Source organism: Bufo bufo, chromosome 1 (assembly GCF_905171765.1).
Source record: "Bufo bufo chromosome 1, aBufBuf1.1, whole genome shotgun sequence".
Taxonomy (NCBI): domain Eukaryota; kingdom Metazoa; phylum Chordata; class Amphibia; order Anura; family Bufonidae; genus Bufo; species Bufo bufo.
In genome coordinates, this window is record NC_053389.1 from 181,268,029 (window position 1) to 181,412,207 (window position 144,179).

The window sequence follows — 144,179 nt, forward strand, 5'->3', positions numbered from 1 at the left end:
GAAGGTATGTTACAGTGCTTACTATGTTTCCTATGCGCTGCTCCGTTCGCCCGATGTGCCCCTGTACTGGTTTCGCGCCTGGTATGTAAATTCATACCATCAGTACAGGGAGGAGGATACGGGAAACCAGCATGGGGGCACAGTGGGAGTACAGAGCAGCGCATAGGGAAAATAGTAAGCAATCTCATATGCCATGAGTATGCCCTACACTGCCAGCTTTTTACATGATGATGTCAGGACCAGTGAAAGGTCCTCTTTAATGATTATCTGGCCGATTCTCGTCCAGTGTAAAGGGGGCTTAACTGAGAGACTGCTCAGTAGTGTTTCCCTGATGTATATACATGTATAAATACTCTCCTAAAGATAGAAACTGCAACACCCAGAAGGAACAGTCATGGAATTATGAAATCACAGGATCAATAGACATGTTAATGATATGTAAATAGTAAAAAATGGCAATGTGTTAAAAAATGTCAATTTATTCAGTAACTAGTATGAGCGCCAAGTGCAGAAATATATGCACTAACATGCCTTGGTATGCTGTCAGTGAGGTTATTAATGGGTGTCTGAGGAATGTTCTGTCACACTAAATGCACTTGGGCACAGAAATCATCTAGATCCGCTGCTACCTTTGCAATTGCTGACCATTGACGTCCCAGATGTGCTCAATGGGAGATAAGTACAGAGACACTACTCAGAGTAGCAGAAGTAACATGCAGCCTGGTGTTGACCTGTTGAAAAACAGATCCTGGGACACTTTGGAGAAATGCCATACCACTGGTTCCACAGGACTGAATTCAGCAGGAAGGAGAAGTGTAAGTCCTTCCATTATATAGTATTTTCCATTCATTTTAAATCCACTTCTGACTTTGGCTCAAAAAACTGCATGAAAAACTGGCACAAAAATGAAGCTTTTTCTCAAAAATCCCCTATGACATGATTTCATTTTGATGCAAAAAAAATCACAGCACAAATTATTTTTGATTAAATGGGTTGTATGAGATTAGAAAATATGTCTCCTTCCTTCCAGAAACAGCACCAGTGTTGCCCACAGGCTGTGTCTAGTATTGCATATCTGTACTATTCACTTGAAGGGAAGTCCGCTGCAACACTACACACCACCTATGGACAAGATTGGCACTGTTACTTGGATAAAGCAGTCTCATACAACCCCTTTAACAAAAACTATTAATTAAACTAGTTATCTTATAAGGAGAGGCTAAAAGTCAGGTTTGTTCAGCTTCGAATAATGATACCTTAAGGTGGCCGAACGACTATTGGGCTAACATCTATCTCTCCCGACTCTCCCATAAGCTCTTAGTTTGTCGGCGGAACCTATAGTTCTCCACTAATATGTATGAGGGTCTTTAAATGTGATGTTATTTAAATGTGTAGATATACCCTATGTGTGAGTAACACAAAGAACCGGCACAGAATATTTTCTTTCCCAAAGACTTTACAAAAAAACTGCGGACATACCGGTACATTATGTTTGCAAGAAGGGTGATAATAGGCATCAGTACAGGAAAGGAATCTTTACAGTTAGCGCAGTAAAACTATTTAATGCCCTACCCCCAAAAGACAGTAATGGCAGTAATCAGCATTGAAAAAAAGGGTCTACATCCTTATCTAATGGCAAATGGCATTGAGGGTTGTAATTAATTATGTATAATTGATCTGAGAAAGGCCCAACTTGATGGCCCTGTGTCTTGTTTCAACCTATACAACTAAGTAGATGACAGGAAATAACACAAACTACAACCTTTTTTTTGTAAAATAATTTTATACTAAGAAAGTTTTGTTCACAATACAAACATAGGCATACATTAGAATCCACCATTTTCTTTTTTCCTGTGTAGTACAATGGTTTTCCTTAAAATTAGAGCAAATAAAGGATGATTCTTAAAATTCATATCTACTCCAGTGAAGGGAAAAAAAAGTCATGCCAAATGGAGTCACTAAACACCTTCTCTTGTCATCTTGTTACCAGAAGTTCTGTCAATTATCGTAATAGGTTTACACTTGTATAGGACCTTCAGTGACTTCTACAGATCCACCATGGCAGTAGAACTGTGCCTAAAACTTTGTTCCCTCAAACATCTATTATGAATGTAAAATTTATGGAATTGAAACACCCAAATAAAGACATGAGCCTTGTCAGTGTGTCGCCCCAAAGTTTCACCAAACCAACTTTCATAGACAATGCATGACACACTACGGGAAACCAGTAACAGCGATAACCATGTATTTTTAGTGAATAAACTACAAATCTGCATGTAGGACTTTTTATAACCAGTCTAAACTTAAGATACTTGAGGTAGGTTATGTTCCAATAGAATAAATTAGTATTCTTGGCACACAAAGTGTTGGCAAAAATTAGGAAGCTCCATTGAAAAACTTCTGAAAACCATAAAAAGAAGTTCTCTATTGTTTCTGAGCACTGCACTCAGCTTTACAATAGAGTGCACTTCAATTCAAATATCTTAAATTTAGACAATACACAATTCATATATAATATATATTGTTCTTACAGTATATAACAGTGAATTCCTCAATTAATTTAGGCGCTTGGCTCCCTTTAACGTCTATGGGTTTGGTTAATTTCATGGTTAACCCTGCCTAATGTCCAGGATGTGAAATATCTTTATAAATATCTGTTTCCACATGCATGTCCACATTCCCTGTTAGCCTATTCGTAAGTCACATATATTCCTTCCTGTAAACTTCCCACTTGGTTTAAACAATAAATATAGGGATTCTTAAGGATGAACCATGACCTATTCAAGCAGAATCAATGGCACAGGATGAAAGTCAACTCCATGTCACAATTGTATACAATGGTTGCAAGTGCACATCTCAAACCAGGAAGTTCTTAAGCATTGCAGTAATGCACTCATCAATTCAAACTCAGGTGGCTTTGGTTTGGCTTCAACCAAACCTCACTGCGAAGAACATAAAATAGTGCCCATGAAATGTTAAAAAAAAAACAGTACACAAAAATGAAAAAAAAAAAGAACTGAACAGATGATCAGTAGATACGCATAGTAAGTATATCTTTGGTTTGACCAATTTGCTGCATGGTGTCTTCACACTGCTTTTCTGTGTACTCCCTACAGTGAAATCTTTGAAGACCTAAAGCTGTTCATTTCATTTTTTTTATATATTTTCTAAAAAACGACTGTTAAGTCCATGCAGTAGTGGCTTATACGAGCACATTCAGTTCAGATGAAACTCCAATAAACAGTCTCTAGGACCCTTAAATGCCCATTTTTTCTTTTGTTTATAGGGACGTATCAGGCATTCACATCTGCACACCCACCATTCTATTGCTGGAAATGTTAGAAATACCAATCTTATCATCATTCCAATTTCACACAATTCCACTTATTGCATTTAAAAGATGAGATCCACCCATAAAATACTGATACGATTCACATTCTGGCCTTCTTCGGGAGTGCTGGGAGGGACATGCTGGATGTGGGTTGCCAGTTAAGTACATTTTGTCATTTTCATGGCACAAAAAAATCCACCGAGGCAAAAAGTTTGCTTGTCAATACAAAAAAATATATATGTCTCTTTTTCATTTTTGTTTTAGGCACTGAATTTGTGACACCAGTGTAAGAGTCACTGTACATTTCTTTCAATACTTTACAATAGTCCAGCTGGTCGATACAAAACATCTTCAGCAATTCGTCTTCATGGCAGGCCAGTCTCTCATTATTTCTACTGGGGTTGATGTGCCACTATAGGAATCCCATAATTTAAGTATTTTACACATACTTGAAAATAAAAGCAGAATTTCAATTGGTCTTTTAATTCTACTCAACAAGACATCACCAGGCCCAGATGGCAAAGTTTAATCAGATCTTGGCTATTTTCTGAAAAATATACATTTTCTTGGCAAGTAGAACTGCTTAAGAGTTATTAAGTCACATTAAATACCACTTTCTGACTTCCATATTACTTCACAAATCCATGATGGAGATTTAATGCACACACACTTAAGGCCAGATAGTGCACGAAACCTCCCACACAGTAGAATTTGCTTTCCGATACTCCCTGATATGTTAAATATGACATTTTAGTCTTAGTAGCTGGCCACATAACACAAGGCTGAAAGGTGAACCAGATTAAAATACTGTGCAAGCCTACAATTTGCAAAAAATAAAGATTTAGTGGGCTAAAAATGGTGGCTATAGCTACAAGGTTTCGTCCACAGAAAGTGCAGGAGTTACATTTCAGTGGGGTCAAAGAAGCTGGATTAAAAAAAAAAAAAAAAGTGAAAAGAGGAGTGTTTATACAAGTCTCCTATCCCACTCAGTCTTCCACACCTTACTCTTAAATTGGTGCCGTACCGTGAACTGATGCACTTGGCAGCAACACAATGTAAAAAATAAAAATAACATTAAAAATTAAACAAAAACACCTTATGACAGCTGCGGCTTCTACATGGTTTCCACAGTTTGGAAACTGTTTCACACACAAACATATATTTATATTTATATATATAGATATTTATATATATATTCCTTTTGGCTCAAAACATTACACAGAAGGTTCTGTTAGGGTGAGGTCTTTATGGTTTTGTGGCCCTTCCCCCTCATGTCCATGCATCCACTTAAGGGTCCCATACCCATTTTCTAAGTCTCCGTTCCCAGAAGGTTTGTGGAGAATATGAGATGCCATCAAGATTGCCAATAACAACCAAATGCAACATGGCTGAGTCATGGGGGAGGGTTCTTTATGTCTCAGTCTTTGACCAGCCTATAGATGTGATGCTGAGCTCCATGTTCACTGGTGGACACTTCAAAAACATAAGCTATGCAAAGAAGTAGTTCCTGGGTATCCCGATTTGTAACCACCTAGATAAAAGATAAAAAAGGTCAAATAAAATTATATGTCAAGGACACAATTCACAAGTATCAAATTCAGCTCATTCATATACAAGTCCTAAAAGTATATAAAGTTAACAAATGAGTAAAAAAAATATTAGATTTGATCATTTATTTTGTGAGTAAGGCTACTTTCACACTTGCGCTTGATCGGATCCGTTCTGAACGGATCCGATCATATTAATGCAGACGGAGGCTCCGTTCAGTACGGATCCGTCTGCATTAATAACTTAGAAAAATTTCTAAGTGCGAAAGTAGCCTGAGCGGATCCGTTCAGACTTTCAATGTAAAGTCAATGGGGGACGGATCCGCTTGAAGATTGAGCCATATGGTGTCATCTTCAAGCGGATCCGTTCCCATTGACTTACATTGTAAGTCTGGACGGATCCGCACGGCCAGGCGGACACCCGAACGCTGCAAGCAGCGTTCAGCTGTCCGCCTGGCCGTGCGGAGGGGAGCGGAGCGGAGGCTGAACGCCGCCAGACTGATGCAGTCTGAGCGGATCCGCATCCATTCAGACTGCATCAGGGCTGGACGGAAGCGTTCTGCTCCGCTCGTGAGCCCCTTCAAACGGAGCTCACGAGCGGACAGCAGAACGCTAGTGTGAAAGTAGCCTAAAATGATCAAATATCAAGACTGTGAGGTGTTTTCAATCAATGGGATGGCAATCAGGTATAAGTTGGCGACCTGTTTTATTTAAACAACAGATCTATCAGAGTCTGATCTTCACAATATATTTGTGAAAATGTATCAAGGCACAAACAAAAGAGATTACTGAGGACCTCAGAAGATAAGTTGTTCATGCACATCAGGCTGGAAAAGATTACAGTTGATTGTTCCGCCCCTAAAGGCACACAGAGAGTTCTTGTGATATGGTCAATTATTGGTTATCTCGGCTTCCACAATAGTCAGTGCCCTTATCCCCTATAATAATATGAGAAACAGCCCAACATAGTAAAGTACCCCAAGCTCTTTGTCTTATTCAACTCTTTTATTATACTCACAAGTTGCAATAAAATCTCAGTCACATAGAATTCAACTCAGTCGTTTTGACAGATATCTGGCAAAAAAACTGAGGTGAATTTTATGTGACTGAGATTTTATTTTAACTTGTGAGTATAATAAAAGAGTTCAATAAGACAAAGAGCTTAGAGTACTTTACTATGTTGGGCTGTTTCTCTTATTATTATAGGGGATATGGGCACTGACTATTGTGGAAGCTGAGATAACCAGTAATTGACCATATCACAAGAATTCTCTGTGTGCCTTTAGGGACGGAACCATCAACTGCTGAATAAGAGCAGCACAATTTTATTTCTTTACAGACTGTGTGTGAACAGAACCCACTTCACTAAGAACCGGCAGCGCTCAAAACGGAGCAGCGGTTTGGGACATTTTTATTTTTACTTTGTTTTATAAGTGGAAAAGATTACAAAACCACCTCTAAAGATTTTGGACTCAATCAATTTACAGTCAGACACATGGAGGAAATTCAAGACCATAATTATCTTCCCCAGGAGGGGTCAACCGACAAGCATCACACCAAGAGCAAGATAATAGTGTAGAAGTCTGCAAGGCTACCAATGAACACAAGGTAATCTCTAAGCAACTAAATGCCTTTCTCACATTAGCTAATGTTATTGTTCATGAGTCTATCATCTGGAGAACACTGAACAACACTGGTGTGCATGGCAGGATTGCAAGGAGAAATCAGCTACTCTCCAAAAAGAACATTGCTGCTTCCCTGCAGTTTTCTAAAGATCACCTGGACAAGCCAGAAGGCCATTGGAACACTGTTTTTGGAAGGGTGAGTCCAAAATAGAACCTTTGGTTTAAACGAAAGTAGGGAAACCCACCAACATAACATAGTTGACTAAGTTCAAATTCCTCCACGCCAATGTGTAGGACTAATCAACAACTACCGGAAACATTAATCTAATACTTTGGACTCATTTGTTTGATTTCTTTATCTACTTTTAGGACTTGAGTGAAAATATTATGTAGTTTTAGGTCACATTTATAGGGTTCACAAACTCTCAAGCGCCACTGTAGTTACCTGTCAATCATTGAACTATTTATAATTCTGAGTTCTAGAGAAAAAGGATGTTAAAAGGATCCTTTGTCATTTAAAACTACTGTATAGTCCAAAATGGTATCCGTGCAGACAGTATATAAATATCACTGCAGCATATGCAGCTACCTCACTATACAAATATATATATATATATATATATATATATATATATATATAGTAGGAAGGCGAAAGGGTCCGTCGTTGACAGAAGGTATGTGTCACCAAGGTTCCAGGCCTCGGTGAAGTAAGAGCCTGTATTTTCAGGGGTCAGTAGCAGCGAATGCTGATTGATACTCTGCTATTTTAGTATGGCTATATAGCTGATCCGGGGCGGCTCTTACTGGGAGTAGTCAAAGTGATGGGTGGGTGACTACTCCCCACGTTCCAGGCCGGGTCTTGACTGGCCTATAAAAAACCCAGCCAGCAGTGTCAGCTGTGAGTGATTACCTCTCTCTGACAGAGGAGCTCTGGCAATCGCTGGTGTGGGAACTGAGCCCTGTGCTGGGCTGTAAAGCTGAGTGTGTGTTGGAAGAGCAGGCCACCTAAAGCCTGCATTTTGACTGCTGGAGGCAGAACCGCCGACAAGGTGACGTTTTTTTTGTTATGCACAAACTTTCTACTTGGTGTGAACAAACACCAACCTTGCAAAGAGTGTTTTTTGTTTGACCTCATGGGTGAATAAACATGGACATTTGAATTACGAACTTGTACTTTGCCTCTGTACTGCACCCGCTTATCCCAACTACCAGATTGAATCCCCACAATATATATATATATATACAAACCAGATTCCAAAAAAGTTGGGACACTATACAAATCGTGAATAAAAACTGAATGCAATGATGTGGAGGTGCCAACTTCTAATATTTTATTCAGAATAGAACATAAATCACGGAACAAAAGTTTAAACTGAGAAAATGTACCATTTTAAGGGAAAAATATGTTGAATCAGAATTTCATGGTGTCAACAAATCCCCAAAAAGTTGGGACAAGGCCATTTTCACCACTGTGTGGCATCTCCCCTTCTTCTTACAACACTCAACAGACGTCTGGGGACCGAGGAGACCAGTTTCTCAAGTTTAGAAATAGGAATGCTCTCCCATTCTTGTCTAATACAGGCCTCTAACTGTTCAATCGTCTTGGGCCTTCTTTGTTGCACCTTCCTCTTTATGATGCGCCAAATGTTCTCTATAGGTGAAAGATCTGGACTGCAGACTCGCCATTTCAGTACCCGGATCCTTCTCCTACGCAGCCATGATGTTGTGATTAATGCAGAATGTGGTCTGACATTATCTTGTTGAAAAATGCAGGGTCTTCCCTGAAAGAGATGACGTCTGGATGGGAGCATATGTTGTTCTAGAACCTGAATATATTTTTCTGCATTGATGTTGCCTTTCCAGACATGCAAGCTGCCCATGCCACACGCACTCATGCAACCCCATACCATCAGAGATGCAGGCTTCTGAACTGAGCATTGATAACAACTTGGGTGGTCCTTGTCCTCTTTGGTCCGGATGACATGGCGTCCCAGATTTCCAAAAAGAACTTTGAATCGTGACTCGTCTGACCACAGAACAGTCTTCCATTTTGCCACACTCCATTTTAAATGATCCATGGCCCAGTGAAAACGCCTGAGCTTGTGGATCTTGCTTAGAAATGGCTTCTTCTTTGCACTGTAGAGTTTCAGCTGGCAACGGCGGATGGCACGGTGGATTGTGTTCACTGACAATGGTTTCTGGAAGTATTCCTGAGCCCATTCTGTGATTTCCTTTACAGTAGCATTCCTGTTTGTGGTGCAGTGTCGTTTAAGGGCCCGGAGATCACGGGCATCCATTATGGTTTTACGGCCTTGACCCTTACGCACAGAGATTGTTCCAGATTCTCTGAATCTTCGGATGATGTTATGCACAGTTGATGATGATAGATGCAAAGTCTTTGCAATTTTCCGCTGGGTAACACCTTTCTGATATTGCTCCACTATCTTTCTGCGCAACATTGTGGGAATTGGTGATCCTCTACCCATCTTGGCTTCTGAGAGACACTGCCACTCTGAGAAGCTCTTTTTATACCCAATCATGTTGCCAATTGATCTAATTAGTGTTAATTGGTCTTCCAGCTCTTCGTTATGCTCAAATTTACTTTTTCCAGCCTCTTATTGCTACTTGTCCCAACTTTTTTGGGATTTGTTGACACCGTGAAAATTGGAATCAACGTATTTTTCCTTTAAAATTATACATTTACTCGGATTAAATGTTTGATCTGTCATCTACGTTCTATTACAAATAAAATATTGACATTTGCCATCTCCACATCATTGCATTCAGTTTTTAGTCACAATTTGTTTAGTGTCCCAACTTTTTGGGAATCCGGTTTGTGTAATATATATTATATATATATATATATATATATATCCAGGAAAAATAGCAGCACTGGCAGTGATGAGAAAAAACTTGGGTGCACGTTCCAAGGGAATAGACTTCTTACCCCAGCAATAAATCCAGAAAATGAACGGCACTCTGGTAGGTTAAGAACAAATGATCCCTTTATTCACCCATGCAGATGGGTGAATAAAGGGATCATTTGTTCTTAATCTACCGGAGTGCCATTCATTTTCTGTATATATATATATATATTAATACTGCTGTACGTAGATGATCTGTATAACAAAGTAAATTTTGGTATTACATGATGTTAGATGAACGGAGATAAGTCAGGGTAATATTTGTGGATCAGGAGCTTCAAGCTAAAAATCAATAGCAATTACAAGTCTACATTTTTCTGGACTGACAAAATGATAAAGAGGGTTTGTTGGAGACCCTGCAGTGCAACACCCTGTAATTTAATCAGGATTGAGAAACCCTTGTAACAAAATGAGAAGACAACGACTTTAAGTTGACTTCACTGGGTCTTCTTTTCTTCTTCTATATGATGATCAATCAATTGCTTATAAACTATATTAAGAAGATGCTCCAGATCATATTGACCATTTTACCTGTAGTATAGTGAAGTTTTCTAAAACGCTATTCATCATGTATTTTTCAGGAAGCTGCTTCAGTTTGTGGATGAAGTTAATGAGATATTCACACATAGGAGAACGATGGATGCGATAAAGGAAACGTCCATTTTCAAACCGAGCATACTCTGTCTGTAGACCAAAGGAAACAAAAAAAAACACAAATTATACAAGACGGTTCATTTGTAGCCATTGTTATCAACTTATCAACTCATTATAAATGTATCATATTATTATTATGACTCAAGTTACTAGTAAGGGCCCATTTACATGAGCAAACACGAGTGGGTAACGATCAGAAATGAATGTTCATAGCAACGCTCGCTAGCTGCATCTACATGCATAAATGATAAGGACATATTACTACATTAGTATGATCATTTGTCTCCATGCTGTTTCCTTATTGTCAGCAGCACATCTACATGTATACAGGGAAACATAGTGCCAAGGAACAGGGATGCAGCATGAAATATTTAATCACCTAACATGTGGAATAAGCATTTATAGGTACATTCCTGACTAGACATTAAGCCTGTTACAATAATGGGCGCTAGAACAGTAGTGCATTAACATTAGTAGGAACAGTCTATATTAAATAGCAAGGCAATTTGACCACATTGTATTTCTTGTTTTATTTTTAATTTTTTGTCAAAAATATTTTGGCAAGAAGTCAAAAGTAAAATAATAATAAAATTAAAATGGAAACGTATATATATGACAATACAGTAAGTATAATTAGTATAGCCTTAGTGTAAAACTTTGTAACAATCTGCAATATACAATATGTGAAGCAGATATTCATAAAAAATGTTTTTTTTTTACCTTTTGAAATTTTTCTATAAAATTTCTTTATAGAGAACATTTTTTGTAAATATTCTGTCTGAATCTGGCAACAGAATCTGCCTGTGGCTCAGACTGTTGGCACTGACTGCTGGCTGTGGCTGAGAGTGCTGGCTGCGGCTGAGACTACTTGCACTGACTGATGGCTGTGGCTCTGACTGCTGCGTGTGGCTGGTGGCAGAGACTGGTGGCTGAGACTGCTGGGTGAGACTGGAGACTGCTGGCTGCGGCTTGTGGCTCAGACTGCTGGAACTGACCGGTGGCTGTGGCCAGTGGCGGGCTGGGACGGGGGGCAGGGAGGCAATTGCCCCCCAGGCCGCCCTAAAAAAATCGGCCGCTGGGCCGTCTTTAACAAAAAAAAATATATATTTATTTTTTTAATTCCTCAGGGCCGCACCGCCGATCACCACAGGCGGCGCGGCCCTGGTTCTAGTTGCCGGCAGTGGTGGGCAGTAGGCAGTACTGGTGGGCAGTAGGAGATGAGCGCTTCCATTGTGGAAGCGCTCATCTCCATATTCATCTGTATCGCCGTCCTCAGGACAGCGATACAGATGGCTGTGCTGTGGGGCCGGGGAGGGAGAGGCATTAGTGCCTGCGGCCTATCAGAGGCCGGCTCAGGCAGCAAGATGACGTCATTATTATTGTGCCGCCTGAGCCGGGCAGCACACAGCAGGGACACAGGCCGGAAGAGGCCTGCATCGCATTGCTGCTGATGGAGGTAAGTATTAGTGTTTTTTCTCTTTTTTTCTTTGCAGGGGGGCTGGCACTATGGGGGGGCTGACACTATGGGGGGGAGCTGGCACTATGCGGGGGCTGGCACTATGGGGGGAGCTGGCACTATGGGGGGAGCTAGAATTTCTTACAGCCCCATTTTTTTGGGTGGCATTCTGGGGACATTTATTTCTTACCCATTTTGGGGGGGCACTATGGGGGCATTTCTTACTGGCACATTATGGCGGGGCACCATGGGGGAGAGGAGCACTATGGGGGTATCTGGGGGCTCTATAGGGGCTTTTTTTAAATTATTGCCACATTATGGGAGGCAATATAGGGGAGAGCGGCACTATGGGGCATTATTTGGGGGCACTATGGGGGAGTGGAGCACTATTGGGGCATATGGTGGCACTAAGAAGGGGCATTTTTTACTGGCACATTATGGGGGAGAGGAGCACTTTAGGGACATCTGCTAGGGGCACTATGAAGGGGCATTTTTTTATTGGCATATTATGTGGGACACTATGGGGAAGGGGGAGAGGAGCACTATGAAGGCATTTACTGGGCCACTATATAGGGGTATTTTATACTGGCATACATTATGGGGACATTAGCTCAACTGCGGGCACTAAGCAGGGGTATTTCATGTACTGTCAAATTATAGGGAGAATTATTACTAATAGGGGGTATTATGCGGAGCTTTACTACTACTGGGGGGCTATGAGGAACATGATTACTAGTATGGGCACTATAGGGGCATTATTACTACTAAGTGTGGTCTGGCAGAGAATTATTTCTTTTGGTGGGATTTTGGGGAGCACTGTTACTTTGGGGGGCACCCTGGCACAGTATCAGCTTAGCACAATTATTTTTGGGGGACATTTTCTTTATACTATTAGTGTCTGGGCGCAGTTATTTTTTAGAGCACTGTGTGCCAATAATTGTTGAAGGGGGCACTATCTGTGTGGTAGTAGTATTTCCAGGGGGACTGTTTCTGAAGAATAGTATTGGGGGTAGCAGGAAAGGGTGTTCAGAAGATGTGAAGATGATGGAAATATGGGAAACTAATGTCTGTTTGTCCATCTCTGCAGAGACGAGAGATGGCAGAAAAATCATCATGGCGGTCTGGTCTGAATGGAGAAGATAAAGAAAGAGAACGTCTACAACAAAAGGTGACTTCACTAGATGTAAAAGGTATGTGGCGCTATGTAGGAGAGGAGATGCTCCGGCTCCTCCCCCTGCCATTTGCAGAAGGAGGATTCAGAGCTGGGTGAGGACAGCCAAAGGGGGCAGCAGGCCACGGGCGGGTGGCAGATGGTGGGGGGAACCACAAGCCTTGAGGAGGCTCTGGGGAGGAAGGATAGTGGAGGAGCATTATTGTATAATGTGAAGCAGGCAGTGCAGCCAGGACAGGCCCTCCCCTCTCCGTATGATGTGTAGAGACAGGCCTCAACAATAGAATTTCAGCTGTACAGTGTTTGTTGGGAGTGGCCTATTATATGTAGGAGGGGCTTTTAATAATGGACGGGGCTAAAAATGGGCCACTTGACTGGATTTACCCCCCAGGACTAATGCTGACAGCCCTCCCCTGGCTGTGGCTGAGACTGCTGGCACTGACTGGTGGCCGAGACTGTTGGCTGTGGCTCAGACTGTTGGCTGTGGCTCAGACTGTTGGCACTGACTGCTGGCTGTGGCTGAGAGTGCTGGCTGCGGCTGAGACTGCTTGCACTGACTGATGACTGTGGCTCTGACTGGTATGTGTGGCTCGTGGCCGAGACTGGTGGCTGAGAGTGCTGGCACTGACTGGTGGCTGTGGCTACTGGCACTGACTGCTGGTGCTAAGACTGCTGGTAGCGACTGGTAGGTCAGACTGCCGACAGGGGCTCCTCTCTATATGACTGATAGTGCTGTGACTGACAAACAGAAATGGCGGCTTGGACTGACAAACAGAAATGGCGGCAGGTAGGTCAGACTGCTGACAGGGACTCCTCTCTATATGGCTGATAGTGCTGTGACTGACTGAAATGGCGGCACTCTTCCTCTCTATATAGCTTATAGTGATGTGACTGACTGAAATTGCGGCGCTCCGACTTGCTTGCCGTTGTGCTGGTGTGGGCGGTGCTGGGGGGCATGTGTAGCACCGTTTGCTCATTGGTCAGTGCTAGGGCTTCAGCAAATTATTATTTTAGTAATCGAGTATTCTACTGATTATTTTACGATTAATCGAGTACTCTAATAAGAAAAAATGAATTTATAGACTGTTTTCCTTTATAAAAACTTATCAGACCCCCTGCCATCAATCCCCAACACCCTTTCGTTCTCCCCTGTGCGATCAGCCCAAGTGAATTAGTTCCCCCCAGTTCCATCAGTTTCACTATCCTCCAGTGCCATCAGCTCCACTATCCCCCAGTGCCATCAGCTTCCCCCCCCTGTGCCATCAGCTCCATGCCCTCAGTGCATTCAGCTCTCCCCCACCCCAATGCCTTCAGCTTCACTCCCCCATTGCCATCAGCCCTTCCATGCCATCCATTGCCATGTCCCCCACTCCCCCAGTGCCTCCATGCCATCCATTGCCATGTGATGTCCCCCACTGCCATCAGATCAGCCTCTCCATGCGATGTTCCCCACTCCCCCAGTGCCATCAGATCAGCCCCTCCATGCGATGTTCCCCACTCCCCCAGTGCCATCTGCCCCTTCATGCCATCCATTGCCATGTCCCCCTCCCCCAGTGCCTCCATGCCATCCATTGCCATGTCCCCCTCCCCCAGGGCCTCCATGCCATCCATTGCCATGTCCCCCTCCCCCAGTGCATCCATGCCATCCATTGCCATGTCCCCCTCCCACAGTGCCTCCATACCATCCATTGCCATGTCCCCCTCCCCTAGTGCCTCCATACCATCCATTGCCATGCCCCCCTCCCCCAGTGCCTGCATGCCATCACAGCAGTGAAACAGCGCCCTGGACAGTGGCCTGCACACAGAATCCCTTAGGCCCCTTTCACATGGGCGAGTATTCCGCGCGGATGCGATGCGTGAGTTGAACGCATTGCACCCGCACTGAATCCCGACCCATTCATTTATATGGGGCTGTTCACATGAACGGTGATTTTCAGGCATCACTTGTGCGTTGCGTGAAAATCGCCGCATGCTCCTCTTTGTGCGTTGTTCACATAACACAGGCCCCATAGAAATGAATGGGGTTGCGTGAAAATCGCAAGCATCCGCAAGCAAGTGCGGATGCGGTGCGATTTTCACGCACGGTTGCTAGGAGACGATCGGGATGGAGACCCGATCATTATTATTTCCCCTTATAACATGGTTATAAGGGGAAATAATAGCATTCTGAATACAGAATGCATAGTAAAATAGCGCTGGAGGGGTTAAATTTTTAAAAAAAATAATTTAACTCACCTTAATCCACTTTTTCGCGCTGCCGGCATCTCCTTCTGTCTTCATCTTAGCTGATTGTAGGAACAGGACCTGTGGTGACGTCACTCCGGTCGTCACATGGGCCATCACATGATCCATCACCATGGTAAAAGATCATGTGATGACCGGAGTGACATCACCACAGGTCCTGTTCCTACAATCAGTAAAGAAGGAGACAGAAGGAGATGCCGGCAGCGCGATCAAGTGGACTAAGGTGAGTTAAATTATTATTTTTTTTTAACCCCTCCAGAGCTATTTTACTATGCATTCTGTATTCAGAATGCTATTATTTTCCCTTATAACCATGTTATAAGGGAAAATAATACAATCTACAGAACACCGATCCCAAGCCCGAACTTCTGTGAAGAAGTTCGGGTTTGGGTACCAAACACGCGCGATTTTTCTCACGCATTACAATGTTTTGCACTCGTGCGGAAAAATAGTGCGTGTTCCCGCAACGCACCCGCACATTTTCCCGCAACGCCCATCTGAAAGAGGCCTTATTGTTTCAAGGGACAATGAGCTTCTCTTGCCTGCTATCGGCCCAGCTCTGTGAATGGGAGCGCACCCTATCTCTGTACACTCCCATGCCGTCTGCTCCAGGGTACAGGAGTGATGCTTCTGTTTACTGGAGCGCAGGACATCACAGTATTACAGGGATGCTGTGCTCTCGAGGGTACAGGCAGTGAAAGGGTGGCCAGCAATAAGATAACCTGCACTTAGTCCAGCAGCAGGCAATACTCGCCCTCTTCCTCCCCCTACAGGGAGCTCCTCTTGCCTGCTATCTGTGAATGGGAGCGCACAGCATCTCTGTACACACTGATGTCGTGCGCTCCCATTCACAGATAGCAGGCAAAATGAGCTCCCTGTGGAGGTATTGTCTGCCACTGGGTGAAGTTCAGGTTATCTTACTGCTGGACACCCTTTCAGTGCTGGTGCCCTGGAGCGCACGGCATCAGTGTGTACAGAGATGTCGTGCGCTCCCATTCACAGATAGCAGGCAAAAGGAGCGGCGCTGCTGTGGGCTGTCCGGAGCGGCGTGTGGTGCACCATGTTTTTATTGGCCAGTGCGCCGCGCATGCGAACTTCGCTAATCAGCACACACGCACGGACACAGCGCAGGCACACAGGGCTTTTATTAGGTAGGATAGTTTCTCTGATACTTGGTTGTGTAAAAGGGTCCTAACCAATCAAAAATTTAATGGACATTTCTAATGGGTTCATTTGAGGGCAATACTGTACCTCGTGGACATGATGCAACCTTTGAGTTTTTAGCATTATGCCCTAATACTTAATAGTTTTGCTACTACATACAAATAACTACATGTGCTTTGACCTTGTGCAAAAGTAACTAATACTCACCTCTACTTTCTCCACTACTTGTTTCCCAAAAGAGCACACTTTGGAGGAACAGGTGATGGTCATATTCTCAGGGCTCTCATATTGGCTGCTGACACCATAAAATACTCCTGGCTCATCCTGAATGCTAGTATTGAGGTCAGCCTGTCCAAAAATCAAATACAAAGTCAATACAAGACATGGCAATACTTTTTGTTTTGTGAAATTTTAAACCAGCCCCAAACTGTCGCAAGAAGATCACATCTAAAATGAGTTTTCAAAAGTAATATACTTTATTAAAAGGAGTTATCCGAGATCTGGGGACTCCAGCATCTCATTCTTCTGATCAGTGAGGGTCCCAATGGTTGGCCTCCCACTGATCAAATATTTATCCTTTGGATAGGGGATAAGTTCTTAGGGTGAGACAATCTCTTTAGAAACAATTCACCTGGGGAAAAATACCTCTTTAAGGCCTGGTCTACACGACGACATTTGTCGTACCAATGTCGCGCGACAATCCATTCAAGATGGATTTTTCTGCGACTGTCGCGTCGCAGTTGCAGCATGTTGCAGTGCGACACCATAGACTACCATTATAAAAATTGTCGCGCGACATTGGTACAACAAAATGTTGCGCGACAAATGTTGCAGCATAGTTGTGCCCTATCTGTCGCGCTACATATTGTCGCGCGACAAATGTCGTTGTGTAGACCTAGCCTAAGGCCTCATTCACACGTCTGTATCCATGCCATGTCCATGATGGCGCGGTCATGTTTCATCCGTGACACTGTGCATGATCTATCCTTGTTTGATCTGTGGTTCCGTTATTTTCAGTCCTTGTGTCATCGTTTCACATACACTGCTAGGCTGAAAATTAGTTTCCAAAGCATCTTGTAGCAACGATCCTTGAAAACTACAGACCAAACAAGGATGGCATCCATGTTGTGTCCATGGCTTTCATGGACCCATAGACTATAATGTGCGTAAGGGATCTATAATCAAGGACAAAATAGGTCATGCTTCCGTGGTGTCACCACAGATCCATGGTCAATGGTAAACCATTGATGTATGAATACACATATTAAAGTAAATGAATATGTATGCAGTCTGTGCAGACCACAGACAGTACATGCATATGAATTATTAACATGTGAAAGAGGCCTAAGGCAGACTATCAGAGGTACGGCATGAGTCTATACATTTTCTTTGTGTACAAGGATCAGTAATATGTACAAAGGATCAGTAATACGTACATATCAGTATGTCCCTATCAAACATACTGATAGGGACCTTAGATTGTGAGCCCCATTGGGGACAGTTGGATGGTAATGTCTGTAAAGTGCTGCGGAATATAGTAGCGCTGTATAAGTGCATAAAATAAATAAATATGGGCCTTACATTTGTATCTAAGAAACAAGACTTACTTCAAGGGCTGTGTCATGAAAAATATTCAACATTTTTCAAACCAGCCCCTACATCTAAATACTTTTGTAATTGCATGTAATTAAAAATTGAATATGGCCACTGAATTATGCACTGGAATCTATCTGTATGGCACCACCTGCTATTTGTTCATTTCCTTAATTTTTGTCCACTTCACTGAGGTGGTCACAAACTTATTCAAATCTTCAACTGCCACCAGCCAGATCTTAGAAGCTGTGGCTGTTGCAAAGAAAGAGCTACCGCAGAAAAGACACACCCCTTGAGAAATCACTCCTGGAGCTGCCAGTCCGAAATAAATCTAGCAGAACAACTGGAGAAATGAATGGGTAGATCTCTGGATCCATGAGACGTACAGAGCTGGTTCTAGCCTTGTTAGAAACAGATGTACTATATGACGTCTCTCATTTTTTACACCAATCATGGCATAATCCCTTTAATACAGCTCCCATTTTTAAGCAACAAAATCAACTATGAAGAACTTTAAATAATTTTTAGAACATTAACAGTGATATTGGTTAAAGCCAATTTTCTGTACAAAAAATTGTATATAAAATAATTTATTTGCCAATCTTACCCAGAACTTGACCAAAAAGAAGGCATTAGGAGGGCCCTTCTCGTAGAGTTCTTTAAGTCCTCCCTTCTTCTCTGGAAACTTGTCATAGATTTGACGCACATCCACAGACTCCAATAATGCATCGCTGTAGGAGGGGTTTGACTGACTGATGTGTACGTACAGATGCTTGTTATACTGTTAGGAGAGTTCAAGGACAAACAAAGTAGTTAGTACAAGTTACTTTTATAAAACCGGTACACAAACTAACTTTTCTAGGTTGTTTGAATATACATCTGTAGTGTAAAAGTTCTATCCTCAGTCCTCTCTCTCGATCTTATACTTACTGCATCAGGTTCTCCTTGTTGTTCCATAAAAGCCATGAATTCAACAAGGCGCAGTTTTGGCGTTCCAATAGAACGGCCTTGCCAGGGGGGGCCTGTTGGGGAGAGGCTGGCAGGACTTGCATTGTAACCTAAAATTTATGAAAATTTGTTAAAACAAATCCAGCAAGTACGTCTAAATGTCTACTTGGCTCTACAATACAACAGGTTGGGCTCATGACAACGCTATTTCATGCCAATGATGACCACCATAATGATCACTATTACCTGACATGCAAGGAGGAGGAGGATGTTTTACAACAGCTTGCAGGTAGATTTGTACAGCAGTAGCAATAATAGAATCAATGAAATTAACCTACACGTTTAATTTGTCATACTTTGCAGTAACGTAAAAACTAAAAAAACTGACATCTGAAAGCGTAGTCAGTATGTCACTGGGTATCAAGCTCAGGCTCCAGGACAAACCTTACAACATTATGCAATCTAACATGACATAGAACCTTAAAGAGGTATTCCAATATTCCTGAGGATAGGTCATCAAATCTGAATAGTGGTGATCCAACATCTGGCACCCCTACAGATCAGCTGCTTCGGGCATCTGCCGGCACCAGAATCTATAGTTTCCGGTAGCTGCCTGAAACAGCTTGTTGGTGGGGATCCCAAATGTCAGACCCTGACCGATCTGATAATAATAACCTAACCAGGAGATACTGTAAGTCTTCAGTATCAAAAGCTAGAATACCTCTTCAAGGGATTTATGGGATTAGAAGTTTTTGTTTTTTTGCGAAAATCAGTGTTACTCTTGTAATACCAGAAACACCCCATGGCCAATTTCAAGTGAATGACCCTGAGCTTGAATATCAGACACACAAACCCTTCAACATTTTTATGGTACCTATCATGCCTATCAATCTTCCACAGCATCAGGTGGAAACATAGCAGCCAAGTGCAAATTCTACCCAGCACTGCTGTGCAACATTCATGCTTCAGGAAAGTTATAGGAAACACAAGTATATAGATGTCAGGTCACAACTATGCAGCAGCTTCTTGAGATAATGAGAAAGACAATGGCCAAATAATTTTCCACCAAAGTTGCCATGTATCCAAGCCTGGGTGTTTATAAGATACACAAAGGAAAAAGCAGCATGTAAAAACAAATGGAAACTAAATATTATGTATAACAAAATAAATAATATAACAAAGTAATAAAGATAAAATATAAAAATAAGCTTATGAACTCATTGGTACCTGGTACAGGAGGAAGGGGGGCAGCAGGTTGCAGGGGATATGGAGGCTGGGAAAACGGCTTAACACTAAAGAAAATAATACAAATAATGAAATAAACATGAGTGTATGAAGAAGGAGGAAACCAATTCACCTTTGATTTCTTTCTCCATGAAGCAGTTTATATGAAAGAAAGAAAAAGAAACTGAACACAACATTATAGAAAGGTATCCTAGCTAAAGCCAAGATGTCAAATGACATATGATGATCAGTTATAAAACAATGCCATAAAAGTTATTTGTTGTGATCATAAAAAGGCTCTAAGGACTTGCTTCTTCTCCAAATCAGGAGAAATATTATGGTGGAGGCCGCTACAAATGAGAAGCCTACAGACACAGTCACATGAAGGCTAGGTCAAGTTGCAAAGTAATGCCCTTGACTGAGAGAAAGTAAAGACCTAGCAAAAAAACGTATAAAGAATATGACAACATTCAAAGAGGAGAAAGACGAGTGATCTAAATAGCATGACAACATTCATAGAGGTGAAAGACAGATGATCTAAGGAATACTTACTCCTGTGTTGGCCGAGCTTGAACAGCTCCTCCAGGCCAGAACTGGAAAAAGTCTGGAGACTGGAAAATATAAACAATATAGAGAACATTAGAATATATAGCCTGTTCCCTTCTGATACAGTTATGTTCACATCTGAATGGATTTTGCCTGTGCTTCATACTTGATGCAAGGTCCCAGAACTTCACCTCAGACAGAAGCCTTCACTATGTCTTAGATATAAAGTCCATGCTTGCCCTTCCCCACACTCAGACTTACAGATTTATGGTTCCTCAGGCTCACCAGTGACATGATTCCGAGGATAATATTTATGGTTATCACCATTGTATATGCAGGACATAGCATTATTGGGTTATTGTGAACATGGATTGGATTGGATTATCGTGTTTGAATCTGGGCCTATTGGAGGTTTGTAGGTACAAAAAGGATAAACTTGATGACCTATGTAACTATGTAATGCAAATGATTTTAAGAGTTGTGCAAGAATGCTCTCCAGGCATATCTACTGCTTAAGGAATCAATTTTCAGATGCCAATATACATACATGTTTCAGTTGTTTTTTTGCTGAAACTAAACATGTATGGCATGACTGGGCTAATATGGATTGGCAGGGACAACTTTGTATAAGTGCTCTCTGTTGGTCCGTACTAATTGTATATCTATGACTAGATTAAAATGACATAAAATTAAAAAAGTCAAAACTGGGTCCAACATGAATGGTTGACCCAGTCGCATTAATCAGGATTGCAAAACAATGACTCATTCCACAATAATTTAATCATGTGGAACAGTTTTCTCTAGTGACCAATTCGATTGTAACTAGAGATGGGACGGGGGATTCGTCAAATCCACGAATCCCTCGAATCTTGCTGGATTCGTGGACTCGAATCCCGACGTAATTTACCTGATACGAATCCGGTGGGAGGGACTGGGAGGAGGAGCTGGGGGCCGGTGCGTTCACTGTGCTCCGGCCCCGCCGCTCCAGTACAGTTATAAAATGTGTATTCTATTAATAATAATTCATGCTGCCCCCTCTGTCTGTAGTACATTCAATATATCCGACTTACAGGGCTACTGACATCGCAATGCAGGCCGGCCGGGCAGACGAGCGGCAGAGTGACTGACTGACGTCACCTGCCTGCGCCGCCTGCTTCATTCATAAAGCAGGCGGCGCAGGCAGGTGACGTCAGTCAGTCACTCTGCCGCTCGTCTGCCCGGCCGGCCTGCATTACGATGTCAGTAGCCCTGTAAGTCGGATATATTGAATGTACTACAGACAGAGGGGGGATCATGAATCATTCATTATTAATTTAATTACACACTTTATAACTGTACTGGAGCGGCAATGGGGGGTCTGTGGATTACACTGTTAAGGGGTGGGGGGGAGGTCTGTGGATGGTACTTTTATGGGGTGGGGGGGTCTGTGGATGGCACTGTTATGGGGTGTGGATGGCACTGTTATGGGGTGGGGGGGGGGTCTGTGGATGGCACTGTTATGGGGTGGGGGGGGTCTGTGGATGGCACTGTTATAGGATGGGGGATCTGTGGATGCCAGGGGGAGAGGTGAGAGGCACTGTGATACTGGCACATGGGGGGGGGGGCACTATGATACTGGCACATTATGAGGGGAGATGGCACTATGATACTGGCACATTATGGGGGGAGATGGCACTATGATACTGGCACATTATGGGGGAGATGGCACTATAATACTGGCACATTGGGGGGGAGATGGCACTATGATACCGGCACATGGGGGGGGGGAAGAGAGGCACTCCGCACTTGATACTGGCACATGATTAGGGGGGCATCTATGGGGACACTTACTGGCACATCATTGGGTGGCACTGTGGGGCCACTTCTTATTGGCACATTATTGGGGGGCACTATGGGGGCATCTACTGAGGCCACAAAGAAGGGGTATTTTATATGGGGGGCTCTGTGTGGTACTAGTATTATCAGGGGTATTATCTGTTTCTGCAGTATAGTATTGGGGAGCACAGCGGAACAGTATTGAGGGTGTTAGGATGATTTGTCCAGAAGATGGGAGGATGATGGAAAAGTAGTAAACTAAGATTTATTTTTTGTCAAACTGCAGAGACGGAAAATGGCCGAAAAATGGTGTCTGGTCTGAAGGTCTGAAAGGAGAAGATGAGGAAAGAGAACATCTACATCAAAGGAGACGTCACTGGATGTAAGAGGTATGTGGCGCTGTATTACCCTGTATGATCTGTAGTGATAGGAGCAGGGGTCATCGTGGTCATATAGGGTGCGACCGTGACTGGGAGGTGGAGGTTCAGACAAACTGACGCGGTCTGACTTTGTGGCCCCCTGCACACGATCAGGATTGCGTGCGGATTTTCCGTGCGGAAAATCCGCACCGTAGGTCATGTCCATTGTATTCTATGAGAATTTGAAATTCTCAATGCACACGATGCAGATTTTTTCCGCGCGGATTTTAAAATCCGCGACATGTCAATTAATTAATGCTGAGTGACACAACCCCTTTAATGGCAATCCAATTGCCCTGGAAATTGGTATATAACCCCCTCTAAAACACATATTTTTAATGAAAAGCTTCTATCTCGTTTCGTTAATTTTCTACAAATTTTTTCATTTTCCCTCACTTGTCTCTTTGGTCTGATACAGCGTCAGGTGTAACTGTATCTACTTTTATTGTTGCCACCACAAACTGTGGTTATCGCTTGGCCGCAACTGACTGCAATTACCTCCTGCCTGGTGGTAACCGAGCACTATTGATTGTTTATGCGCTGGGAGCTGTTTTAAAAGATTTGTCCGAATCGAACCAGAACAGATTTGGATTTGATTCGGTGCCTAAAAAATTGGAATGAATGTCCGAATATGCGAATAGATTCGCTCATCTCTAGTGGAAGCATTGCCCATAGTAACCAGAGTTCCGCTTGGATTTTTTCAACCTGCACTATGAAATGATGGATTGTATGCTGTTGGCAGCAGCTTGAGATTTGTTCATTTTAGGGATCGTTCACATGAACGTGTGATGCCCGTTGCCGTATTGGGGACCGCATTTGCGGATCCGCAATACACGGGCACTGTTCCGTGGCCATTCCGCATGGGTCTGCAAATCCGGAGATACGGAACGGAACACTACGGAAGCACTACGGAGTGCTTTCTGGGGTTCCGTTCCGTGCTTCCACACCGCAAAAAGATAGAACTTGCTCTATCTTTTTGCGGAACGGAAGAATCGCGGACCCATTCAAGTGAATGGGTCTGCAATCCCCATGCGCCTGCCCCACGGACAGTGCCCGTGCATGGCGGACCACAGCACGGGCACGGGCTTCACCTGTTCGTGTGAATGAGCCCTTAAACTGAGGATATTTTCTCTTTTAAAACCAACAAGTCCCACCCAGCAGCCCAGCCACAGCTTCTGAGAAAATGGGCCAGGTTTTGGCATAGTATATATTAGGAAACCTACGTGGTACACATGCCTAGAGAACTCCTGTAAAGGCATTTTCAAAGATTTTAATATTGGTGGTCTATCCTCAGGATAGGTTATCAGTATCTGATCTACAGTGGTCCGACACTCCTCACGCACACGATCAACTGTTTCAGAGTAGCCTCATCCATTGTGTGACAGAGTTGATAACGCAGTGCTGCTCCCATTCACTTCAGGCTTCCGGTGCCAAAGTTACTCTGAAATAGCTGATGGGCAGGGTTGCGATGTAACTGACCCATTCTGAGAACAGGCCATTAACCCCTTAAGGACCCATGGCGTACATATACGTCATATCTGGACGGGCCTTAAAGACCCATGACGTATATGTACGTCATGAGGTCTGCGGGGCTCTGGGGGACAATCGGGGTGGAATTGCTGCACCATGGCTGCTCTTACTGGCAGGCAGCCATGCCAGGTAAGGGCAGCATGGTGCCGATCCACCCCCCTGCAGCTCCAAGCGCTGCGATTGGCCGATCAATGAGACCCGCACATCGCAGCGCAGAAAGTTGTCAGAAGCTGCAGGGCGGGAGAAGGTCATGGGACGGTGGCCGGTGCTGACCAGTTCTGCACCGGTCACATCCGAGGAGAGGCAGGGGACACCAGTGTTTTGGGTCCCCTGCCAGTACTGCGATTGGCTGGAACAACGCTCCAGCCAATGGCAGCACTATAGCTGCACAGGAAGAGGCTGAACTTCCCTGCATGCAGCCATTATAGCTCGTGACTGCATGCAGAGAGGTTCTGTGCCTTTCTGTGCTGCTGTGGCGTACTGGGACTTGTGGTGTATCACCACTGCGAAATTAACCCTTTTGCTGCTGAAAAGAAGAAAGAAGAAGGAATAGCTGCACAGATTTTTTTTTTCATTTGCAGCTGTTCCAGATCCCTCAGCCCCCCCATCCTTTTTTTTTTGGACGCCATTTGGTCCGTGCACTTTTTTTGGTCTTTTTATTTATTTTTTACCATTTTCCAGCTCTGCATCACTTTTTCTGCGTGTGAGCTGTGATCGCCAAGTGCTTTTTAGTGCGTACCTGCCTGATCAGAACCTAGGATTATTTGTGCAGATTTTTTTGCCAATTTTTAATTTTTTTGGGGTTAAAAAAGAAGAACTGGTAGTTAAGGTTTTATATAAATATATATAGAGTTCTTGGTACAATAATTCGTATGCAAACGAACACAAACAATGGGATGTAAAGCATTAGCCTACCATGTCCCCAATTACCCTGAACTCAACATTCAGTCTGGATACGCTGAAGCCCAAAGGCTTGAATGTTGAGTTCAGGGTAACTGGGGGCATGGTAGGCTAATGCTTTACATCCAAGTGCTTGTGTTCTTTTGCATACAAATTATTGTACCAAGTGAATGTAATAGATGCTGCATATGGTTATTGCCCTGAAAGTGACGCTATACTATGATTACTTTACAGTTGGAAACATGGAATTGTTCTGCGGTTGGAAATATGGAAGCCGTTATGCTGGGACACATATTGGCTGAATACAAGATGATTGAATAGGGAAGATCTCTAATGTATCAAAAGTTATAATTACTATCTATTTGTCCACAAATTTGCCCCCAAACAAGATGGTGTGAATGAGGTGCGCGTTGCTCGGGATGGAGATGTTTGAACAGGCGCATATGCATGATGCGCTGTGTTGTCTGCATATATGCGTGCACGCATTGTGGAGATAGACATAGCGTAAGCGCTTAACATCGCGCCTGTTCCGTCTCCGCCCCGAGTGACGCCCATCCATTACACTGCATAGGGGAGGAGTGCGATAGATTGACGCATGCGTATTGCGAATCAAGAGACGCGGAGATTAAAGCGTGGAGTCCTACTGTTGACTATTGAGATCTAATTACCCTTATGGATCATGCGAAGTACAGCCACAATGCCCCAGCAAGGTAGTTTTTAATGTATATTGCTCAGTTGTTTTTAAGCACAATGCAGCACTTTATATAACTATGTCACTATTATAATATATCGACACTAAGATTAGTACTGCAGATATGGTAGCCTATATGGTTGCTACTGACTACGCATATTGCACTTATGCTGTGGTTCACATTAAAGGCCCCTTTCACACGGGCGAGTATTCCGTGTGGATGCGATGCGCGAATTGAACGCATTGCACCCGCACTGAATACCGACCCATTCATTTTTATGGGGCTGTTCACATGAGCGGTGATTTTCACGCATCACTTGTGCGTTGCGTGAAAATCGCAGCATGCTCTATATTCTGCGTTTTTCACGCAACGCAGGCCTCATAGAAATGAATGGGGTTGCATGAAAATCGCAAGCATCCGCAAGCAAGTGCTGATGCGGTGCGATTTTCACGCACGGTTGCTAGGAGACGATCGGGATGGAGACCCGATCATTATTATTTTCCCTTATAACATGGTTATAAGGGAAAATAATAGCATTCTGAATACAGAATGCATAGTAAAATAGCGCTGGAGGGGTTAAAAAATAAATAAAAATAATTTAACTCACCTTAGTCCACTTGATCGTGATGCCCGGCATCTCCTTCTGTCTCCTTTACTGAACAGGACCTGTGGTGAGCATTCATTACAGGTCAAGGACCTGTGGTGACGTCACTCCGGTCATCACATGATCCATCACATGATCTTTTACCATGGTGATGGATCATGTGATGACCGGAGTGACGTCACCACAGGTCCTTGACCTGTAATGAATGCTCACCACAGGTCCTGTTCAGTAAAGGAGACAGAAGGAGATGCCGGTATCGCGATCAAGTGGACTAAGGTGAGTTAAAAAAAATTTTTTTAACCCCTCCAGCCCTATTGTACTATGCATTCTGTATTCAGAATGCTATTATTTTCCCTTATAACATAGAAATAATACAATCTACAGAACACCTAACCCAAGCCCGAACTTCTGTGAAGAAGTTCGGGTTTGGGTACCAAACATGCGCGTTTTTTCTCACGCGAGTGCAAAACGCATTACAATGTTTTGCACTCGCACGGAAAAATCGCGGGTGTTCCCGTAACGCACCCGCACATTTTCCCGCAACGCGCGAGAGAACCGAAATGTTGCTGTATGACGTGTGAATAAATAGCACATTCTTTCACTTTTAGGCTACTTTCACACTTGCGTTCAGGGTTCCGCTTGTGAGTTCCGTTTGAAGGCTCTCACAAGCGGCCCAGACCGGATCCGTACAGCCCCAATGCATTCTGAGTGGATGCGGATCCGCTCAGAATGCATCAGTATGGCACCGTTTGGCCTCTGTTCCGCTCAGCAGGCGGACACCCGAACGCAGCTTGCAGCGTTCGGGTGTCCGCCTGGCCCTGCAGAGGCAAACGGATCCGTCCTGACTTACAATGCAAGTCAATGGGGACGGATCCGTTTGACGTTGACACAATATGGTGCAATAGCACACGGATCCGTCCCCCATTGACTTTCAATGTAAAGTCAGGAGTCCCTATTAATATACCATCGGATCGGAGTTTTCTCCAATCCGATGGTATATATTTTAACTTGAAGCGTCCCCATCTCCATCGGATTTGAGTTAGATCGCGAAACTCAGATCCGACAGTATATTTTAACACAGAGGCGTTCCCATAGTGATGGGGACGCTTCAAGTTAGAATATACTGAGAACTGTGTAATAACTGTCCCCTGCTGCCTGGCAGCACCTGGTCTCTTACAGGGGGCTGTGATCCACACAATTAACCCCTCAGGTGCCGCACCTGAGGGGTTAATTGTGCGTATCATAGCCCCCTGTAAGAGATCAGGTGCTGCCAGGCAGCAGGGGCCAGACCCCCCTCCCTCCCCAGTTTTAAATTCATTTGTGGCCAGTGGGGAGGGAGGGGGGCCGCACTGGCCACCAATAAATATAATACTGGGGAGGGAGGGGGGGCCGCACTGGCCACCAATGAATATAATACTGGGGAGGGAGGGGGGCCGCACTGGCCACAAATGAATATAAAACTGGGGAGGGAGGGGGGTCTGGCCCCTGCTGCCTGGCAGCACCTGATCGCTTAAAGGGGGCTATGATAAGCACAATTAACCCCTCAGGTGCGGCACCTGAGGGGTTAATTGTCCGGATCACAGCACCCTGTAAGAGATCGGGTGCTGCCAGGCAGCAGGGGGCAGTCATGTACACAGTTCTTTTAGTATATTCTAACTTGAAGCGTCCCCATCACTATGGGAACGCCTCTGTGTTAGAATATACTGACGGATCTGAAAAATCTGATCTGAAAAAAACAGTTATGCAGACGGATCCGTTCTGAACAGATGCAAGCGTTTGCATTATAGGAGCGGATCCGTCTGTGCAGACACCAGACGGATCCACTCCGAACGCAAGTGTGAAAGTAGCCTTAAGGAGTGCCGTGTATTTTTGCAATTTATATAAATATATATGTATATATATATATGTATATATATATATATATATATATAATGAAAGTTCAGGGCAGCACACCTAGTAAGGCTACTTTCACACTTGCGTTAGGAGCGAATCCGTCTGGTGTCTGTACAGACGGATCCGCTCCTATAATGCAAACGCTTGCATCCGTTCAGAACGGATCCGTTTGCATAACTGTTCATTTCAGATCTGATTTTTCACTTCGGAAAACTCAGATCCGACAGTATATTCTAAACACAGAAGCGTTCCCATGGTGATGGGGACGCTTCAAGTTAGAATATACTGAGAACTGTGTACATGACTGCCCCCTGCTGCCTGGCAGATGCTGCCAGGCAGCAGGGGGCAGACCCCCCCCCTCCTGTATTTAACTTATTGGTGGCCAGTGCGGCCCCCCTCCCTCCCCAGTATTAATTGTAACCAGTGCGGCCCCCCTCCCTCTATATTCATCGGTGGCCAGTGCGGATTCCCAGTATAAAAAATATGACCAGTGCGGCCTCCCCCTCCCTCCCTCCCCAGTATTAAATATGACCAGTGCGGCCTCCCCCTCCCTCTATATTTATTGGTGGCCAGTGCGGATTCCAAGTATGGCCTCCCCAGTGCGGCCTCCCCCCCCCCCCCTAATTAAAATCACCCCCCCCCTCACATCTTGGCTGCCATGGTTACTTAGCAATAAATACAAGCATTATACTTACCTGAAGAGCTGCGATGTGTGTCCGGCCGGGAGCTCCTCCTACAGGTCTGTGCTATAAGCAATGCGCCGCACAGACCTGTCACTTACCAGTAGGAGGAGCTCCCGGCCGGACACAGACATCGCAGCTCTTCAGGTAAGTATAATGCTTGTATTTATTGCTAAGTAACCATGGCAGCCAAGACTGCAATAGCGTCTTGGTTGCCATGGTAACCGATCGGAGCCCCAGCGATTTAAACTGGGACTCCGATCGGTACTCTCCGCTGCCACCAATGATGGGGGGGGGGTGTGTGTGTGATATTAATTAGGGGGGGGGAGAGGGGAGGCCATACTTGGAATCCGCACTGGCCACCAATAAATATAGAGGGAGGGGGAGGCCGCACTGGTCATATTTAATACTGGGGAGGGAGGGAGGGGGAGGCCGCACTGGTCATATTTAATACTGGGAATCCGCACTGGCCACCGATGAATATAGAGGGAGGGGGGCCGCACTGGTTACAATTAATACTGGGGAGGGAGGGGGGCCGCACTGGCCACCAATAAGTTAATTACAGGAGGGGGCAGTCATGTACACAGTTCCCAGTATATTCTAACATGAAGCGTCCCCATCACCATGGGAACGCCTCTGTGTTAGAATATACTGTCGGATCTGAGTTTTACGATGTAACTCAAATCCGATGGTATATTCTAACATAGAGGCGTTCCCATGGTGATGGGGACGCTTCAAGTTAAAATATACCATCGGATCGGAGAAAACTCAGATCTGATGGTATATTAATAGGGACTCCTGACTTTACATTGAAAGTCAATGGGGGACGGATCCGTTTGAAATTGCACCATATTGTGTCAACGTCAAACGGATCCGTCCCCATTGACTTGCATTGTAAGTCTGGACGGATCCGTTTGGCTCCGCACGGCTAGGCGGACACGAAAACGCTGCAAGCTGCGTTCGGGTGTCCGCCTGCTGAGCGGAGCGGAGGCCAAACGGAGGCAAACTGATGCATTCTGAGCGGATCCGCATCCATTCAGAATGCATTAGGGCTGTACGGATCCGTTCGGGGCCGCTTGTGAGAGCCCTCAAACGGAACTCACAAGCGGAGCCCCGAACGCTAGTGTGAAAGTAGCCTAACAGGTGTTGGGTGCCAGCGGTGTCGACACTCGATCCAGAGTATCAAATAACCAGAAGAATAAGCACACCGCAGCACATCCGTATGGTGAAAAATGGTGGGATCCTTTATTCACCCAAGCAGCGACGTTACAGTCCGCTTGCTGGGACCATTCTCAAGCCTGAGAATGGTCCCAGCAAGCGGACCGAAACGTCGCTGCTTGGGTGAATAAAGGAACCCACCATTTTTCACCATACGGATGTGCTGCGGTGTGCTTATTCTTCTATATATATATATATATATATATATATATATATATATATATATATATATATATACACATACACAGTGCTGTCCATAATTATTCATACCCCTGGCAAATTTTTACTTAAAGATACTTTTATTCAACCAGCAAGTCATTTTTTGACAGGAAAAGACATAGGCGTCTCCCAAAAGATAAGACAAAATTATTCATACCCTTCTCAATAATCAATAGAAAAGCCTTTATTGGCTATTACAGCAATCAAACACTTGCAGACCAGCTTTTTGCATGTCTCCACAGGTATTCTTGCCCATTCATCTTTAGCAATGAGCTCCAAATCTTTCAAGTTGGAGGGTCTTCTTGCCATCCCCCTGATCTTTAGCTCCCTCCATAGATTCTCAATTGGATTCGTCTGGACTCTGGCTGGGCCACTCCAAAACGTTAATGTTGTTGTCTGCTAACCATTTCTTAACCACTTTTGCTGTGTGTTTTGGGTCATTGTCATGCTGAAATGTCCACTGGTGCCCAAGGCCAAGTTTCTCTGCAGACTGTCTGATGTTGTCGTTGAGAATCCTCATGTATTGCTCTTTTTTCATGGTGCCGTTTACTGTGATTAGGTTCCCTGGTCCATTGGCTGAAAAACACCCCAAAGCATTAGGTTCCCACCACCATCTTTGGGTTGGAGGCTTCTCCTTTTTTATGCCAAATGAAGGAAACATCATTGTGACCAAACAATTAAATTTTTGTTTCATCTGACCATAACACAGAAGACCAGAAGTCTTCTTCTTTGTCCAGATTAGCTTTTGCAAAGGCCAAGCAAGCTTTTGTGTGCCTTATCTGGAGAAGTGGCGTCCTCCTTGGTCTGCATCCGTGGAACCCAGCAGGGTGCAGTGTCCGTTGGATTGTCTGCCTTGAGACATTGCCACCAGCAAAGCCCAGATATACCAGGATGGACTTGGTGGTGATCCATGGATTCATTTTCACCTCTCTAACTATCCTCCTGGCCAGCACAGGTGTCACTTTTGACTTCTGACCAAATCCTCTGAGATTTTTCACAGTGCGGAACATCTTGTATTTTTTAATAATACTTTGCACTGTAGCCACTGGAACTTAAAAACATTTAGAAATGGTCTTGTAGCCCTTTCCTGACTTGTGAGCAGCCACAATGCGCAGCCGCAGGTCCTCACTGAGCTCCTTTGTCTTAGCCATGACTGTCCACAAACCAACTGCAGAGAACTGCTGTTTTTCACCTGTTGAGTTGATTAAAACAGCTGTTCCCAATTAATCAGGGCAATTAGGATGCTTTAGAACAGCTTGGACTATTTGGAATGGTATAGATTTCGATTTTCCCACAGACTGTGACAGTTTGTGAAGGGTATGAATACATTTTGGACTGGACACTTTTTGCTCAAATGTAAATAAAAGCTGAGAAATGTTTTTTTTTCCACAATAATGCCTCTTGTACATCGCCTTATTATCTTTTGGGAGACACCTATGTCATTTCCCATCAAAAAATTACTTGCTAGTTGAATAAAAGTAACTTTAAGTCAGAATTTGCCAGGGGTATGAATAATTATGGGCAGTACTGTATATATATATATATATATATATATATATATATATATATATCAATTTCAGTTAGTGTCTGTTTAGATTTTTGCACGAACACACCATCAGCGTACGTGCATTTTGCAACCACTGAGCACCGATCAGTAGTGTCCATTACTGATCACGTCTGCTAATTTTTTGTGCAGAAAAGACTTTTTTACTGCAGAAAATACATTTTTTTTTCAGAATTTTTTTATTTATTCTAACTTTTCTTCTAAATTGAATTATACATTTTCTACAAGCCCCTTCACGTGTGAAAAAACTACATACACACCCCTCACACTAAATAAAGGTTTACACATTTCACACGTCACACCCCAATAAATAAAAATGTCCAATTCATCCCAACGAGTATACTCAGCTAAAGAGGAATACGCCATCCTTGCCTCTGATACGGAGTCTGCCAGTAGGGGAGAAGAGGGTGCCACTTTCTTCTACTCCTCTACCCCCTCATCATCATCCGCTGACGAGGGACCCTCTAGAAGGCGCCCCAGGATAGCAGAGAAGGCACCCCCCCAGAGTGAGCCCACACGATTATCCGCCCCAAATTCCTGAGTTTGTGGGCAACTCAGGAATTCTGATTGTGCGGGCTTCACTGAGCTAGATTTTTTCAAAATCTTCTCTGAAGATTTAGTAAATTGAATGGTGGCCCAAACCAATTTGTACGCCCAACAATTTATAGCTCAGAACCCTACCTTGCCATATGCTAGACCCCTAGATGCAGCTGAGATGATGAAGTTTTGGGGACTCGTGCTGCATATGGGCGTAATAAAAAAAAACTAATGTTAGGCAATATTGGAGTTCTGACATTTTCTACCAGACTCCAATTTACAGTCAGACCATGACCCAGAAGCGATTTAAATCAATCCAAAAATTCCTACACTACAATGACAATTCACAGTGCCCACCCCAAAATGACCCAACATTTGACTGACTGTTCAAGGTTAGGCCTGTCATTGACCACTTCAGTTACAACTTTGCTGATGTGTACAACCCAGAGATACATTTTAGTGTAGATGAGTCCCTATTATTGTTCAAAGGGAGGATTAGATTCCACCAATACCTGCCTAGCAAACGGGCAAGGTATGGCATAAAAATATGCAAACTCTGTAAGAGTAGCTCCGGGTACACCCACAAGTTCCGCATTTACGAAGGGAAAGATTCCAGGATAGAACCCCCAGAATACCCCCCCGTCCCAGGAGTTAGTGGGAAGATTGTGTGGGAATTACTGCTGCACCCACTGCTGGATAAGGGTTACCACCTCTATGTGGATAACTATTATACAAGCATACCTCTATTCAGGTCCCTAACTGCCAGGGGTACTGTGGCTTGCAGCACAGTACGCAAAAATCAGAGAGGTCTCCCTAGATCTCTGGTAGTGCAACCACTGAGAATGGGTGAAAGCAGGGCTCTCCGCAATAAGAATATGCCTGTGGTTAAGTACAAGGACAAGAGGGATGTCCTTGTACTGACCACCATTCACACTAGCGCCAGCTCCCCTGCCTCTGTACGAGGTACCACTACCACTGTCAACAAACCAGACTGCATCCTTGATTACAACAGGCACATGGGAGGCGTGGATCTTGCAGATGAACTTATGAAGCCCTACAGTGCAACACGAAAAACAAAAGTCTTGTATAAAAAGCTGTCCATACACATTGTACAGATTGCAATGTGCAATGCGTACATCCTATTTCAATCTTCAAACAGAGGAACTTTCCTTCAGTTCCAAAAGGTGGTTATCAAGGCCCTAATTTATCAAACCCGGGCAGGGGAGGGTCCCAGTACTTCTGGAAGTTATGGTGCCCGTGTCGTACCAGGGCAACATTTTACAGGTCAAGTACCCCAGACAGCAAGGAAGGGAAGGACCCAAAAAAACATGTAGGGTGTGTCACAAAAGAGGGATAAGGAAAGACACCATTTACCAATGTGAAACCTGGCCTGTGCATGCAGGACTGCTTCAGAATCTACCATTCTTCCATGGAATATTAATTTAATTTCCTCCTTTATGCTCCCTGTAATATTTCCACTTTATATCTGATTTAGTCCACCTCGCTTGCATATCCACTTTCCTACAACATTTACATATTCTTTTCTGTGAGACACCCGTTTGCTAAAAAGTGCACTTTCCACCACTTAAAATGTTCGTACGGGGTTGCTCTTTCCAAAATAGGGTAACTTCTTGTTTTTGTTTTTTTTATTTCTGGGGACCTCAGGAAATTTTTTAAATGATACATGGCAGCTAAAATTCATGTCTGCCAATTCAGGCCTGCAAAAACCATATTTTGCACTTTGCCTCTAGAGGCCTGCTGTGCGCCAATACAGCAGGCTACGAGCACATATGGGGTGTTCACAAAATGGGGAGAAAATGGGGAACATATACTGAGGTGCATTTTTTCCTTTAACCCCTTGTGAAAGTGAAAAATTGGGGTCTGCTAGTAATTTTTCATTTTTACAAATGTGTGCTTTAAAATGCTTCTCTCAAATAATTCTGCCTTCTGTGAGACACCTGTTTGCTAAAAAGTACCCTTTCCACCACTTAAAATGTTTGTACGGGGGTGCTCTTTCCAAAATGGTGTCACTTCTTGTTTTTTTTTATTTCTGGGACCTCAGGAAAAATTTTTAATGCGACATGGCAGCTAAAATCCATATCTGCCAAATCGGGCCTGCAAAAACCATATTTTGCACTTTGCCTCTAGAGGCCTGCTGTGCGCCAATACAGCAGGCTACGAGCACATATGGGGTGTTCGCAAAATGGGGAGAAAGTGGAGAACCTTTACTGGGGTGCATTTTCTCCTTTAACCCCTTGTGAAAGTGAAAAATTAGGGTCTGCTAGTAATTTTTCATTTTTACAAATGTGTTCTTTTTCTGAAATGGGGTCACTTTTTTGGGTTTTTCATTTCTGGGGACATCAGGAATTTATTTAATGCGACATGGCACCTAAAATCCATGTCTGCCAATTCAGGTCAGCAAAATCCATATTTAGCTGTTTGACTCTAGAGCCCTGCCATGCGGCCATACATCATTTTCTTTAGCACATATGGAGTGTTGGCATATTCGGGGGGAAATACAGAACAGAATGTGGGGTGCATTTTGTCCTGTTACAGCCAAGCGTTTCCTAATTCTGTGAAACGCCTGATGAGTCAAAGTGCTCACTACACACCTTGAAATATTCCTTGAGGGGTATAGTTTCCAGAATGGGGTCCCTTTTTGGAGTTTCCACTCTAGGGCCACCTCAGGGTGTGTTCAATTGTAAGATGGCGCCTGTCAATTATTCCAGAGAAATCTGCCTTCCAGAAGCCATTTGGTGCTCCTTTCCTTCTGACCCCTGTGGTACGCCCATATAGCAGTCTACAAGCACATATGAGGTATTGTTGTAATCAGGAGAAAATGTGTAATAAATTAGGGGGTGCATTTTTTCCAGTTCCCCTTGTGAAAGTGAAAAATTTGGGCCTAAAGTCCATTATTCTGTAAAAAAAAAATTTTTCATTTTCACAGCCAATTCCATGAATCACCTTTGAGGACAAAGTTCTCACTACACATCTTGAAATGTTCCTTGAGGGGTGTAGTTTCCAGAATGGGGTCAATTTTGGAGGGTTTCCACTCTAGGGGTACTTAAGGGTGTCTTCATATGTTACATAGCTCCCAAAAGACAATCCTGCAAAATCTGTCCTCCAAAAGCCCTATGGCGCTACTTCCGTTTTGAACCCTGCCATGCTCCAATACATAGTTATTTGAGCACATATGGGGTGTTGGCGTATTCGGGGGGGAAAGGGGAACAAAATGTGGGGTGCATTTTGTCCTGTTATCTCTTATGAAAGTGTAAAATGTGGATGTAAAGCAACTTTTTGGGGGTTTCCACTCTAGGGCCACCTCTGGGTGTCTTCATATGTGACATAGCTCCCAATTACCATTCCAGCTAAATCCGCTCTCCAAAAGCCATATGGTGCTCCTTCCACTCTGAAGCCTGCTGTGTGGCCATACATCAGTTTGTTGAGCACAAATGGGGTGTTTCTGTAAACCCCAGATTCAGGGTAATAGATTTTGAGTTTTGTTTGGCTGTTAACCCTTGATGTGTTGCAGAAAAAATTGATAAAAATTAAAAATCTGCTAAAAAAAAAAGTGACATTTTGAAATTTAATTCCAATTTCATTTAATTCTTGTGGGGGCACCTAAAGGGTTAACAACGTTTGTAAAATTTCTTTTGAATAGCTTGAGGTGTGTAGTTTCTAAAATGGGGTGATTTATGGGTGGTTTCAAATATGTAAGCCCCAGAAAGTGACTTCATAACTGGTCATGAAAAAATTGGGGTTTGGAAATGTTCTTAAAAATTTTAAGATTTGCTTCTAAACTTCTAAGCCTTTTAACATCCCAAAAAATAAAATGTCATGTTCAAAATGATCCAAACATGAAGTAGGCATATGGGGAATGTAAAGTAATAACTATTTTTGGAGGTATTACTATCTATTATAAAAGTAGAGAAGTTGAAATTTGCTAATTTATAAAAATAAAATAAAAATTTGACTCCATTTTACCACTGTCTTGAAGTACAATATGTGACGAGAAAACAATCCCAGAATGGCCTGGATATGTAAAAGTGTTTTAAAGTTATTACCGCATAAAGTGACACATGTCAGATTTGCTAAAAATGGCCTGGTCCTTAAAGGGGTTATCCCACTTTGCGTTTTCATACTTACCTGCTGCCACCGCGCGTTCACTTCCTGGATTCTGGCTGGGGGCGGGCTTCATCTTGATTGAAGTCTTCTCCCGGCCGGGCCGCGCGCTGGACTGAACGCGCACGCTGCCGTGCATGCGCAATGTGACTTATTTCTGGCCAGTATAGTACAGAGCCGGCGTGCGCGTTCGCAGCTCTGTACTATTCTGGCCGGGAAGAAGTCACCGTCGCGCATGCGCGGCAGCGTGCGCGTTCAGGACAGCGACTGGCCCGGCCGGGAGAAAAGAAGAAGTCTTCTGGGCAAGCGCGACCATCGGGATGTTGCGGAAGAGCGATGGTCGTAACCAGGGGAGACCGAGTCACAACAATAAGGTAAGTGGGGATGAATTTTCTCCTAATCGGTGGGAATTTGTTAAAAAAGTATATTTACAAAAATGATCACTGTCAAATCATTAACAGATTTAACAGTGATTATTATGATGGGATAACCCCTTTAAGGTGAAAAATGGCAGGGTCCTTAAGGGGTTAATAATATACCCCTTTAAGCCTTCCTGAATCAACATCTCATTTCCATTGACACGGGTTACGCAGTAACAAAAATGTCCAGTAACAGAAACAAAAGATCAAGTGAGTCTGGAATCACACGTGCAATTTTTGACCACTTTGATGCATTTTTAGTGGCAGTTTTGATCATTTTTTTAGTCAAACACAGAAATGGATCTAGCAGAAGGGAGAAGTATAAGTATCTGCTCCTGACTCAAAAAATGCATAAAAAATAAGGACAAAGCTTGCATATGTGACTCCAGCCTAGGACCTCCTGCACATAACTACAATATAATACTTACCCCTGCAGTGGGCGGGAATGGGGTCTGTGATATACTGGGCACCCCCAGTTTATTCTGAATGGGCATTGCAGATATAAGTTGTGCTGAAGACATCGCTGAAATACTCTGCAGAGCTTTATCTTTTGCTACCTGATCCTGCAACATGAGCAAAAAGACAGCATAAACTACACAGTAGCAAACTCTGCATATCCAACTCAGATCATTCAAATAAATGATTTGCGAAAACAAATGTACAGTCCTGATCAAAAGTTTAAGACCACTTGAAAAATGGCAAAAAAATCATATTTTACATTGTTGGATCTTAACAAGGTTCCAAGTAGAGCTTCAACATGCAACAAGAAGAAATGAGTGAGACAAAACATTTTTTGAGCATTCAATTAATTGAAAATAATGATTAAACTGAAACAGGCTGTTTTTCAGCTGATCCAAATCAGGCCAAATCTGTGCAAAGATGTGGATTCATTGTCATTTTCTGTCAGGTAGTCACACGTTGTGATGGCAAAGGCAAAAAAACTCTCCCTTTTTGAACGTGGTCGGGTTGTTGAACTGCATAAGCAGGGTCTCTCACAGCGCGCCATCGCTGCTGAGGTGGGACGCAGTAAGACAGTCATTTGGAATTACTTAAATGATCCTGAGGGTTATGGAACAAAAAAGTAAAGTGGAGGACCAAAAAAAATAACATCAGCACTGAGCCAGAGGATCCAATTGGCTGTCAGTCAAGACACTGGACGATCCTCGACCCAAATTAAGGCCCTTACTGGTGCTGACTGCAGCCCCATAACCATCAGACGGCATCTGAGACTGAAGGGCTTAAAAAACAAAAAACGTCTTCAAAGACCTCGTCTCCTTGAACGCCACAGAACTGCTCGTTTGGACTTTGCAAGAGAGCACCAAACATGGGACATTCAAAGGTGGAAGAAAGTTTTATTCTCTGATGAGAAAAAATTTAACCTTGATGGTCCTGATGGTTTCCAACGTTACTGGCATGACAAGCAGATCCCACCTGAGATGATCCCACCTGAGATGTTTTCTACGCGCCACAGTGGAGGGGGTGCCATAATGGTCTGGGGTGCTTTTTCCTTCAGTGGAACAATGGAGCTTGAGGAAGTGCAGGGGCGTCAAACGGCCGCTGGCTATGTCCAGATGTTGCAGAGAGCATTCCTCATTACTGAGGGCCCTCGTCTGTGTGGTAACGACTGGGTTTTTCAACAGGACAACGCTACAGTACACAATGCCCGCAGGACAAGGAACTTCTTCCAGGAGAATAACATCACTCTTTTGGCCCATCCTGCGTGTTCCCCTAATCTAAATCCAATTGAGAACCTTTGGGGATGGATGGCAAGGGAAGTTTACAAAAATGGACAACAGTTCCAGACAGTAGATGGCCTTCGTGTGGCCGTCTTCACCACTTGGAGAAATGTTCCCACTCACCTCATGGAAACGCTTGCATCAAACATGCCGAAAACGAATTTTGGAAGTAATAAACAATAACGGCGGAGCTACTCATTACTGAGTTCATGTTTGGAAGTTGGATTTCTGTTTTGGGGGGGTTTAGTTTTTTTTTTTTTTGGAGGTGTGGTCCTAAACTTTTAATCAGCTGAAAAACAGCCTGTTTCAGTTTATTCGTTGTTTTCATTAAATTGAATTGAATGCTCAAAAAATGTTTTGTCTCACTCCTATTTCTTCTTGTTGCATGTTTAAGCTCTACTTGGAACCTTGTTAAGATCCAGCCATGCTAAATATGATTTTTTTTTTGCCATTTTTCAAGTGGTCTTAAACTTTTGATCAGGACTGTATGTATTATTCCAGCTGAAATGAAGTCAAATGAAGTCTATTTTCTGATTGTTTTTGACTCCAGCGAAGCAGCATTGTTTAAAGAGAACATGGATAGTCTGAAATCTGCCTCAGTTCTCATCAGAAGTTTTAAGCGACTGCTTGGTTCACACCATGTTTTAAACTGCAGCTCAGATATAGTGCTGTGCAAAAGCATACCACTGGTCCACAATAATGTTAACGCATAGAGAGAGGATTAGCATAAAATACTACAATAAGCAATCTGTATAATAAATATTAAATAAATGCTATTATATCGACACATGGTATAGAATCATCATCTTCAAATATGCGTTTTCCTTAGCTCTGTGCCCATATTGCTTTAATTACTTTTATTGCAGATGGTGGCTTTTTTTTTTTAAATCAGATGTTTCTTTATTAACAATTTTCAGTCATTGTTTGTAACATTAACATTACAATCTTTTTCCTTTTTTTGTAGACAGTAGACATGTATTTTATCAGTCATATATACAATATAATATATATCTTTATGAAGCATATATCTACAAAGGACATGACATTAATCTACATACAAATTCAAGTATCAAGGACATTTCCAATGTGGGAATAAATGTCTTCCATAAACAAATAACCCCAAACTCCCACCCCCCCCTCCCAAACCCTACAAGAGCAGGACACATTTATAACATCCTTCTTTTTATTATTACTCCTGGGGTGTCGGCCCCACTATACTCAATAGTCAACCGTCTTCTAGTAACAAGTTTCAACCATCCATATGTTTACAAAACATTTCCCTCCAGCATCCATTCTTTCATACAGCCGCCTTATAGTTCCACATAAACCAATTTCCAACAGGCTTCTAAACATGCGCCACACCCCTACTACCATTTGTGGCCTCCCCCCCTTTTGAGATTCACTTCAATATTATAACTATCCTCCAACTTCACTTCATTGCCCTTTTTCATATAAAACTCCTTGTAAGCGCCAACCAGGAGCTGCAGCACCCAGAATTATCAATCCAGCTGCCCCAGATCGCTTCAAATTTGGACAAACATTTCCTTTTTTGATATACTCCCCTTTCTAAGCGAATCACTACATTTAGTCTAGCAACATATTCCGATATATCAGGGGGTATGGGCTGGATCCACTTTGCTGCTAACGTTTTCCTAGCTTGATATAGCATCCTCTCTATTCCAGTTATTATAACCAATTGTAGATTATTTTCTGGTATCAAGCCCAGTACACATACTTTGGGTTCCAATTTAAGATTAGCACTATACACCTTGTTCACTAGATGCAGTACCGCCTTCCAGTAGGATGTCAGTGATGAGCACGACCATAACATGTGCAATAGATCAGCCTCAGCACTTCCACACTTCGGACAAGCAGGGCTGTCTCTGTATCCTATTTTATATAAAAACATTGGGGTCTTATATACCCTGTGTATTAAATACAGGTGAGACAACCGTGCTGCCTCACTAAGGGATAAAGTAGGGGTAAGATGGTGGCTTTTAGTAGGATAAATCAGCAAAGTCTAACTTCTTTACCACAATTGATTCTCCAGGATGTGGTTTATTCAAGTGGTTCTCTCAACCCCAAAGTAACTTATCAAAAAAGTTCTCACTTCCCATTTCAGAATATTCCTTCCACCTCAATACCTTGGGTTTCATGTTTCTAGCTCTGTCCAGTAAAATACATTTAAATGGGTTATCTAGGTAAAAAAAAAATATCTTCTACCAATGTAAGGTACAGTGAGGAACAGTAGTATTTGAACACCCTGCGATTTTGCAAGTTCTCCCACTTAGAAATCATGGAGGGGTCTGAAATACACATTGTAAGTGCATTCCCACTCTGAGAGACAGAATAAAAAAAAACATTTCAGGAAATCACATTGTATGATTTTTAAAGAATGTATTTGTCTTGCACTGCTGAACATAAGTATTTGAACACCTGAGAAAACCAGTGTTAATATTTGGTACAGAAGCCTTTGTTTGCAATTACATAGGTCAAACGTTTCCTGTAGTCAGGGCCGAGCCGACACAGATGCTGGGGAGGCTCCAGCCTCAGGGCACAGGCCAGCTCCCCAGCCTCTGGGCGGCAGGCAGGCCACTGACCACGTCGCTGCTGCTGCCGCGCCTGCCGGGCTGCCGGCCGCGCTGGAGGACGGAGGGAGTAGTGAGCACTTGGCACTGACTTACGTGCTCCCTCCCCGCTCCGCCTCCTGGCTCGGCCGTTCCGCTGCTCTGGTCTCTTCTCAGTCGCTTGCCTGACTGGCTGCGTACAGCGCGCACTTTGACCTGACGCGCTGTACGCTGTCAGGTCACATGTGCGCCCTCTGGAGACCAGGAGCAGCGAGGGCAGCAGCAGGCAGCAGCACAGCACTGTGTTACGACCCAGCCCAGGCCCCAGCAGGGATAGAGCGTGAGAGTCTGCCCTGAAGTGAAGTAAGATAGTTCTTAAATAAAGATAATATTCTTTTCCGTCTGATCTGAGGTCTGATGGGGTTCTGCTTCTCACAATAAATGGCCCCATTCATCCTTTCCTTAATACATTGCAGTCGTCCTGTCCCCTTCGCAGATAACTTTTTTGATAAGTTACTTTGGGGTTGAGAGAATCACTTGAATAAACCACATCCTGGAGAATCAGTTGTGGTAAAGAAGTTAGACTTTGCTAATTTATCCTACTAAAAGCCACTATCTTTCCTTCATCTACAATAAAAGTAATTAAAGCAATATGGGCACTGAGAGCTAAGGAAAATGCATATTTGAAGATGATGATCCTATACCATGTACCATGTGTCACTGTATATATACCTCACTGTATATATTAAATGTCCACACTTGTTAATTAGGCTACTTTCACACTCTCGTTTTGGACGGATCCGTCATGGATCTGCAAAAACTGATCCGTTACAATAATACAACCACATGCATCCGTCAGGAACGGATCTGTTTGTATTATCTGCAACATAGCCAAGATGGATCCGACATGAACTCCATTGAAAGTCAATGGGAGACGGATCCGTTTTCTATTGTGCCAGATTGTGTCAGAAAAAACGGATCCGTCCCCATTGACTTACATTGTGTGCCAGGACAGATCTGTCTTGCTTTGCACCACATGGCGGACAGAAAAACTCTGCAGGCAGCGTTTTGGTGTCCACCTCCAGAGCGGAATGGAGACGGATCGGAGGCAAACTGATGCATTCTAAGCAGATCCTTTTCCATTCAGAATGCATTAGGGCAAAACTGATCCATTTTGGACCTCTTGTGAGAGCCCTGAACGGATCTCACAAACAGAAAGCCAAAACGCTAGTGTGAAAGTAGCCTTAGTATGTTTTTCCCTCATTGTTCCTATTGCTGCCTTTGAGTTGCATGGTCTTTGGAAGTGCGGTAGTCCGCTTGTCATGGATGATGTATCATTGCTTGAACATATCTCCCCTGAGCTGCGGAGCCCTGAGCTACATAGCTCACCACAACGGGCATTGAGATAGCCGCCAGCTCTCCTGGGTGAGGTTAGAAAGCAGAAGGAGATAGAGGTGCATCATGAAACGTGTAGTAAAGAGAGCAGGCTGAAGACAAAAATCCCACTTCCACCCAAGAAATACATGGGATACTCCATTTAATCCAGCATTCAGTAGTGAGGAAATCCTTATAATCTGGCAACGTTTTTTTCTGTCTTTTTTTTTTATAGTTTCTGGCAGTTATGACCACAATTTAGCAATTAGAGCGTTGAAAGGTTTCCCAGCTTTAGATAATCTCTTTTCATTAGAGGGCAGCCCTTACATTAGATATCAGTTCCCTATCCCTAATAAAGTATTGGAAATAGTAATACACGACAACCCCTTTTTTGTTCACCAGGAAAGCAGTTGTAAGAAAGTAGTAAATGACTAGAAGCACATATTTTAGAAAATACACATACTCTTCTTACTTATAAGAAATTAGTTTTACGTCATTCAGTAGGCAGTGTCCACAAGTTTCCTTCAGGCAGATGCTTGGGGACTAATTCAAGTTGACAAGGAAGACAAACAGAAAAAAGCAACAGAAACTGCTACCTCATACTGAAATATATTTTGCTGCCTGTGAGATCAGTCAGGAGCAGTGTCCAAAATTTTAAGGGATCTCATGATTATGCTTGCACATTAATGTAAAATCTAAGTTTATTTTGTATCCACAGTGGAACACATGGAAAGCATAATACACAAGCGCGATGGGGATAAACCATAAACTATCAATATGAAAAAACAACATGCAACCTCCAAAAATAGCACCAAACCATCCAAACAGAAAAAAAGATTAACAGACACAATCAAATATAGGCCCAAAGCCCATAATCTAAATCAAGGGTGGGGATCAATTCATGTGGCCTCCGACCCTCTGCCAGAGCATATAGTGAAAACGCTAATGACCGCTTCCATTATGGAAGCAGTCATTAGCATGAGGGAGGCAAAGTTGATGAGAACAGCACTGCACTGGCTGCCCTCACCTTCCCTGGTCTTCTGCCCCCCTTCTGTGTCCTGACACATACAGAGTCCGGACATAGTGCATATAGATGTCTGATGAGGGTCTGATCTGAGGCTGTGGGGGGTCTGATGGGGTATGATCTGAGGCTGGAGGGTCTGATGGGGGTCTGATCTGAGGCTGGGGGGTCTGATGGGGGGTGATTTGAGGCTGGCGGGTCTGATGGGCGCTGATCTGAGGCTGGGGAGGGTCTGATGAGGGTCTGATCTGAGGCTGGGGGGTCTTATGGGGGCTGATCTGAGGCGCGGGGGCGGGTCTGAAGGGGGTTCTGATCTGAGGCTAGGGATAGTCTGATGGGGGTCTGATCTGAGGCTGGGACGTCTGATGGGGGTGTGATCTGAGACTGGGGGGTCTGATGGGGTGTGATCTGAGGTTGGGCGGTCTGATGGGGGTCTGATCTAAGGCTGGGGGGTCTGATGGAGGTCTGATCTAAGACTGGGGGTCTGATGGGGCTGATCTGAGGCTAGAGAGGGTTTGATGGGGGCTGATCTGAGGCTAGAGAGGGTTTGATGGGGGCTGATCTGAGGTTGGGGAGGGTCTGATGACGGTATGATCTGCAGCTGGGGTGTCTGATGGGGGCTGATCTGAGGCTAAAGGGCCTGATGGGGGTCTAATCTGAGGCTAAAGGGTCTTATGGAGGCTGATCTGAGGCTGGGGGGTATGATGGGGTATAATCTGAGGCTTGAGGGTCTGATGGTAGCTGATCTGAGGCTGGTGGATCTGATGGGTGCTGATCTGAGGCTGGGGAAGGTCTGATGATGGTCTGATCTGAGGCTGGGTGGTCTGAAGGGTGCTGATCTGAGGCTGGGGGGTCTGATGGGGGCTGTTTTGAGGCTGGGGGCTGATGGGGGCTGATCTGAGGCTTGGGGGTCTGATGGGGGCTGTTCTGAGGCTAGGGAGAGTCTGATGGGGTCTGATCTGAGGCTGGGAGGTCTGATCTGAGGCTAGGGGGTTTGATCTGAGGCTGGGAAGTGTGATGGGGGCTGTTATGAGGCTAGGGAGGGTCTGATGGGGCTGGGGGTCTGATCTGAGGCTGGGGGGTCTGATAGGGGCTGATCTGAGGCTGGCGGGTCTGATGGGCGCTGATCTGAGGCTGGGGAGGGTCTGATGATGGTCTGATCTGAGGCTAGGGAGGGTCTGATCTGAGGCTGGGAGGTCTGATGGGGTCTGATCTGAGGCTAGGGAGGGTCTGATCTGAGGCTAGGGAGAGTCTGATGGGGGGTCTGATCTGAGGCTAGGGAGAGTCTGATGGGGGTCTGATCTGAGCCTGGGAGGGTCTGATCTGAGGCTAGGGAGAGTCTGATGGGGGTCTGATCTGAGGCTGGGAAGTCTGATGGGGGTCTGATCTGAGGCTAGGGGGTCTGATGGGGGTCTGATCTGAGGCTGGGAGGTCTGATGGGGTCTGATCTAAGGCTGGGGGGGTCTTATGGGGGTCTGGTAAGGCTGGGGGGTCTGATGGAGGTCTGATCTGAGGATCGGGGTCTGATCTGATGCTAGGGAGGGTCTGATGGGGGTCTTATCTGAGGCTGGAGGGTGTGTTCTGAGGCTGGGGGTTCTGATGGAGGTCTGATCTGAGGCTGGGCAGTCTGATGGGGTTCTGATCTGAGGCTGGGAGGTCTGATGGGGGCTGATTTGAGGCTAGGGAGGGTCCGATGGGGGTCTGATCTGAGGCTGGAGAGTCTGATGGGGGTCTGATCTGAGGCTGGAGAGTCTGATGGGGGTCTGATCTGAGGCTGGGGAGTCTGATGCGGGTCTGATCTGAGGCTTGTGGGTATGATGGAGGTCTGATCTGAGGCTGGGGGTCTGATGGGGCTGATCTGAGGTTAGGGAGGGTCTGATGGGGGTCAGATCTGATGCTGAGAGGTCTGATGGGGGTCTGATCTGAGGCTGATGTAGGCTGGGGGCTCTGATAGGAGGCTGATGGAGGTAGGGAGGCCCTCGGCAGCAAAAATGTTCCCCACCCCTAATCTAAATGGACAGACTTCCAAGCTATGTCACAGATGTTAATTTTCATATTGATCTAAAAACAGTTTAATAAGTTAATGTAGAAAACAAAGTGCTACATAGCATGGTTGCACCATCTGCCAGACTATCTTGGGTAGCTGTTGGGTATAACAGTCCCAAAATGCTATGCACTCCTGTGCCCTCTGGTACATATGCTTCAAAAGGTCAAGCACCTTCTTAAGTAAACACCTTTACTATAGGAGTTTTACTAGGGAGTGGCATTGACTTCTGCAGGAGGAACAATAGTTTTAGGCATAGACTATTAAGAAGAAAACCTGTGATCAGTCAAACTGACACAAATGTCTGTCTTTGGCAGCCTTGGAGCCTGTTGCAGTCAGTCTATGAGTCAACTAGATATTCCATCCATCAGAAGCACAATCTTGTCTAAATCTTAATCTATCACTTACTGCAGAACCCAAAACTTGTCATTCCTGTTCCACTAATATTCAGTACACAAGTCATGTAAGATGCAACCCCCATGGACTTTAGGTGATTGTGGCCTTTATTCTATGGCCAAGGTCTGCCATTTGAGGACAACTGATCTCCATACAAAATATCAAAAGCCAAGGCTAACATTATCATTGGGTTCAGATTACTTTTTTGAATAGCCAGCAAAATAGATAACATCAAGGCAGAGCATTCTGTCTGCTTTCCCCTCTTTTGGACTCCAAAGCGATAAAACTTGGAGCATCCAATTGACTAACCAAATAATGTGTATGATGGCTATTCTTTTTGCACAGCTTCCTAGTACACACTTTTAAGAACACCTGCATCACAATGGTAAAACAGAAGTGATAAGTGGAACAGATCTATTCATTTATCCAACCATGAAGAGTCTATTGAGTGAAGTCTTCCTATTCAGCAAATGCCTACAAACATGGCATTCACTCGCAAGTTCATCCGAATAGTCCAGGCCAGTAATTTTTCCCATGAGACCAATACACATGAACGAGACAACTTTTTAAACATTGACCAAATAAATGGGAAGAGGTTATTATTTAAAATCCCAACTTACCATGTTCATAGCCTGGACGCAAAGAGATTGTCATCCAGAGCGGAGAACAGGAAAGTTGCAATCCACAAGGAGGGATGAGGGGACAAGTGGCATTGGATGGAATGGAGAAGGGTAGGGAGCAAAGGGAAGGGATATATAAAAATGGAGAAACAGTAGGAAGAGGGAGGAAAGGTAAATCAAACAATAATACATGTGATTTAATGAACAACTGGATGGATTACAATTGTTGAGAATGCATAATCACGTAGGGAGACAACAGGCAGCTATGAGATGGTTAGGGATGGAAAGAAAATAGTTTTTTTTATGTATTTTACTTATTGAAAAGGATGTGGAAATTTAGATGGAGTAAATGTTATGAGTGTTATGAATGCTTTGCAATACTGGACATTTGGACATATAAACAGGCAATGTACAGTGTTAATACATGAGGATGCTGCAAACCCCCTCACTAACAAACATAGGAGTGATTCTTATTGAACCCACATGAAGATTTAAGATCAATTCAGGATAAGCCAAGCAAAGCAGGGCCGGGATTTCAGATAAGAGTTTTAAATGTTGCAGAGACAAGCTTGTAAGACATTTAATAGCAGGGCAAGATAAGGGGGACACTTATACTGAGAAATCCCAACAATGCTGCTTCAACTATAATGCATTTACTGAAACTGTTCTGCCAAGAGAATTTACTGCTTTCATGGTCATCTCAATTCTGAATATTCTTTATTAGGCCTCATGCACACGACCGTTGTTGTGTTCTGTTCCGCAAAATGGGGTTCCGTTGTTCCGTGATGCGTTTCCGTTTTTGTTTCCGTGTGTCTTCCTTTATTTTTGGAGGACCACCAGACATAAAAGAATGTAAAAAAAGGTCTAAGACAGGTTTGCCATGCAAATGATAGGAATAAAACGGACGCGCGGACGACAACCTTGTGTGCCTCCGCGTTTTTTAGTGGTCCCATTGACTTGAATGGGTCCGCAAACCGTTTTCCGCGGAAATAATGGGACAGGTTATAATTTTTTGACGGACTGGAACCACGGATCATGGACGTGGATGGCAAATGGTGCACTATCCGCATTTTCAACGGCTCTATAGAAATGAATGGGTCCGCACCTGAAACGCTAAAATCAGCGGAACAGACACGGAAGCAAACAACGGTCGTGTGCATGAGGCCTTACTTAGGAGAATTTCAGTGATAACATTAACTAGTTACAAAATGGGGTCCCTTGTGTCTCCATAGTCAATCACAAGCTCTTCTAACATGGTCCATCAGTCCTCCCCAGTACAGGAGCTCCACATTCCTTAGCGTTAGATTTTATTCCACTTTAATCATATTCTGTCTTTCTGTTTCCACGTGTTTCTATGTGACCTTATTTTCGCTATACGAGTGTCTAGATGAGAAGATTTGCATCTACCATAATTGTTTATGTGCCTAAACAAGTGACAAAGCTGCAATTAGTGGACTCTCTAGGGCCTTGGCTGTTAAGAGATGACTAGTCATACTGCTAGTCATTCATAAGCCTCAGTGCATGCAGCGTATCAGGTAACTTAGGCAGACATCATGATGATTTGGATACTGAATATCTATTTGTCATGAATGCTCTTCTTTTACCAACTTCTCAAGAATAAATTAAATGTAGAGACTCCACTGAATTGTGTTGATCACTTTACCTCAAGATTAATTAGATGAAGAACTTTACTACTTTGACACAGTTTTAAGGCTGGAAATTGAAGTGTTCACCTAGGCACCCTTTAAAGTTTGTGTAAGGGCTCATTTAGACGGCCGTATGCTGTCTGCAAAACTACTGAATGCTATCCGTTTTTTTGCGGATCCGCAAAAAAACGGATCTGCAAAAAAACGGATAGCATTCAGTATTTTTGCGGACCCATAGACTTCAATGGGGCCATGTCCTGATTTTCACGGACAAGTATAGGACATGTTTCATTTTTTTTGCGGATCCGCAAAAAAACGGATAGCATTCAGTATTTTTGCGGACAGCATACGGCCGTCTGAATGAGCCCTAAGAAACATTAAAATGCAAGTACACTATATCAAGAGGTCAGTGCAAGTTATAATCATATATAAGACCACTGTTGCTTTTGATTATTTGTATCTCTGCTGGATTACCTACCACCTAATGTTCTTACATATTGACCTTGGTAATGAACCTTGATCTGACATCTCCCAATAGATACAGGTGTTTTTACAAAAAAAAAAAAAAAATTATAGTTACTAAAGGTTGGTAGATTGATGGAAGCTAAATTTAAACCCTTCCTGACTTGTAAAGATGGCAATGTGAGCTTCCAAGTTAGGTTTGTATATGCAATTTCTGTAAAAGGACCCCTTAATCCATTCCTGTCAAATGGCAATAGCAAACATGCATGTTTTTGGTCTGGAGCATAAGCCAGCTTAAGTAGAATGCAGGCAAGTCAGGAAGCCAGCCTGGGTGCCATTAGCAGGCGGAAGCAGAGTTGACAAAGCCAGCAAGTACAAGGAGCAGGTGTCTTACTTACCTTCAGCTTGGACTGGATTTCTCGTGACTTCCTCCGTGCTAGGACTTGTATGTGACTAGACACCTAAATCAAAGGAAAATAATGTTACACCAAGGGGGTGATTTAAAGGACACTGCCAACTGGTAACTATAATAAGTAAAATATTTTTATTATATGCTGACATGCCTATCAAATAGGTATATAATACCTGTAGGTAGACATATTAAGGAAGCAAAAAAAGCTAAAAAAAAAATCTCAATCAAAAATTAATACAATATATACATAATTTGCTGTAACACTGAGCTGTAGCAGAGGCCAAGTCTTTTATGGCAGACTAGAATGTGCATATTCTCTACTGTCCACTAGGTGGCACCGTAAGAACAGCTTTAGCATACATAGTACAGATAGCTTTAAATGACTATTTAGAGATGTACTGTGTTTAATTTTAGTTCGGTCATATACCGGTTGTTCTTGTTGAGGTCTGATGAAACAGTGGCTAGATATTATAGTTGAACATTACGTGGTTATCTGTAGATCTGGTTTGCAGTTGCCAATCCAGCCCATTCATTAAATGACGTCAAACAAGGCAAAACGGTTTCGTAGCATTACATTGAATGAAGATCTGGTTGTGTCACTATTCAAATTAATTTTATGTACTTAAAATTTTGTCATAGACTTCAAGCACAAATCCATTCTATAACTTCAGTGTTGAAATATTAGTCACAGATGAGCACCTGCAATGATTCAGTCCTATGAATAAGAACAGCTTCCTAGAACAGTCAGAATGACCTGCCATCCTACCAATCATAGGCACGCCACCAGATGGTTTTCAAGAGTGAGTCTTCATTTGCTACTACAGTGTCTTGACTGGAGACCATCAGGCAAAAAATATGTAGAATTGCCTAGATCATGAAACTGCTAAAAAATACTGATCTCCAAGATTATTGTAGACAGTCTTAAGATCTAACAAGTCCCTGTATGACTATGTCCTTTCAGTAGATTTAACATTAAACCGACAGAGCACTTCCAAAGCAGGTCTACCACCTGTGGCTGGAATTACCTGGTGGGCCTTCTTAAACACTAACTAGAAATTCATCTGCCAAAACTAAAGATGGCCATAGACATTAGAACTTCTTGGCATATATGAACAGTTTTAGTGGGATATAAGCTGTTTGATGCAGTAATGGCCTAAACAAGCCCTATTTCAAAAGAAGCCAGTCGGCCACTCAGTTGAATGCCACAGGTTCAGCATCCAAAACCTCAGCAAAATTATAGACATCATCGGGGAATAGTTGGTTGGCCACAAACTTCTGTATGTGATATAACTTGCTGGCCATTCAAATTAAAGTGCCAGGTCTAATAGTGTGAGAGCCAATTTTTATGATGAGGGATCCATCCCTATAATGCCCATATATTATGATATGGTGTATGATAAGGTATTACCCTAGGATTCCTTGTAAAAAGCACTTTTAGATGCCAATTTTCCTATGCATGACCAACCATTAAATATTGCATGTTTGACCCCACTTTCCTTACCTGTTTTCTTGTGCGCGTCTTTCCTGTTCGTAGTTTTATATATCTGGCTATTAATTCATTTCGACCTGCAACATAATTAAACAAATCAGTTAAAAAGTTGCGAAAAATATATAAAACCATTGCAGAAAGGAAGGCAACTGAGATGAGACATTATTTTATATAGGACGAATAAATGAAATAAAATATCAAATACATTTGAAAAGGGGACAATAAAACCTAAAAAATATGAACTATGTCTGCTTATAGACACAAGATCGAGTTCTAAGGATTTAAATAAAAATACTCTGTAAACTTTGACTATATTGTGTTCTTCATTATCCATAGGTTGGCTGTTTTTTAATTGAAAGCCTGAGTGAAAATGAATCAAGCCACAAAAACAAGCACACAAGGATGTAATCTATACAATTAGCGAAACCTTCATGCCAAATGCCTGCAAGGGTCAGGAACAAGAGCCCTCAGCAAAGCTTAGATTGGGCATGCACATTAGATAGCGGTGGGCCAAATGCTTGTCCGGCCAACAGCTCTGTCTCCTGGCTTCTCAGCAAAGCAAAACTGCATATGAGCTGAACGTGGAGAAGGGAGGAAACTGATGCCAGACACTTCTGGCAGCATTTTGTTTCCAGAGAACAAACTGATTGGGCAATTGAAATCCAACTGTATGAATTGTCGTCGGGGGAGAACCGGTAGGTCCTGCCGAAATTGGTGGGTTTGTCTGACTTTTATATAATGTGTATGGCCAGCTTTAGGTAGACAAATCTGTGCTACGTTGGCACTCAAGCAATCCAAGGGTCGATTTGGGTTGCCCCAGAGGCCCTCAGGCTTTTAGCCCTCATGGATGCAATGTAAATTATAGCTATATAGAGTTAAACTTTGGATGCTCCAAATGAGTATATCTAATACAATTATGGTGAGATGGAATGAAAGTAATGAAAAAGTTCTCCAATAAGGCCTCATGCACACGACCATATGTATTTTAGAGTCCAGAAAATGTCCGTGCTGCATGCCCTTTTTTTGCAGACCCACTGACTTCAATGGATCTGCGTTTTATGGACCACAAAATACATACAATCATGTGCATGAGGCCTAAAACATTGTGAATTACTACATTATCTGTAGGTCACACCTTCCATCAAAAAATCCCCAAATAAATCAAGGAACTATTTTACGAGCTTGAACAGAAAAATAAAAAAAAGTTTGCTTTTATATTTATGGCTAAATATGCATCTAAATCAGCTGATGTGTAGCCTAAGTACCTTAAACTACAAAATAATTTTTCCATATAATTAATTCCGTTTTGTCAGCTGTCATCAGTCTAAGATACGGAAACCACTACTCTATGAAGAACTCAACGTGTTATAAATAAAAGGTCAGAAGACCAGGTTTTTTTTTGTACCCAGTACAAAATTATTTAAAATGACATGAATCAGGGGATCTTAGTTTTTTATTTTTTATCCCAGAGCAGTTTTATGGCAGAGAAAGATTAAATGGAAAACCAGATCTCGAGACAAAACGGTTGATTGACCATTAAAGAGCCAGAGAGCATTTGATTCCACAGAAACCTATTTTTCTCCATTTGTTAAGTTAATGCAGCAGCCACTTACTGCCCTATGGACACACTGAATTGTTGGATCAGCAAGGTGGCGTGTTTTGAAAACACCTTTCCTCCCAAGCCTCAGGGGACAATAAGGGTCTCCGGGTCTTCATTATCTTTTGTTAGGTGGCAGGGAGGAGACTTCATGCTCATGGCTGTAGGCAATATGGGTGGAGGCGACTGCACCTGGGGTGCCTAACTGAAAGCATTGTGATGTGAGCTCTGTCAGCAGTTAATTGTGCAGGATGATAAATAAATGGCCCACAGTGTCCTCATAGAAACAGGTAAAAACGAGTCCAATGAAATGGCGATTGGGGTAAAGCTAAAAAATAAACCACGTTTCTACTCGTTCTTGTAGAATCTCACATTGGACAACCCCAATGATATAAAGGTAAAGCTATTTGACGAGACCCATTGTACATAGGTCATCTGTAGGTCAAAGTAGATGGTTGATAACCACAAACAAAATCCAGCTAGATTCTCTTCTGATCCTGTGTCCGTCCATGAAAAGCTGCTAGTCAATGGCCACATGCTTCGACCGGAAAGACTTAAAAAGCAATAGTAAACATGAATAGCTTATACCCTGTCTCATATACTACATTATGGCATACGTAGGAACCATAATGGCCTAAAATGTTATAAAGTCCTGATGAAACAGTAAAGTTATCTATCCCTAGGATGGAAGTAGTGTGTTATATCAGAAACAAGCCTTGTTTTGCTATAACATAGCTACTACAATTTGTACTACTCAATCAAGGACAGGACAATTCGAAAAACGTAATGTCTCAAATTGATCTTATATGTTATGTTGTAGCAGAAAAGCAGGAGGCTTCCTTTCAGAAATCGCAAGGAAGAATGTGAATGTTAGCTTCTCCTCTTAGGCTCTGATCACACTCCAGTTTCTGTTTGAAATATTGGTGGGAAAGCTCCTATAACATGCACCAAAATGCATCCCATAGGCCACAGTGAACCAGCCAAAAGAGTGTCTTTTTGGCCAGCATACATCACAATCCTTTTTTTTTAACGGGAGTCAATGGGGGATATATGCTAGTGGTCATAGGCTTCTGTCAGAGCTAAACATAAGGGAATACTCTCAAGAAACAAGTTCTGAAACCTTAAACTGGCAATATACATTAGAGAAATGTTACCTAAACCTGCAGATGTCAGGGTCAGGCATGTTGTATTTCAGCATGTCTAATCCTTTTGATCTCAGGTAGATAAGCTGCCTCCCAGAGTTGTCTGGCAGTGGCTCTCTCTCCTCTCCCATTTACTTCAATGAATGCTCAGCTGCATGTGTATTGCAGAATTGTAGAGGAGTTTATCGCAGGTGTATGGCTGGCTTTAAAAAGAACAAAAAGTTGCACGTAAAAAGATAGAAGAGTTAAGATATAGTTTGGGTTTAAAGTGCATATAAACAGTACATTAGATGAAGGTCAGGCACGTTAGATGAAGGTCAGGCAAACTTGCCAATTTTGGCAAGATCCGCCAACTATCTAAAATGTATGGGGATGTCCTGGGGATGTGGATTTTAACATACCCAGTCCTATGTTCCCAAGGGAATTAGTCATTGGAAGAGGTGTCTGGCACAGGCTTATTTCCCTCTCCCCACTAGCCTAAGCATTCATGTATATCGGAGCAGAGAGGCATAACTGGCTACCAAAGCCTCATATAACATATGTCTAAGGTATATTGGCCTTCTTTTATAGCATTCTTTTAAATATATATATCATTTCATATAACTAAGAAAGGGACAACCCACATTTTCAAAAATACTCCCAGGTGCTCAGAGGGGCCCATTGACCCCATTAGAAGACAGCAGTGCAATAAAGAACATGTTTCAGGGCCTGGTGCAAATATGCATCCAGGACCAGGAGGACGTAAGTGGTGCTATAAAACTAACTCTCATTCAGCACATTCCCTACACCACATAAATACATTTTACTAGATTAAACAGAACACAAAAAACACATAATCAATGTAATGAAGGCATCTGGTAGCGAGGAGTAAAATTATAATTATAAACTAGGTCACTTTGAGCGTTCAGCTGCAGATTATAAAAGTAATCTGTGATTTGTTTAGAAATTCTGGTTCAGGATCAAAAACTTCTTTTCACTTTCTTTCCGGGGGTTAAACCTGGTTTATTAAACTGACCGAGAACCATAATACATTATAACTACGCATATTAACGGTAGTCACCAGAATACATACAAGGTCAGATTAGTGAGATCACAAGAGCTTATTGTGCTTAGTGCTTAGATATGTGCATGCAACAGATTGGAAAGTTTAGAGCCAATATTGTCCCAGCTGCCCATTGCAGCATAAAGCCACCATTTGGACATCTCCTAACACATCTGCTTCATGCCCCCACCCTGTCTCGTGCTGCAGCACATCCGTGGGGAAAACACAACCCGCTGAAAGAGACAAGTCGCAGCACATCAGTGACCAAATATAGCCATGCCAAGACTCAAAGCAACACTAAGCCAAATCTGAAGAAACTCTGGGCTTTAGACAAAAACAGCAACCGAGAACCCAATCCGGCTGACTTATTAACCCCCCCTCCCCCTTCCCCTCAAGATATGAGTCACCCACTACTGAGAGTCTTGGAAGCAATCTCAATGTAATGTAATGTGCTCTGTTTGATAGTCAGGCCACTTGTAGGGATTTCCTGCACTTATTTCTAATTACCACTGCAAATTTACAGTCAGCAAAACTACAATAGTAATGGAACCATAGACATGTTTTAGTTATGTTGACATCTGCATGTTGCTTTGGCACATTTTTGTAACTCTTCTGCCTTATTCTTCCATGGAATTAGGGTCAATGACATGGCTGGACATCTAACAAGTACATACTATGAAGCCCAAGCAGGGTAGGAAGCTATTCCAACCCATTTAGTCATGGCTAGCATATGAACCTTTTCGATTTCACAGACATCAAAAGCAACTCTGAAAATCATTGATCGCCTCATTATTGCCAAAGGTTTGCCTGATGGGTAGTTGCTGGTGAAGACAGTATGAAGACTGACTTGAGTATGTAAAATTGTTGGTTCTAGGACTACCAATTCTGAGAGTGTTGAATATGCCAATATTAAAGAGATTTTCGCTGTTAAAGAGAGTGTTTTATAGTGATGACATATCCTTCGTATAGATTGGTGGGGTCCAACTTCTGAGACCCCAGAAGTTGGACCCCTGCCAATCAGCTGTTTGAAGAGGCTGCAAAGCTTCAGTGAGCGCCACGGCAGCTTACCAAGCAAAGTGTTGTCAATTGGATAGTAACTGTGCTTGGTATCACAGCTCAGTCCCATTCACTTGAATGGACTAAGCTGCATAGCCATGTGACCGATAATTCTGAGGTCACTTTCCAAGAAAAAGCTGATCGGCAGTGGTGTTTGGAGAGTTGAACCCCTACCAATCTGATAGTGATGACCTATCCTTTTAAAAAAAAAACTTTAATATAAGTATATAGTCTATGTTCCAATATTATGACCACTTGAAGGACATGAAGAAGGCTTTTGAAGGCTCAATTTTTTAGAAAATGGGTAATGTACCAAATATGTTACTTTTTGCCAAAAAATTGTGTCTATAACATCACAATAGCAGGAAAATGACTGGCTGCAATGTGTATCAATTTTGCAAATACTGGGTGGTCAAACAAGTGGACAACTCTACTACATGGCTAAGGCTACTTTCACACCTGCGTTCGGGTGTCCGCTCGTGAGCTCCGTTTGAAGGGGCTCACAAGCGGCCCCGAACGCAGCCGTCCAGCCCTAATGCATTCTCAGTGGAGGCGGATCCGCTCAGAATGCATCAGTCTGGCGGCGTTCAGCCTCCGCTCCGCTCAGTGAGCGGACACCTGAATGCTGCTTGCAGCGTTCGGGTGTCCGCCTGGCCGTGCGGAGGCAAGCGGATCCGTCCAGACTTACAATGTAAGTCAATGGGGACGGATCCATTTGAAGATGACACCATATGGCTCAATCTTCAAACGGATCCGCCCCCATTGACTTTCAATGTAAAGTCTGGACGGATCCGCTCAGGCTACTTTCACACTTAGAAATTTTTCTAAGTTATAATGCAGACGGATCCGTTCTGAACGGATGCAAACATCTGCATTATCGGAGCGGATCCGTCTGATGAAACATCAGACGGACCCGCTCCGAACGCTAGTGTGAAAGTAGCCTTAGGCATTCAATACTTCAAATCTAAAAATGTGCCATCCTAACTAAACTGATTTGTGCCATATAGACCAGCTAGTCCATCTTTCGTATTGTTAACCAGTATCACCCATACATTTTTCTTATAAACCTTAAAAATGTTTTAGGATCTTCAGCATAGCTGACTGAACACATTTAGTAGCAGAAACAAAAAGACAAAAACAACACAATATTTAAAAATGTCCCCATTTACATACAAAAGGGGCACAACTAAATGTATTTACTAGATTTTTAAAGTTGTTCAGTAAATGGGATTCCACTATTCATGTTCAGACTTGCAAGGGGTTAAGTCATGAGAACAGCAGTTAATAGACCATGGACATATAGCTGTTCTGTTACTCATAGCACAGAACAGGTTTTGGTTATGAGACAGCCTTCTTTCTCCTTTCAATGGGGTTACTGTGCCTGAAGCAAATGTCAGTATACAGCTTCCCAAGGCCTGATTTGTAATGTCCGTCAAAATGGAGACAGGTGGCAATGGCAAGCAAAGACACCTGTTCAGTATTTTTACAGACTGGCAAAGGAGAGGGTTGGACTACTGGGAGAACGAGCAGATTATTTCTTCCTGTTAAGCACATTCTAACTTATAAATCCATGCAGAATGGCACAGTTGAACTTGCAGTATTACAGTTATCCGGGCGTGTTTTCACCCACACGTACACATCAGGTTTGACTAGGTAACCTGCTCCTCTCCCCGGCGTATTAAAACAATCATATGCATGATTCATACCTCCCTTTATAATTGTGTGCAATGTTCTTTCAACTTGTTCCACGGGAAGATGCATTGAACCTCTAATTACTATTTCTAGAAGGGTATGAATAAAGCAAAGGGCAGAAGTGAAAGACAGTCTTCATCACCATAGTGTTATCGGAAAGGAATTTCCAAACTTACAGAAAACAGTCCGCGCCACCCATATTCTTTGGATGTCTAGTACATCAGCAACTTCTATAGCTGATCTGTAATACCAGACACAGCCAACGAACTGTAGTGGTGCTCTTTCGTGGAAAAAGCCGCCTCCCTTTTATAACCATGGACTATGTCTTTAAGAAAACACTACACAGGCCTTATCTGATGATTGGAGATGAGCAAATCAATTGTAAACAAATCAGATTCAACCTGAATTTTTGGTGATTTGATTTCAGCAAATTTTGAGGAGAGAGATAGAGAGAGAAAAATAAACAAATAAAAAATTAAACAAATTAGAGAAAATAGAGTGAAAAAATATGAGTTCTGGGAGACCTCAGAGTGTCCCGGACAAATTTTCAGGTCAGTTAGAGCACTGATTCAGACCCAAATTGGTTGACTGATATGGTCAAATCAAACCCAAACCAATTTCTGAGCAGTTTACTTATCTCTACTAATGGTATAACCATGGTGGGTGATACAATGTTAGGCACTGTAGATCATAAGCATTCTTACACATTTTGAATGACCTGATCCTTCCTCTTTATCACATAAAGTGCACAGGGAGGGGGTGGCCCTGACTTAGGCCTCATGCACATGGCTGTTGGGCGGACGTGGCCGTATTGCGGCCCACAAACGGTGAGTCGGCAATCCACGGCTGCTGGCCTTCTGCACCACGCATCACGGATGCGGACCCATTCACTTGAATGGGTCCGCAATTCCGAGGATGCGGAACGGAGTCACGGAACGGAACACCGGAAGCACTACGGACGTCATATTTTTTTGCGGTGCGGACAGACCATGGACCCATTCAAGTTGAATGGGTCCAGCCCGCTGCACGGATGCAATTGCGGTCCCCAATGCACGGAACGGCCACACAATGGCCGTGTGCATGAGGTCTTAGGCTAGTTTCATACCTCCGATGTGAAACTCTGGCACACTATTCCGGCAAAGGGAGAATAGTCCGGACATGCATCGCTTTGTGTCCTGCCGACTCTTTGCTTGTCTGCCGTAACAGCGTACAGATCTACACTAGACCCCATTATAGTTAATAGGACCGGCGGACATTCCATCCGCATCCGGCAGTGCCAGTGTTCTGTCAGAAAACCTCACCTCGTCAGATTCCCTTACCCCACGTGACTTGCAGGGGTGTGTGCACAGACATCTCCTTACCCTCACTACACAGCGCGCTCCGACAGATCTCCTTACCCCTGAGGGCGGTGTCCGTACGCGCGTCAATGAGTCAACGCTCACTGTAATTTTACCTTACCCATGCCCTGGTACTGTGCTTGCGCGGAGGTGCACACCCCCGGAAGTCACGTGGGGTAAGGGAATCTGACAAGGTAAGGTTTTCTGACAGAACACCGGATCGGTTGAATTCCAGGTGGCTGTTTTCTGCTGGAACAGCCTTCTGTAACTCACACCGGAGGTGTGAAGGTAGCCTTACCCACCAATGAGTAAAGTCAGCAGAACATGCCAACTATAGGGAGCCTCATTAATATCCCCTAACAGATGATGTTGGGGGGAAAAGAATAGATGAGCACATTTCAACACCCATTCCTTTTGTTCAAAAGTATATAAGTCGCTCCTAGAGGTATCTAGCAGGGACTTCGCTCCCCATTGAGAACACATCAAACATGCGTGTGTACGGGGAGTCAGGAATAATAGCTATAGGGAGGGTGAGCGTTTGGCCGACAGCTATTAAAGGTGTAGAGGTACCTCTAAAGGAAATGTGTCACCAAATTTTTATCTGCCAGTGAAAATCAGATAGTAGCACATCTCCTTTTTTTCTAATCTGTTTTTACTTTCTGATTGTATTTTTTATTTTTTTTCCCCAAACATGATTATGTGGGCGGCCATCTTGGCTGAGCTGTTCTTAACAGCATTTACAAAGCATTAAAAAAAATTGCTTTACAGCAGCCCCATGGGCCATAGTAACAATAGTCAGGAGGGGACCCTATTGACTTACATGGGGAAGTTTTCCAGGCATGTCCTGTACAAGGAAAGACTAGATAAGATTTGTCAATCACCTACTGTGAATGGTGGGTCCTGTCTTATCTGTACACAGAGGTGATACGACTACAGTTAGGATTAGAATGAGTTAACTGCAGTAATCTGTACAAACCAAGAAGTGGTGCCAATTATTAGACATAGTGGCCAGTGAGAAAACTGCAGGATTTTTGGTTTAAGTAACATGAAAAAAAAAAAAAATATTATATATATATATATATATATATATATATATATATAGAAAAATAATATATGTTAAACATAAAAAAGTGATTTGAATAGCAGGTCATTTTCTGATGACACATACATTTATTAAAATATATATTTGTGATTTAGTTTGGTGGAATTAAAGGAAATAGTTAATGAAGTCCTCTAACTGCTGCATTCTATGTCTTGAGGAGTCATGTGATCAATTTATTCACCTCTATATAGTATACATCCTGCACAGGTAAAACCATACCCAAATTGTGACTAGGTAAAACGCTTGTGTATTGCTATATTTCCTATACCAGTATGGGCATACCTTTACATAATGTATGCTAAGACCAGTCAGTTCACCTTCAGTTTTATGGGTGGTAGCGGCCTCTAATTATCATAAAAGGGGTGTATGTAGGTCACTAAACACAACCCATGTTCTCTAAACCGAAATTTCATCATGAACAAGCCTCCTATTGCATAACACCCTTGACATTCCAATACATTAAGGCGCTATATATTGCATAGCAGGACCCGTAGAGGCGTCGGCTTTGAACCTGACCTTTGTGGATTGCAGGTCACCCTACCAAACATGTCTAGATAGTATGAATGAGACGCCTCTAAATATTCTGATAACGCTATGGGGAAAATCATCAAGGGCACGACGATTTTAACGTTTTAGAGAATTCAAGTTTAGGCTATTGCTGAATCATCCTTAGCGGAAGAAGTTCATGTGCTGCCGGTCCCAGCTGGGAGAGCAGAGACAGTTGTTGGGAGGAGAGGGGGAGGATGTGGGGGTGGGGAGAAAGTAGAAAGACTGAAATTCAAGGAAATAGACATGCCTTGGTGTTAAAAGAAAACTACAGCAAGGCATGACAGCTGCTCTGGGGGTCAAAGGCCATTACTTGTGCATTCATGGGCTTAACAGTTAGAAGGCAGCACCTGCCAGCTCCAGGGTGTGTCTGGAATATTCACTGTTGACATGTGACTGGGAGCGAGGAGAAGGGAAGGAAAATAAAAAATAAAAAAAAACGGGGGATTAAATAGATAATGAAAACAAAACATAAAATTGCATAGAGAGGTGAGGGTGCGACCGGTCTGGAGTTTATTTAGCAGTCACGCAGGAACATTAGTAAGGTAGATGGAGGAAGAGAGGGTAAAAAAATAACCGTGGTAGCAAAAACCTGACTGTAAAAGGTCTACGGTGTATGTGGCATAAAACTATGTCATTGGTTTATTGATATGTTTTTTCTGTGGGCAGAACCACATGAGGCAACCCCTTCTGAAAATTCACGGCCTATTAGGTTTGGATTAATGGACTGCAGATTACTTCTAAAAACCACTGGAGATTTATTAAAACTGTCTAAAAGGCAAGCTGTCTTTGTTGTCCACAGCACCCAATCACAGCACAGATTTCATTTTTTTTTGTGCTCTTGAAAAATGAAAGCTGTGGTGTGATTGGTTGCTATATAGACAACAAAGAAAGCCTTTCTTTTAGACAGTTTTGATGAATTTGTGAATTTTCCCCACTGTGCCTGTAGCTGTTACTCCTTTCAGCTTCTATGCTCTCACTGTGGTTTGCTTGAAGTTACCGCAGGTGACTCCAAAAACATGCTGATACCCATCCTGTGAAGTTTGCACCACAGACCGGGGGAACATTTATTAAGACCGGAGTTTTAGACGCCAATCTTATTAAAGGCTCATCGCTGGCGGTGGATCCGCCGGAGTTATGAAGAGATGCCGGCCTCTCCATAACTTCGGCGCATCCAGCGCCAGTCTAAATGTAAAACAGCTTCTGTGTGTAAGGACCCATGGATTAGTTATAGTCATAACATCTGGACCCCAAAGGTTCTACTGAACCAAAATAGAGTTCAGTGGTGAAATTTTGTTTAGTTGAACTGCAGATCCTGGTGTTATTCCATGTCCAAAATACGGATGATTTGATATGGGCCTATGTAAGGGTCTGAGTGGGAAAATTTTACTGTAATCCCCAATGGGGACAGGGACAAACAAAATAAAAAAACTTCCTGTGTACATATGGACATAACTCCAGTGGTTGTGGGTCATGGTATCAAGGCCAATAACATACTCTCTACCCTACCAAATTTAATTGTATACCATAGACTTGAATTTAAAAAATGTGTTAGAATTAGGACAAAAGGGGTTTTCCAAGATTGTTTATACCAATTCCCTCCTATTCACTTGGGGCTAAGCTGTTCCTAGGCAATGCGACCAATGAACATGACGTCACATGGCCTAGGCTAAGCTGCGAGAAGGCTACGGCCCTACTGTGAGCACCGATGCCTTCTCAAACAGCTGATCGGTGTTGGATCCCAAACGATCAGTTTTGGAAAACCCCTCTAATATCCATGTACAACTTTCAAGGACCACTTGTGTATTTTTTTCCTCAGTAAAATTTTGATTTGTTGGTGAATGGGCCCATTATAAGCTCACAACACTATCAAAACAGCAATTTCTTATTCTGTCCATATAGTCTGCTTACTATATGGTGCAATTATAGACAATAATTCCATAGTCTTCATATCTACATATCTATTTTTTTTCTGGTATTTTTTCTCCTATAGAGAAGGAGATGTCAAAGGAGATGTGAAAACACCATGCCGAGTGCAGAGAAACATGATTAAAAATCTGTGTGTAAACCCACCCTATCATATGTTTTTTGAGCATTAGCTTTTTTCGTTTGTCATTTAATTTATTTTTCTGCTATTAACGCTAATTATAACGGGTGTTAGAGAGCCCTGTACCAGACCAAAGTACTCTGCTTACAGTTTTCCCTCCTGTCCCCATCAATCTTCCTGTATTCCACACGTAATGTCCCATCTGGAAGACACATGTGCCTCGCTCCAAAGCAATTCTGCAAATCTGAGCAATTGTGGCTGAGAACACTGGAATTCCTGGCACGTAAGACAGTTGTGGAAGGGTATGGTAAAACAAAAATCAGTCGAGAGATGGATAAGAGACCCCTTCTCGGTCACAAGTTCTAATCCGGTCTTGTGACTCGAAGCAGTAAATTAAATGGCAATGTGAGGTTTCCCTATAGGCAGTGCTAAATCATGTGCAAGTAGTATAGATGATGAATAGTGAATTTCTCAGTGGCTCCTTATGCCAATACTACACCATGCTCTCACATGGAAACTGTAATTTTAGTTTATCTGGAGTTTTTCAAAAAATGTTGCAAACTAGAACTTTCACCGCTTCTTACGTTATTCTGCCTAAGAGTGCATTTACACCAACTGACTATGTGACAGATTTTCTGACCAATCATTGGTCAGATGGCCATTTACACACACAGATCTTTTGTTATACACACTAACTATTGGTCTGATAGTGTGTTGGTGTAAATAGACCCTAATATGGTGAGCAAACAAAGGTGATTCGTCGTTTTAGAACCAATTTAAACAGTCAAAATGTTCAATGACAAGTACTCTTTCTGGGATTGTTGCTCCATGGAAAGATTGTTCGTAGACTAGCGAGTATTGGAAGAAAACTTTAAACATGGTCGACTTCTTGCCAAACAGTCGTTCATTGTTAAATTTCACCTGTTTAACAGTTGTTTTGGTTGACATTGTCCATTTTAGTATGGGTTCACATGACCGCTTGCTCTAACGTATACGTCAGGGAAAAACAGGATGCAATGGAACACTATGGCGATGGGTATCACTGTATGGTATCCGTCGCAGGCATGCATTTTACGTATACATTTTTTGCATACAAATGTGAAACAAAAACGTGATATGAAGTCAGCCTTACACTAAAGTGTATGGCCACCTTAACTGATGACTCCTAATCTCATGAATGGTATCTTATAAGTGGAGATGCAATACAAATTCTGTATACCAAACTTGCCAACTTTTTGGTAGATACCACCCGGAAAGAGGGATGTGCAGCGCATGTAGTGTGTCCTAGAAAATGTTTGTTGGTAAACAAAAACCCTTTCCCAAAGCCACACCCCTTGTATTACGCCCCTACATGGTCCAGGTCACGTCAATTTGTTTTCTGTGGCACCATCACCTTATTCATTTTGGCCGCCGGGACTAGGTCTGATGATGCAGCCCTGGTGACACAGACAGCTAACAGACAATCTCTGGAAGGCTTCTCTGGCACCCAGGAGATTTGCTCGGGAGTTCCCCCTTTTTCAGGAGCCTCCTGGAGATCCTAGGAGAGTATGCTGTATACTGTAACGTTCATAAGGCCTCATTTGTTATAATGTAGTCTGTTGGGGTTCCATCATACTGCATTTAACAGACAAAACAGTCCAGCATTTTGACAGTATCTGTGGCAGAAACTCCTTATTGTGCCTCTAATGCAAATGTAAGCAAGTCCTAAGATACCTACAAAAATTGTCAGGTTCGGCCTACTGTATAGACACCCTTAACATTTTTGCAAACTTGGAAGTGTGTTTGAAATAATCCTTTCGCCCAACGGGACCTGTTGAGGGAAACATCCTTACCTGCTCCTCAATGCTCGGTTTCGACTGCATGGGTCCACCATTATCTTTACCCGTATAAAAACATCCAGCAGAGACAGGGTTTAGATTCATTGCTACAGTCAAGGGTTGACATGTCACCAAACAACACGTGCAGTCACATGCTGCTTGGTGGACACGTCACCACTGCGTCCACTCATTGGTTGCAGCAGTGAGCATAACATAAGTTTACATGCAGAAACCAATGGAGAAGGGAACTGAGCATTGGGGAGCAGGTAAGTAGTCTTCCCTTCACGGGTCCCGCTAGGTGGGGGGTAATTTACAACTCACCTAGAAGTTGGACAACTCCTAAAACTACACGCTACACTTCCAGAGCTACTCCTGGACAGCAGGTTGGAGAAGGACCCTCTCTGATCTGATATTGATGGCCTATGCTCAGGATAGTGCATCAATGTAAAAATCCTGGTAAACCCCTATAAGGGTCCATTCACACGTCCGCAAGTGTTTTGCGGACCGCAAATTGCGGATCCACAAAACACGGACACTGGCCATGTGGGTTCCGCATTTTGCGGACAGCACATGGTCGGCACTTTAAATAGAAATGACTTTTCTTGTCCCTGGATTTCGGACAAGAATAGGACATGTTCTATTTTTTGGCGGAACGGAAGTGCGGATGCGAAACAGAAGTGTGGATGCACCATTGAAAATGAATGGGTCCGGATCCATTTTGCTGACGTGTGAATGGACCCTTAGGTTGTTACAGAGCTAGATATAATGCACAAGCAATCCATTTTATATAGGATATAAGTTGCACAAATAGCTTGTTAGCAATTACATTTTTACTCCTCTCCAAATGAAAAAAAAAATTATGGAAAGCTGTTATTTACAAGTCATGTATTACAACAGACCTAACATAACTCTTGGCAGGATCAGGCCAACTAAGAGTTAATCGTGCAAAGTAAACCTTCATTACAGGGCTGTCTTGTAATAGATTAGGTCTGTATGTGCTACTCCCCCACCAACCCCTCCAAACACACTAGAGCTTGTCCTGCCCAGGCAGAGACCTAGATCAGATTTCATCCACCACCTCCTCCCTCTTCTCCTCCAGCCGGACTCCCCTCCCCCACCCCACCCGCTGGTGTCTTCTTTCCATGTGACCTTGCAAAGGCTTGATTTACTGGAATCACAGACCCCCTAGAAAGGCAGGGAGAGGAAGAGTGGGAGGAGAGAGACACAGGGTATTACACAACAAAAGCTAACTCTAGGTCTCTCCCAGCCAGACACCAATAAACAGCAGACCCAGTGCGGCCTGCACCTATACCAGGTGGTGTGGAGTTAGCAAGCTACATTCACAGACACCAGGCAGCAGCTCTTTCCAATGTAAACCAAAGCTCACACAGAGATAAAGCTTGAATTTTGTAAATGAACCAGGAAGATATGGGCCGATTGTAGATATGGGCCTCTGTTACATAGTTACAGAGCAGATAACGAAGCGTATACATCTCCAACTGTGGTAAAAGCACAGGGGGTCATTCAGTAAGGGACTTGAGACTATTTTAGTTAGACTATTTTAGACTGGGGTTGTACCAGGACTCTGGCCCCCAACAATTTTACTAACGTACTCCAGGAAACAGGCAGAAAAGTATGCCAGCCTCTGGAGCTAGCGTACTTTTTATACCAGGCGCACAGACTGCCTCAGATTAGCCTAATTTATAAAGAGGTGCATGCCTTGTCATAAAATTAGGCTAATCCTCCGGCAGCACAAGGGGAACAAAGACCAGCCCACAGCGCTTTACATTAGACACATGCAAAATCACGGTCAGGTTTATGATAATTGCCCTGTAGATATTGACACTGAAAATCATCATGAATTATGGTGTAAACGCGGTCCAACATTGCAACACTTATCAGACACGCTTTTACAGATTTTCATTTAATGCCAGGGTTTCCTACTGGTCTCTGGCAGAAAGCTCCACTTTGATCTTCAGATCATTTGATGATGCTTAGAATTCTCTGGACACAACTATGGGTCACGTAAAACTTTCTGTGTACTCACGTTTGCTCAATGATTATGGCATACACCAGTATGTTGCCCATGGAATGAACGTGTTTGCAAGATAGTAGGGTCTGAATGGCAAAATATAAGGGAAGTGCCCATATAGTGAAAAATGTTATGCTTTATGATGAGCTCAACTGTCCATTAGCTTTAGATAGCTGGAAGCTGCACTTTTGGTAGGGAGGGAAATAAGCCCCTGGTATTCCCTGAGAACAAGGCACTCCGGGTATGCTCAAATCCAATAGCTCGATCCTTCTTTCTCGTGACATCAGGGGAAACTTGGGACACCACCATACATATTAGATGCTTGGCCTGTCTCACAGAAATCATTTTACAATTATCTATGTCCCTTTTGGATTTGTCCTTCTGTATATCTTTGTAGATCAAAAGAAAAATCAGAGCATGGCTCAAGAGAGAGGAGAACATTCTTTAAGGGTCTCCAAAAGCCGGCCATAACGTTCGTTCTGCCAACAGCAATCTCTCCCTATCCGCCAAGCATACATATGTAGGGTAAAGGGGAGCAAGCCACCCTCAGACATCTCTGGTGGGTGGATTATCTCGCCCTTGTGTCCTGAAGGCCTATGACATGACACTTGCATTACAACACTACTGGACCCTGGTCATTTATGTAAATGAAGTGCTTGTTGCCTGCTGGTCCATCAGCAGAGAGTCTTTGTGTGTGTGTCTTAAGCTATTTCTTGGGAACAGTTCATGCGAGTCATCTGATGACACACAAAACACTGCACGTTATTTTCTCTCACACATGTCCCTGGAATTTGGACACCAATGAATGACAGAACGTAATTTGGTGCAATAAAGGACACCGCTCATTTGTTGGAAAAAAAACAACCCTACTGAAAACCCTTTTTTCATAATTGGATTACACAGCCTGAGGCAGAGATCAACTGCTTATGGAGAGGACACAGTAATGTTCTTGTCACACAGACAACAAAAGCATGGCATTGGCACCAACTTTAAGCAATTGGGGGTCCATTTATGTACTGATATATGCCACTTTTGTGGCATATATCAGTTGCAGATTTTGTCGCAATCCATTTTGTGACAAAATCTGTGACTCTTCCTGCTCACGCCACTATCCCGACATGTCTGAATAAAGGTGGTGTGGGTGGAGGAAGAGGGCAGGCCGGCTGGCTCATCTTATTCATCATTTTGTACACCATTTTTTGCTGTGCAAAGTGACTTAAATCTACGCCAGCAAGGGAGCTGCCGTAGATTTTAGAATGTTGCGCGCCCTGCTGGATGAAAGGACAAAGTTATGTAGAGGCCTGCGCCTCCACATAACTTTTGGTGCTTCCTCCAGCACTGCAGACACAATTAAAACCAACGTCTAAATCGCCGGTCTTAATAAATGTGCCTCTTAATGTCTATCCACAGCTTCTATTGAAGCTGTCCAGGCTCTGGACCAACCATTTGCTCTTATGCACGTGGACCGAATTCCAAATACTGTAACATTAACTACTACCTATCTGATGATTAGCTTGACCTTACTGTGTATATGTATTGCGAGAGAGATGGCCCTTGGTAAAGGCATGATGTCCACAAATATATTAAAGAGAATCTGTAACCTCCCTATTGAACTGTTTGCATAGACACATAGCTGTGCTTCACGTGATTAAAACGCTGTATTTCTTTTGGTGATCTGAGGCGTTGATCCCGAGTTTTTCTTAATATGCTAATTAGGCCATGCAATGAGGGCATCACCATCGCTCTTGTTGAACCCAAGCTTGGCTCATTTCTGTGACCAGCCTCTACTTGGCTGCTTTGATTGACAGGGAAAGGCAGTGGCAAAGCAGTGAGGTAGGGGCTGGCAAGAAGAAAGGAGTGGAGTTTGGGTGCAATGAAAACATCGGTGATGCCCTCATTGCACCAAGTGCCTAATTTACATATTAAGAAAAAAAAGCAAAAAAAAAAACAAAACAGTGCTTTAATCAGGTGAACCACAGCTATGTGTCTATGCAAAAAGTTGGATAGGGAGGTCACTGGTGACAGATTCCCTTTAAATGCCATAACCATTTAACTGTATATCTTGTCTATCTCTTTCATAAACTGACAATCCACAAAAATGCCAGTATACAGTACTTTCTCAGAATCTCAAAAACTTTGCTAACTAACCATAGAGACCCGCATGGAACTCTATGATGTTTATATTTTGTAAACCCATGCAAGTCAACTGTTGTCATCCATATGCAGGACTTGCAAGGATGGTGATTAGTGAGTTTGATAAATTCTTAGTTTTGAGGCCACACGTGAATAATGGAGTATGGCAAATGCCGAATATTAATCCAAATCAATGGTAAGCAATATAAACCTGCCAACATGTATAAATTCCCAACATGCCTTTACAGGAGCAAAAAGAGCAGTAAATGGAAAAGTAAAAACTTACGGTAACTGCTGGCTTTATAACCCCTCAAAAACCTATTCCCAATAAGACCTGAGTGTATCATCTCCAGGGTAATAGAAAGATGAAGTGCCTTCATTTAAGTGTATTAATATAAATTCATTATTTTTTCCCTTGCGCTGGGAAAATCATTGAGCATTAAAAACACTAAGCATGTAAACCAAAGCATCTCCATGGTAATAAACCAGAAACAGACCATGAGTGGTCTGACATTGGAGTCATACTCAGTTTGGCCTTAACTTTGTCTACTAAACATTTGGTTTAATAGCAGGAGGTAGGAGACACAAGAGAGTATGACTGCATGATCAGACCACAAAAGACTTGTTTGTAGTCTGTTACCATGGTGACACATACGTTTGCATAGTAGATGTTGTGATGGTGATGGTGGACATATTCTTTATGTTACCAGTATATGAATCCTCCTAAAAAATCAAGATAAGGCCAACTGATGTGTAGAAGTGATGCTGAAGCTGCTGTAAAAAACATGAAGTATATCACAGCATGTAAACAGTCTAAGATAACCCAGTCAACAGTTCTGTTTTTTCAGGCCTTTCCAGTGAATAGGGCCACAAACACAAAGGGCATTTTTTACATTTGCATTATAAGGGACATTTCTATGCAGTTTTAGGGGTAAATTCTCAGGTGGTACTAGAGTGGGCTTGAAATTTATTATGATTTGGGTCAATAAAAATTTTGGGAGGTATGTAATAGTGCAGCTCAATCATACCATGCGTCACACGGCATGTGACAGAGGACCTCTCAACAGTCTGTATAACAACTCAGCATTATTAAAACTGTTGTTCATAAACTTACAGAATATCCTTTCAACACGCTTAAGCTGTTAAGATTTGGCATGGTTGCTTTAAGGTTTATTAGTAGGTAATACACAAGAAGAGACATAATGTCATTAAGTGATCGTATAACTATTGTTATAGTGTGTTTAGATCAATACAACTCACCATACATCTTGCCTTCATCAGATAGGATAATCTTGCGCCTCCCGCATGGTGGGTATATAGCCAGTGCCTCCTGGAAGCTCTGTTCTATGTCTGGACTCCATACACCTTCTGCATCATTGTCTAGACTCTTCTCCATGGAATCTCCCAAATCGCCTGTACTCTCAGCTGGGCTGCCAGCTTCACTCCACCCATTGTTGGGATCCATGTTTTGGAATAGGAGGGAAAGGAGAGGCTCCTCCAAGCCTCACCTTGATAAAGAGGACTCAGCAAATTCTGCAAAACAAAAGGATAGTCATATTAATATCTAACCCTATAAACTTAAACATATCCTTATGGTGACTACACTAAAATGCTCAGCAACCTGCATCCGTGTAAACACTTTTTGTTTTAGTCCCATAAAGAGCTTAAAAGAATATCCAAACAGTTTACATTTCATAAATGCTGACTCCAGCAATCCTTCTACTACTCAGCACTTGGTGTCAACTAGTGCAACAAAACAAACATGGCATGGTTACATTTTGGACTATAATAATGACCTAGAAGTGCAAGTGATATGGTAGACATCATTTCAGTAGGACCACACAACCATCTAAAGTGTATGGGTGCTTCCCGGCTAAAGGTGGATTTATATGAACCAATAATCATCCAGATTCTCAGAAACGATCATTCCTGTGAATGCTCATTCCCGATAATGTGGCCATCTAAATGTGCCGCCAATCACCTGATGAATGAGCAAAACGCTTGTTCTTCAGGTGATCCTGTCATTCATGCAGGCACCACCAATCATTATTTCTGTGCAGCAGTTTGGGTGGTCTAAATAGTGCCCAGAAACAATGATTATGTATAGTGATCCCTCATCCTAATACTGAGTGAGTAACTGCAGTGGTCTCCTTCCCTGAGCGAGCAGCCGATTTTCGGGGAGAACCGTCTAAACCCGCCTTCTTGGCAGATGACCTTTTGATAATTTTGTTCTCTGGCTGGTAACCTGTTGCCAGAGGTGTCTGGCAGTAACTTTCTCCACTCTCTCAATTTATTAGTCATGACCACTGGACTAGAGGATGGAGAATTAGGAGAACTAATTGTCAGCCAAGCAAGTATTTAGCTGATATGTATCTCATGTGTATAGTCAGTCGTAAGTATTCAGTAGAAAGCCTTTCATAAATTTCTAGAGCAAGATGCGAGTAGGCAACCCATCAGGCAATAAGGTGACATTTTTCTAGTCTCAAAAATAATATTCCTGTCTTTAAACAAAATAACTCATTTTTCCCTCCATTTTTGAAATTTTTGGAGGTCATTGGGCAGATTTGAGAAGAAAAGGGTGGGTTATTGGTGGCTCACCTGATCACTGCAATGTGTAGGTGCTCTGGTTTTGGACTGATTCACCCAATCAGGAAAGTAGTTTATAACAATAAAGGTATATAATGGAAAACCGGCACTCTACATCTATCAATAATGCTAAAGAAGCAATATACACAGGTGATAGTGGAAAATATATATTTATTTTTAGGAGGATGGGTTGACGTTCTAAAAGTTCTAAAAAATTGGGTACTCAAGGAAAAATGTTGATTTGCAATATGTGGCAATGGAGGTGCACAGAAAAAATAAATAAATAAATAAATAATTTTGTGCAAGGTGGGGGTATGACAATGTTGTGATTGTCTAGTGATGAGAGCCCCCTTTTCAGCAGGTACAATGAGTAGCTGTGTCCATTAATATACAGTCCATAGAAAATTGTCTTTATGTATTACCACATAGAAAAATATAGTAAAAAATATATATAAAATATGGATAGAACAATAAAAAAATAAAAGGTAAAAATAAAGATAAGTGGTATGTCAGTCGGGTGCTGTACTTTAGTGTGGCGCCACACTAAAGTACAGCACCCGACTGACATACCACTTATCTTTATTTTTACCTTTTATTTTTTTATTGTTCTATCCATATTTTATATATATTTTTTACTATATTTTTCTATGTGGTAATACATAAAGACAATTTTCTATGGACTGTATATTAATGGACACAGCTACTCATTGTACCTGCTGAAAAGGGGGCTCTCATCACTAGACAATCACAACATTGTCATACCCCCACCTTGCACAAAAATTATTATTATTTTTTTTCTGTGCACCTCCATTGCCACATATTGCAAATCAACATTTTTCCTTGAGTACCCCACTTTTTAGAACTTTTAGAACGTCAACCCATCCTCCTAAAAATAAATATATATTTTCCACTATCACCTGTGTATATTGCTTCTTTAGCATTATTGATAGATGTAGAGTGCCGGTTTTCCATTATATACCTTCATTGGGCAGATTTGCTAATAGTGTTGTACTGCATACTATCTAAAAATATGAATCACGGTCTTATTAGACAAATTTACTATTCTGGCTAATGGAACTTTATACATTTGGAGTATTGTAAATCCTGCTCATATTCATACTAGAATTCTAGCTGTGCACCAGAAATGTGTTTATGTGCAAAAAATGTGTCCATGCATAAAAAACTGTCTAGTCTCAGTTTGGCATAGTAAGTTTGCGTAGTTTTACTCTAAAAATGCAACATTATTTTGGATAATGGAGGTGCATTTAGGTCATGTTTCATTTCCCATGAAACTTTGCCCAGTTCCCAACAAAGCTACAACCTCTTGTTGGGCAAGGTGGAAAGTGGGTATACAAGTGTGTAAATGTATGCAAAGCATGCATGCAAGTTTTTGTTGCAAAATGCTCAAAAAAATAGTAAATTTGCCCTATTGATTTTCTTTACATACAACAGGCAGACCTAAGAGATCCCAGTCCTTCTCAGTGCTACCTCTCCTTCTCTTCTCCCTCTAATCTTAAAATGGCCTGATAAAAATGCAAAGTATTTATATTTAAATTATGTGATAGTGCCCGTTAGAGAGCAGGAGATATGTACACCTTTTATTATTCTTTACTTTGTTGGTAGATATCACTTCTTGAGGATGATAGAATGTCAAAAAATTGTTTGTTTGGTTGTTTTGGGGAAGGGTTTGCTGGAGTAGATGTGATATATTAGAAAACAATTTAATATTGCTTTCTTATAACCTAGATGTCAAAATGCACAACGTGAAAAGCTGTAACGAAATGTGGCTTCTCAAACTTCTGAGAGATTACAGATTAATTATGAGGACCATTACATTATGCATCCTCTTTGGACATCTCAAAGTGTACCGTCAAATGTTCAGGTTTCTTCATGCAGTTTTGGAAGCCAAAACTAGGAGTGAATAAAAAAAAAAGGGGGTGGGGGGTAGTATCTATTCTCTATACTTCCTCTCCTTTTATGATCCACTCCTTATTTTGGCTTCCAAAACTGCAATAAGAAACCAGAACGTGTGGTCGTACCCGAAAAAAATATATCTCCAGCATTGTCTTGTATACAAACGTATATGAAGCAATAGGCAAGATGCCAGTTGCAATGTCCAGCTGTGTACAAGTTCATTTACAGCAGACTATTCGGGCCAAGCACTAACGCCTTATTCACAATGCAGTATTTTGGTCAGTGATTGTGAGCCAAAACCAGGAGTGGAGGATACATAGAGAAAAACGATAAGGGAAAGATCTGCAACTGCTCTGTTTAAACCTGGTTTTGGCTCACAATCACTGATGGAGATCACTGACCGAACACTGACTGTGTGAACAAGGCCACATATTGTGATGTTAATTTTTAACCTGGGTTTTATGAGATGTTCAGGCTGTCTGACAACTTTGGTTAAAGAGTTTATTTAGCTTAAGTGCTTTGAAATCAGTCCTGAATAGTAGATTGTAAATAGATCTCTCTTGTGAAAGTCCTTTGACATTTCAGGTTGTCATCATGGGTGTATTGTTGATCATTTTCTCTTTAAAAAAGTTGGAAATATTCTCTGCAGAATTGTTAATCCAGGAGTGAAATACAATCCTTTTTTTAAGGCAGAGCTTTAGCAAAATCAAAGAAATGATAAGAAAAGCACACCATACATTACACGTGAAAAAAATAAAAATTTGGAAGCAATATTGTTATATATATAAATAAAGCTTTCTATTCAGTAAGAAAACCTGAGGTACTACAATTCTTTAACAGTGAATAGAACTGCAATGTATCAAAATCCAGACTACTTATCTCACTTATCACCCATTTTATCCTGTAACGCAATTTTCTTCAAGTGCTTCAGGAGCAACTTGTGGCTCTTTGGTCACCTCGATGTGGCTTCCTAGCTAGTGGCAACTATTGTAGCCTAGTGGTGCCATGGACGATCAAAACTGTCAGTGCCACATGTCCCTTGCATATCTTTTACAGACCGTTTCCCTTTTACTACGGGGCATAGCTTAAGACCACGTGTCATAAGTGAAGACTTCTTGCAAGCTATTGAGGACTATAAGTCAATATGATATCGCCATATAAACAATGGGAAATACATAGGTCTGTTCTAAACTAAATATACAGGTCAGTGTGATGATGGCTGATCAATGGGCCATATAGTTTCACCAGGGTGAGTAAAAATGGTTGAGTGGTTCTGCGTGGAACCCAAACCTCGCCAAGGAATTTAGCCTTAAAAATGCTAAATTTAGGGCCAGTATTAAAAGGACATATTTCCTTTTTAACCCCTTAACCGATAACGCAGTCTATATATATATATATATATATATACACTGCTCAAAAAAATAAAGGGAACACTTAAACAACACAATGTAAGCTTGCTGTGCCAAGAAGGTTTGCTGTGTCTGTCAGCGTAGTGTCCAGAGCATGGAGGCGCTACCAGGAGACAGGCCAGTACATCAGGAGAGGTGGAGGAGGCCGTAGGAGGGCAACAACCCAGCAGCAGGACCGCTACCTCCGCCTTTGTGCAAGGAGGAACAGGAGAAGCACTGCCAGAGCCCTGCAAAATGACCTCCAGCAGGCCACAAATGTGCATGTGTCTGCTCAAACGGACAGAAACAGACTCCATGAGGGTGATATGAGGGCCCGAAGTCCACAGGTGGGAGTTATGCTTACAGCCCAACACCATGCAGGACGTTTGGCATTTACCAGAGAACACCAAGATTGGCAAATTCGCCACTGGCGCCCTGTGCTCTTCACAGATGAAAGCAGGTTCACACTGAGCACATGTGACAGACGTGACAGAGTCTGGAGACGCCGTGGAGAACGTTCTGCTGACTGCAACATCCTCCAGCATGACCGGTTTGGCATTGGGTCAGTAATGGTGTGGAGTGGCATTTCTTTGGAGGGCCGCACAGCCCTCCATGTGCTCACCAGAGGTAGCCTGACTGTCATTAGGTACCGAGATGAGATCCTCAGACCCCTTGTGAGACCATATGCTGGTGCGGTTGGCCCTGGGTTCCTCCTAATGCAAGACAATGCTAGACCTCATGTGGCTGGAGTGTGTCAGCAGTTCCTGCAAGACGAAGGCATTGATGCTATGGACTGGCCCACCCGTTCCCCAGACCTGAATCCAATTGAGCACATCTGGGACATCATGTCTCGCTCTATCCACCAACGTCACATTGCACCACAGACTGTCCAGGAGTTGGCAGATGCTTTAGTCCAGGTCTGGGAGGAGATCCCTCAGGAGACCGTCCGCCACCTCATCAGGAGCATGCACAGGCGTTGTATGGAGGTCATACAGGCACGTGGAGGCCACACACACTACTGAGCCTCATTTTGACTTGTTTTAAGGACATTACATCATTTTGACTTGTTTTAAGGACATTACATCAAAGTTGGATCAGCCTGTAGTGTGTTTTTCCACTTTAATTTTGAGTGTGACTCCAAATCCAGACCTCCATGGGTTGAAAAATTTGATTTCCATTTTTTTATTTTTGTGTGATTTTGTTGTCAGCACATTCAGCTATGTAAAGAACTAAGTATTTCAGAAGAATATTTAATTAACTCATATCTAGGATGTGTTATTTTTGTGTTCCCTTTATTTTTTTGAGCAGTGTATATATATATATATATATATATATATATATATACTGTATATAGTGGGGTTTTGCTCTGGTAGACAGGATTAGCGAACGCAGTATAGAGGCAACAATAAGTTCTTTGGATCAAACAGTTCAGTGTTTTATTCATACTTTAGGCAAGTGACAAAACAAGCAGTCATAAACAAGCAGAAAGTCACCTTGCGGTGTTGGTGGTAATTCACACCATGCGGCAATTCTGCCTCCAAGAGTCCTTGAGCATAGCTCATGCCAAACAGGTAGCAAGCCTTCATCCAGATACAAGGCTCCAAGATCCCAACACAGAGACCTCGCTTCTGAGCCTAGCTGCCTATTTAAGGACAGCCAGGTGCTGCACTTAAAATCCGGTCCGGTATTTGACCTCACCTGGCTGTAAATCATGCTCAGAATGGAGGGAATACAAATCCTATTCACCCTAATAGATCTCTATTAGGGTGAATAGGAGAGGGGATCAAAAAATCACATGTACTAGGCACATATAGGGGCTAATAGTTATAAAAAAAAAGTTTTTTAAAAAAAATGTAAAAAAACCACCAATATATTAAAAGTTTGAATCATCCCCCTTTCCCAATTTTACATATAAAAATGCATAAACAATAAAAAAATTAACATATTGGTTATCGCCCCGTCCGAAAATATCTGAACTATTAAAATATTAAATAAAATTCCTGTGCAATGAATGCCGTAACAGAAAAAAGTAAAAAACACATGATTTGCCATTTTTTATGACATCTTGTTCCTCCATAAAATTGAATAACGGTGATCAAAACGTCATACATACTACAAAAATGGTACCAATAAAAACTACAGTTTGTTACGCATAAAACAGGCCCTTATACAGCTCTGTATACTGAACTATAAAAAAGTCATGGCTGTCAGAATATAGCGATGCAAAGAAAATTTTGATCTTTCTAAAGGTTTTTATTTTTTTTAAAGTAGTAAAAAAAAAAACTGTTCAAGTTTGGGATCACCACATTCATATTGAGACGTAAAATAGGGATGTCAGGTCATTTTTAGTGCATAGTGAACGCTGTGATGTCAACACCCCAAAAATCTTGGTGGAATTATTTTTTTATTTTTTATTTTGCCACACAAATAATTTTCCCCCCGATTTATAATACAAGACATGGTGAATTAAGTGGTGGCATTAAAAAATACATCTTCTCTGGGATATAATAGCTATGTGAACAGAAAATGAAAAAAGTTATGGCTATTGGAACATGGGGAGGAAAAATCTAAAATGTAAAAATGAAAATAGGCCCAGTCTTTAAGGGGTTAAAACAGGCAAAAAGACAAACAATCCATGGCATAATGTAGTGTAAACAGGTCTTTAAGTTGGTAAAGATATTTAGTCCAATTTATTGATATTGTATGTACTTTTGTACCCTAAGACCAAACTAAAGCTTCATGGGTTTTCCCAGTGTTTGGGTAGACCAGACCTACTTGTGTTAGGATTAAAAAAGGCTACAAGTAGGATGATCCTATCAATCGGCAGCAGGCCCACTGTGCAAATAGGCCACACACAGGTGACCATATCCAACCAGTCAACATCTGTCTTCAACAGTTCTGATGTATTTCCATATGCTTTGTTTTTTATACAGTTGTTAAGCAATTTACAGTACCTTTATGACCACATCACTCCTTTATAAGTGCTGACATTTTGGTACTCAAATAAATCTACAAAGAATATTACAAGCACACAGGTGAGACATTTTAAGCACACATGAAGAATTTCATCTGTCCAAGAGGATGAGGTTGACTTCTGTTTAACACATACAATGCCTCATATAGGATGTACATATGTAACGTGGACTGGCAGTAATATATATATATATATATATATATATATATTTTATTTATTTATTTTTTCAAAAATGAGCTCTAAATCTTGCCTCAGTGACAACAAAAGGCAACCATGCACATTAGATTAAAGGGTAACTGTCATATATATTTTTTTATGCAGTTGGATTGGTCTGACTAAGTTTACCTTAGTTCCCTAGTTAATACTTTTGTATAGGTATTGAATTACCTAGTAATTGCAGCATGTTCTTTCCTCCCCCAGGCATTTCAGTGGTGCGGCTAAAACAGCGTTGCTAGGTGTCCGCCGTCTTCTATCTTCTACACACAGAAGACGGAGGATGTAGTAGTGGGCAGTCCCGAACGCTGTGCTCGCGCTCCCATCGGACCGGGATAGTGCCGATATTCGCGATAAAAATTTGCGATTAGAATATTCACGATAAAAATTTGCGACAGCTGATAGCTACTGAGGTTATGTGAGCACCCTACCTCTATCTAACTGCTTCCTATTCAAAGCTTGTCTGCCCATTCTACCCAGGGACTGCCAAGTTTCCATTGTCGAGATAACTGGAGAGCATCAACTTTCACGTGAAAACAGTTTACGGCCAACCTTAGCTGTGATTCCCTCACCACTGGTTCATAGTTGCCAAAGTTGTTACCTTTAGGATATACAGAAAAAGAGTACATACTCATTTATCTAGCTTAGGGAATTTTACATTTTTCTTAGAGATTTGCAGACACAATATAGTTGAGTAAATAAAAAAAAGGACAAGCAAAATGCTGGTGATGCTGGTAGCAACCATAATTAAGCGGTTGTATGTCTCATGCCGGTGGAAGCAGGGATCTCATTGGTGACTAGCTATGGTCAATAGTTTTTAGAAATTAGTAGTGTTGAGCGAGCACCAAAGTGCTTGTGTGCTCTACCGAGCACCCGAACACAATGGAACTCAATGGGAGAACCTCAGGCACCCCCTGCTTGGAAGAGGGGAGGGTGTCGGGACTCTAGTTCAGCTTAGAAGTTTTTGCTCTGACTCCAAATATAGCTATATCCATATATGGAGTCAGTGCTTGGGGACACCCCAGTGTATTTAGCCAGGATTTGAACTCCTAACATTGTACATTAGAGGCAAGGACTTTATCCACTCAGCTATAAAGCTGAATGCTAAACTGTGTCAGAAAAACCTCATAGTAGTTTCTGATGTAGTGAGTATTCCTATTCAACAGAAGGCTTATTTTATATTTCTGTGCAGACTAACATGTAGCTATATAGTGTAGTGGTTAACATCCTTGCCTCTAATGCATAAGTATGGGAGTTCGAATCCTGGCAGAAACATTTCAGAAATTAAATTTATATCTTTTATATTTTTTAGTAATTGTAAAAAATGTATGGCACAAAATAAATGTGTAATTACTAAATATATATATATATATATATATATATATATATACATACAGTGGATATAAAAAGTCTACACACCCCTGTTAAAATGTCAGGTTTCTGTGATGTAAAAAAATGAGACAAAGATAAATGATTTCGGAACGTTTTCCACCTTTAATGTGACCTATAAACTGTACAACTCAATTGAAAAACAAACTGAAATATTTTAGGTAGAGGGAAGAAAAAATATAAAAATAAAATAATATGGTTGCATAAGTGTGCACACCCTTAAACTAATACTTTGTTTAAGCACCTTTTGATTTTATTACAGCACTGAGTCTTTTTGGATATGAGTCTATCAGTATGGCACATTTTGACTTGGCAAGATTTGCCCACTCTTCTTTGCAAAAACACTCCAAATCTATCAGATTGTGAGGGCATCTCCTGTGCACAGCCCTCTTCAGATCACCCCACAGATTTACAATCAGATTCAGGTCTGGTCTCTGGCTGGGCCACTCCAAAACTTTAATCTTCCTCTGGTGAAGCCATTCCTTTGTTGATTTAGATGTATGCTTTGGGTCGTTGTCATGCTAAAAGATGAAGTTCCTCTTCATGTTCAGCTTTCTAGCAGAAGCCTGAAGGTTTTGTGCCAATATTGACTGGTATTTGGAACTGTTCATAGTTCCCTCCAGCTTAACTAAGGCCCCAGTTCCAGCTGAAGAAAAACAGCCCCAAAGCTGCCACCACCATGCTTCACTGTGGGTATGGTGTTCTTTTGGTGATGTGCAGTGTTGTTTTTGCGCCAAACATATCTTTTGGAATTATGGCCAAAAAGTTCAACCTTGGTTTCATCAGACCATAACACCTTTTCCCACATGCTTCTGAGAGACTTCAGATGTGTTTTTGCAAAATGTAGCCTGTCTTGGGTGTTTTTCTTCGTAAGAAAAGGCTTTCGTCTTGCCACTCTACCCCATAACCCCGACATATGAAGAATACGGGAGATTGTTGTCACATGTACCACACAGCCAATTCTTGCCAGATATTCCTGCAGCTCCTTTAATGTTGCTGTAAGCCTCTTGGTAGCCTCCCAGACCAGTTTTCTTCTCGTCTTTTCATCAATTTAGGAGGGACGTCCATTCCTTGGTAATGTCACTGTTGTGCCATATTTTCTCCACTTTATGATGACTGTCTTCACTGTGTTCTATGGTATATCTTATGCCTTGGAAATTCTTTTGTACCCTTCTCCTGACTGATGGCTTTTGCTGTGGGATGCGACTAAGAAAATTTCAGGAAAGACCAACTAGAGCAGCTGAACTTTATTTGGGGTTAATCAGAGGCACTTTAACCACCTCAGCCCCCTTAGCTTAAACACCCTTAATGACCAGGCCACTTTTTACACTTCTGACCTACACTACTTTCACCGTTTATTGCTCGGTCATGCAACTTACCACCCAAATGAATTTTACCTCCTTTTCTTCTCACTAATAGAGCTTTCATTTGGTGGTATTTCATTGCTGCTGACATTTTTACTTTTTTTGTTATTAATCGAAATTTAACGATTTTTTTGCAAAAAAATGAAATTTTTCACTTTCAGTTGTAAAATTTTGCAAAAAAAACGACATCCATATATAAATTTTGCTCTAAATTTATTGTTCTACATGTCTTTGATAAAAAAAATATGTTTGGGTAAAAAAAAAATGGTTTGGGTAAAAGTTATAGCGTTTACAAACTATGGTACAAAAATGTGAATTTCCGCTTTTTGAAGCAGCTCTGACTTTCTGAGCACCTGTCATGTTTCCTGAGGTTCTACAATGGCCAGACAGTACAAACACCCCACAAATGACCCCATTTCGGAAAGTAGACACCCTAAGGTATTCGCTGGTGGGCATAGTGAGTTCATAGAACTTTTTATTTTTTGTCACAAGTTAGCGGAAAATGATGATTTTTTTTTTTTTTTTTTTTCTTACAAAGTCTCATATTCCACTAACTTGTGACAAAAAAAAAAAATTTCTATGAACTCACTATGCCCATCAGCGAATACCTTGGGGTGTCTTCTTTCCAAAATGGGGTCACTTGTGGGGTAGTTATACTGCCCTGGCATTCTAGGGGCCCAAATGTGTGGTAAGTAGTTTGAAATCAAAATCTGTAAAAAAAATGGCCGGTGAAATCCGAAAGGTGCTCTTTGGAATGTGGGCCCCTTTGCCCACCTAGGCTGCAAAAAAGTGTCACACATGTGGTATCGCCATATTCAGGAGAAGTTGGGCAATGTGTTTTGGGGTGTCTTTTTACATATACTCATGCTGGGTGAGAGAAATATCTCGGCAAAAGACAACTTTTCCCATTTTTTATACAAAGTTGGCATTTGACCAAGATATTTATCTCACCCAGCATGGGTATATATAAATGACACCCCAAAACACATTGCCCAACTTCTCCTGAGTACGGCGATACCAGATGTGTGACACTTTTTTCAGCCTAGATGCGCAAAGGGGCCCACATTCCTTTTATGAGGGCATTTTTAGACATTTGGATCCCAGACTTCTTCTCACGCTTTAGGGCCCCTAGAATGCCAGGGCAGTATAAATACCCCACATGTGACCCCATTTTGGAAAGAAGACACCCCAAGGTATTCAATGAGGGGCATGGCGAGCTCATAGAATTTTTTTTTTTTGGCACAAGTTAGCGGAAATTGATATATTTTTTTTTTTCTCACAAAGTCTCCCTTTCCGCTAACTTGGGACAAAAATTTCAATCTTTCATGGACTCAATATGCCCCTCACGGAATACCTTGGGGTGTCTTCTTTCCGAAATGGGGTCACATGTAGGGTATTTATACTGCCCTGGCATTCTAGGGGCCCTAAAGCGTGAGAAGAAGTCTGGAATATAAATGTCTAAAAAATTTTACGCATTTGGATTCCGTGAGGGGTATGGTGAGTTCATGTGAGATTTTATTTTTTGACACAAGTTAGTGGAATATGAGACTTTGTAAGAAAAAAAATATATATTTCCGCTAACTTGGGCCAAAAAAATGTCTGAATGGAGCCTGACAGGGGGGTGATCAATGACAGGGGGGTGATCAATGACAGGGGGGTGATCAGGGAGTCTATATGGGGTGATCACCCCCGTCATTGATCACCCCCCTGTAAGGCTGCATTCAGATGTCCGTATGCGTTTTGGGGATCCGATCCATGTATCAGTGGATCCATAAAAATCATACGGACATCTGAATGCAGCCTTACAGGGGGGTGATCAATGACAGGGGGGTGATCAGGAAGTCTATATGGGGTGATCACCTCCGTCATTGATCACTCCCCTGTAAGGCTCCATTAAGACGTCCGTATGTGTTTTGCGGATACGATCCATCTATCAGTGGATCCGTAAAAATCATACGGATGTCTGAATGGAGCCTTACAGGGGGTTATCAATGACAGGGGGGTGATCAGGGAGTCTATATGGGGTGATCAGGGGTGAATAAGGGGTTAATAAGTGATGGGGGGGTGTAGTGTAGTGTAGTGCTTGGTGCTACATATTACTGAGCTACCTGTGTCCTCTGGTGGTCGATCCAAACAATGGGGACCACCAGAGGACCAGGTAGCAGGTATATTAGACGCTGTTATCAAAACAGTGTCTAATATACCTGTTAGGGGTTAAAAAAAAACACATCTCCAGCCTGCCAGCGAACTATCGCCGCTGGCAGGCTGGAGATCCACTCGCTTACCTTCCGTTCCTGTGAACGCGCGCGCCTGTGTGCGCGCGTTTACAGGAAATCTCGCGTCTCGCGAGAGGACGCGCCGGCGCGTCCAGGAGGAATGAATCAACCACCTCCAGGACGCGTCGCTGCGTTCGGCGGTCCGGAGGTGGTTAAAGGGCTTCTGTCAGCCCACTAAACCGTTTTTTTTTTTTGTTTACTAATAATCCCTACACAGCGATTTACGCATGCATAAGTTAAATAATCATTTCTGTTCAGTAGAATTTGCTAAAAAGCGATTTTTAAAATATGCAAATTACCTTGCTACCAGCAAGTAGGGCGGCTACTTGCTGGTAGCAGCCGCATCCTCCGACCCTAATGACGCCCCCTCCGCATTGTGATTGACAGGGCCAGGGAACAGAATCGTTCTCTGCTGGCCCTGCCTGTTAGCATTCAAAATCTGGCGCCTGCGCTGCGGCCGTACCTATCTTCAATCTGCGCAGGCGCACTGAGAGACGGCCACTCGCTCGGCCGCTCCATCCTCAATGCGCCTGCGCCGATGACGTCACATCTACACCCGGCGCAGGCGCATTGAGGAGAGAGCGGCCGCCTCTCAGTGCGCCTGCGCAGATTGAAGATACGTACGGCCGCAGCGCAGGTGCCAGATTTTGAATGCTAACAGGCAGGGCCAGCAGAGAACGATTCCGTTCCCTGGCCCTGTCAATCACAATGCGGAGGGGGGCGTCATTAGGGTCGGAAGATGCGGCTGCTACCAGCAAGTAGCCGCCCTACTTGCTGGTAGCAAGGTAATTTGCATATTTTAAAAATCGCTTTTTAGCAAATTCTACTGAACAGAAATGATTATTTAACTTATGCATGCGTAAATCGCTGTGTAGGGATTATTAGTAAACAAAAAAAAAAAACGGTTTAGTGGGCTGACAGAAGCCCTTTAAATGATGGCAGGTGTATGCTGACTCCTATTTAACATGATTTTGAATGTGATTGCTTAATTCTGAACACAGCTACATCCCCAGTAATAAGAGGGTATGTACACTTATGCAACCACATAATTTTAGTTGTTGTTTTTTTCCCTCCACCTAAAAGATTTCAGTTTGTTTCTCAATTAAGTGGTACAGTTTATAGATCACATTCAAGGTGGAAAACGTTCTGAGATGATTTATCTTTGTCTATTTTTTTTACAGCACAGAAACCTGACATTTTAACAGGGGTGTGTAGACTTTTTATATCCACTGTATATATATATATATATATATATATATATATTTAGATAAAATCATACTTCTGATATATACGAATGCATAATATGTGGGAAACTACTACTGATGTTTTTAGCCATAATAATATAGGTAAATATATTATGGCTAAAAAACTGTTTCTGCCAGGACTCAAACTCCCAAGCTTGTGCATTAGAGGCAAGGACGATAACCTCTACACTACACAGCTCCATGTTAACCTACACAGAAATATAAAATAAGTCTTCTGCTTAATAGGAATACTCACTAAATCAGAAACTACTATGAGGTTTTTCTAACACAGCTTAGCATTCAGCTTTATAGCTGAGTGGATAAGGTCCTTGCCTCTAATGTACAAGGGGTTGTGAGCTCAAATCCCAGCAGAAACTTTTCTGAAAATAGATGCTAAATTAGATTTAAATACACTGACTTGAGCATCACGCTCGAGCCGAACTGGTGTTTGGCCGAGCATGCTCGCTCAACACTAGAAATTAGTTAATATTTCTTCTGTTGACCTTCATAAGCTCTGTAGATGAAGTTTAGACACATTGCACAATATCCATACTTACTATAGGAATTGGTACTTTACTGTAATAAGTTGCTACCATGTACGAGTTGAACGAGAAAAAGAAAAAAAAGTTCCATCAAGATAAATGTCCTACAAACCAGAGGACAAGCAGCCGTCTTCCTGTTGGTGGGCAGTTCTTGGAATACAAGGACAGGTTGACCTCAGCTACATTGAGTGGGTCTGTAAGGCTGCCAGACTGCAGCAGGTGTGAAATGAGCCCATGTCATTGGAGCCGTTGGCAGGGATGGGGCACAGCAACCCATCTAACACAGCACTGATACAATTTTAAGAGCTGCTAAAAGTGCTACTGATACCAAGGAGATGACTAAATTCATTTCATATAAAGAAGCTTCAGTGAAAAAAAAACTCTTTTGAAATCTGAATGCTCTCTACTTGGCCCTCCATGAAAGAATTTTTATTTAGTAATGACATTCGCACTTAAGAGAGAGGCAAAGTTCACACTGAGGGCATCGGATCAACTATCAGACCCTTGGAAACTGTACATTTTTTAAGTGTAATATGGGACAATGAAATACCATGGAGGCAGCCAGTGGTCGTTGTCTAGGAACAACCATCACAAGTTCCTGGCAATCCATCCGTACACAAAGTTACTGTTAGCTAAATGCTCATTTGGACCACAGCTACATCACCCCATACATATGCATGCTAGGCTAAGCATGCCTGTGTCGTGAATGGGAGAAGGGAGGGGAGACAGGCTGTGCCAGAAACCTCTGGAAAATAGCTGGTCTCCAAGGGGAAAAAAGGTTTGGGTATGTGGAAATCCAGTATGTCCCACCCTTCTCTCCCTACATCTGCTGCCGGCTTAATTTAATGTTTATGGCCTAAATCTAATTCAGTTGGGATCGTTTCCAAGATGATGGACAAATTCTGGGCCCAGTTGTGGTATGAGCTATTGAATTTCCAACGTTATTTACAGACAGTAAAAATGTATTACAAAAATACAATTTTTTTTATATTGGATAAGCCACAGTAAAAGTGATAAGTAGTGATGAGCAGATTTATTGAAATTCCATTCAGATTTAAAATCAGACAAATCGGTGAGGTAATTTGACTCAGTCTGAATAAATTCAACCCAAATCAAAAGTGCTCCAATTGGTGGAAAAAGTTGTGACACCATTTTAAAAAAGTTGCTCGAATCAAATCACCAAAAAGTAGGATTCAGATTTGCCCCAAATTTTTTGAAAATTTAGGTTGAATTTGATTAGTTTACAATCAATTTGCTCATCTTTAGTAATGAGTACAAAATATTTGTGACAGTGACAGAGACAATACTTTGAATAATCATAATTTTCAATTATTAAAAAGATCCCACACAGTGCAAGGCGAGTACATTACCAAACAAGGGTCTTCACTGTAAACCCAGCTACATACTGTCATTATACCAACAGATTATCTGTCCAATCAGACCAATAGTTGGTGTGTATAGCAAAAAATGTGTGTGCGTAAATGTCCATCTGACTACAGCCTCATGCACACGGTCGTTGTGCGGCCGTTCAGTTCATTGGGTCCGTGATCTGAATGGGTCCATGATGTGTCCGCACCGTAAAAAAAATAGAACGTGTCCGCACCTCATCTCCCGGATTGCAGACCCATTCAAGTCAAGTCGGCCGCGTGCATGAGGCCTAATGATTGGTCAAAAAATCTGTCAGATAATCTGTTTGTGTAATAAGGCCCTTAGGATAACAAGGATCCAGCTACGTCCTGCCTTAACATATTAAAAAGCTCAGGTTTCAGACATTCAAAAATAAAAAGGTCTCACTGTTAAAGGAAGACTATGTTATATAAGAGCAGTGTTAGGAAAGGTTGAAAAAAATTGCGTAAAAGAAAAATGGAGAACTTGCTCATAGTTAAGACTCATGCACAAGAATGTATTTTTGGTCTATGTCTGATCTGATCTTTTTTGACCCATTCATTTCTAAACCAGACAGCATACAGATGTTATGCGTGTGCTATCCGCATCTGTGTGGCTTAGAACATGTCATATTCTTGTCCATTTTGTGTACAAAACTAGGCTTTTTTTTTTACAGTGTGTTCCGCAAAAATTGTGGGATGCACACGGACCACTTCCGTATCTTTAGGCCATAGCTCTACAGTGACTACATGCCACCCCTGATCCAAGGTTAAATCATGGAATTACTGTACCCATCCTCCATATTTGGACCCATGCATACAACTGTATGTGTTTTGCGGTTCACAAACCACAGATCCGCATGCCGCCATTTTTTCCCCACAGCTATAGAAATGTCCTATCCTTGTACACAAAACAGACAAGAATAGGACATGTTCTACCGTTTTTGCGGGCCAACGGAACAGACATATGGATGCGGACAGCACACTGTGTGATATCCGCATCTTTTGCTGCCCCATTGTGGATGGCTGCAGACCAAAAATATGTCCGTGCACATGAATCCTTAGTAGTAAAAAGGCAATTACTGTTGACTGCAAGAAATCTTTACCAGAATTGTCGAGATTGTAGCTCAACTTTTCATCCCATAGGGAAACACAGATTGCACACATGGTAGTGGCACAATTTAATAGTAGCTCACAGGCAGCAGAAGTTTTCACTTATCATGGTTGCCCACAATGGAGCACATGTGTAACAATCATGCAAAGGACTATAACCTGACCATAGTTGTCAGGTCAATTTTAATTCCGCAGTCTACCTGAAAAAGAGAGCTGTGATGAATTGGGTTACACCACCATCTCTGGCACCACTAATTATGAACTGGAGCTGTATTCATCAACCTGTCTCTCTCCAGTTGTTGGAAAACGAATATACCCTGAGACCCATAGACTGGGAGTTGTAGCTACATGACTGTTGGAGAGACGTAAGTTGGAGATAAAGGAAATGTGTCATCAGAAAATAAACCATTGTTTAAATAAAAATGTTCTGATTAACATATTTTTAAAGAATAATAACAGGCATGAATACTGCAATTACCTGGTTATCTATACACAGAGAAGATATAATTACAGGCAGGATTAGAATGACAGATAAGACAGGATCCACCATTCACAATAGGTGTTTCTCAAATCTTATCTATTCTTTCCTTGTACAATGACCTCTGTACAGAGCATGCCTAGAAAAAACTCTCCTATAGAAGTCAATGAGGTCCTCTCCTGACCATTGTGTCTATAGACCATGGAGCTGCCGTAAAGCAATTTTCTTAATGCTTTCTAAATGCTGTTAAGAACAACTCAGGCAAGATGGCCGCCCGCATAATCATGTTCAGGAAACAGAATTTAAAAAAATCTACAATTAGAAAATAAAAAGATATTCAAAAAAAGGGATAATTGTTATTATCTGGTTTTAACTGGCAGATAAAAATTTTGGTGACAAATTTCCTTTAAACTGTGTGGGGATTCTCTCTGGTAGACAGGATAAGCGGACGCAGTATAGAGGCACCAACCAGTTCTTAAATCAAACAGTTCAGTGTTTATTCACACTCTTAGCAAGTTCATAAACAAAAAGTCATATTCAACACAAAAAGTCACCTTTCGGTTTTGGTGTTAGTTTAAACCCAGCTGGCAGTTCTGCCTCAAAGAGTCCATGAACAGACTTTAGGCGGCCTGTTTCCCCTCACACTGGTCTCTTACCTCCAAGCCCAGCACAAGCCTCAGACCCAATAATGAGATCCTTTCTGCTGAACCCAGCTGTATTTTAAAGGCAACTAGGTCTTGTCAAAACGCGGACCGGCACATAAATCCAGTCCGGTGTTTGACCCCACCTGGCTGCTAATCAGTCCAGCAGCACATACTGGGAGGAAAATACCTGCCTCCCCATACAACTCCCTTTACTGTGTCACAACAGTTACAATTCCTCTGCTTGGGAACATTGGCTGCTGTGTGTGCATGGGTGGGGGACTGCCTGAGGGTAGGTAACAGGGCATGCTAGGAGTTGCAGTTTTACAACAGCTGGGGAACATTGCACTAAATGAATAGTCAGTGAGGTTTACTGTTGACACTATAACAAAATATCAGTCTGCCATTATCATGACTGTCGGAAATAAGACAACCATTTTCCCGGCTAACTGAAACAGAAAGCACTCAAAGGAGGTATGCAGATTAAATAGCTGGAATTCTGCAGGGGACAGGTAACTCACACTGTTAGATCACTATGACACTGCCATCCGGCAGGTTAACATACACTGTACCAAAATGAAACCCTGAACTTCAGCCAAACCTCTAGGAATGAGGACAACGTCCAACCTTTTTTTTCCCCACATCTGAATCGTTCCTAAAGCGTTCCTATTCTCTAAACTCACTGTGATCCCACATCATGTAGTGTGAACAATTATTTAGAAGAATGCAGTACCAAGTCTCAAAGGAATCAAGGGTTCTAACTTTCTGCTCTACCAGTTTATAGTGTTTATACGGGTTTTCTAGGCTCCTGACCTTGATGACCTACCCTCAGAATACATCATCAATACCTGATCGGTGGGGTCTGACTCCCCACACCCCTACCAATCAGTTGTTCCCTGCAGCATCCAGCGCCAAAGCTAGGTCATCAGTATCAGGAGCCTAGAAAACCCCTTTATTCATCAGTTTCAAGGAAAGCTAGGTGATCACCAATTTGACAACTTGCACAAGGACCACCAACAAGATTGCTTAGATTAAAGAAACGTCTGTTTATGCCATCTGTCACTTTCCTGTGTACTGAAAAATGAGGCATGTGGCTGTTTAGGACTCTCAGAAATCTACAAGAAAACATCTTAGACCTGTGATGGCTAACCTCCAACTGTGGTAAAACTACGACTCCCAAGATGTACACTTGCTTGGTTGTTCTCAGAACTCCATAGACATGAATACTTGGAGTCATAGTTTCACCACAGCTGAAGTGCCAGAGGGTAGCTATCACTGCGCTTAGACCATATTGGTGGTCATACAACTTTCCAGAAGAAGACAATTAAGGGGGCATTTTTAAACTTTCAGTATTTTAATGCCAAGTCCATCAAGATTCTTGCCATTAAAATTGCTAGAACCCAAACAGACCTCCAGGAGGAGTTAATGGGATTGATCTTAACACGCCTCTGCCATATATAAAGAGACTCAGTATTATAAATGGTAGGTGAGAGGTTTGTAATATATTTTGCACTGGCGCCAGGGGATTCGAGTTACACCTCTAAATATATGTAAACTTGCCCTTGAAATCTCATGCTTTGAATGATAATGTATAGCAAGTCATTACTGCGACGACCATATAATCAAGTGAATCATTGGAGAGGGTATGTAAGTATCACAAAATGCTAAAAAAAAAAATAGAATAAAAGGCAAGCAAAACCGAGAGAACAGAATGCTTTGGTTTTTGCCACACCTATGTTTCCCCACAGCTTTCCACCCCCCACTTCCACCCACACCATGGGCAGCCTGTCAAACAGCACTGACACGCCAGACCTCCTGCTCTCCAATCTTAGCTGTAGAACAGGTGGACTTGCCCAGGGCAGCTGCTCCACACAGGATCTGGAGATACAGGACGGATATTACAGTGGAGAATGAGCACCAAGGGCGAAGGGGAGGACACTGAAATCTGTAAAGGGGAATCAAAGTTTAACAAGCTCTCTCCATTCAGCCTTTACTAAGAAAATACCTGTATTAAATAAAAAACATTTAAGTGAGATGATGGGTAATAAGAAATTACTACCAGAGCCCATAATTTGAGATCAAGCTATAATAAGTTCAGCTGAGTAGAAGACATTCAGATCTCTGCTGGATTGGTATCTTGAGCAACATTCCCAGAACTCACAAGTTGAGTTTCTATCTGCCAAGGTTCCATGTGACAGTATATATTAATCCCTTGCTTGGGTTGATGAAGATTTGCATCACAGCATGAGAAATGTTGCAGGCACCCAGTTCTATTGAGTTGGATCACTTCTGATGCACCTGGATTGGAATGTGTCCAGTCAATCAGCTGCACGTGCTACTATATCCGTCTTATGTTTGGCACAAATATGAAGAATTCCAGCAGATGAGATAAATATATTATACAACTGGGAGCACTGCACACATATCACATATGCAAAGGATATTCCATTGCAGGTATTTCCCATGGAAGTCATTCTCAGCACATGAAAACACTGAACATTTCTAATATTTGTGACGTTCCAAGATGAAAACGGTTAGTGTAAATTTGTTAAAAATGGCAATTGTTCGAAAAATGGGCAGTCAGAAAAGCTTTATATGCTCATTTTGTCCCCATGACAATGTTGCTGTCATGTGTCTTTAGAACCTGATCATTCACAGATGGAGTCACTACATTTCTATAGCTTTAAAGAGGGTTTCTGGTAAAAACTGCATGGCCCCTGAAACAGAAGTTTCATACTTACCTGCTACACTCCGCCACGGTGGTCCACACTGCTTCTGCTCTCTCCATCTTCTGGTCTTGGCATTGTTTACATCTGGCTGGTTATGGGCATGGTCACATGCAGCACTCCAGCCAATGACTGGCTGTAGCGGTGACATACTGCTTGTGGCCACATCACTGCTGAAGACAGTCATTGGCTGGAGTGCTGCATGTGGCCATGCCCATAACCAGCCAGATGTAAACAATGCAGAGACTGGAAGATGGAGAGAGCAGAGGTAGCGCGGACCACCATAGCGGAGCGGAGCAGGTAAGTATGAAGCTTCCGTTTCAGGGGCCATGGTGTGGGAACTTCTTAAAATATCTTTTATGTGCCTATACAGTGCAATGTATTTAGCAGGCCATACATATTAGATGTTTGTTGGCTGAACAAGCCGATCTAATGTAAATGGAGGCCTACTCACTCTACCCCAATTTCAAATGAGGGGGAGAGAAGGTTTGGCTGGTAGATTTCAACGTGCCTTATCCCTGTGATCTCAGAGAGATCACTGCCAAAGGTGTTTGGCAGTGGCTTAAGGTGCATTTACACTGCACCGACGAGCAGACAATTATCAGGAAGGCCCCGTTCAAAAATGTCATTGTTTCTGGGCAGCAGAGTGTTGTTTGTACACAGCACGATCTGATCCTTTACTGCCGTCTGCTGCCAATTCTTTCATAAACTTCTAGCAGGAATAATAAAGGAATGGCACAACATAGAGCCAAAAGACTACATGTTCCAGAATTGTTACTACATGGGGAATACAAGTCACTGCTGAAATAGCCTTGTCAGGAGTGGTGCCAATCTGTAACCAATGCTATTCAAGAACAAGTACACTACAGCAAACTCTGGTAACCCAACTGACCAAAGGAGCAAATGCTGAATACTTTCTTTAAATTCTACATATATCTATACATTTATGTTGTTTTACACGTACAGAATTTCACTCAGAGAAAGAAGACAAAGAAACCACGGAAGCAGCTCCCTGTCTATTTGCTTGATATTTCCGATTCTTTGGTACGTCATGTGCTCTTTCCTGCCAAATCTTTATTTTATTCCCCCTTTTAAACTTTCTGGCCTCCACTCTCCTGTGTGCAAAGAGCTGTCAAATATTCTAAACAATAACGTTTCCATGCCAAATATATACAAAGTTCAGATGCTCTCAGTAACATTGTTCCCTCCAGTCGTTGGACTTGAGAACATCAATATGATATTCATTCTAATAGAAAGCCCCCACTGTGCTTCCATTCACTTCAACACACTCGCTTACAGTGTGCCACCTTGTAGACACGCCGAAAACAGTTAAAATAGCAAGAATATATTCTAATAAAGCTGCTCTAGCTAGGAATATCTTGGTTAAAGTATGTTCCCAGGCCCATTTTCTACATAGATTTTGGCGTGAATTCGTAACAAATCCATAAGGAATCCACCTCCCATTAAAATCTATGCCCTATTTTATATGACACAGATTTTCCAGTGCACAGTTTATAAAACGGAAGAAGAAGCATGACCCCTTTTGGTGTGATTTTTGCTTGAAATGACACTGCGTGTGTCCACCTATGAATTAAGTCAGCCTTGATTTCTGCAACGGATTACGTAGCAGATACATGTCAGATTTTTCCAACGTGTATTTTTGTCATGTGACCATACTCTATAAAAAACAGAACAAAAGGGAAATATATAAGAGATATAATGGTTAATCTAGAAAGATATAAAAATAAATAAAAATGTACAGCTTTCTCAACACTACAGGCCACAATGAAATAATTTGTAAAAGAAAATATATATATATAAAATATACAGTACAATAAAAAATAAAAAAATCAAGCTGGTCAATGACTCAACACTATTCAAAAGATGATTTTTTATGCTCTGTATTGTTTCTATATTCCTCTTTTTCTTATTACCGGTATATTGATGCATTTTATTACCATTATGCTATTTTTATGTCATGCACTTTGTTTATATATATTTTTTTTCTTATTTTTCTTTACTGATAAGATTTTAATTAACAATAAATAAATAAATAAATAAATAAAAAAGCTTTAATGTGAACAGTATGTTTAACAAGAATGTGGATGGTAAAACAGATTATCACAGCAAAATTCTAAAAATATTTGAAACATTTCTCTAACTATGCAAAAGATGGCAGTTCACTGCATTAAAATACCATAAACCGCTGAATACAATTAATTTATTCTTCATAGTCGCCTTTTTCCCTCTGGAATCCATTCATAATGTACTTTATTTATTTAATTTACATGTAAAATAAATGTTACAAAATGAACATTTATGTGCATTTTGTAGGTGGGAGGCAACATATTTATTGCGTTTGCACAAAATAATGTAAAGGTAAGGCGCAAAGTACAGTATAATAGACTTCCATCAGCTACAAAGATCATTTTCAGTGTGTGTACAATGTAACCCTTAAGGAAGCCGTAAATAAATCAGTGAATACATGATGACTAAGAAAAAAAATTAAAGAATAAAAATGAATTTAAAAAAAAGTTCACCGTTCTTTAAATATCACATTCAGCAGCATAAAAGCAACAAACACAGCGTAGATTGTGTGGCTCAGAGGTGTAAACGACAATGTTTAACTAGTCAGACAAGCAGATTTTCTGGCAGCAGAGTGACTTGTACACAAAGAGACAGCCGAGAACAAATCACAGACCAGGAAGGGTAGTGGGGCTGTGGAAAGATCTAGAAGCTCGGAGCCAGACCTTCCCTCTCTGTAACCTTTTTTTCCCCTTGCTCTTTCTCTACGGGAGGGTTTGAAGAGGCAGGAAGTGGTTACTGATAGAAATCTCAGCTTCTCTCTCAGCAAGGCAGCAACATGGCTCAACTTTATTCACTAGAAGAAGGTTTTATAAAACAATGAGGTTTCCTGTTCTAATGAGACAAATAGATTCACGATAGAAGTAGATAGTGTTGTATATTCTCACACCATTGATTTAAAGTTTGCAAAGTAATCATACTTATATGCAGGGTGGGTTCCCTGAAACATAACCATACCATTATTGTGAAAATCCGGTACTCTAGTCCTGAGAAATGCTTCTTTTTATTTCTATGCAAATCATGTTTTCAGTGCACCATGGGTGGAGCCACTATTTGGTGCACTGTTGCTCCGCCACTAATGCCGCCTGGCACTTTCCCCTCTTGTTTGATTGACAGTCCTTGAGATTTCAGAGCAAGTAGTGATGACACAGGGAAAGCTGGGTGCACCATGCAAAGCACACCCACCACCCAGTGACTGAGACCTTATTTGCACACAAATAAAAAGCTTTTCTAAGAATTAGAGGACACGTTTTTCATAAGAAAGTTATGGTTATGTTTTAGGACACCTATCCTACATGGTGGCATGCTTACCATTTAACCTTATGGACCTGTGGCCTAATGGAAGCAGATCTCCATGTGCTATGATGCCATCAACGTGTCACTACACTCTTCCAACTACTTTCATTTCCTTAGGGCCTCATGCACACGGTCATATTATGAATCAGTAATATGGCACCTATGCTTTGGGCCGGTACTTCTGTACATTCACGTCTTCAATTTCACCCAGAAGCAGTATGAGGCTTCCTTCTGCAATTTTGGAAATATAATCTGCTCTGTCACTTGCCATATTATGTAGTCTACAGCTTTGTAATGCCACCTTAGGCTACTTTCACACTCGTGTTTTGGGCGGATCCGTCATGGATCTGCAAAAACTGATCCGTTACAATAATACAACTGCATGCATCTGTCATGAACGGATCCATTTGTATTATCTGTAACATAGCCAAGACGGATCCGTCTTGAACACCATTGAAAGTCAATGGAGGACGGATCCGTTTTCAATTGTGCCAGATTGTGTCAGAGAAAACGGATCCGTCCCCATTGACTTACATTGTGTGCCAGGACAGATTCGTTTGGCTCAGTATCGTCAAGCGGACAGCAAAACGTTGCAGGTAGCGTTTTGGTGTCCGCCTCCAAAGCGGAATGGAGACTGATCGGAGGCAAACTGATGCATTCTGAGCAGATCCTTTTCCATTCAGAATGCATTAGGGCAAAACGGATCCGTTTTGGATCGCTTGTGAGAGCCCATGACGGATCTCACAAACGGAAAGCCAAAACGAGAGTGTGAAAGTAGCCTAACTAGAAAACAGTCCTGCCGCATAAAAGCTTCAGGACCAATTTAAAGGGTATTCCGGCTAGATTAAGTTATCCTCTATCCACAGGATAGAGGATAACTATTGGACCAGTGGGTTTCCTACTTTTGGGACCCCAACCGATCAGGAGAACGGGGGCCCCATACACCCTGCAGCCCCTCTGAAATTAACAAAGTGGCTGGTCGGGCATGCATGGGAATTCTGGAGATAGGTGTGCGCTGACTTTAGTAAGATTTACTAGACATATCTGAGGACAAGCAATTCCCCATCAACCATCTGGTCAGAAGATGATGACTATATCAGACTATATTAAATGGCTGCTTCCTTTCAAAAACAGAACCATATCTGTCCACACTACTGCAGATCGGCCTCAGTCCCATTCAATTTAGAGCTGAGTTGCAATACCACACAAAACCTGAGGACCGGTGTGGTGCTGTTTACAAGGGAAAGCAACCATGTTATTCTAATCTAGTACAATCCCTTTATCATGGACATGTTAAGAAGAAAGTGTTCTTGTAATCTATAGACTTGTTTGGTAGTTTCATCTATACTATTTGCCCATTTTTTTTATATCTGGTATTATTACTGCAAATTCTCCAAAAACATAAGGCCAAACATACACATTAGAAAGCCATAGGCTGAACATTTCTTAAGCCAATAGTTATCTCTTCTGAGCCTTCCATACAAGCTCGGTTGTCTCATATCATGTAGACAAAGTTAATACAAGGCACTTACTAATGTATTGTTATTGTCCATACTGCCTCCTTGTATTAACCTTCTCTACATGATAAATGTAATTTGATTAATTGGACATCGGCCAAACACCTAATGTGTATGTGGGTGTCCCAATGACCCTTAATGGCAGATGTCAAGGAAAAGAAGGATCAGGCATGTTGGATTACAGCATGCATGATCCTTTGTTCTCATGGGAGATAAGCTACCACCAGAGGTGTCTGGTAGTCACTTTCTACCCTTCAAGCATGCATGAGTTTTGGGGAGTTATGGAGGAAGAACTGCTGGACCAACAGTCATCTAAAGTCTATCTCCACCTTTAGTAAAAGGCCAAGAACTTCAGTGCTCAGTGAAGCAGATTACTGTGCCTGCAAACAGAAAAAAGTAAATTATGGGCCATAAGCTGCCCACTTTACAGTTCTTGGATTAGACCCAAGGTCCACAATGTTCCAGAAAAATGTGTGTCTACACCTCTGTGAGGTTGTCATAGATCAGGGAATATCAGCCCGTGGTTAGAAGTACATAGAAGTTACAGAGAGGATGAAGTGTTGCCTGGAAACATATCGTGTCACTTCCTAAGTGACTCAGTCATGGTGGGAGAACAATGAGAGGATGTGAGGAGATGTGTTCAGTGCACATGATCTGGAAGTCAGGACTTCTCTGATTAGATCCTGGATTCATTGACACAAAAAAGTCATATAACTCTCAGCAAATCAAGGAATAAGAAGGCGCAGTCTTCAATGTAATGTCCAACCCATGCTGCCTCTTAGCTTCTCTTTTAGAGAATATCTATAAATACATTAGAGAATCACCTCAGCAGCAGCAATTCCGTCCTCTGGGGTTTCCATCACAACATGTGTTTTTCTAACATGTTGCAATGATATACATGCAGTGTTGTGGGAAAGTTCAAATTCCAGGCCATCGCCCTGCAGATCCGTGACAGTCTGTAGTAAGGAGTCCACTGCAGTCCATAGGGTGCTGTAAACACCATCCTGTATGCTGCTGATAGTGTAGAATTCAAGCCTCACCACAATGGTCATGCTATGCTATTACAGGAACACACGACTAGTCATTGTAACACCACAGTGCTCCTCGTCATCCAGGAAACTAAAATTATATTCAGCCATTACTTTGCTTTATCTTTCTTTGGGTTACAGCCCAAATTCTTTGCATTACAAGTCCCACAAAGTTACTATCCAGTTTCCCTTATTTACCTAGTTATGTAGCGATGTGTTAGCTGGGGATATGTCGCCACATTAACAGGTCGTTCACGAATTTGGGAAAGCTGGATTTACAATCCCATGAAGCTAATATAAGGACACAAAACCTATGTAAATGTATAAGTGCAAAAACTGCATTGCAACCGGGTCTATAAACACTCAAGACAGAATGTGATTGTTATCTTCCAGAATGACAGAACCTAAACACTCCATACCGTCTGGGAGGGGCCCTGCTGCACATCTGGACTTGCCCAGTCTTCCCGACCCCTGGAGGGTGAATAGGTGGGGGATGGAAAGAGATGTTATCAGACTTGTGAAAAGATCCCCTTAGGACAGCAGGCCATATGATAAGGCAGGCAGGGGTTTACCAAGGTCTGGAAGCTTTGATGTCTTCCAGCAAATAAGAAAGTTTATTAAAAAAGAGAAAAAAAATCAATGTCACATTGTTCTGCAGATTATCGGTCTAGGTTACATTGTAACCGTATGTTGCTATAGAGGTAACCAGGCAACACTGACACCTGAAATAAGTTAACTGAGAATGCAAAGTCATAACCAGAGGTCTCCTTGTAAAGGTGGCCATACATGACTTGTGGGAAGATCAGGCCTGGGATAGAAAAATCTAGTATGTGGGTAAAATTGGGGACAAACAATCTTTCCAGGGTTGCTGGCTGTTTAGTAGCAGCAACATATCTCAATGGACATCAAAATGAAAGACATCTTTTGATTTGTTGTCAGTTACATAGAATCATAGAAAATTCATGGCAGAAAAAGACTACATGGTCCATCTAGTTTGTCCCTATTCCCTATGCAATTTTAATTTTGGATAGATGTATGCTTATTCTAGGTATATTTAAATTCACTTAAGAGCTTTTTACATGGGCCAAAGATTAGCCAAACGAATGTGCATAGGAATGTTTCTTCCTGACCATTGCACCAAGTAAAAGACGATCAGCCAACGATGGAGCAAAATCAGTTTGTCAGCTGATCACATCTTTCATGCAGCAGCAAAAATTATTCTTTCTCGGCAGCACACTGCCTGTGTAAACAGGGTAAGTGCTGCCAAAAACAATGTAAATGAACAGACACACAAGTGATTGTAAGTAGAGGCCAATAGTTTGTGTGCCCCAACATTTGGACAGTTATGTGCCACTGGTCCTTAAATGAAATACATTAGACAGAAATCTGCCCAATAAAACACCTTCTGTTCAAACCACATCTACTCAATTTTTGTTATATACAAATTATCTATAGGAGTATAACTAAAGATAGTGCCATGGTCACAGTGGGATTACTTGGGCCTACCAGAGAAAATTATTATTGGGGGCTCAAACCCCATATCAACAATAAACTCTAACAGATTCTGATTCAAAGATATAGACCCTAGTAGCAAGTTATTGCTACTAGCCAATTGGACACTGGACAGTGCACAGGTTTAGCTCACATGTTTCAGTAACAATCTGGTGCCCGAGGAGACTTATTGGCAGTAGTGCTATAAATCACGTGATCATAAAAGTATAGATAGTGAATCAAGGTCCAGGAGTTTCATGTTACTCCATAAGGGTCTTTACACGGGTCAATGATCAGGGCAATAATCGGAAAAGAGCATTCCTAGGAATGTTATTTCCTGATAATTGCCCTGTCTAAAGGTGCCACTCATCACCCATTGAACAAGTAAGTGCCCGTTTGTTGGGTGAAGGCATTACTGGTGCAGACACCATAATCATAATTTCTGGCCAGCAGATCATGCTTCCTAAACAATGATCTGTTGTCCAGAATAAATGTGTATGGGGATCAGCGATCATATTAATGCAGCTTTCACCTCCTGTAATGAGCAAGCAATTATCAGGAACAATCAGTTCATTCCCGAGAATTTCTGCTGTGTTAGCCCGTGTAAAGGGGCCTTTAGCCCTCTAGTATCTAATGCAACAGTAGCACTGCCAACCTAGTTGGGTCACTTTTTAATAAAAAAAAAAACAAAAAAAAAACCACAGCAATGAAAAAAATGCAAAGGGTTAATTATAGCCCATGGAATGGGTTGAACAAGTTGCTGGAAGCGTGTATGAAAAAAGTTTATGTAGAAGAAGTTTACCCAGCACAGTTCATACATCTGAATTTTCCGCCTTTTTTCTGGAATGCTAAATATTTGGAATGTAACCAATTTCCTAAACAAGAAAGGATCCTCTGCCACGGAAAGCCAGCATTATGTCATATACTCACAGACTAAAAAGGTCACTTAAAGAATGTAGACATGAAAATGCTGGAATTACAACGAGGAAGGAAAAAATTGAATCTTCGCTCTGTAACTGAACAATAATAGTGGGGTCCGTCATTTTTAAGTAGGGAAATATCACCACTTCAGCACGCTACATGATTACACACAGGAGACAATATAGCCCATTTTGATAAACTGAGTGGATGTCTACTCCCCATGTGTGTTTTACAGTAAATTGTAGATGCCCTCTTCCACAGCTACTTGAATTCAAAAATGACCGACTTCTTTCCCGACTATCATACTGTGTCAATGGTTGGCTAAAACGACAGTTCTTTGTTAAATTTCTCTCAACCAATGTTAGTAATGGTTGAATTTGTCCATTTTGACCAACTTTAGTCCATTGTGTATGGGCCACTGACTTGGCACTGACATTTTGGAATTTATAAGAAAGAGGAGCCACCTTGACCTTGTGTAGTTAAGACTCTTGTTTTCATGAACATGTTTTCAAAGAAAAAGAACAGAATATGTACAGTAAATATTACAATACAGTTTACTTTCGGACTCCTTTGATCTCAGGACCTTTATCACTAGTTTTCTGTCTTGCCCTAGAGACATGGAGTCGTTCTTTCAAGCAGTTCTAGAGGTACCTGCCTATCACAGCCTTGTAGAGTAATGCACTCACCCCCTTCTCCACCCACACAGGTTACAGACATGTCACCAGGGGGGGAAGTTTTTGTTTCATTAAATAGATCACTGGGAAGTTTGCTCAAAAAGCAGGACACAGAAGTTTTTAATTAAACGCTGGTAGGAATTTCTGGTGGGAAAAAAGAGAAGAGTCTCCTAACCTTATCCATGAGTAATGGGTGCTGCCGTGCAATGCACGTAGCCTGATATACTTAAACCAGTTGAGAGGCGGAAATGCTCAGAAAATGATCAGTCTGAAGCTGGCCATAAACATTCAATAGCGAATGATTGTTTGGCCGACATCTACAGTGCCTCTCCAATCTTCCCCATACACATACATGTTTGTCTCGGCCAAACGTGTCTGCGTATACTATGGGGAGAATGGAGAAAGCTGGTTCCAGACAGTCCCAGCAGCAGCTTATCTCCTCGGAGAATAAAAGGAAACATTAATTCAAATATTAATTTATCCTAATCCTTGTCTCCTTCCACATCATATGTCGGGGGAGAGAGTCGGAAGCTCCCCACACACATTAGGTGTGTTGGTTGAAGCTGCAGACTTGTTGTTGTGTTACTTCACATAAATCAATGGCACCAGAAGAATCTTACTCTCCAAGCCAACCATTTGTGTGCATGGATATTTTGCCCTAATCTGAAAAACCCTCCAACTGGATTGGTAAAATATTTCAGCAGATCATATAGTCAGATCAGAACATTGTGCCCATTGAGACACTATTATCTCTAGGAACAGATGAGAAGAATAGCCAGTTCAGATCTCAGTTTTGCTGCTCTGTTGCTTTAAGAGATGTGTGTTACACTGTATTGGGAAATGCTGACAATCTTGGTGCCAAAAAAGGTGTTATGTTAATACTGCACTTGCAGCAGCGCCAGTATCGGGCTGATTGAAGCTCCGGGCTGTGTATATGGCCGCCAAGCTCTCGCCTTGGGCGCTGCTAAGTAAACGGCTCAAAGATTTCATTTACTTGATTATTTCTATGTGCAAAGTAATTGAAAAAAGTAAATCATTTGTACAGATGTTCACCCTAAAAATGTACTCATTAATCGTATCGCAGACCTAAGAACTGTCTGGTCCTTGGCCCTGGAACTGCTCTATTCAGTTTAACTATGGGAAAAGGAAGGTGTCTAGGCTGCAGCCATGTAGAAAACTGGTCTAAGGCCACTTTCACATCGGCAGTATTTGGCTAGTATTTTTCATCAATATATGTAAGCCAAAACCAGTCCGTAGAAATCTTTCAATTATACATTTTCTCTATAGTTTCCACTTCTTGTTTTGGCTTAAAAATGCTGATGGAAAATACTGAGCAAATACTGACTGTGTGAAAGTGGCCTGTATGTATGGGCTGTATGTATATGACAATAAAATGCAGAACAAACATGTATTTTTGGATGTATTTATTTTGTATATATTGTATATATGTTTTGGTGGTGGTGTTTTTTTAAGTTTTTTGGCCCATGGTGTTTTTTTTAGTTTTTTTTATTGCAGCACACTCTGGCTATGACATGGTTTTGGTTTATCTTACGAATAAGACTTTTCGAAACGCGCCAAACAGCCTGTACCAAGAGAGATCTTGAGCCCTGTACTGTCCGTGTGCAACTATTAAATAAAGTGGAGAACCTGATACTTCGATAAAAAGTGAGTGCTGGAGTCTGAATTTACCCATTTTCTATTTACTGGAGCCATTGTCTTTTTAACCCAACTTGAAAAAATGTATTTGTCAATGTATGTTGCTTTCTTATGGCATTTACAGCAAGTGACATGGGGGGGGGGGGGGGGTATAGTTTCCTTTTTAAAAATGTGTGTTTGCAAAAAAAAAGCACAAAAAAAAACCATGCATTAAAAAACACAACTTGTTAAGAATGCAGCAGAAACGCCTAAAAAATATATTTAAAAAATGCTTGTAAACATTAAAAAAAGCCTGGCATGTTTCAGGCATTTATTGTACTCAAAAAGCTAAAGAAAATTCAGGTGTGAAGGAGGCCTTCGGGTAAATTTACAGAAGTTGTTTTTGACCACACAGTAAAAAATACATGAAAAACTTGTTTCTCCTCTGCTGCAGTTGCGGAATACATTTCAGAAGAGAAATTGCTGAAAACTCATGCAGAAATTGCAGTGACAAAAAAAATACCCAAAACACCATTCAAATGTTAAAAGCTGCAATATGTAAAGCAAGCCTGTTTCATACATACTATAATATAGCTACATTATGGTGCGGCACCTATAGACATCTAAGGTACTATACTCCATACATTGCCTTAGACATGCTCCATTGGAAGCCATATTATTTTCCATAAGAAGCATTGTTTCTAGGGGTAAACAGCGCCATTATATAGTTTTATATGGAGGCCCAATATGGTAGCACACTGTATTGCTACCGTTCTGGAAACCATGTGCTGCCTGCCATGCATGCTTGGCATGAAGCTTAAATTCTATTTGTCAACACGGCTACCATCAGAGCTCCCACAGTGTCAAGTATGGCAAATCTGCCTAGTGTTGCAATGATACTCCTTTCTCATTGTCACCCAGCTTTCCCTGAAATGGAAAACTCAACATGCAAAGATTTCAAGGGAAACAAATCTATCACATCACTGACAAGCAAATTGTTGTATCTCTCCCTTTCTCATATATAATATATATATATATATATATATATATATATATATATAATAAAAATTGGACTGCACTCCAGAAAGATCTTCAATAAGACAATGTGTTTTATTCACCCATGAAGTGGCAAAGAGCGACGTTTCGGCTCATACGCTTGAGAAAGACTCATGTATGAGCCGAAACGTCGCTCTTTGCCACTTCATGGGTGAATAAAACACATTGTCTTATTGAAGATCTTTCTGGAGTGCAGTCCGATTTTTATTCTATACAAGAGGGTAAGCACCTGTTGCCATACTTGGACATTGCACCCGCCTATTTTCCTTTTTTCCCTTTGGATGGTGCTGCCGGTGGTTTTTTCTATTATATATAAAAAGGCCACTAAGGTAAGGGAGCTTCTATTTGTATCAATGTGCGAGAGACTTGAAGGAGCTGTAAATCCTTCAGCCGAATCTCTTCTGAAATGTGCAGGTTGCTGTTTCCAGCACTGAAAGGGTTAACCCAGCTAATCCCCACTCATTGTGTTGGACATAAGTTTAGGCAACACAGTGTATTTATGTAATGGGGTTAGTCCTCTAAAAGAATAGGCTTTTATTCACTATAGAGGGGTTATATTTGCACCATCTGCATAGAATAGAACACAAGGAGGTCACAGCGTGGCAAAGCTCACCAGGAGTCAGTCTTGCCATTGTCATGGCAAAAAAAAAAAAATCATGGGTTTCCAATGGCATAAGAAGAATTCATATGAAAGAAAGGTGCAACCCTATACAATTATTAGGATTACAACAAAACAAATAATGCAACATTTGGCATGATGGGTGTACAACATTTACCAGTTAACATTAATTCTTGGAAAAGCTCATCTTACTGTAATAATGAGGGTGGGTTTTAAAAGTCAGTATTATGGGTGGGACTTGGTTTGACCAAATGTTAGATAATCATAGACCTATGAACTATAAGAATCATAGGCAGGGTCTAGGTGTTGCAGCCATAAAAGGGATCTTTAAATGTGCCTGTATTATGGCCACCTTGGCTTGTGAGTATAAACACTAGCCCCTTTGTCATGCAGATCCTACAGTTCATGGTCATCAGATCAGAAATAGGGTTATATAACTTAACAATGGTCTCCAACCCGTGGCCCTGTAGCCACTGTGTACCTTTAGTTGCACATGTTGGAGACCACCAAGTTATAGCATTAATTCAGCTGTGTTAGTCTACTATTATATATAAAAAAACACAGAAACTCCTAAAGGGGTATTCCCATCTAAGACAATGGGGGGCATATCACTAGTATATGCCTCCATTGTCTGATAGTTGTGGGCGCACCACCTCTGGGGCCAACACCTACCTCATAAACTGAGACGGCACAGTGAGGGAAGGTACACTGCGCATGCGCGGTCGCCCTTCATCCATTTGTATGGGGCTACCGAAAATCGCCAAGCACTTGCTCGGATATTTCTGTCAGCCCCATTGAAGTGAATGGGAGCGGTGGCCGCACAAGAGCGGTGCGCTCCCAATCATCTCTATGGGGCCGACGGAAAAAGCCGAGCTGGCTATTTTTGGTGACCCCATAGAAATGAATGGAGGGTGGCCACTCATATGTGGTGCGCCCTCCTTCACTTTGCCGGCTCAGTTTACAAGATAGGTGCGGTATCCTAGCAATGTGCCCCCATTGTCTGAGATGGGGATACCCCTTTAAGTATCACACCAACAGAATGAAAACAAGAGAAGTCAAGAACAGTCTAGATTTGTTTAATAACTGGACTTTGGTTTCCATGTTATATACACAATGGTGTTGTGATAGGGTGGGGTATTCAGAATAGATACATGTCAAGTGAATAAGTGTTAGTTTGACAGCTATCTAAAATGTACGGCCAACTTTACTTTCAAACATTGTTGTAACCATGACTTATCTAGAAATAAAAGAGTACAGGAGGGGAACATTCATTCATCTACTATGCATGAAGAAAGTGTATAAGATTCACACTTTACCACAAAACTCCAGAAGATTCATTGAATTTACTTTAAATTTTCACCCTATGAATAGTTTCCCTCCTCCTACTAGAACATGAAGATGTAAACCAAGTTTATAAGTTTCAAAACAGGAACCAGTTTTACAACTTAAACACATAAGCAAACAAATGAAGGCGCCCAATGGAGGTGACTCAAGCAGGAGGAAAATGACCACAGTCTTGGACATAAAAGCAGTTATATAAAACCTGGGATGGTAGAAAGGTTGAGGATCATAGAACTTGTTAAAAGCTGTCATGGTCAAACCTGTGGATGTTCTCAGATGGGGGAAATATCCCTGGATTGTAATATCTAAACTAATATAGACAGATCTTATATGGAAGATTGTCACCAAGTTAAGCTTGCTACAGGCAGAAGATAACCACTGCCTACCCAATCAGACATCAACCATCATCTTAATTAACTTGTCACTTAAAAGGGGCAGGGGAGGATAAGTGGTTGCCAGACCCATCTGGAGCTGCTCATCTCAAAAACATGCATTCTGTTGGATCCATTTACACCAACAGTAGCTCTAGGCAAACAGATTGTTAAAGAATTCTGTTAAAAATTGGCAAGGAGTGGCAAAGGCTAACAAAGTACAACATTACATTTCCTTGTTTTGGTTAAATCTACAGGCTTTCTCAATAGCAGAACCAAGGAACATTTATTATCTAACCAATTAATAACATTATGAAAAAGTAGAAAGATGGCAAAAATAACAAAAAATATGGTGAGTGACCTTTTGTAAAAATAGGAATGCAGGTTTAAGATTTAATCATCTCTAATTCAATAGTGCTAACTTTTTATTATGATATGACAGACGGTGACATCAACATAAAAAAAATATTGACTTCAAAAAGATAAGGTTGGAACACCACCACATATACTTCACTACAAGAATCTTTATGCACACTAGAAGAAATGTATCATATAGGAATTCTTAAAATCAGTGTCACAGGAGTCTGTTCTGCTATAATTTGCACCAAATCAATCAAATGTCGCACAATGTTTTATAATTTGGTGGATCTTTAAATCTAAGACTTTTGTCTCAAAATGTTACTTCACTTTCTACATCATCCTTTTATTGGATGAAGATTGTGACAAGTTTTGTGACTTTTCAAAAAGTCCCACTTAATAAATCTGACTTGAATCAGTTCGACAGGCTAACCATGGCCACTATCCCACCCACTTTTTGAAACTGGAGTGTGGTGTAAAAATGCAAAATCTCACAATGTTTGCACAAATAAGCTCAAAAAGTCACAAATCCCTATGTTTGCTACTTTTTGAAACTAGAATTCTGGAGAGCAGAGTTTGATAAGTTTCCCCATTATATAAACCTTTCGGTAAACTCTAGATCAAGAATTGCATGCATGGATATCTCTAATACCTTCCCATCCTAGCAAAGATTACTTGTGGACACTTCACGGACAGTTCATTGATGCAAAACCAATGAAAAGTTTTCAATGACCACCATCCCAACCTATCCACCAGGGTACAAGCTGTTGCAATGGTCACTACATTGAGAACCTTTACCACCAATGAACAGCCTTACCTATGACTATGGCCAACAATAACCATTTTCCATTTTGACCTAAAACATGATCTCGGTAGGGCTCTTGTCATATTACTATAATACATATATATGGATCTATATAGGCTCTTATAACTACTTATAAACTACTAACCACACAATTAAAAAAGCAAAAGCTTTTGGACCTCTTCTCAATACATGAATGATCTCTACATGGTTGACTGAATATAGTATTCGAGTTGTGTAATGTGACATAACATGGTGTTCAAAGCTGAGCACAAAATGGAAAGGCATAGACTCTATAATAAAATATGCCGCTGACCAAAAGAGCTGATGAATTTGTGGAGTCAGGACAAGATAAGAGATTACTGAACCCTAGAGGGAAGAGATAAGCGTCAACCAAACACTTCTACTGCCCATTTTCTGTAGGGAAAACAATAAAAATGAGTAGGTAGAATCCTATCTATCCAACACTTGTTTGCCACACAACAGACCTCAAAGGGCTTTCTTGAAATCCTCATACATTATCTTGTTGATGGGTTTTCAAAAAAAGAGCCTATAGCTGTAGCCAGTCCTGTTGTAGAACATTTGCTTTAACATGGTGACAGCCCACACCCATTTGAAAATGATATTTAATAAGGTACACTTAATTATTCAAAAACACTCAACCTACTTTTTCTACAACAAGATCAATTACAATGCACCAAGTCTTGTTAGTAAAGTAACACAAACGCATAAAATATCATTCAAAATAACTAGCAGAACAGGGTATTCAATTAATAGCAAAAGACAATGAAGAGATATGCAAATCGCACTCCAAGGCATATAAACAAGCCTTAGCAAAAGGCAAATTTACACACTGGGCCTCATGCATAAAAACTAGTGCAGACTAAAAGTTGAGTCTTGACCATAACAACTAAGGTTTAAGCTTTCAAGAATGAATGGAAAATAAAGGTGGATTTACATGGCCCGATATTCGGGCAGATTATCGGGAACGAACGTTCCCGCGAACACTCGTTCCTGACAATCTGCCCGTCTAAAGGTGCAGCTGATGAGCTCATGAACGAGCAAAACGCTGGTTCATCTGGTGAAACTGTCGTTAGTGCAGGCACCTAAATGATCATTTCTGGGCATCAGATTGTGCTGTCAATGCAGCTGTATGAGGACGATCAATCGCTGCATGTAAATGCAGCGGTCACCTCCACTGAAAGAGCAGCCAACTGTCGGGAAGAATGCTTCCTTATTGACAATCGGCTTTAGCTCAGCCCATGTAAACCTACCCTTATAATGGGAATTCAGTGTCATTTGAATTCCTAATGAATTGAACATACAGTTTTAAGATGGCTGTCTGTAATCACTGTGGTAAATAAGTACACTCGACACTTTTGGCCATAAAGTATAGGTGGTCTTACACATTAGATAGAAGTAGATTGAAGGTTGAACAGCAGTTGAATAAACAAACATCTGGTCAACAATTGTTTCGCAGATACGGCCATACACTTTTTAGTCCATATTCGCCTTTACTGTTCTTCAAACTGTGCACACGTTCAATAAAACAGGGCAATGGATGAAATATCTTTCTGGGAACCTTCTTTCAAAGAAAGATCTTTCTTCCAGGAACAAGGGCCCATTCACACGACTCAATTTTTCTGTCTGCGTCTGTTCCGGACAGCACACTTACGTTCCGTGGCCCTACAGAAAAAAAATAGAACATGTCCAATTCTTGTCCGTTTTTGCGGTCAAGAATAGGCATTTCTATTATAGGGAAGGACACTCTGATGCGCAAAATGTGAAACGCATAAGGCCGGTATCCGCATTTTGAGGATCCTCAATTTGCAGTCCACAAAAACGGTTGTGTTGAATGAGCCCTAAATGAAACAGCTTGTGTCTGAATATTGGACGGAAATTTCAAACAGGGCCGACTTCTTTTCAGAGGATGATGGTCTGTCATCTGTTGGAAAAAACTATCATTCGTAGTTGACCTTCACCTGAAAACTGATTATTTGGTTGAAAGAGTTTGTTTTCAGCAACTTTAGACTCATCTGTATGGGTACCTTAGCAAATTGAGCCAGAACTTTATATAATGTCCAAGTGGACAAACATAGGCAGCCTCTTGGAGGGGAGACCAACTTTTGCCACGAGTCATTGTATTTAAAAGGGGTGTCCATGCTTACCATAAAAAAACAATAATTTAGCCCCCAAGTAAAGCTCATGTTAGTGACCAACTTTTTTTAAAAAAAATCTAGTTTTTCTTATGAACACTGAATCTCTCCAATCCACATTATTCAACAGCAAATAAAAAGCATTAACCTCTAGAATAATGTAAAAATGGCAATAAATAAAAAGTTGTCTAGTTGTAAACTATTCTCTACAACTCTTGTAATGACTAGCGCTGGGAGCTGCAGGGGTTGCCCCACCAGTTATCACCCAGCTTTCTAGAGTCCTGAATAGCAAATATGCAGCAATATTAGAGCTTGATAGTTGTAATAACGAAAAAGCTGAATAGAATTAACGTGACAAACGATGACATTTTTTCTTCATATTCTGGGGATCCTGCGCTTTTACTTTTGATAATGTTTTTAAGACATGTTAAAAACTTATTGTTTTGTATATATGCAAAAATGACCAACCATTCCTAGGTTGTTTTCACACTGCATCTGAGGTTTTCCCATAGGAAACCTTGGGCACACGCGTTTAGCAGATGCCACTGAGTATGTGCCCATGCGGTATACATTTTTTAAAGGACGCTTCTCTGTGGATTAGCACAATATGCTGTACTACTCCATGAATCATACCACGCAGGATTCCATGGAATGGAGGCAAAGGAACATTCTTTTAGCCTCTATCAGTATAATAAAGCTTATGGGTCATTTTAGAGTACACGGCAAGAGCTTCCCTGATGCAAAGAGAAAAAGAGTATATAATGATACAGAAACAATAATAACGTGGTGTTCCAATCTGAATATAAATCACATACTAGAAAAATGAGGACCCTTAAAACACAATACTTTATTTAGATCTAGATAAAAGAGTATCCCAAACCTAACTATGGGACTTTCCTGATGCATACACTAAATGTACATGGTGGAAGCAGTGTGAAAAGAACTTATTTGAACTGGGTTAGATTATATTAATATTTTTATATATATATATATATATATATATATATATATATATATATATAGAGAGAGAGAGAGAGAGAGAGAGAGAGAGAGAGAAATTAGATTAGACAGAATTTCTCTACATATATGTAAATATTATATTTTCATTCTTATGTACACATAAAAATATAAATACATATTTTCTAAATCCACTTTTGGATCCGATCTGCGTGGAGCAACTGCACTGTTTGCACCCGGCTTCAGCAGCTATGTAGTTAAACTAGTAGCAGTGATTGTGATCACTATTCTTTGTGCAGTGATTTCACTGACCCACCCCCTCTACAGTTACACCATAAAAGACTTGTTTGCTCCCATCCACATTGTAAAAAGCGAGGGGAAAAGTGTTTCCTGCTTTTATTTACCCTGTGGATACTACAAAACAAATACAGGACAAGAGGCTCCAGCCAGCATGGCAGATCTGCAGTGCCCAAGCAGCTGAACAAAGAGAGCAAACTTTGAAAGGCAGCTCTGTTCCCTCCTTATCTGTCCTTCTCCCTCCTTTTTTTTTACCTCCCCCTCCTTCCTCCAGCGTTTTCCATGTCGGCTCCCATTTCCTACAAGCTGCTCAGCAACAGTTGGGCAATATTCAGCCAGCAATATGGCAAACACAAGATCCAAATCCCCTCCACCTCCCCCCTCCTTCCTTTCCCTTAGATTCACTCCAAGACAAAGAGCCATCAACGCCTTGGGATGCATAGGGTTAATACAGAAGTTACTGACTGCTGGGCTTTGTGTTGGAACACTAAAAAGGAATATATAAAGACTGAAGTCGAGGATTCCTTTTAGAAAGTTGGTAGACTTTCTCAAACTTTCATTCATAGGAGAGGGGTTGACTTCATAACATTTTTGAAAGTTTTGAAAGTTCTTAAAGTTTTTTCAAATCGGGAGAAAGAGTTGATTAAAGAGGTTACATCCCTGTTATTTCAAAATATAGATGCTTAAGATATAAACCTGGGAAGGTGGGACATCAAGTCATGTATAAAGTAAAAGACAAAAGAAAAAACTAAACTTGTAAGCCGTTGAGGAAGACTGAGCTGCACGCTGTGTCCTATGCTGAGGATTTGTGCTTACATCAGCAGAAAGATGGAAAAACAAAGGATCAGGACATAAATGGCTAGGGAACCGGCGCAGATCACAGACCGGAGGGGGGGTTTAAGGGAGGCCCACAGACCAGTCACGAAAACAAAGAAGTTTTAAAAAGAATCCCACAATTAACAATAAGTTATACTTACAGATAAGAGGACTCTGCATAACAAGGAAAGAGAAATTGGAGGGGGTCTTTACTTTAAACCTTTGCAAATATTCCAGTAAGTTGTATAAATATCCCTGAGTTGACCAGCAGTTCAATCACTGGGACAGAGAACAACCTATGTAATGCCAGATCCATTATCCAACTTCAATAGCCAAATCACAGGAGCAGCTAAAAAGCAGAGAAAAAAAGGCAAATGGACCCCCCCGCCCATGTTCTTGGAAAGGACAAAACGAAAAAGCCTCTCAGTTATCCTCCTCTCGAGTCTGATCCAAGCTCAAAGTGATCAGGAAGAGAGAAAGGAACCCAAAAAATGCCAAACATGCGAAAAACGACAAGGATTTCAAGCTCCCAATCCTGTGATAGACAGACCAGGAAAGAGAGAGAGAGGGGGGAAAATACACAAATCTGGAACTTTTTCTGCTTACCTTGCCAGCAGAGGGAAGGTGCGGGGCTTTTACAGTAGAACTTGGTGGCAACTAGGCAGCTATTGTGGGGTATCTGGAAGCCAGGAGAAAGGACTGAATGGGGGCAGAGAAAGGCAATCCTGGTCAGCACTTTGTAGGGGAAAGACTTGTATTTTTTTTTTCCTTTTGGGCAGCACTGAGAGGGATTGTCTCTGCCCCCTCCTCTGTGTGTGATGAAGGTCAGGTGAGGATGAGGAGGGCTCTCTGGCTAGCCCAGCCGCTGCTGTTGTTGTTGGTGCTGGTGCTGGTGGTTGGAAAGCAGGCTTGGTATTTTGGAAAGGTGACAGCTTTTCAGAGGAATCTCTGGAATGAAAGAGAGGAATGAAATTAGCTCAATGAGTCAGTTGCAGTTCAGAGGAGGAGCCTATACAGGGATGGGTGGTGGTCACCCAGATCTCCTCCCCACTGATACTCATGTAACACTGCAGTGTAAGGCAGCTGCATGGAGAACTGGTGTTACAACTTTACAAGGCTCAAGTTAGTTATTCACTTGGCCAGCTCGCTGCTCAGAAACCTCTCTACTCCATGTATTACGTCCTGGAAAATCAAGGAATTGAAAGCAGAGGGAAACACTGTGCAGTCCCGTGTAAAATGAGTTGCATTTTAAGGGTTAATCATGTTTTTAAAAGGAACTTGTTCACAAAGTCCTGTTCACACAGAGACGCATGACTATCACACAGCAAATAGCATGTTTGTACATATATTTTTGATATCATAATAAGATTTTTTCTTTAGGAAACTGATCTCATTTTTAGAACTGTTTCTATTGGAACAAAATCTTTTTTTTGACACGGAAGTAAATGGAGTAAAACACAAGGAAAATTTTAACCCAGAGACAAAAAAACACCACAAAAAAAATCACAGCACTAGCACAAATGGAAAACCAAACAACTAATGTGTTAATTTAAACTTACCGAAATTTAGCCACAGTTGCTACAGTCTCAGCTTCAGTGCAACAAACCAACCGCAGCGCCTCCCCTGCCAGCCACGGAACACCTTGACTCAGCCATAGTTCTCAAAGGCATTGCATCGAATCAGTTCCACTGCTTCCAACCACACTGCGCGCACTGATAACCACAGTTGCTCCAATTAATCACAGTGCCCCCTGCCAACCACAGTGCCTTTAGTCAGCTACAAAGTCTTCAGACTCATCAACAGAGTCCTCACAGTCAGTGAACCAAAGTGCCCCTACAGTCAGCCAGAGTGCCACTCATGTCCCCTGCTCTCTGTGCTAATCTTCACATGAAGTTATACACTGCTCAAAAAAATAAAGGGAACACTTAAACAACACAATGTAACTCCAAGTAAATCACACTTCTGTGAAATCAAACTGTCCACTTAGGAAGCAACACTGAGTGACAATCAATTTCACATGCTGTTGTGCAAATGGGATAGACAACAGGTGGAAATTATAGGCAATTAGCAAGACACCCCCAATAAAGGAGTGGTTCTGCAGGTGGTGACCACAGACAACTTCTCAGTTCCTATGCTTCCTGGCTGATGTTTTGGTCACTTTTGAATGCTGGCGGTGCTTTCACTCTAGTGGTAGCATGAGACGGAGTCTACAACCCCCACAAGTGGCTCAGGTAGTGCAGCTTATCCAGGATGGAACATCAATGCGAGCTGTGGCAAGAAGGTTTGCTGTGTCTGTCAGCGTAGTGTCCAGAGCATGGAGGCGCTACCAGGAGACAGGCCAGTACATCAGGAGACGTGGAGGAGGCCGTAGGAGGGCAACGACCCAGCAGCAGGACCGCTACCTCCGCCTTTGTGCACGGAGGAACAGGAGGAGCACTGCCAGAGCCTTGCAAAATGACCTCCAGCAGGCCACAAATGTGTATGTGTCTGCTCAAACGGTCAGAAACAGACTCCATGAGGGTGATATGAGGGCCCGACGTCCACAGGTGGGGGTTGTGCTTACAGCCCAACACCGTGCAGGACGTTTGGCATTTGCCAGAGAACACCAAGATTGGCAAATTCGCCACTGGAGCCCTGTGCTCTTCACAGATGAAAGCAGGTTCACACTGAGCACATGTGACAGACGTGACAGAGTCTGGAGACGCCGTGGAGAACGTTCTGCTGCCTGCAACATCCTTCAGCATGACCGGTTTGGCATTGGGTCAGTAATGGTGTGGGGTGGCATTTCTTTGGAGGGCCGCCCAGCCCTCCATGTGCTCGCCAGACTTAGCCTGACTGCCATTAGGTACCGAGATGAGATCCTCAGACCCCTTGTGAGACCATATGCTGGTGCGGTTGGCCCTGGGTTCCTCCTAATGCAAGACAATGCTAGACCTCATGTGGCTGAAGTGTGTCAGCAGTTCTTGCAAGACGAAGGCATTGATGCTATGGACTGGCCCGCCCGTTCCCCAGACCTGAATCCAATTGAGCACATCTGGGACATCATGTCTCGCTCTATCCACCAACGTCACGTTGTACCACAGACTGTCCAGGAGTTGGCAGATGCTTTAGTCCAGGTCTGGGAGGAGATCCCTCAGGAGACCGTCCGCCACCTCATCAGGAGCATGCACAGGCGTTGTAGGGAGGTCATACAGGCACGTGGAGGCCACACACACTACTGAGCCTCATTTTGACTTGTTTTAAGGACATTACATCAAAGTTGGATCAGCCTGTAATGTGTTTTTCCACTTTAATTTTGAGTGTGACTTTAAATCCAGACCTCCATGGGTTGAAAAATTTGATTTACATTTTTTTATTTTTGTGTGATTTTGTTGTCAGCACATTCAACTATGTAAAGAACAAAGTATTTCAGAAAAATATTTAATTAATTTAGATCTAGGATGTGTTATTTTTGTGTTCCCTTTACTTTTTTGAGCAGTGTATATTGTTATATGGTGTTGACATCTGGGATTGTCCTGCTGAATCTGACACCATTTAGAGATATATTTCCTATGTGGTCAACTTTTCTACTTGTCCTTTACCCTGGAGGGCTGGCAGAAAAAACATGCTGGTATCCAGGTGATGTTGATGTCTAATTCAATAGGATATATAATGTTGATACGCAAATGCATATTCACATGGACCTCTGAGGAAGCTAGTACATGTTCTAGCGATACGCGTGAGGGTTTTTTCCCCCTCGTGGGTTTTTATTTCCCATGTGCCACCACTGTCTTTCTGATAAGTATACTATTAGATGTGTTTTTTCTGCATTTGCATGTTATATCTTTTTGATTATTCTTTATATTTATTGCTTGGTGGTGTCACTGGATGCATTATGCATATGATCTTACCCACAAGTGGGGTTTGTTCCATTAATTGATGTTTTTAATTAGTGTGTCTCAATAAACTATTTTTTATCTGTGGAGGTGCGGTCTAGCTGTGGTATGTCTTCATTTGGTTGCGTTTTGGTATCCAGGTGATGTAGTACTTTCTAAGGGTGCATTCACATATGGAAAAAAAACTGCTGTTAAAAAAATGCTAAACGGTCAATTTTTAATGGCTGTTTTTCTCCGAGTGCCTTTAAAAATGTCCACTTTGAATTGTATGGGGCTGTTGGTCCATGAAAACAGACATATCAGGACATGATATGAAGGCATTTATTCAAGGCCCGTTACAAAATAGCAAGGTGAATAGACCTATAGATTTTAATGGTTCTGAAATGGCCATCAAACAGCCGTTTTAGGGTCCATTCACACGTCCGTAAGTGTTTTGCAGATCCGCAAAACACGGACACCTTCAATGTGCGATCCGCAATTTGCGGACCGCACATCACAGACACGATAATAATAATAATTGCGGACAAGAATAGGACATGTTCTATTTTTTTCAGGAACAGAATTGCGGATCCCGAAAAAACGGATCCTGAAAAAACAAATGCAGATCTCGAAAATGCGGATTCGCATCCGTTCCAGCCCCATTGAAAGTGAATGGGTCCGCAAATTGCCGAATGAATGCAGACCCAAATTACGGACGTGTGAATGGACCCTTATACTGTTGTTTGAATGTCTCCTGAGGGTTACAACCATTATAAAGAGGAGAGATCACTGGATGATTTCTTCCCTTCCCAGGCTCCACACATGCCAAAAAAAGGGCGGAATTCGGTCCGAAGTTTAGTTTAGCAACAAATCCGAATTTCCTAACGCTTCATGGTAATCAATTTTTCCTAAAATGGTGGCTGCACGTGTTACAAAGTGAAAGTAAGGCTAGTTTTACATTAGCGGCAAGGGACTCTGGCAGGCTGTGCCGGCGGGTGAACAGCCTGTCGGATCCGTTCTGCCGCTAGTGCACATGTGCCCCAGCTCTGGCCCCATTGACTATAATGGGGGCGGGGCGGAGTTCCGGCGGCAGCATGGCAGCGCATGCCGAGAGGCGGCCGGAAAAAAAGTACGGCCGGAGTCCCTTGCCGCTATTGTGAAACTAGCTTAAGAAGCCTGGGAACACAAGATCAGTCATAATGCCCTGCGGGCCAGCCAATCGGGAGATAGCAATCCCCTAAGATATCACGGCCCTATAAAACCCTCATCCCGCGTGGTCTCCGCCATTGTCCTGTGAGCTGAGCATAGGGAGAGACGTGGCAAACGCTCATGCGCTAGGGACAGTGTTGCTGAAAATGAATAATAGAAAAATATCGGAGAGGGAGAGTGCAGGGATTATGCAGGGAGACTGCAGGGGTAGTGCAAGGAGACTTATTCTGCATTAGTTTTATTTATTTAGTCCTACATTTACTTAATCCTACATCAGCCATAAACTAGGATATGTAATTTAATACCAATAAGATGGAAGCCTTTTTTATTCTACTGCCAGCATGCCAAAATATACCATCCAGTCTGCACGCTTAGGGCATATCTCCCAACCGTCCCGGATCCGGCGGGACAGTCCCAGACTTCAGTGGCTGTCCCGTGGTTCTGGTATGGGGGAGGTATGTCCCACTCTCTGGCAGTATGTCCCAGTTTTTTGTTTTTTTACTGCAAGTGAAGGGGTCACAATCCTGGGCATGTAACTGTGAAGGGGCACAAAACTGGGCATATTACTGTTAGGGGTCTCATATCTGGGCAAATTACTGTGAGGGGGCACAAAACTGGGCATATTACTGTTAGGGGTCTCATATCTGGGCAAATTACTGTCAGGGGGCACAAAACGGCATATTACAGTTAGGGGTCTCATATCTGGGCAAATTACTGTGAGGGGGCACATCTGGGCATATTACTGTGAGGGGGCACATACCTGGGCATATTACTGTGAGGGGGCACATCTGGGCATTGCTATTGTGAGGGGGCACATATCTGGGAATATTACTGTGAGGGGGGCACATATCTGGGCATATTACTGTGAGGGGTCACATAACTGGGCATATTACTGTGAGGGGCACATCTGGGCATTGCTATTGTGAGGAGGCACATGTCTGGGCACATTTCTGGGCATAACCACTGTGAGGGGGCACATATCTGTGCATCACTACTGTGAGGGAGCACATATTTAGGCATCGCTAATGTGAATGGGCACATATCTGGGCATGTCTACTGTGAGGGAGCACATTTCTGGGCATGTCTACTGTGAGGGGGCATATATCTGGCATAACTGTGATGGCACATATCTGGGCATAACTACTGTGAGGGGGCACATATCTGGGCATCGCTACTGTGTGGGGGCACATATCTGGACATTACTGTGAAGGGGCACATATCTGTACATAACTACTGTCAGGGGGCATATACCTGGACATCGCTACTGTGAGGAGGCACATATCTAAACATAACTACCATGTAGGGGCACATATCTGAACATAACTGCTGTGAGGCGGCACATATCTGGACATCGCTACTGTGAGGGGTCACAAATCTGGCCATAACTACTGTGAGGGCACATATCTGGCCATAACTGCTGAGAAAGGGGCACATATCTGGGCACATTACTGTGAGGGGGCACATTTCTGGGCATAACCACTGTGAGGGGGCACATATCTGGGCATCGCTACTGTGAGGGAGCACATATCTAGGCATCGCTACTGTGAAAGGGCACATATTTGGGCATGGCTACTGTGAGGGGGCATATATCTGGTCATAACTACTGTGAGGGGCCACATATATGGGCATAACCACTGTTAGGGGGCATATATCTGGCATAACTTCTGTGAGGGGACATATCTGGGCATAACTACTGTGAGGGGGCACATATCTGGGCATCGCTACTGTGTGGGGGCACATATCTAAACATAACTACTGTTAGGGGGCACATAGCTGGGCATCACTACTGTGAGGGGGCACATATCTGGACATAACTACCGTAAAGGGGCACATATCTGAACATAACTGCTGTGAGGCGGCACATATCTGGGCATCGCTACTGTGAGGGGGCACATATCTGGCCATTACTACTGTGAGGGCACATATCTGGCCATAACTACTGTGAAAGGGGTACATATCTGGGCATAATCTGTGAGGGGGGCACAATTTGGGCATAAATACTGTGCTGTGGCATAAAGGGGGAATATTTACTATGTGGGGGCATTTAGAGGACTTGGTTGAATTAGGTATATATTTATGTTTTGGACGGAGTTAGAGGCGTGGCCTAGAGCGGAAAAATTTGCAGCGGCCTTAGTGTCCCTCTTTCTTCTTTTCAAAACTTGGAAGGTATGTCTTAGGGGGGCTAGTTCTTAATGATTTAAAGCTTTACTTCTTCCAAATCTTCCTTCAAAGTCTCCATGTCCTAGAAAAGTCAGGAAGATGCAGAGAGAGGAGGAGCTGGATGTTCCTGATGACATATTCTCACCGATATTAGATGATGTGGAAAAGGAGGAAAAGCAGATGGCAGAAGGGCTCCCACCTGTAGGGCAGGAGAGCGCTGGGTTTGGAGAAGTGGGTATCCCAGAGCTGATTAATATTCTGTGTTTACTGGCAAATATCCTGCTGGAGATTGCAGGCAAAATCAGCAACGATATGCATAATGTCCCCCCTCCTAACCAGCCAAACCCCATACCAGCAACAGTCCCTGTTTAAAGGTGCATTAAAGGTGCTGCACGGCCATTTACAATGAAGACCAACTATACAGTGTGGTCTTCATTATTAAATGAAAGGCAGATGCGGGCAAATTGACCGCAACCTGCCCTGCAGCTCGGCCACTCCGTGTGGCTGTACCCTAAGGCAGAGTCGCCTGGGTATACCAAATTTATAGCGATTCTTGGCCAATTAATATATAATGAATTGGATTTCTTGGCTAACTTTGACGAAGTTGCCAAATCAAATTTTTCAAAAGTTCGCTCATCACTAGTGGTGAGAGGAAAGAAGTCAATAATAGACCACTGTATAGTTGTTCCTAAAGGTAGCCGGGGACGTGTTATAATCATTCCGCCGTAATCCTCACTGTTTTGGCCTTTATCAAGTACCTTTCGTTTGAGCAGATGGATAAGTGGTCATAGACACTATTTTTATTAGCAGAATATGAATTTTACATACAGAAAACTCCAACACCCCCATACCCCCCCCCCCCCCATAAAATATCCTGAAGATGCTTTCCATCCGCCACACTCATATACACTATTTTTGACTTGTCATTGAAAGAAGTTGAAATCCAAACTGCTGGATGGTTGTTAAGGGCTCATGCGCACGACCGTATGCATTTTGCAGTCCGCAGTGCATACTGAGCAATTGTCAGTTAGGCCACAGAAACTTGACTTGACCCTTTAAAATGTATTAGGATGCTCAATCTGATTTCTTATACCAGATTAACAAGTGATTATGTTGTAGGTAAAAGCTATGAGCAGCATGATCTTGTTCTCCAAGTGTGCATCACTTTTGCGTTGCGTGAAAATTGCAGCAAGCTCTATTTTGTGCGTTTTTCACGCAACGCAGGCCCCATAGAAGTGAATGGGGCTGTGTGAAAATCGCAAGCATCCGCAAGCAAGTGCGAATGCGGTGCGATTTTCACGCACGGTTGCTAGGAGACGATCGGGATGGGGACCCGATCTTTATTATTTTCCCTTATAACAATGGTTATAAGGGAAAATAATAGCATTCTGAATACAGAATGCATAGTACAATAGGACTGGAGGGGTTAAAAAATAAATAAATAATATTTAACTCACCTTAATCCACTTGTTCGCGCAGCCGGCATCTCTTCTGTCTTCTTCTGTGAGGAATAGGACCTTTGATGACGTCATTACGCTCATCACATTGTCCATCACATGATCCATCACCATTGTGATGGATCATGTGACGGACCATGTGATGACCGCAGTGACGTCATAAAAGGTCCTATTCCTCACAGAAGAAGACAGAAGAGATGCCGGTTGCGCGAACAAGTGGATTAAGGTGAGTTAAATTATTTTTTATATTTTTTTTAATTTTCTGTGGAGAAGTTCGGGTCTGGGTACCACATTCAGTTTTTTATCACGCGCGTGCAAAATGCATTGCACCCGTGCGATAAAAACTGAACAACGGAACGCAATCGCAGTCAAAACTGACTGCAATTGCGTACCTACTCGCGCGGGTTTGATGCTACGCATCCGGACACGCTTGTGTGAAAGAGGCCTTACACCTCCTACAGCTACACCCATTACACTATTACCCTCACACACAGCTGAAACAAAGGCCACGGGGTAATATTATACTTCACACTGTAGAGACATAGTAACACACATAGTTTATAAGGTCGAATATAGACATCTGTCTATCCAGTTCGGCCTGTTATCCTGCAAATTGATCCAGAGGAAGGCAAAAAGAAACCCTGTGAGGTAGAAGCCAAATTTCCCCACTTAAGGGGAAAAAAATTCCTTCCCGCCTCCAGGAATCAGGCAATCAGTATAACTCCCTGGATCAACGACCGCTCTCTAATAGCTATAGCCTGTAATATTATTACATCCAGGCCCCTCTTGAACTCTTTTATTGTACTCACCATCACCATCTCCTCAGGCAGAGAGTTCCATAGTCTCACTGCTCTTACCGTAAAGAATCCTCTTCTATGTTTGTGTACAAACCTTCTTTCCTCCAGACGCAGAGGATGTCCCCTCGTCACAGTCCTGGGGATAAATAGATGATGGGAGAGATCTCTGTACTGACCCCTGATATATTTATACATAGTTATTAGATCTCCCCTTAGTCGTCTTTTTTCTAAAGTGATTAACCCTAATTTTGATAATCTTTCAGGGTACTGTAGTCCACCCATTCCAGTTATTACTTTAGTTGCCCTCCTCTGCACCCTCTCCAGCTCTGCTATGTCTGCCTTGTTCACAGGAGCCCAGAACTGTACACAGTACTCCATGTGTGGTCTGACTAGTGATTTGTAAAGTGGTAGGACTATGTTCTCATCACGGGCATCTATACCCCTTTTGATGCAACCCATTATCTTATTGGCCTTGGCAGCAGCTGCCTGACACTGGTTTTTACAGCTTAGTTTGTTGTTTATTAAAATTCCTAGGTCCATTTCCATGTCACCCAGTGTTTTACCATTTAGTATGTACGGGTGACTTGCATTCAGGGGAGGACATACCACCTGTGCAGCTGGTTCAGCTGCACAGCGGCCCAGCAAGGGAGGGGGCCCATCCCAGTGCCAGCAGAGGCATTTATTTTTTTATCTTATCATATTTTTCATTCACTACCTCTGCCAACAGGGTAACGCGGGAGGGGGCGAAGGACCTTCGATGACATCATAGTCATGTGATCTTTTTAGCAGTGGAAGTGGAGGTAGGACCTGTGAACAGTGCAGAAAGAGGCAGTGCTCAGCAGTGGAGACCTGTGATGCCATGGAATGAATGTGTCAGAGAAATGCTGGGAGATGTGGGTCTCCCCATTATACCTCCTCTCTGCTTAGTGGGAGGGAAATGTTATTTAACTGGGACTGTATCTTAGAGGGGCTGAAGGGAGGGGTGTTAGTTACATAGGACTGTATGTTATAGAAGACTATAAGAAAGATATGTTTTTTACATGGGACTGTATGTTATAGGAGATTGGAGGGAGATGACTGGTGTTATTTACATAGGACTGGATATTTTAGAAGACTGGAGGGTAAGGAGTGATGTTATTTATATAGGACTATGTGTTGGAAGGGGGTGAAGGAGGGGATTTAAGTTATTTACATGGGACTGTATGTTATAGAGAACTGTAAGAAAGAAGTTATTTACATGGGAATGGTGTTCTTTACATGAGACTGCATGGTATATAAGACTGTAAGGAAGATAGGTTATTTACATGGGACTGTATCATATAGAAGACTGGTGGGAGACGACTGGTGTTATTTAAATGGAACTGCATGGTATAGAAGACTGGAGGGAGAGGACGGCATTATAATTTATGGGGGCACTAGAGAGATGATTATAACTCCGGGGGGTATGGCAGGAGGTATTATAATTATAGGGAGCACTGCAGGGAACAATATAAATACTGTGGGCAGTGGTGGAGGGCATTACTACTACTGCAGGCTCTATAGAAGTGCCTTATAGATTATAAGAGGTGCCCTATAAGGTGGCCTTATTAGTACTGAGGGCACTGTAGGGAGCCTTTTTACCAATGGGGATACTATTTGGGGGTGGCTAACGCCTGGCAGTGAGCCCGGTGATGTCACTGGCACTAATGGACATGGTTTAGCGCTGCCTTAGCCTGTAAAATGGCTAGGGCAGCGCTAAAGCCACCCATCAGTGACGGTCTGTATTGGGCCCATGTTCATATATGCCTGCATTATTGAGAATATTTTAATATATGCAAATGATCCTCTAGGAGCAACGGGGGCGTTACCATTACACCTAGAGGCTCTGCTGTCTCTGCAACTGCTGTTCCCTGTTTACTTTGACAGCGCCTGGCAGTAAAAATGTCATCCCACTAGGAGTGTAGAGGGCGCGGCAGTTACAGAGAGAGCAGAGCCTCTAGGTGTAATGGTAACGCCCCCGTTTGTATATAATAAAACATCTTTTTTCTCAGCAATGCGGGCACATAAGAACATAGTACCAACACAGATGCCTTCAGCTGCCAAGTGCACATGTAACAGGTCAGTCCTTTAATTGTCCAAGTGTATGAGGGAGTCCTGAAGGATAGCTGAAGGCCTAGGGAGCATTTTACCATCAGCTATGGACTTCATTGGGGGGAGAAAGCTGGCACTAAAGTGCCTAGGGCAGCATCAAGTCTAAATATGGACCTGGCTCCACAGCAGTAGCAGGATGTAGTGTCACACATTGCGCTGCTGGTCTGTGTATGAGGAGGAGCGGTGAGGCCGGGAATCTGCTGTGCTCCTCCTCCTACACAGACCAGCAGAGCAATGTGTGGCGCTGTGGAGCGCCAGCGGCTGAACTGTGATCATGAGGAACTAGGTGAGTATAATTTTTTTAACTTCCTGTGAAGGGGGCACATATCTGACCATTACTACTGTGATGGGGCACATATCTGGACATAACTACTATGTACTGGCACAAAGGGGGAATAATTACTATGTGGGGACATTAAGGGTACTGGGTGTGTATAGTTATGCTTTGGGGAGAGTTAGGCTGAGTTCACATCAGCGTTCAGTCTTTCCGTTCTCCTGCTCCACTAAAGGGGCAGGAGAACGGAAAGGACGGAGTCGGCACATAACTGAGCCGAACGGAGCCTACGGACCCCATAGACTATAATGGGGTCCGTTAGGTTTACGCTCAGAAGATGATTTTGGAGCGGAGACGAAAGTAGTACATGCGGGACTTTTGTCTCCGCTCCAAAATCATCTTCTGAGCGTAAACCTAACGGACCCCATTATAGTCTTTGGGGTCCGTAGACTCTGTTCGACTCAGTTACCGGTATGTGCCGAATCCGTCCTTTCCGTTCTCATGCTCCTATAACAGAGCAGGAGAACGGAAAGGCTGAACGCTGATGTGAACTCAGCCTTAGAGGTGTGACCATCTGCCACTTATCTGCCCAAGCCTGCAATCTATCAAGATCCCTCTGTAGCCGTATACTGTCCTCTTCAGTGTTAATTACTTTACACAGTTTAGTGTCATCTGCACAAATTAATATTTTACTATGCAAGCCTTCTACAAGATCATTAATAAATATATTGAAGAGAATCGGGCCCAATACTGACAGTGCTTGCATTACTATTAAGGCAGCAGTTTATGATCCTTTTCCTCCAAATCCACATGTTATAGGTATATGCCATTCATAGTTGCCATTGAGGCTGGAAGCAAGGGGACATAAGTAGTTCTCTATGGAAATATATGAATACCTTCCTGCTATAAGGTGGCTACCCTAGATAGCAGTCCACGTACACAGAGTTTCAAGATGCTAATGCAACCCATATGTTGTTATGTTAAACATGTCTGGCTATATTCACATGTCAGCTTCTGCTGACCTTAGGCAATCTGAGTTATCTCCCTGCTTTTAGAGAACCAGCATTTAACTGTAAATCGGGAATGGGGGATGGTAAGCGAACATGTACTTCTATAGATAAGCTCCTACTGAATATACTGTATATGCCAAAATATGGAATACTATATCGGAATAAATAAAGCCATTAGGTGCACCATATAGAACTTGTTAGGGTAGGACCACACGGCGCGGTTGTGTAGAGGTCGCAACGTGGCAGTCAAGTACTTCTTCCAAAATGAGCCACAGTGGGCTCTGATTAAACTAATTAGGACCACACTGTTTAGTCAGTCTGCATTGTTAATGGCTGAGCGGCACAGGCAATACTGTGTGGCCACTAACAATGCAGACTGACGAAACAGTGCGGTCCTAATAAGTTTCATTAGAGTCGGCTTTATCTTGTACTGCCGCGCGGTCAGGGGCAGATTGGCCATAAACTCTACAGGGAAACTTCCCGGTGGACAGATGCCCATGGGGCCGCCTAAGCCCTCCTTTTGGCCAACCAGCTGCAGTCTTTAGGGATGTATGTTGTGCTGCTGGCAGTATATTGAGATGCACTGTGGGATTTGGCTCTGCTGGGCTGGTATAATGTGCTACAATATGGTATTGCTGGTCCTGCCTTCTGTCAGTTTGGACCCGACAACAAAATGGGGCCACTTTTAGTTTTTTTCCAGGGCCACTTTACATTCCCAGTCCGCCCCTGCGCATGGTACTTGAGCACGGTTCAGCTGCGTCACAACCAGGATATGACCATGCATTATGGACTTTTTTTTTGCATATTTTAGGTGGTCATTTTACACAGACCAATAATCAGGCCAATCAACATCATGGTTTCTGAGCAGCAGATCGTGCTGTATAAACATGAAAAAATTTGCTTCTTGATGAAGAAAGCGCATTTCTTTGTAAGTAGTGGGTGCAATGACAGGGAGTGGTGAATGCGCCACTTCCCGTCATTGTACCCCTCAGATGCTGCGTTCATGGCTGATTGCGGCATCTGACATTAATATTACAGTTTGAAATTATTATATATATATATATATATATATATATATATATACACTGCTCAAAAAAATAAAGGGAACACTTAAACAACACAATGTAACTCCAAGTCAATCACACTTCTCTGAAATCAAACTGTCCACTTAGGAAGCAACACTGAGTGACAATCAATTTCACATGCTGTTGTGCAAATGGGATAGACAACAGGTGGAAATTATAGGCAATTAGCAAGACACCCCCAATAAAGGAGTGGTTCTGCAGGTGGTTACCACAGACCACTTCTCAGTTCCTATGCTTCCTGGCTGATGTTTTGGTCACTTTTGAATGCTGGCGGTGCTTTCACTCTAGTGGTAGCATGAGACGGAGTCTACAACCCACACAAGTAGCTCAGGTAGTGCAGCTTATCCAGGATGGCACATCAATGCGAGCTGTGGCAAGAAGGTTTGCTGTGTCTGTCAGCGTAGTGTCCAGAGCATGGAGGCGCTACCAGGAGACAGGCCAGTACATCAGGAGACGTGGAGGAGGCCGTAGGAGGGCAACAACCCAGCAGCAGGAACGCTACCTCCGCCTTTGTGCAAGGAGGAACACTGCCAGAGCCCTGCAAAATGACCTCCAGCAGGCCCCAAATGTGCATGTGTCTGCTCAAACGGTCAGAAACAGACTCCATGAGGGTGATATGAGGGCCCGACGTCCACAGGTGGGGGTTGTGCTTACAGCCCAACACCGTGCAGGACGTTTGGCATTTGCCAGAGAACATCAAGATTGGCAAATTCGCCACTGGCGCCCTGTGCTCTTCACAGATGAAAGCAGGTTCACACTGAGAACATGTGACAGACGTGACAGAGTCTTGAGACGCCGTGGAGAACGTTCTGCTGCCTGCAACATCCTCCAGCATGACTGGTTTGGCATTTGGTCAGTAATGGTGTGGGGTGGCATTTCTTTGGAGGGCCGCACAGCCCTCCATGTGCTCGCAAGAGGTAGCCTGACTGCCATTAGGTACCGAGATGAGATCCTCAGACCCCTTGTGAGACCATATGCTGGTGCGGTTGGCCCTGGGTTCCTCCTAATGCAAGACAATGCTAGACCTCATGTGGCTGGAGTGTGTCAGCAGTTCCTGCAAGACGAAGGCATTGATGCTATGGACTGGCCCGCCTGTTCCCCAGACCTGAATCCAATTGAGCACATCTGGGACATCATGTCTCGCTCTATCCACCAACGTCACGTTGCACCACAGACTGTCCAGGAGTTGGCAGATGCTTTAGTCCAGGTCTGGGAGGAGATCCCTCAGGAGACCATCCGCCACCTCATCAGGAGCATGCACAGGCGTTGTAGGGAGGTTATACAGGCACGTGGAGGCCACACACACTACTGAGCCTCATTTTCATTTGTTTTAAGGACATTACATCAAAGTTGGATCAGCCTGTAGTGTGTTTTTCCACTTTAATTTTGAGTGTGACTCCAAATCCAGACCTCCATGGGTTGAAAAATTTGATTTCCATTTTTTTTATTTTTGCGTGATTTTGTTGTCAGCACATTCAACTATGTGAAGAACAAAGTATTTCAGAAGAATATTTAATTAATTCAGATCTAGGATGTGTTATTTTTGTGTTCCCTTTATTTTTTTGAGCAGTGTATATATATATATATAGGAAAAAAAAACACTGGCAGCACCACCCTAAAAAAGTATGGAAAATGGACGGGTGCAATATCCAAGTATGGTAAAAGGTGCTTACCCACTTATAGAAAGTAAAAAATCGGACTGCACTCCAAGCGTTTCTTCAAAGAAGTTTGTTTTTATTCACCCATATGGTGGCAAAAGCGACGTTTCGGCTCAAGCATGAGCCTTTTTCAAGCTGAGCCTTGAAAAAGGCTCATGCATGAGCCGAAACGTTGCTTTTGCCACCATATGGGTGAATAAAAACAAACTTCTTTGAAGAAACGCTTGGAGTGCAGTCCGATTTTTTACTATATATATATATATATATATATATATATATTTATATATATTATCATACTTACCCTCATCAATTTGATCGCAAAGAGCCGGCTGTCGCTATCTTGATGAAGATCCAGAGTGGCCCGTGATGGCACACGGGATCTTTATTCAAGATGGCAGTGATTTTTTTCTTTTTTTACCACCATTCAGGGAAAATCAATTCGTTACTACGAAGCACGAGGAAATTCAGTTTTGTGACGAATCGAATTTTCCCTGAAATTCGGATGACTTTGATTCACTCAACACTATAAACAGAGATCTGCTGGCTAAAAACAATGATTTTCTATGGGCACAAGCGATTGCCACAGCGGAGGCGATTGCTGTGTGTAAATGCAGCCTTCATCTTTGCTGACGATCAGGAAATTACTGTGAATGTCTGCTTCGTTACCGATACTGACTGATCATCAGTCCATATTAAGCCCTTTTATATGGGCCGATGATCAACTGAATGAACGTGCATGAGAACACTCATTCACAATCATTGCCTATGTAAACAGGGTAGCACTCATCCACAAACAAGCAAACACTTGTCAGCTGATCAGATCTTTATGGGGGCATAAACATGCTCGCTGATCGTCAGACCCATGTAAATAGGGGATGTGCTGCCAACGTAATATAGTGAGAAGTTAGTTAGTTGTTCGCTGCTACCCCCCCCATACAGTATCCATTGGACGTTGTGAGGGCTTTTTTAATGAATGCTAAGCTACTTGTTATATCTTTGATCAGCACCCTTTATGGCATTGCATTGGGTCATCTAAATAGTCTTTCTCAACTCCAGTCTTCAGGGTCCACCTGCCGGTGATGTTTTGAGAATATCCCACACAATGAATACCTGTGGTAAGTCCTGATGCATTCATGATAAGGATATCACCTACTCGATACTAAAAAGAAATCCTGAAAACATGGCATGCCGGGGAGGGGGGGGGGGGGGGGGGGGGTGGTCATAAGGACTGGAGTTGAGAAACACTGATCTAAGCAACCCTAAGGGCAGATTCATGCCTGGAGTCCGTATTCTTTTTGTGTTTTCAGGCCTGAATATGCGCAGCAGTTTTTCTCCAGCCAATGCTTGGCATATTTGCCGGGTAGCGGCTGGATCTCCGCTGGACCCCAATATAGTTAATGGGGCCAGAGGGAATTCTGGTACCGTCTGGCAATGCCAGATCCAGAGAGCTCCGGTAGGCTGTTCGCTACTGGAACAGCCTGCTGGATCTCTTACCGCATATGTGAAACTAGCCTTACAGCATCATAGATATGAATATTCGTACAAACAACCGTTAACGGGTCAAGTTTTCAAGTATACTAGGTAACTGGATGACGTTACAGTGTAAGATTATATTTACATGTATCTATGGTTGGCAAAAATGTTGCTCATTGCTCCAGATTTATCAGAATGATACAGCTCCTCACAGATGGCATAAATCAACATCAAAGCTTTGGCACCAAAATACAGAAGAAATCTAGTACAGTTTGCTGGGTATATCTTCTCCAGCAGGACACATTTGTCTATTACCAGTTTTCTAGCATAAATTTGTTGAAAAGGCATTCAGACCAAATGCCATATTCATAATTAGGGATGATACATCCAATATCGATTCACATAAAACTTTGTTCCAATACTGTACGGAGCAGGAGCTCTGTAGAGTATTAGAATGTATTGGCTCCGATGAGCCGAAGTTATTGCTTTGCGAAGTGGAATTCAATCCGAATTTCAGGAAAAATTTGATTTGCACTGAATCCGAATTTCCTCAAGCTTCGTGGTAACGAATCACATTTTTTCCTAAAATGTCTGCTGCACATGTTAGAACATGGAGCAAAGAACTCTGGGAACGAGGGATCACCCACAATGCCATGCATGCAGCCAATCAGCAGCCAGCCTGTGATGTCACAGCCCTATAAATGGCCTCAGCCATCTTGGATTCAGCCATTTTCCAGTGTACTTAGTGCAGGGAGAGACGTCAGCAGGTGCTACAGACAGATCTAGGAAAGACTTTAAAACTTTTATTTTGCTGTATAGAAGTTCAGGGAAAGGATAGGGAGGGATAATTCCACAGTATTGAAGCAGAACAGGGTTCAGTAGGGAAGGTTACAGCCTGGGTAATAGGAACAATCCTATTACACCTTGCTGCACTGACTGCGGATCCAAATTGCCATTATACTGCTGGGGTGTATTATTGGGGTGCAAGTGCTGTTTGATACAGCCATTAACAGGGTTTATTTTATATATATATATATATCCTAGTAAGTCCTTACTTTCTCTCCTTGTTTCCGGTCATATTTCAGTTGAAGCAGAGAAATGTAAAAAGAGATCTCTGTGTATTTCAGGAGATCAACCATGTGTCCTCCTTCTGCTTCACCATCCTGTGTCTGGCTGTATGACAACTGGCTGGAACAGGAGCCTCCTCTCCCATCTCTTCTGGCTGAAGTTAAAAAAAAGGTTGTTAATCCCTTGGCTAATCCCTATCTTCTTAGGCCCCTTTCACACGGGCGAGAATTCCGTGCAGGTGCAATGCGTGAGGTGAACGCATTGCACCCGCACTGAATCCGGACCCATTCACTTTAGAGGGGCTGTTCAGATGAGTGGTGATTTTCACACATCACTTGTGCGTTGTGTGAAAATCGCAGCATGTTCTATTTTCTGCGTTTTTCACGCAAAGCAGGCCCCATAGAAATTAATGGGGGGGGTGAAAATCGGAAGCATCCGCAAGCAAGTGCAGATGCAATGCGATTTTCATGCATGGTTGCTAAGGAGACGAGGGATGAGTTATCCAGGACCCCATTTACTTTATTAAGTGTTCTTGCATGGCAAGACCACTTACTGTTATCTCACATATATATTCTATTATAGCCAAATTTACCACCTTAACTCCTCCCACCGTTTTTACATTACATGGACAGTAATATACTGAAATGTGCGGCTTGTTCCCTATTGGTGTGCTATTACTTTGTGGAACGTTTCGCCGGATGGTTCACGAAATATCTGCGTTTTTTGTGCCGAAATTGGTCCCATAGAAATGAATGATGGAATGTTCGAAACTAGAGTGTGAGCTGAAAAATCAGGACATGATTTCTAAACTGCCACCACTCCCTCATGTTCAAGCCCACCTACACAAATCTTATCTCAAAATGTTCAGCTATCCCTGCTGCCACTACAAATGTCCACGGCTAAGCCATAGTTCTGATAGTTTTCACAATATGACCATTTGTTTGCAACTCACGCCGCCCATCGACATTCATTGAAACTCCACTCTAGCCACCTCAAATTTGAAGGGGAAATTTCTAAACTGCGACTGTGCCTTCATTTTTAATATTTCAGAGACATACTAAGCATAAAAATGTAGGTCTGAATTGACCTGCGGTTTGCGGTGGTCGCCGACACGGGGGGGGGGTGACGACCCCCCGCGCATTTAGCCAAGGTGCCTGCTCAATGATTTGAGCAGGCACCGGGTTCCGATCACCGCCCGCCGGGCGGCTGGGATCGGAACTATACATGACGTACCAGGACAACATGCCGTACCGGTCCGTCATGTGTCCTGAAGAGGTTAAAAGTTTGGAAATTAAGTTTTATACAGTAGAGAGTATTTGAGGTGTTTCAACTAGCTACATTTACAAAAAGAAATTTGAGCTGTGTGAATATCATCATGCCATCTAAAGGAAAGAGATCTAAAGCTGCAAAGATACACTGGACTAAACTGGACCTTTCAGACCCACGTTTTCGGGATCCGGAGCCCCACAGCAGCATAGTGGAAAGGAGGTTTGTGACATTCGGGATCCAGAGCCCCACAGCAGCATAGTGGAAATGGAGGTTTGTGACAGTGAATATGCTCAGGAGGTACATAGTGAGCTTGTGGTGTCATTCCCATGTTCAACTCAGTGTCAAGTTCAAGAGCACAGTGACAGTGTGATGGGCACTTCCGAAAACCATGGCATGCAAGAACCATGTGTACCAAGTGAGATATCTGTGCAGGCATCATTTCATCAGGGTCATCATGGCTATGAAAGGTTAAGGAACAAACAGTGTACATGCATGACTCTGACATTTTTGGCATACCACAGTGAGCTTGATGATGTGAGGAAGGATGATCTTGATCAAATACTGAAGAAGGGCAACATCTTGTATGGCACAATAATAAAACAGCTAAAATGAAAAAATGGCTATCAGCACCAACACTTGACAATGGAAGAAGTGCCCATCAGAGTCAACACTGACAAATATGAGTATAACGTTGTTAAATCTCCAGTGTTATCGGGATGTGTGAGACACACGGTAGACGGTGACAACCAAGGTTGGTTTGTTGACCTCTCCACAAGACTTCAGTGTCTCAATGCAGATGTTACACATGCACTTTTTATAGTAGTGCCATATTGCATTGCATTGTTCAGTGACAAGTCTGGGAGATATGGACTGTTTGATTCTCATAGTCGAAATAAGGATGGACTTCCTGCCACTGGAAAAGGAAAAGCTGTTATGATCACTTTTACACTTTTGAGTGGTATGGGGGCAAAGATTTATAAGTTGTATGAATTGCTCCTTACAGACACCAGAGGCTCTATTGATGGACTGCAGTATGTCTTCATGCCAGTCTCATTTCATCATGCAAGACGTCTGTCAGATATTTGCTGTCCCCACCGATGCAATCTGACAAACCACATAATGGAAAGCATGTGGAGAGCAAAGTTACACAGATGACCAAAGATGCAACACACACTGGATTCCCAGCCAGCAAGCATTTTCTACGGTCACTTGATGCAAAATCCTCACAGGGCAAATGGAAGGACAGTAAGGCATTTTCCAAATTAAATGCACAGCGACGACAAAAACTGAAGACAAGACAGAGAAATGAAAGAAGGCGTGGTTTCAAGGCTACAAAGATGTCTGTCACCAATAAGAAGAGGACATACATCACCAGCCGATACAGAGCAGATGCCGATTTTAAGTTGAAGCAGAAGCAATACATCACCAGAAAATATGCAACAGTTGCATGTTTCAAGTTAAAGCAAAAGCAATACACAACCATCAAATATGCAACAGAGTTAAGTTGTAGACTACTGGTAGAGGCAAGAACACTTCACACAATTTCCCCAGAAATTGTAACTTTTCTAGTTTGGTTATAATGTCAAATAATAGAAACATAGAATGTGTCGGCAGATAAGAAGCATTTGGCCCATCCAGTCTGCCCAATATACTGAATACTATGGATAGCCCCCGGCCCTATCTTATATGAAGGATGGCCTTATGCCTATCCCATGCATGCTTAAACTCCTTCACTGTATTTGCACTACCACTTCTGCAGGAAGGCTATTCCATGCATCCACTACTCTCTCAGTAAAGTAATACTTCCTGATATTACTTATAGAAACATAGAATGATAGCATTCTTTAATTCTGAATGGTAAAAGGTCCATTGTGGGGTTAAAAATTAAAAAAAATGTGGTGACCGCGGTGACATCAGCGCAGGTCCTGCTGAATGAACACAGAAGAACCTTCTATCTTCATTCAGCAGGACCTGTGCTGACATCACAGTGCTCACCGTGGTGAGCGCGATGACGTCACCGAAGGTCCTTTTCCAGCCAGGTCCTGCAAGAGGAAGGAGAAAGAAGACCAGCCCGGTTGCGCGATCAAGTGGATGAGGTGAGTAAGATTTATTTTTTATTTTTAACCCCACAATGGACCTTTTAGTTAGCATTCTGAATTAAAGAATGCTATTATTTTCCATTATAACCATGTTATAATGGAGAATAAAAAAAATATACAGAACACCGATCCCAAACCCGAACTTCAGTAAGGAAGTCCGGGTTCGGGTCTGGGTACCACAGTCAGTTTTTTATCACGCGTGCAAAACGCATTGCAGCCGCACGATAAATACTGAACATCGGAACGCAATCGCAGTCAAAACCGACTGCAATTGCGAACCTACTCTCCTACTATTTTCCCTGATAGCAGACGCAACGCATCCGGACCTAATCCGGACATGCTCGTCTGCAAGGGGCCTTAATCATTCCACAGCCAGATATGAAACACATCAGTGTCACGTACCGGCAGGACAGGTAGTGGATCCTCTGGACCAGAGAGGCGATGGCGCGGGTTGTACTAGAGGACCGGTTCTAAGCAGTTACTGGTCTTCACCAGAGCCCGCCGCAAAGCGGGATGGATTTGCTGCGGCGGTAACTACCAGGTCGTGTCCCCTAGTAACAACTCGACCTCTCTGGCTGGTGATGTGGTACACAGGGAGAAGGCAAGAGCGAAGTCGGACGTAGCAGCGGTCAGGGCAGGCGGCAAAGGTTCAAAGGCGAGTGGCCGGTAGCAACGCATACGGCAACAGGTAAGGCAAACTAACATAGTAAGGAACGCTTTCTCTGAGGCACAAGGCACAAAGATCCGGCAGAAAGCTGTCGGAGGAGAAGGTATAAATGGGCAGTGCACAGGTGCAGCCTAATTAAGTCAGCACTGCCTCTCACAACCTTAACCCTTAATAACCCCTTTGGACCAGGCACCAATCACCGGTGCACTGGTCCTTTGAATCTAAGAGTCCCGGCGCGCGCGCCCCCTAGAGAGCGAGGACGCACACGCCGAGACGCTGGAGTGCTGCCTGTGGGCATACGCTGTGAGTGCTCCGAGGCCAGCAGGGGACCCGGAGCGCTCAGCGTAACAATCAGGAGATTAAAGATAATATTGGCAAAATTTGCCATGTCATGTTGCACCACCACTGATTTCCAGAACGAAAGGGCTCTATGGAGTGCTCATAGCCTCTTGACACTGCTCAGAGATTTTGGTTACTGGAATTAAAAATGTTTGCTTCAAGAACATTGAGCATAAGTGTATGAACATCAAGTATCAGCATAAGTTATGTTAGATATTCAGCACAAAAATATGGCCATGTAGGTGTGGACCTTTATGCAGATGCTGGATTGCTGTAGCAAGAGTCACTTAGCAGAAATTTCTGTGACTGTGAAAGTCAGTTCCATTGAGCTGAATGGGTTTGTTTCTACAGCAAGCAGACCTCATTACAAGCAGCCCTGGATGGGGCAGAACAGTCTCAGATTTCGCTATCCTGGGAGGGCTGGGGCATGTCCCACTTTCAACTGTATTTGTGTCTTGGGGACATAAATACAGCTGTATACAATGGTGAAGCAGGGAGCCATCAGCTCCCTTCTCCACCATTCACCAGTCTGTGTGCTCCCCAGCAGGCAGGCGCGATGCAGTGACTAGGTGAATTTTGCTTTTTTTTTTAAATTAAAGCTCAACTTTAAGGGGGATCTAAGATGGCAGCACAACTGTAAAGGGGGCACTTAGGGGACAGCACAACTCAAAGGGGCACTAAGGGACAGCATTAATGTAAGGAAGCAGTACTACAGTAAGGCGGCCGAACAGTTGTAGGCTGATCACTAAGGGGCAGCACTACTGTAAGGGGATAGCACAGTTAAACACTGACAACTAAGGGGTCTACACTACTATGTGAGGGCAAAAGGGGGTAACTACTGTAAGGGGCACAAAGGAGACTGCGTGGAATTGACACACACAGCTGTTGTGTAACATATGGGACATTTTGTGATTTTATGCCAGTTTCATCACTTTTGAAAAATAGGTGCGGACAGGGGTGTAACTACCATAGCGGCAGACCAGGCGACTGCTATGGGGCTTAGGGCAAGAGGGGGCTCAGTTGTAGTTGGGATTATCTCCTCTTGTTCTGGGGGTGAAAACTTGGTCAGGACTCTACCCTCTAAAGGAACAACTTTTAGCAAATGAGGCAGTGGAAGAAATGGGCCAAGGATCATTGAAAAGGGTTTAGGTAGAAACCCTTCTGTCCTGTGTGGGGGGCCTGGTTTGATCCTTGCTATGGGGCCCTTACTTCTCTATGTACGCCACTGTGTGCGGATGTAGGCATGGTTAACAATGCTAATTAGGTGCATGCCAGATTTATCAAATGTCAGTTTTTAAAGTCTAAAAAATGTCATAACCTTACTATAAGAGCTAAAGTAACATTTCTAGACAAAAGTGTTCAGAGATGCACCAAATCTATCAATGTGCACCATTCATGGCGATAAAAATCTGTTTTCTGATAACCTTTTCTGGTATGGCAGATACTTGGATGACCTGCTGTTTATATGGCGGGGCGATGTGTCTGCCATACCAGAATTCGTGAATCATTTAAACAGAAATGACTATAATCTGAGGTTCACTTACTATAGAGATCCACACACTGTTTCCTTTCTGGATTTAACACAGTGTGGAATGGAGGAGGAACTAATAGTCACTTCCACTCATAGAAAAGCAACAGCAGGCAACACAATCTTACATACTGCCAGTTCACACACAAAACATACCATTAAAGTAATCCCCATAGGCAAATTAACACGCGTTAAGCGCAACTGCTCTGATCCTACCCAATATGAGAAAGGAGGCAGAAATACTGACCCAACGGCTAAAAATGCGCGGTTATACAAATTGGTCCCTACCCCATGGCAGACAGTCTCCAAAAAACGGAGCAGCCTTGTTCATAAACATATCAAGAAAAAAGCAGTTGCAAACAGCAAGATTTAAAAGTAAACCATTGCTTATTCTCCAATATAGCAATCAGTTCAATCAGATTAAAGATATTGGTCATAAATACTTGCCTATCTTGGAAGATGATACTACGGTAAAGGGACTGATACAACAGGGATATGATGTTATTTATAGGAGACCCCCATCGATAGGACAAATCTTATCAGCAGTTTATTCCAGTCCACAAAAACACACACTTCTATTTGGCTACAAAGTACCGGATTTTATAGAGGTGGTTCACATCCTTGCCGTACATGCGGACATGTAGTATTAAGTAAACAGTTTTCAAACGCAGATGACACTGCATCTTTCACAATTAGGAATTATATCAATTGCAATACTACATTTGTCATTTACATGATCCTGTGTTCTCTTTGCAATAAGAAATACAGTATATGGGTTGCACATCACGAAAATCTTAATGACATCACTAATCCAAAAACAAATAGGAACATATCAAGTGTATCCAAACATTTTTTTTACAGGCACATAAAGGTTCACTAATGGGGCTACAAGTGATTGGTATGGGAAAAAAAACAAAAACGTTTAGGGGGGGGCAATGTCAAAGATCTACTCCATAATAGGGAGGCATATTGGATATTTCAATGCAACACAATAGCCCTAACGGTCTAAATATGAAGTGTGAAATAATGTATCACTACTAACCCGATTGGCCTATAAAAATAAAATATATTTAAAACACCCTGAGGTCATTTGCCATTGTACATGACACACAATTTAATTTTAGAATGTATCTTGTGAAAAATGTATGGGCATAGATGAATTGCTGTACAATGTCATAGAATTCAATATAGTGGCCCTGATACGGTATGCTTATGTGCCTCAGTGGATCATGCCCGAGTCAGAGAAATAATGTCATTTCCCAAAGCTATGCATGTTTATATATGCTCATGTAATATCCCCATTGATAAAAGGGCAATTTCCTTTTTATACTGACTTGTGGATGTTTGGATTTGCCTCATCAAATTTTAACCTGTTCCGGACACATGATGTACCGGTATGGCAGGTTGTCCCGATACCCAAGGACACATGACGTACCGGTACGTGATGTGTAGTCCCGATCACCGCCGCCTGGCGGGCGGTGATCGGAACTGGGTGCCTGCTCAAATCATTGAGCAGGCACCCTGGGACAAAGCGCCGGGGGGTCCTGTGACCCCCCATGTCAGCGATCGCAGCAAACCGCAGGTAAATTCAGACCTGCGGTTTGCTGCGTTTCCGGGTTATTCGGGTCTCTGATGATAATACACCACCAATCACCACCCTGCGATCCTGAGAGGTGATGGTGATATCACCTCTCAGGATCGGCTCTCATTGGTCGGCTGGGCGGACGGGCAGTTCAAATTACAGCAGCGCTCCTCTCTTCCTCCTTTAGAGTCCCGGAGCTGAGGAGAGAGGAGCGCTGCACGTCGATCTCCAGAGCCAGGCCCCCGTCTGTGCAGGGATCATCAGCCAGCACCCCCATCTGTGCCCCAGCACCACCAAGGTATTTAGGGAAAGGTTAGGTTAGGCAGGGATATTCAGGGAAAGTTAGTGAGAAAAAGAAAAAAAAACTGTTTTTGTTGCATCACCCTAAATCGGGTGTCTGGGGTCCACAGCACAGCTGTGTGACCCTATACCCCCCAGGGGTGCTGCAGCTTGCCCCCCCTGCCCTCCCCCACAACTTTTTTTGGGGCGCAAGCAGTTTTTTTTGTTTCGTTTTTTGTCTGTTAGGTTTAGGGTAAGTTTGTGAACACCCGTGCCCCCACACACACGCACACCAAATAAAGTTTAAGACGCACACACATACTTCCCTATGGCCCGCCGGATGTTCTTGCCCGAGGAGGCATACGCCCAGCTTGCCTCCGAGTCCGAGAGCCCCAGTGAGGACGAGGATGAACCCACTTTCCTTTTGTCATCCGCGTCCTCCTCATCATCTAGCGATGATGATGAGCCCCCAAGGCAGCAGAGACGCCGCCAGGTGGAGCAAGGGGACCACCATGCTAGGGACCCTGTAGCCCACACTAGTACGAGCAGCTCTGGGACTCGTACTAGTTTTCCGGCCCACCAGTTAAGTCCACCTGAGCCCCCTGCTGGTGAATTTGTCTGGTGTACCCCAGAGCATTTTGAGCCCGCAATTCCTGATTTTGTAGGCCAACCAGGAATCCAGATTTCCACAGAGGGCTTCACTGAGTATTACTATTTTAGTCTTTTCTTCATTGACCACTTTGTAAATCTGATGGTGGAGCAAACGACCTTGTACGCCCAACAGTTTATTGCTCAACACCCGGGCTCCTTTTTGGCTAGGGCCGGTGGCTGGACTCCGTTCAGTGCAGCCGAGATGAGGACGTTTTGGGGCCTCGCGCTGCACATGGGCCTAGTCAAAAAAAACTAGTGTCAGGGATTACTGGAGTGGGGACGTCCTCTACCAGACCCCACTTTACAGTACGGCCATGACACGCTCCCAGTTTGGGGCCATCCAGATAATGCAGCATGTCCCCCCCTAAGGTGATCCTGCCTATGACCGCCTGTACAAAATCAGGCCGGTCATCGATCACTTTGGAGCCAAATTTGTGCAAGCCTATGTACCTGGAAGGGAGGTCGCGGTTGATGAGTCCCTCATTGCTTTCAAGGGGAGACTAATTTTCCGCCAGTATGTTCCCTCTAAGCGGGCGAGGTATGGCGTGAAGCTGTGCAAACTTTGTGAGAGTACCTCAGGGTACACTTACAAGTTTCGTGTGTACAAGGGGCGAGATTCCCGTATTTAACCCCCAGAATGTCCCCCCACTCTGGGTGTTAGCGGGAAACTTGTGTGGGACCTTATGCACCCACTGCTAGATAAGGGTTACCACCTGTACGTGGATAACTTTTATACTAGTATCCCCTTGTTCCAGTCCCTCGCCGCCAGATCCACGTCCGCTTGTGGGACCGTGCGGAAAAATCAACGCGGCCTCCCTACCCACCCCCTCCAGGTACCAATCCCCAGGCGTGAGACCCGTGCCCTTACCAGTGGAAACCTATTGCTGGTCATATATAAGGACAAGAGGGATGTCCTTGTACTGTCCACAATTAACGGTAACGGCATCACCCCTGTCCCTGTGCGAGGTACCGTGCCCACGGTCCTCAAGCCCGATTGTATCGTCGACTACAATCGGTATATGGGAGGAGTGGTCTCTCTGATCAAGTCCTCAAGCCATATAATGCCATGCGCAAAAACCTGGGCATGGTACAAAAAAGTTGCGGTCTACTTGGTGCAGGTTGCCTTGTACAACTCTTTTGTCCTGTCCCGGAGCGCTGGCAACACAGGGAAATTCCTTCAGTTCTATGAGGCAGTCCTCAAGGACCTGATCTTTTCTGACCGGGAAAGAGCAGGCCGGAGTACCTAGGGAACTGGAGGCGCCCGGATCGTCCCTGGCCAACACTTTCCAGGTGTGGTCCCCCATACTGGAAAGAAGCGACGGACCCAAAAAAGGTGCAGAGTGTGTCACAGGAGGGGGATACGGAAGGACACCACTACTCAGTGTGACACGTGCCCCGATCCTCCAGGCCTCCGCATTATTGGTTGCTTCAGGGAGTACCACACTTCCATGGAGTATTAAATTTATATTCCCCTTCCCCAATTTAGCCACTGACAATCGGATAAAAAACTATGGTCCTCAGACTTGAGACACTAAAACGAAAAAAAAAAATTCAAAAATATGTTAGTAAAACTAAAATAAATAAAAAAAAAAGTAGACATATTAGGCATCGCCACGTCCATAAGAATCTGCTCTATAAAAATACCCCATGACCTAACCCCTCAGATGAACACGGTCAAAAAACTAAAATTAAAACATTTTTTTTTGTCACCTTACATCAAAAAATTGTATAGCAAGCGATCAAAAAGTTATATGCCCCCCAAAATAGTGCCAATAAAACCGTCCTCTCATCCCGCAAAAAAATTAGCCCCTACCTAAGATAATTGGCTGAAAACCAAAAAAAAACTGACTCTTAGGCTGGGTTCAGACCTGAGCGTTTTACAGCGCGTTCCTACGCGCTGTAAAACGCTCAACAGGCAAGAACCAATGTTTCCCTATGGGAATGGTTCTCACCTGAGCGTTTCACAGCGCGTACGATCGCGCTGTAAAACACCCGACGCCCCAAGAAGTACAGGAGCTTCTTTGGGGCGTCTTGTCGCGCGTTCCCGTACATAGACTGACGGGAAAGCGCGACAATGGGCGTTCGCTTGTTCCGGAGCCGCGTCTGTAAATGCGCATAAAATCGCGCATACAGAGCGCTCCATCCCGTACGCTCAGGTCTGAACGCAGCGTTAGACTATAGAGATACTAAAATGTTTTTTTTTTGTTTATAAAGAGATAATATAGTGTAAAACATAAAAAAAAATAAAAAAAAGACATATTATGTATCGCCGCGTCCGTAAGAATCTGCTCTATAAAAATACTCCATGAACTAACCCCTCAGATTAACATGGTCAAAAAAATTTACAGATATCCACCCTCAGTGTCATCCACAGATACACCCCCCCCCCAGTGTCATCCACAGATACACCCCCATCAGTGTCATCCACAGATACACCCCCCCTCAGTGTCATCCACAGATACACCCCCCCTCAGTGTCATCCACAGATACACCCCCCTCAGTGTCATCCACAGATACACCCCCCCCTCAGTGTCATCCACAGATATCCCCCCCTCAGTGTCATCCACAGATATCCCCCCCCCTCAGTGTCATCCACAGATATCCCCCCCCTCAGTGTCATCCACAGATATCCCCCCCCCACCCAGAGCCGCTTCCTAGCTAATTTATTCACTGCACTTGCCTCTGTGAAATTAAAGAGAAGCGCAGTAATCTCGCACAGGCGCACTGGCAGAGGCCAGGAAGACGGTGCATGCGCACTTTGATCCCTCTGCCAGTGCGCCTGTGCGAGATTACCGCGCTTCTCTTCAATTTCACAGAGGCAAGTGCAGTGAATAAATTAGCTAGGAGGCGGCGCTGGGCGGGGAGATTGCAGGCACAGGCAGCATCGCTTTGCTGCCTGTGCTGTTCGCAGCACTCCCTGCGCTAATAAAGTCCTGTCACTGCGCGGGCCGCATTTGGCCCGCGGGCGGTAGGTTGGGCATCACTGTTTTACATGGTCAGCTCACCAGCAGGCCCTCGCATATATTTTTTTTAGAGGGTCAGCTCACTAGCAGGCCCTCGCGTATAATGTTTTACAGGGTCAGCTCACCAGCAGGCCCTTACCTACAATCTTTTACAGGGTCAGCTCAACAGAAGGCCTGCACCTCAAATCTTTTACATGGTCAGCTCACCAGCAGGCCCTCGCATATAATGTTTTACAGGGTCAGCTCACCAGCAGGCCCTCGCATATAATGTTTTGCAGGGTCAGCTCACCAGCAGGCCTTCACCTACAATCTTTTACAGGGTCAGCTCACCTAAAGGCCCTTGCATATAATTTTTTAGAGGGTCAGCTCACCAGCAGGCCTGCACCTAAAATCTTTTACAGGGTCAGCTCACCAGCAGGCCCTCGCATATAATCTTTTACAGGGTCAGCTTTCCAGCAGGCCTGCACCTAAAATCTTTTACAGGGTCAGCTCACCAGCAGTCCCGCACCTAAAATCTTTTACAGGGTCAGCTCACCAGCAGGCCCTCACATATAATGTTTTACAGGGTCAGCTCACCAGCAGGCCCTCACATATAATGTTTTACAGGGTCACCTCACCAGCAGGCCCTCACCTACAATTTTTTACATGGTCAGCTCACCAGCAGGCCTTCACTTACAATGTTTTATATGGTCAGCACACCTGCAGGCCCGCACCTAATTATACCTAATAGGTAATTTGTGCGCATGCTGCCTTGCTTGTATGTGGTAGCAGTTTCTCAGGCTCCCTCTCTGGAATCGAACCATGATTCCCCGTTAACCGTGGTCACCATGGTTTGCGCTGAAAATAACATTGAAAGTTGATAGGGCAGACATCTCAATGGTGGAACGTGTGATCGGCCCCGGGTTATCTAGAGTCACCAAAGCAGCAGCAGGCCCTCGCCCATAATGTTTTTGAGGGTCACCAGCAGGCCATCAATCATAATTTTTAAAGGCTGTGTATGATGCCCTCCTTTATGTGTAACAAAGGGTGTATTTGAGTGTCGGTTCCTTGTAATTTTTGGTAGCCCTTTCACTTAGTGAATAGACTTTATGAGTGTAGGAGTCCCACTACATGAACAATTGTACCACAATGTGAATTAGGCCCTCCTTTATGTGATATACAGGTTGTATCAGAGTGCCTCTTCCTTGTAATTTTTGGCAGCGCTTGCACTTTATATACAAGTAAATATACAGGAATAAAGGTTTCCTAACAACTTTTACTCCGTCTAAAACTGATTTTTATCTTCGGTTTGGTGCGTATTATTGTCAGTCTGTAAAAGTGACTTACTACTCGGACAACATTGTTCCTAGCAGCGACCTGGGAGTCCAAGATGCATTCAGACATCCTCACCATGCTGTTCCTGAATAGTGTTGAGCGCGAATATTCGAATATCAAATTTTTTGAGCGAATATCGGCACTTCGTTAATTCGCAAATATTTCGAATATAGTGCTATAAATTAGTTATTTCGTATATTCGTTTATTTTTTATTGTTATATTTTTTTCTTTCCCACTTCCCAAAAGTAGTTCTTACATGTCCTTAGGATTCCTGGCTGCTCATGGAGCGTCCCCATCACCATGGGAACATCTCCATACTAGAATGTACTGTCGGATTTGAGAATTACGTTGAAATCGCAATGCGATTAATATAACTTGAATTAATCGCATTTCGATTTCAACTTAGACCCGGTTTACTATGGTTGGCTTTGTAGAATTAGCGAATATGACGAATGTATTCGTCATATTCCTCAAAACGAAGATAACGAAGTATTCTCTATCTTCGTTTTAGCTCCATATTCGTCAACTTCGCTAATTCTAGCAATCAAATAGGAAAGTTGACTATAGAGACAGCTGTGTTTAATTCGCTATGCGATTATATTACTTTGCTTTTTTTTTAATAAATATATTATAATACTTGATAATTATTATAATTATTCTATTAAAAATAAAAAAAAAATAAAAAAAAAAATCGCATAGCGAATTAAACACAGCTGTCTCTATAGTCAACTTTCCTATTTGATTGCTAGAATTAGCGAAGTTGACGAATAGGTAGCTAAAACGAAGATGGAGAATACTTCGTTATCTTCGTTTTGAGGAATATGACGAATACATTCGTCATATTCGTCATCTTCGCTAATTCTAGATATCAAACCAATAGGAAAGTAGCCTTAAGTTACAATTGCAATACGCGATTATTTAAATCGCATATTAATCGCGATAACTAGAATAATGACGAATATTCGATTTCGACGAATATGAAACGAATATTCTATCGAATATTCGCAAATTTCGTCGAAATCGAATATGGTACCTGCCGCTCATCACTATTCCTGAACCATTTCTGTGGTGTTTCTTTCAATTTTTGACCTTTTCCTATGAACCAGGCACCCTCCCCTCTTCAGAGCACGGGGTGCCTGGTTTAATGCTCGGGTTCTCCCATTGACTTCCATTATACTCGGGTGCTCTACCGAGCACCCGAGCATCCCTATGTGTTCGGCCAGAGCACCCGAGCACTTTGGTGCTCGATCAACACTAATCGAAACGTGTTGGTAGCGCTACCGCTGTCCAGGTGAAGAATTGTATTCTTTTAAATTTATGGAATAAAGATTGAAGACTTTTATTCATTTCAGTGCTGGACATTTTTCGTTGTTTTCCTGGCTTATACTACGGACTGGACCGGGTCCTTGCATGAGAGGTAATATGGGGAGTGCTGGCTTACCTTCTTGACCTTTACGGTTTAGGCAAAAACCCTTCTGTCCAGTGTGGGGGGCCTGGTTGGATCCTTGCCATGGGGCCCTTACTTCTCTATGTACGCCACTGGGTGCGGATGTAGGCATGGTTAACAATGCTAATTAGGTGCATGTCAGATTTATCAAATGTCAGTTTTTAAAGTCTCAAAAATGTCATAACCTTACTATAAGAGCTGAAGTAACATTTCTAGACAAAAGCAACACTTGATATATTTGGCACATATTACAGTAACGCTGTAAAAAATAGAAAAATTCCCCTCATGATATATTTCCTCCTATGTATGTAGCATTTGCAATAATCTGCCGTGGACTGCACAGTAACATCTGGCTGCAGCATTTTTCACCTAAAAAGTCACTAAAAAACACCATGAAAAATGCAGCAAAATACTGTGTGCGCCTCCAGGCTTTAGACTGGTTTCAGATGTGTGTGTGCATTCTATGTGATGGTCGCTCTTCTAGGACCAACTGCGGACTTCACTAACCTGAGCTCACTGCATCATAGTGATCTATTATCCGGTAACTTCCAAGCCAACCACGAGTCTACTCTTCTGCACTCACTGCATTATGTGAGTATGGGACAGTAGACTCACGGCTGGTTTACAGCTCACAGTATCATTGAACACTGTGATGCAGTGAGTTCAAATCAGCCGAGCCCCAGAAATGTAGCCAACCATGCTTCACAGAAAGCCCACGCTCGTCTGAAACAGACCTAAGGATTCCTTATTTTGTGGCAGTTTTTTGAGCTTCTAAAAATTACCATAAAAATTATGCATTAACTAGGGTTCCTACACTTTTGGCCTCATGCACACGACCGTTTTTCGGGTCCGCATCCGAGCCGCAGTTTTTGCGGCTCTGTGTGCTGTCCGCATCCTTTGCTTCGTTCCGCCGCCCTGCAAAAAAAATATAGCATGTCCTATTCTTGTCCATTTTGCGGACAAGAATAGGTATTTCTACAAGGGGGCCGCCCGTTCCGTTCCGCAAATTTTGGAAGGCACACGGCGGCTTCCATTTTTTTGCGGATCCGCGGACCACAAAAAATGGAACGGTCGTGTGCATGAGGCCTTTTTCTGGTTTGCTTAAAAAGCAGTGGGGTTTATTGGAACAGGGTGGGGCTTTACAGGCAAGCATTGTGGTCTAAGATACTTTTGCACCAAAATTGTGCCACCATTCAGGCGTAAATTTCTGTCTCAAAGTAAGCCAATCAATAGACAAAGGTGTCCATCCCTGCACCAGAGTTATCATCCTGCTTAAGCCATAGAATTAGTAAATCTGGGCCATTATTTGACGTGCGTCTCATAATTACTTTACAGTAGGCATGTAGACGAGGAGTCTTTTGCCCAAAAAATTTAAATTTAAATTTAAATTCCGGGGAAATGCTGTAATAAAAAGCTGTGTTTTCTTAAAAACACTGTGTAACATCATCATCAACATCAAATATACTGGGTATCCCAACCACTTGTACAAGGGCTATCTACGCCCAAAAAGAAATGGCAAAACTAGATGTGGAAGCCCTTTGGAAAGGTTGATTCTACTGTCCTTCTCAAAATTGTATTGGCTATACACATCACCCCATGATTTACAGTTCTCTTGTATATGGAGGTGTCTGAGATAAGCAGAAATACTAACATACATGAACAGGACATCTGAAGTCACACTTGGCAGAGACTCTCCGTATCATAAATAGGACATCTCCCCATCAGAATTAATAGGCTGGCTAAACCTGTTTGGTTCCACATCTAGATGACGATGACACAACTATGTGGGTGGATTTTTTTTAAGGACACGGTAAACAACCATAATTAAATATAGATTTTGTCTTGGAGTTTCAGCAATGTTCAG

General features: G+C 42.7%; 1 protein-coding gene across 4 annotated transcripts; it reads right to left on the reverse strand.

Annotated features, from left to right (window-relative positions):
- Window positions 1-1,844: 1,844 nt before the first annotated feature.
- Window positions 1,845-110,999, reverse strand: TEAD2 (TEA domain transcription factor 2). Of its 4 annotated transcripts, none has more exons than XM_040432975.1 (13): window positions 110,608-110,995; window positions 69,610-69,882; window positions 50,819-50,883; window positions 49,304-49,366; window positions 46,798-46,809; window positions 37,468-37,602; window positions 20,434-20,492; window positions 19,885-19,949; window positions 18,640-18,767; window positions 18,317-18,490; window positions 16,324-16,464; window positions 9,959-10,111; window positions 1,845-4,862 (listed from the first exon to the last, which is right to left on the reverse strand). In XM_040432975.1, exons 2-13 carry the CDS (start codon window positions 69,812-69,814, stop codon window positions 4,749-4,751), a joined length of 1,314 nt encoding a protein of 437 aa, XP_040288909.1. In that variant the 5' UTR covers window positions 69,815-69,882; window positions 110,608-110,995; the 3' UTR covers window positions 1,845-4,748. The 4 variants fall into 4 exon arrangements, with proteins under 4 accessions (XP_040288909.1, XP_040288919.1, XP_040288925.1 ...); XM_040432985.1 differs by lacking the exon at window positions 110,608-110,995 and adding an exon at window positions 110,163-110,436; XM_040432991.1 differs by lacking the exon at window positions 46,798-46,809.
- Between the last annotated feature and the right edge of the window lie 33,180 nt (window positions 111,000-144,179).

Excerpts from the sequence above, each read along its gene's own strand:
- TEAD2 (XM_040432975.1), bottom strand. The coding sequence starts at position 69,814 with ATGGATCCCAACAATGGGTGGAGTGAAGCTGGCAGCCCAGCTGAGAGT. Across the intron at positions 18,491-18,639 it reads AACAAGGAGAACCTGATGCA|TATAACAAGCATCTGTACGT; the intron begins GTAAGTATAAGA and ends CTCTCCTAACAG. Across the intron at positions 16,465-18,316 it reads TCTTTTTGGTCAAGTTCTGG|GCTGACCTCAATACTAGCAT; the intron begins GTAAGATTGGCA and ends ATTTTTGGACAG.